At 35.4% G+C, this 127,535-nt stretch overlaps 3 protein-coding genes across 3 annotated transcripts; all 3 read left to right on the forward strand.

The window, feature by feature from the left end:
* The first annotated feature begins 466 nt into the window (after positions 1-466).
* LOC132550997 (serine-rich adhesin for platelets-like) lies at positions 467-16,570 on the forward strand. Its single transcript, XM_060215101.1, has 11 exons — positions 467-524; positions 1,778-2,077; positions 2,498-2,806; positions 3,697-3,800; positions 5,707-5,765; positions 6,275-6,456; positions 7,657-7,770; positions 7,900-8,010; positions 13,357-13,476; positions 14,979-15,599; positions 15,807-16,570. Exons 1-11 carry the CDS (start codon positions 467-469, stop codon positions 16,568-16,570), a joined length of 2,742 nt encoding a protein of 913 aa, XP_060071084.1.
* LOC132550998 (mucin-2-like) lies at positions 16,567-25,564 on the forward strand. The gene is made up of 6 exons (XM_060215102.1): positions 16,567-16,744; positions 16,952-17,740; positions 18,541-18,654; positions 22,496-22,846; positions 24,897-25,043; positions 25,557-25,564. Exons 1-6 carry the CDS (start codon positions 16,567-16,569, stop codon positions 25,562-25,564), a joined length of 1,587 nt encoding a protein of 528 aa, XP_060071085.1.
* Positions 25,565-46,885: 21,321 nt separating this feature from the next.
* LOC132551000 (atrial natriuretic peptide-converting enzyme-like) lies at positions 46,886-105,092 on the forward strand. Its single transcript, XM_060215103.1, has 17 exons — positions 46,886-47,277; positions 47,375-47,507; positions 51,272-51,401; positions 52,255-52,424; positions 54,359-54,446; positions 55,945-56,116; positions 56,583-56,767; positions 57,700-57,834; positions 58,047-58,157; positions 88,008-88,125; positions 88,280-88,393; positions 88,929-88,966; positions 91,076-91,253; positions 93,960-94,222; positions 98,288-98,436; positions 102,890-103,046; positions 105,079-105,092. The coding sequence occupies exons 1-17, from the start codon at positions 46,886-46,888 to the stop codon at positions 105,090-105,092; spliced, it is 2,547 nt and encodes an 848-aa protein (XP_060071086.1).
* Positions 105,093-127,535: the final 22,443 nt, after the last annotated feature.

Below are 127,535 nucleotides of genomic sequence, written 5' to 3' on the forward strand. Positions count from 1 at the left end.
CAGGGTTTTCTGTGTACGTGCCTTCCTATCTTCTGTCAGGTCAGACAGAGCATGATACTCTTACTGCCAACGAGGACCGTCATTGTGTTAGGTCAAGATGGATTGTGGAGAGCTAACATGGTCGACTGAAACAGTGGAAACTGTTCAGAGAGCAACATAGCTCAAACTACTTCCTAATTGTCATAGAGGAACTTGTTAAAGTAGATACTGCTTCCTTGAATGATGTACGTGGACCAATTTATGTGTCCACACCAGAGAGGGACTTGAGGGACCGTCGCTTTGCTGAGCGAATGCAATCCCGTTTGGCTCTGCCCAACACCTTGGCCTCAAGGGTTGCAGATGACTCCTGCTGGAGACTTTAAAGTTTGGGTCTAACAGCAAGATGAAAATCTTTTCCGAGGCCAAATCCAGTCAAGGCACAAATCAGAAAACAATGTTTGGATTGCGTTTGACACAAATGATCAAGATGACGCTGTCAAAAATTACTACTGTGTCTTTCCAGCGGGTAAGCGAACCGTTGGAATGTGTGCACATGTTGCGTGCATCTTGCATTTCTTGGGCCATGTTAAGCATCAAGATCAAACCAACCCAGTCCATGAAACACTCAAACAAGCAATCACTTGAGCAGTTTTGCTATACTAAAACGTAATGTAATGTACATCATACTGCAACTGTTCTATCTCTTATTAGCTTCTCAAAGTGCCACAAATTATGGATTGGAACTGACAAAGGCAAAACCCGTCACTATTACTATACATAATCTATCTAATAAAGTCTCTATATTGGCCTTAATCAAAACATTTGTACAAAGCTGCTAACTAAATCTTCAAATTGTGAAACTTGCACAAAAATATCTTTATTTCAACATATTTCATTTGTGTGACCTTGTACAGAAGTCAAGTTCAGCAATGTTAACCAAACTGATAAAAATTGACATGAACAACCACATTGTCAAATAGCCTACAAGACCTACAGATTTTTGGTTATTAAGCTTTAACTATTTAACGAAAATGAAAAAAATCAGTGTTTCTTGGTTTTTTTTTAAGCAAATATGTAAAATGACAAATTTACTAGTTTTCATTTTTTCCAAGAATATTCCTTTTGAAAGATATCACCTGTGGCTAACTTTTAAACAAGTATGAAAAATAGACTGGTCTCGGAGGTATGATAATTGAAGTGTCCTAAACAGTACTTTTATCAAAAGTAATGGCTTTTTAGATTAATTTTGGCTGCATTTGTCAACATAAAAGAAACTTTTCTCCTGAAATAGTGTGATATGTGGTATCAAAATGTTGGTTGGTACAATGTGCACACATTAACGACATAATTTTATTGGAAATGCTTCATAAAATTGCACAAGAGGGAATTACATAACAACTACTTTAACATCCACTAAGGTATTAGTGAAGGAGCTCCCATTTTGTAAGAAATCAATTCCTAGACTAACTTTTCTGTATTTAAGCTTCTGATACCCATATCCATTTATGGTTGCTATATTTTGAAATTCCAATTGGGAGCCGATGCTGATGTTAAATTCCCATATGTGTTGACTCCACCTTTCATGATATTTCACATTAAATAATATGAAAGAAATAATATAAAATAAATGATGTCTTTCAGAAAGATTATGCGATTAAGTGTCCTATGCACACACACAATGCTTCTCCAGTAAGAGATTTGAGTCTGTATATTTGTATTTTGTTTCATTTTTAAAAAGTATAATAACATAAAACAATTTATATTATAAAGTTGTTATTTTCTGTTTTTTTTTTCAAAGATATTCCAACAGTGATGGTTCCTGTCCAGAATGTAACAGCAACTGCTGGTGACAATGTGACGCTAGCCTGTATCGTGACTGGAACACCTAATGTGACTGATGTGTTCTGGCTGAGAATTGTCAATGGTGTCGAGGTCGAGACACTGGTGGTTGATGGTGTCCGTTACTCGGGCGTGACCCCAGGTGACCCTTCTCTAAGAATAATCAGCGTAGCGATATCAGACAGTGCTGTATATATCTGTAAAGCCAACAACAGTGTTGGAACCGGAAGTAGCAACCTCATCACTCTTGATATAGAAGGCGAGTAACTACCACTAAAAAGCGAGATTTTAAGTGATATAATTAATAGTAAATATAACAATTTAACTTTTTATATTTATATAAAAGGGTCCTTGTTATATCATACCACGTTGTCTCTCCTGTGATAGAATGCGAATGGATACCAACAAACAGAAGACACTGGTTATTTAAGATAAAGCAGTTGAGGTTGTGGTGATGAGAATGTCTGTTTTGAAGTATAAGTAAAGCGAAGGGTTCTTAAGGAATAACTCATTTAGAGTAAGCTGTAATTATGTTTCAGAGAAGGCAGGGTTGGGGGGTAGCAGTGAGTTGCAGTATGTTTGGGGAGGGGGTTATGTCAATGTTAAGATTCTGTTGCAACCATGCTATTTCTTTATTGTTTCTAAGCTGAACGCTTAAAATTATAGCTTCTTTTTAAAGGTGTTCCCATTGCTACAATTCCTAATACATTTGTATCTGGGGATCTCGGATTCAATGTGACTTTGAATTGTAACGTCACTGGAAACCCCCCGCCTGTTGATGTATACTGGCAGATGAAAGTCAACGAGACAGAGCTTAGAACGATATTGGTTGATGAATCCGACTACAGTGGAGTGACCCTGAATGATGCTTCTCTCATCATTATCACAGCTAGTTTAGACGACAGCGCCGTTTACATATGTAATGCAAACAATAGTTTAGGGACCGGAAGTAGTTTACCGATAACTCTTAACGTCTCAGCTATTGCTGGTAAGTCATTTTGGGTTTTTGTTACATACGTAACCACAGAACTATAAATCCAGTATTTATACACATTCTCAAACCTTCTAAAAATTGGGTATCGATGATTAAATTACCCATTTTTATAATGTTTCATACAGTGTATAACTACTGGACTTAAAGTGCTTATAAACTGACATCATACATCACACAAAATCCCGAGCCCGAACCCCTGTGAGAAAATGCTTCTCCATCGCCATAACTGCTTTACGGCCATGTCAAAAATGACAAAACGTGAAAAGTTAGATTTTTTCTTTTTCAAAATCACATAACTTTCTCCATTGAGGCAAGTGACTTTTCGATTGATGATATGATATAATTTTCCCATCAATGATAAAACTTTTCTATTGATAAAATTTTCCTGTTAAATATAACTTTTCCAGTGATGATATAATTTTCCAGTGTAATAAAACTTTTCGGTGATTGTAAAACTTTTCTAATGATGATATAACTTTTCAGCGATGATTTAACTTTTCTATTGATGATAAAACATTTCCAGTGATGATATCAATTTACATTTATATCTTTTCCTGTGATAACATAACTTTCCTAGTTTTAAAGATCTGGAGCGGTTAATTTCTAATTTCTACATTGAAATTCGTTTTTATTCGAGGCTGATTTTTCAAAGAATTTACCATAACAGCTCACAAAGGTCTTGTCTTAAAATAACGAAATTCATTGACATCGCTCATTGTATATACCCACCTAGGTGTCGTCGATGAAGCAGAAAAATTACTATTGTACTTTTTCAGGAATCTTCATAAAAATCTTTCTTTTGTTCATATATTTCCCCTAGGTTTATCAAATTCAAGTTTGGATAATGATAATGTTCATTTGATGGTATTTCCTTGTTTTTATAGTGGAATACTATGCAAGCCTGTCATTAAATGAAACATTTAATCCCGAGTTACTCAACACGAGCAGTCAAATGTTTAGAGATAAGGCAGAAGAGTTTTCTAATGTGGTAAGTAGAAATATTTAAAACCAAGGTGGGGTATTACAGTGAATCTCAACCCGAGGAGGAGATTCACATCTGTCTAACCCGAGACTTGGCTTTGCCTTGGGTTAGACAGTCATGAATTTCCTCTTCAGGTAGAGTGTTTCCTGTCCTAACCAGAGGCTTGGCTTTGCCTCAGGTTAGAAAAGCGTGCAACACCTCGAGTACTGAGTTCTCTGTCTTGATCTCCGAGGCTTGGCGTCGCCTCAGCTTAGACAATCATGAAACTTCACGTGTAAAAAGTTCTCTGTCCTAACCTGAAGCATGACATCGCCTCGGATTAGACAGTCTTGATTCTCCTCCTCGGCTAGATATGTATCTGTCCCGTTCTCACCCTTTATCTCCAACATGCTAGAAATATATGAATAACGAGACAAATAAATTCTGACAAATATAGAAACAGGTAAATGGCGACCGTTGTTTTTATCTTGACCGATATCTAATCTACATATACATTGTTTAATGTCAGTCGTATATGTGATAAACGAGGAGTCGGTGCAGGTTACTTATTAACTTTTTTTATTCTGACCGCCACACACATGTACCGCCATGTGTACTCCCGGGCGGAAAGCATGGCTTACAAGGGAGATCACTCTATGCTACCGTTCAAACCTAAGGCGCATTCGATTCACACTTACTCTTATAGCAGTAATGATAAATCATTGTCATGTCATTGTTTAAAACAGATTTGAATACATAATGATGTTACGGACAAAATGCTCTCCATACTTCGTTGATATGTTTGTTTTCTCAAAAGATTGTATTTTTGACGATAGTGACTTACAAAAGTTGAATATGCTTGAAAGTAAATGAAATGAATAGCTTTGACCCACTTTCAAGGGTATTGTTGTACAAAAGCGACAAGAATAAATTGGTTGTTGGTAACCTGTAGGAATATTATTTACCTGGCGGTTGTCGTAAAAGAAGCAAAAAACGTTTATCCTTTTTTGAACTTTTTCAGGGGTCTTCATGGTAATTTGTATTCGCGTTTAATCTTAGTTTCAACAATTTTGAGTTTGAAGATTCTGTGGACATCATTTTATTGTCTTTGTTTTGTATGAAAAACAAGAAGTTAAATGTTAATATAACATTTGTAACATTAGCATACTTTCAATGTTCAGATGACTCAACCATGTGAATGCATAGGGCAGAACTGCCCAGTACGTTCAAAACTGAAGAAAATAGGAAATACTGGCATGTCAACAAAATCAAATTCTGTGAAACTAGGGCAAATGTTGTACAAAAGACACACAAGTGAATATCACCTTTTCAAAACTAAAAGTAAGATATAGCATAGCCAGATAATTAAACTGCATCATACAGCTGTTTCCTCCTTTTAGGACTCGATATTGATGCTAAGGGCAGGCATTTTGAAGCCTAGGAGGCGACTAAGGAAAATCCAAAGTGATCAAAAGCAAAAGTCGAAATTAAGACGGGAAGGTGTAGCAGCCCCATAATTTAAAAAAAAAAACCGTTATTTTCATACGTCAGATAATTTCAGAATAATGAATTAAAACGTGGCAAGCACAAAATATTTACATCGAGAATGTTGATATAATACAAGGAGAATATGGTTATGTGTTCCGGGAGGGTAAGCATCTTCTGTTTCATTTTGACGCCCGGAGAATATTTATCTTGTTTAACTTTAATGATCACAGTTCGCTCACTAAAAAATGTAAGTTACCTTCTAATCTAAGGTAATGACATTGGTCTTTTTTGATAAAAGTGAATGCAATGTCAAAGAGATTAAGGGTATGATACATGACATTGCATTTTTAGTCCTTCTGTTTCTGAAGAATTTATTTGGAAAGCGATATTTTCTGCTTATTTATAAATGTGTTATCATTTCGTTCTTGTTGCCGTTTTCTTGTAGATGGACAGCACAGTTCTAAGTTCAATAAATGGCACACAGACGCAGGTGATAGGTTTCAGGTAGGTATAAGTGTCAAGGATTTTTCCCTATATAGCGATTTTCATGGAAGTTGTCAGAAACTAACAACTAAAGAATATTGATCTTATCAGGAAATAATTTATTTCGTTAGATACTAGTTAGTTTGCCTTGTAGTACTTTGCTTCTTTACCTTCTCATTTGGGAATGGTCGGCATGCTGAAGATAGGTTGAACTTGACTTAATGTTGATATAAAGTACCCTTCCAAAAGACATGGTCTGATTTCCATCATACTTTTTAAGGTTGACCATATATTCCTGTCTGTTGATGAAATGTTACCGTCCTTTCATCAATTTTGATATTTTGCTGACACGTGAATTTGTTTTGCTTTTGACATTTTGCTGACACGTGAATTTGTTTTGCTGTTAATTTACCATGCTTTCATTGATTTTGAAAAATTGCTGACGGACTTTTTCAGATATATCACGCATTCCGTTCTTTCGTTCATATTTTAATGGTTATGAAATTGAAAAGTTATTTTTATATTTTTAGTAATGGAAGCGTGATTGTCCAGTTTCTCACCTTGTTCATCAGTAATTTGTTGACTACAACAGTGATTGATGAGAGTATAATCAGGACCGTGATTAGAGAGTCTCTGCAGACCAACAGAAATCAGTCAAAGGATTCAACAATCTTATCGATAATTCCAGAATCTGTCGAAGGAATCATACTAAGTACTATTAAGTGTTACATAAGTCAAACAATTGGTAATTGCACAGAAAAAGATAGTAAAAGAGTAAAGAGTAAAAAATGTTGTATTGCTGTCTGTATATTCCATGGAAAGCTTTTTATCAATCAAACAACCACCAAAACACTGGTAATTATGTACAAAAGAGCAGCATGTGAGGGAATGTAACAAATGGAGTTAAATAACTTTATATCAATGCGTTTAATTGTAATACCGTATTCATAGATCACTTGAAACTCACATTATTGTACGTTTTCGTTGTATTTCAGTCTTTAATATGTTTTCGAATATGAATGATATTCTCCCCTGAAAATCATTCGTCCATATATATATTTTTGATAAGCTGCCTGTCCGTCAGATGTCCGTACATAAATTGTCGATACATTTGATACATCAGTGTATATAACACAGGCTATTTGTTTAATTATCATTTTATATACATTCTACAAAATATATCAAATAATATTAACCATCCTTATTGACACGAATGGGAGCACACGTGGGGAGTTCCTTGGGGAGAAAATCGTAGTACCCAGGGAAAACGCATATGTTCCTGCCAGAGACCCTGAATCAAAATTGTGAAACGCGCGCCGGCGAGTGCCTGATCATTGATCATTGTGCCTCCCTTTATTGTTCATTTTGTGTCGGTCATTTTCTGTTATCTATTGAATGACTTCCATTAATCTATTTGGTAATACCGTGTAATTTGTTGAAAAGTTTCCCTGGTCTTCGAAAATGCAATCGATGTATTTATTTTATCACTAATCTCCGGTTTTCCCATAACATCCAATCGGTAAATCCGCAGTTAAGTATTTCATTACTACCGGTGATACGCCCATAAATGCCTATCAACGTTTGAATTATAGTCAGTCTGAAGCTTCTCAATCATATTAAGAATCATATAAATGATTTGAAAGAAAGACAGCTTTTGACTCGCGCCCTCTCCGGTTCTCGAACTCATGATCAACTGCACCAAATCTCCTCATCGATAAATTAACATAATATGAATCATATACAGTAATGTAGTTGATCTGGAAGTTCCAACTGTGAATTACCTGCCGTAATTGTCCCTGAGTTTAATACACAATGTATACATGCATGTATATAATTGCATATTATACATTTGAAAAAAAACCAGCACCAATGTTATTCAAATTGTTTTAAGAAAGTTATTTCATATCGACAGAGAAAGATAACTGTGCTAGGAGCCCCTGCTTCAACAATGGTACATGTATAGATCAGTTGGGAGACTTCGACTGTCAATGTCTACCCGGATACGGAGGCAAACAATGTACAGAAGGTAAGACAGAGTAGATATCTAAATACACAGAAAATCCTGGTTTTTCATCCTATTTCAGAAATATAAACAAAATATCCTTTTATGAACGCTTGAACAAGTATACTGTGTTTCTTTGTGTTTTGATTGAAGACCTTGACGTTTGTGCCCCGGATTCTTGTTTTAACGGAGGAACATGTCAGGAGGGTGTAGCGGATGATTTTTCCTGCCTATGCGGTGAAGGAATTACAGGAAATAACTGTGGTCAGTTTCAACCATTCGAATTTTTATCACATTTATTTAGTAATGTTAAGGGCAAATCGTATAGAGTATGTAACATACTTTAACATCCTCTGACTTTTGAAAACTTGATAGAGAAATATAACACCATACTGACACAATGCATTTCTTTTCAAATCAAACTAGAGGGAAACATCGTTGTCATTAGCAACATTAACAGCCGTGAGTCATGTGATCGCAATACTGATATATTTGACGTCATTAATTACAGCTGATCTGTTGTCTACAGGATGATAACATTATCAATACAATACCTTATAGTCTGACCTCAGGATCTTAGTGACGTCACATATATGTATAGTCTCAAATAAGTATAATTGCTTGATCTTAATAGTCCCATTACAAAATACAGTATACTGACATTTCATAATTTGACAATTTCTAATAATAGAGTAAAATTTACAGATACCACATATCATAATAGTCTTATCATATTCTTATAAAAGAATAAAGTATAGCGACATTATATATAGTAATATCTCATAATAATCGGAACAAAGTAAAAAACATAGCGATAATACATATCTTAATAGTCTGATCACAAGAAGAAATAAAGCGATAATACATATTTTAATAGCTTGATCACAAGATAAAATATAGCAACATTACATATCTTAATTGTCTGATAACAAGATACAATATAGCAACATTACATATCTTAATTGTCTGATAACAAGACAAAATATAGCAACATTACATATCTTAATTGACTCAAAATATGACAAAATATAGCAACATTACATATCTTAATTGTCTCAAAATATGATAAAATTTAGCAACATTACATATCTTAATTGTCTGAAAACAAGATACTATATAGCAACATTACATATCTTAATTGTCGGAAAATAAGATACAATATAGCAACATTACATATCTTAATTGTCTGAAAATATGATAAAATATAGCACATTACATATCTTAATTGTCGGAAAATAAGATACAATATAGCAACATTACATATCTTAATTGTCTGATAACAGGACAAAATAAAGCAACATTCATATCTTAATTGTCTGATAACAAGACAAAATATAGCAACATTACATATCTTAATTGTCTGAAAACAGGACAAAATATAGCAACATTACATATCTTAATTGTCTGATAACAAGATACAATATAGCAACATTACATATCTTAATTGTTTGATCACAAGATACAATATAGCAACATTACATATCTTAATTGTCTGAAAACAAGATACAATATAGCAACATTACATATTTTAACTGTCTGAAAACAGGACAAAATATAGCAACATTACATATCTTAATTGTCTGATAACAAGATACAATATAGCAACATTACATATCTTAATTGTCTGAAAATATGATAAAATATAACAACATTACATATCTTAATTGTCTGAAAACAGGACAAAATATAGCAACATTACATATCTAAATTATCTGATAACAAGACAAAATAAAGGAACATTACATATCTTAATTGTCTGAAAATATGATAAAATATAACAACATTACATATCTTGATAGTTTGATCACAAGATACAATATAGCAACATTACATATCTTAATTGTCTGATAACAAGATACAATATAGCAACAAGATACAATATAGCAACATTACATATTTTAATTGTCTGAAAACATAGACAAAATATAACAACATTACATATCTTAATTGTCTGATAACAAGATACAATATAGCAACATTACATATCTTAATTGTCTGAAAATATGATAAAATATAACAACATTACATATCTTAATTGTCTGAAAACAAGATACAATATAGCAACATTACATATCTTAATTGTCTGATAACAAGACAAAATAAAGCAACATTACATATCTTAATTGTCTGAAAATATGATAAAATATAACAACATTACATATCTTAATTGTCTGAAAACAAGATACAATATAGCAACATTACATATTTTAATTGTCTGAAAACTTGACAAAATATAACAACATTACATATCTTAATTGTCTGATAACAAGATACAATATAGCAACATTACATATCTTAATTGTCTGAAAATATGATAAAATATAACAACATTACATATCTTAATAGTTTGATCACAAGAAAATATAGCAACATTACATATCTTAATTGTCTGAAAATATGATAAAATATAACAACATTACATATCTTAATTGTCTGAAAACAAGACAAAATATAGCAACATTACATATCTTAATTGTCTGAAAATATGATAAAATATAACAACATTACATATCTTAATAGTTTGATCACAAGACAAAATATAGCAACATTACATATCTTAATTGTTTGATAACAAGACAAAATAAAGCAACATTACATATCTTAATTGTCTGAAAATATGATAAAATATAACAACATTACATATCTTAATAGTTTGATCACAAGATACAATATAGCAACATTACATATCTTAATTGTCAAAATGAAAATATGATAAAATATAACAACATTACATATCTTAATTGTCTGAAAACAGGACAAAATATAGCAACATTACATATCTAAATTATCTGATAACAAGACAAAATAAAGGAACATTACATATCTTAATTGTCTGAAAATATGATAAAATATAACAACATTACATATCTTGATAGTTTGATCACAAGATACAATATAGCAACATTACATATCTTAATTGTCTGATAACAAGATACAACATAGCAACATTACATATTTTAATTGTCTGAAAACAGGACAAAATATAACAACATTACATATCTTAATTGTCTGATAACAAGATACAATATAGCAACATTACATATATCTGAAAATTAATTGAAAACAAGATACAATATCTGAAAATATGATAAAATATAACAACATTACATATCTTAATTGTCTGATAACAAGATACAATATAGCAACATTACATATCTTAATTGTCTGAAAATATGATAAAATATAACAACATTACATATCTTGATAGTTTGATAACAAGATACAATATAGCAACATTACATATCTTAATTGTCTGATAACAAGACAAAATAAAGCAACATTACATATCTTAATTGTCTGAAAATATGATAAAATATAACAACATTACATATCTTAATTGTCTGAAAACAAGATACAATATAGCAACATTACATATTTTAATTGTCTGAAAACTTGACAAAATATAACAACATTACATATCTTAATTGTCTGATAACAAGATACAATATAGCAACATTACATATCTTAATTGTCTGAAAATATGATAAAATATAACAACATTACATATCTTAATAGTTTGATCACAAGATAAAATATAGCAACATTACATATCTTAATTGTCTGATAACAAGACAAAATATAGCAACATTACATATCTTAGTTGTATGAAAACAAGATACAATATAGCAACATTACATATCTTAATTGTCTGAAAACAAGATACAATATAGCAACATTACATATCTTAATTGTCTGAAAATATGATAAAATATAACAACATTACATATCTTAATTGTCTGAAAACAGGACAAAATATAGCAACATTACATATCTAAATTATCTGATAACAAGACAAAATAAAGGAACATTACATATCTTAATTGTCTGAAAATATGATAAAATATAACAACATTACATATCTTAATAGTTTGATCACAAGATACAATATAGCAACATTACATATCTTAATTGTTTGATAACAAGACAAAATAAAGCAACATTACATATCTTAATTGTCTGAAAATATGATAAAATATAACAACATTACATATCTTGATAGTTTGATCACAAGATACAATATAGCAACATTACATATCTTAATTGTCTGATAACAAGACAAAATATAGCAACATTACATATCTTAATTGTCTGAAAACAAGATACAATATAGCAACATTACATATCTGAATTGTCTGAAAACAGGACAAAATATAGCAACATTACATATCTAAATTATCTGATAACAAGACAAAATAAAGCAACATTACATATCTTAATTATCTGAAAATATGATAAAATATAACAACATTACATATCTTAATAGTTTGATCACATAGATACAATATAGCAACATTACATATCTTAATTGTCTGAAAATATGATAACAAGACAAAATAATAGCAACATTACATATCTTAATTGTCTGAAAATATGATAAAATATAAGCAACATTACATACTTAATTATCTGAAAATTGATAGTTTGATCACAAGATACAATATAGCAACATTACATATCTTAATTGTCTGATAACAAGATACAATATAGCAACATTACATATCTTAATTGTCTGAAAACAAGATACAATATAGCAACATTACATATCTTAATTGTCTGAAAACAGGACAAAATATAGCAACATTACATATCTTAATTGTCTGAAAACAAGATACAATATAGCAACATTACATATCTTAATTGTCTGAAAATAGGATAAAATATAACAACATTACATATCTTAATTGTCTGAAAACAAGATACAATATAGCAACATTACATATCTTAATTGTGATATAACAAGATACCATATAGCAAACTTTAATATCTTAATTGTCTGAAAACAGGACAAAATATAGCAACATTACATATCTTAATTGTCTGAAAACAAGATACAATATAGCAACATTACATATCTTAATTGTCTGATAACAAGATACAATATAGCAACATTACATATCTTAATTGTCTGAAAACAAGATACAATATAGCAACATTACATATCTTAATTTTCTGATAACAAGATACAATATAGCAACATTACATATCTTAATTGTCTGAAAATAAGATAAAATATAGCAACATTACATATCTTAATTGTATGATAACAAGATACAATATGGCAACATTACATATCTTAATTGTCTGAAAACAAGATACAATATAGCAACATTACATATCTTAATTGTCTGAAAATATGATAAAATATAACAACATTACATATCTTAATAGTTTGATCACAAGATGAAATATAGCCACATTACATATCTGAATAGGATAAAATTGATGGCAGTTGTTTGTCAGAGTCATATGATTTCATGTGTCATAACAAAGTTATGATAGAATATAGAATCACGAGATTCAAAGAAATACGGGACTGGTGCTCATCCTATCCTAGGGTTCAACATTTTTTGTGACCACATCAGATTTTGTTCGATCTTCTCCAAGGTTTCAACAGGTCTTTTAGTCACTGACGACTTAAAGGGGAACACAGCTGTTATTGGGAACAATTTTAAATTATCATTTAGCTCAAGGACATATAGGGAAATATTAGGCCTTGTTTGGCTCTTAGTATTAAATAGTAAATTTAGAATTGAATGATGATATTCTCTTGTGTCTTTTGTACAATCACCTTTCCAAAAAAGTTATGTGATTGTCCGTCTTTATTCACAGAGTCACGTTTTTGTACCGACGATTCGTGCTTCAATGGAGGAACATGCATGCCAGGAAATAGTACGGTCGATGGTTACTGCTTATGTGACAGCCAGCACAAGGGAATCAACTGTGAAATAGGTTAGTTTTGTTGTTAACATCAATGTGACATAGATTAGTTGAATAAATCAATGAGATTACCGTGAAATAGGAATCTGAAAGTTTTTAATATCAAGAAAAATGTTAAAATATATATTCATTTTTGGAGTAGTTATTTAGTTTTAAAATTATCCTAGCTTCAATTTGTATCCAAGAATTTCGTTCATTTGATCAGAATATACACATATACTTGGCGGGCGTTTGAAATCTTAGTAAAACAAGTTTATTTTTAAGTTTAGTGCACTTTTCTATCTGTACTTTAGCATTTGTTTCTGTCAATTTTGTTTTAACCTTCGTCGATACTTGCAGTAAAACAATTTAGGCCTTTATCCTCGCTTACGAGTCCTAGAAGGACGAAACATCCGTGTGATGTAGCATTACTTACGAGTCCTAGAAGGATGAAACATCTGTGTCCATACGATTATTTTTGCTTGAAGGTTCTTGGTCACAAGTCTGACTCTATGTGGTCGAGTATTGTCGCTATGAGTACAAACGCGAGAGCTGACAGCACCCGCAAAGACTCTTATATTTGTATAAAGGTTTTCATCCCAGTACCGTAAACCTGTGAGACTACCACTTTTAATCATGTACAAATCAATCTGACCATCAAAATTAACCCTAACCCAGCAGCCTGCACACCTCTCATGCATGGTGCATGCATTGATGATAAAACAATGGCCAAGGAGTGGCAAGCTTGATTAATTTTAATGGCAGAAATAAAATCACATTTTTGTTATGATCCTTAATAGTTTGTGTCCAATATATATTGACCAATTATTTATTAAGAATCCATTTACGGACATCAGACAAACAGGCATTCTTGGCCCCCATCGGCTGTTAAGCTTATCACTGTACTGTACTAACATAAAGTGTTAATACAAAGACAAAAGGCATACAAGTTAATAGCACCTTTTGGTACAAAAAAGATATAGTAGAGCTGAACAATAAAGCTGCATCATACAGCTATTTCATCTATCTAGGACTTGTCAGTGATGCTAAGGGCCTAAATTGTGAAAATTGATTAAGAAAAACCAAAATGATCGAAGGAAAAGTTTAAATCTAGGTGGGCAGACGCAATATCATTTCTAAACATCATCCTATGAAGTCCATTCAAGTGTATGCAAACTATTTTCAATTGGAAATATGTTTATGCAGAGTTCTCGTAGCGTTTTCACAGTATTCATTTGACTTTGTGTTCAAGATACAAGTGTAAATGTGTACAAGATTATACACTGATATAGTTTGACACGAACACAAATGTTAAGGAAATGAAGTGCTGAATGATATGGTAAATTGTGTTTGTCCAATTTTCCTTACATGAGTTTGTGGAGTCGATTTTTATCAAAATGGTGGAAAATATAATCGGGACATTACATAATGTGAATGTGTGGGAAAATACACAGGAACCCTCTGTAAACTTGGTATGGCACATGTTTTCTATTATATAGATAAATATATGTCTAATTATTTATTTTTCTTTACAGCCGTGACAGCTATTAGAACAACAACAACGACTACGTCTACCACCCCAGCAACTACAACCCAAACTACTACAACACCAACAACTACAACTACCCCTGAACCTACGACAACTACAACTCCAACAACTACAACTACTCCAATGACAACTACAACTCCAACAAGTACTACCTCAGAACCAACCACAACTACAACTTCAACAACTTCTACCCCAGAACCTACGACAACTACAACCTCAACAACTACTTCCCCAGAACTTACGATAACTACAACTCCATCAACTACTACCCCAGAACCAACGACAACTACAACTCCAACAACTACTACCCAAGAACCAACGACAACTACAACTCCAACAACTACTACCCAGGAACCAACGACAACTTCAACTCAAACAACTACTACCCCTGAACCTACAACTACAACTCCAACAACTACAACTACTCCAATGACAACTACAACTCCAACAAGTACTACCTCAGAACCAACCACAACTACAACTTCAACAACTTCTACCCCAGAACCTACGACAACTACAACCTTAACAACTACTTCCCCAGAACCTACGATAACTACAACTCCATCAACTACTACCCAGGAACCAACCACAACTACAACTCCAACAAGTACTACCTCAGAACCTACAACAACTACAACTTCAACAACAACTACCCCAGAACCAACGACAACTACAACTCCAACAACTACTGCCTCAGAACCTACAACAACTACAACTCCAACAACTACTACCCCAGAACCTACGACAACTACAACTCCAACAACTACTACCTCAGAACCTACAACAACTACAACTTCAACAACTACTTCCCCAGAACCAACGACAACTACAACTCCATCAACTACTACCCAAGAACCAACGACAACTACAACTCCATCAACTACTACCCAGGAACCAACGACAACTACAACTCCAACAACTACTTCCCCAGAACCAACGACAACTACAACTCCATCAACTACTACCCCAGAACCTACGACAACTACAACTCCAACAACTACTACCCAGGAACCAACGACAACTACAACTCAAACAACTACTACCCCTGAACCTACAACTACAATTCCAACAACTACAACTACTCCAATGACAACTACAACTCCAACAAGTACTACCTCAGAACCAACCACAACTACAACTTCAACAACAACTACCCCAGAACCTACGACAACTACACTCCACAACTACCAGAACCAAGACAACTACAACTCCAACAACTACTACCCCAGAACCGACGACAACTACAACTCCAACAACTACTACCCAGGAACCAACGACAACTTCAACTCAAACAACTACTACCCAGGAACCAACAACAACTACAACTTCAACAACTTCTACCCCAGAACCTACGACAACTACAACCTCAACAACTACTTCCCCAGAACTTACGATAACTACAACTCCATCAACTACTACAACCAACGACAACTACAACTCCAACAACTACTACCCAAGAACCAACGACAACTACAACTCCAACAACTACTACCCAGGAACCAACGACAACTTCAACTCAAACAACTACTACCCCTGAACCTACAACTACAACTCCAACAACTACAACTACTCCAATGACAACTACAACTCCAACAAGTACTACCTCAGAACCAACCACAACTACAACTTCAACAACTTCTACCCCAGAACCTACGACAACTACAACCTTAACAACTACTTCCCCAGAACCTACGATAACTACAACTCCATCAACTACTACCCAGGAACCAACCACAACTACAACTCCAACAAGTACTACCTCAGAACCTACAACAACTACAACTTCAACAACAACTACCCCAGAACCAACGACAACTACAACTCCAACAACTACTGCCTCAGAACCTACAACAACTACAACTCCAACAACTACTACCCCAGAACCTACGACAACTACAACTCCAACAACTACTACCTCAGAACCTACAACAACTACAACTCCAACAACTACTTCCCCAGAACCAACGACAACTACAACTCCATCAACTACTACCCAAGAACCAACGACAACTACAACTCCATCAACTACTACCCAGGAACCAACGACAACTACAACTCCAACAACTACTTCCCCAGAACCAACGACAACTACAACTCCATCAACTACTACCCCAGAACCTACGACAACTACAACTCCAACAACTACTACCCAGGAACCAACGACAACTACAACTCAAACAACTACTACCCCTGAACCTACAACTACAATTCCAACAACTACAACTACTCCAATGACAACTACAACTCCAACAAGTACTACCTCAGAACCAACCACAACTACAACTTCAACAACAACTACCCCAGAACCTACGACAACTACAACTCCATCAACTACTGCCCCAGAACCAACGACAACTACAACTCCAACAACTACTACCCCAGAACCGACGACAACTACAACTCCAACAACTACTACCCAGGAACCAACGACAACTTCAACTCAAACAACTACTACCCAGGAACCAACAACAACTACAATTCCAAGAACTACAACTACTCCAATGACAACTACAACTCCAACAAGTACTACCTCAGAACCAACCACAACTACAACTTCAACAACAACTACCCCAGAACCTACGACAACTACAACTCCATCAACTACTACCCCAGAACCAACGACAACTACAACTCCAACAACTACTACCCAGGAACCAACGACAACTACAACTCCAACAACTACTACCCAGGAACCAACGACAACTACAATTCCAACAACTACTAGCTCAGTTACCACGACGCCGAAAGGTAAGAATTTATACTATCTGATTGCTCTAATGAAATAAATGGTTGTTGCAAGTAAAATGATTTTCCATGTGGGATTGGGCGTATGGTTTTTTTTATTAATTAATAATAAGTAATATTACATATCTAAATAGTTTGATCACAAGATGAAATATAGCGACATCACATATCTTAATAGTTTGATCACAAGATGAAATATGGCGACATCACATATCTTGATTGTCTGAAAAACAAGATAAAATTAGCGACATTACATATCTTATAGCCTGAGCAAAAGTTGAAATATAGCGATAGATATTTCTGGTTTTTTTTTGGGGGGTTTTTTTCATATGGTTGATAGTTATTTCTGGTTTTTTTTTTGTTTTTTTTTTTTTTTTTTTTGTTTTTTGTTTTTTGTATATGATTGATAGCTTTTCTGTTTATTTAGTATATGAATTAAAGGTTTTTTGTTATATGATAAAAAGTATGATAATATATCTGTTATAAGTAATTAATTGAAATACGTAATATCTGTAATTGTAAACATTCGCTCTGCTGCTGTTATCTCCCAGGTCCTACTTTTGATATGTAGTTTTTCAAACTCCCCTGATTTCATCAAATTTAATCATATAGGCCATACTGACCTGATCTCATCATATAAAAATATTCGAAACCACTTCTCTCTTGTCAATTTTGAAAATTTGTAAATTAATTTTTTTATCTTATCATAGATTGGAAGGGCCATATTAATGGAACATTAGACTATTAGAAGTTGGTGACACTGCATATGATCTTTCAATGTGATACTTAAACTTTTCTTCTAGACCCAACCATGTCTTGTTCCTTTGATATACTGGATGATGTTTGTGGGTATATAAAAACTGGGCCTCCCAATGCCTGGCAGCAAGTTCACAGGAATGGAAGTAACCCAGCTGCAGGTCAGTATAGATTTATTTCATGGCGATTTTTTTTAGCTCACCAGGCCTGAACGGTCTCAAGTCTTGTTGCTGTGTCTGTCATCTGTCCTGCGTCACTTTTCCACAATAAACAACTACTCGATAACGGATAGACCCTGAGTGCTGATATTCGGCTTGTTATACATGAAAATTTTCAAACAAATTCTTCTCAGTAACCAAAATCCCAGGATACTGATATTTGGCCTGTAGCTTGCTGAGATGGGGGATAATAGATTTCTTCAAATGATTGACCTTGACCTCCATTCAAGGTCACAGGTTCACATCCATGAAAATTATCAATCCAATTCTTCTCAGCAACCGTAATCCCAGGATATTTGGCTTGTAGCTTACTGGGATGAAGGACTACCAAGTTAGTTCAAATGAATGACCTTGACCCCTTTCAATATCATATGGGTCAAACGCATTAACATATTTGAAGAACATCTTTTTCCATAATCGAAAGGCCTAGGGTCATGATATTAGGCCAGTAGAATCCTGAAAATAATCCTTATCATATTGGTTCATACGAAAGACATTGACCTTCATTTAAGGTCACAGGGGTCAAATGTGTTAAAATATTGAAGGAACTTCTTCTCAATAACCAAAAGGGTCAGAGTACTTATATTTGGCCTGTAGCTTGCTGGGATGAAGGGATACAAAGTGTGTTCAAATGAATGACCTTAATTGACTTAATCTGAGAAAATGCTTTTTCAAGTTTGAGACAGCTAATTTATATGAATTAACAATATTCATATTCATTTTTGACATGGAAACTTGCCGCAGAATCTTCTTTTTCAAAACTGATATCCAATGACTTTGTTCATCTTTCTTTTAACAGTTTTGAGGAAATACTGACCCCTGTCCAAAATTGAAATACTAACCTTTTGGCTTTACCGCTTATGGAAATCCATGCTTCAGTTCATTGAAAAATTGTCTTGGCTGCAAAATGTAAAAACAAAATTCTACTATTTCAATTTTGATACTATATGATTTATTTTATTTTGCAATATTATTGATACATTTTTACCATCATCATATTGTAAAATTGATTCTTGTTATTATACAGTACACACATGGTAATGTCCACAGTGGTTTTAATACTTTTTTCAGTTGAACAATGGCCCTGTCATACTCCTCTGATTACGACATTAAATGGCTTGTAGCACAAGCCCTATTGACCTTTTGACCCATTTCATGGGAAGTCACTAGGGTGCTACAAATACCACCCGCTTTTATTATGCTCCCCAAAAGGAGAGCACATAATCGCCGCTTTGTCAATATGTCCTTCCGTCTAGCCTCTGTCTGTCCATCATAATCTTGTCCGGAGCATAACAAAAAAACCATGAGATGTATCAATATAAAACTACATTGGTAGGACAGGGGCTGTGCACAATAACTATCAGACTATATTGCAAAAATGTTCATAGTTAAATATTGTACGGAGCATTACACTAAAGTTATAAGATGTATCAACATGAAGCTGTAAAGATAAGTAGATCTTTGTAGGGAGAAATGCAGTGCACAAGAACAATCACATTCTGTTGCATAATTTAGGAGTTACTGCCGTTTGTTATTTTTCATAGTTAAATTTTGTCTGGAGCATTGCTTTAAATCTATAAGAGGTGTTAACATGATAGATAGGTCTCAACAAGTAGGAGGGCAGTGCAAAAGAATCATAATTCTCTTATTACCCTTTGTTATTTTTTCCTACTTAATTATTTCCAATAAGGGAGCAAAACCCGTCCCTAACAGCCCTTGTTTAATTTGGTACATGGACACAATTCCAATGTTCTTGAAAGAGATCCTTTTTGAGAAAAAACACATATCATTTAAAACAGTTTTTAACCTTTTGCACAATTTAATACACCTTGTCTGAAGGTCCGCCCGTTAAACCATTGTTTTTACAAAATTCTATTGTCATGGATGACTAAGTTGATTTTGACGAGGTTTGGTCAAAGCATTCTTATGGTAACTGTAACTTATTTTGTATTAATAGTATGTCCCTGCTTCCCAGGGCCTAAGGGGTAGGATCCAAAAGGGGGGATTTTGCTAGTTCTTTAAAATCCTACTTCTCATGTAGGAATGATTGTATTTTATCCAAAATTGATCAAAGACACCTTTGGGTGAAGGGAAATCGATTTTGCATAAATGGTGGATCTCGGGCCCCCTAGGCGGGAGGGTAGGTGTCCAATAGGGGAAATACAGCAATTTAAAAAAGAAAATCCTACTCCTTGTGTAGGAATGATTTGATTTTACACAAGTTTGGTCAATAGCATCTTTAGGTGAAGAGAAATAAATGTTGTATTAATGGTGGATTTTGACCCCCTGAAGCAAGAGGGATGGTGCCGAATAGGGGAAATAGAGTAAATTTTAAAAAAAAATTACTCCTCCTGTAGGAATGATTGGACAGAGGCCTCTTTTGGTGAAGGGAAATAAACCCTGAAGGGTATGGGCCAACAGGAGAAAAAGGGAATTTTGTCCAAACTTTGTCTGAATCCTGTATAGATGTCAGTTTTGTGTAAACAGTGGATCTCAGCCCCTTGGGGCAGGAGAGGCAGGACTCAGATAAAAATATACCTTAAAGCAGCGTCTGAAGATAAAGAGATATCAATTGATCACTAAAGAGATGCCCAATAGGTAAAGTGGAGTAAATTCTTTGAAATCATACTCCTTATGTAGGTATGATTGAAACAAAGAATCATGTACAGATGAAAATATACACAACATAGAGTTTTGTGCAAATGATACCTACAGAAACATGTACCCACCCCATACTAAAATATACACAACAAGGGAAATAATTTCTGGGTCATAGACCATCGAATATGTACAACATTGCTGGGGAAAATGGCAAATTACAGAAGAAGAATCACAGTTCCTATCTCCTCCGATACAATCAACAAGTACTGGAGTTATACACAAGATAGACCTAACCTACAGAAACATGTCAGATAAAAATATACACAACGTAGACCTTACCTACAGAAAAATGTCAGATAAAAATATACACAACATAGACCTTACCTACAGTAACATGTCAGATAAAAATATACACAACGTAGACCTTACCTACAGAAACATGTCAGATAAAAATATACACAACGTAGACCTTACCTACAGAAACATGTCAGATAAATATATACACAATATAGACCATACCTACAGAAACATGTCAGATAAAAATATACACAACATAGACCTTACCTACAGAAACACGTAGACCATACCTAATAAAAATATACACAATAGATACACAACATAGACCTTACCTACAGAAACATGTCAGAAACATGTCAGATAAAAATATACACAACAAAGACCCTAGCCCTAATCTTTTTGAAAATGTATCTTTTGATATGAAATTCAATAAAAAGAGTTTTGATTATTTCTAATTATTTTCATAATTATGTTAGCTCTCTTCTGGTACTCCAAGATAGATTTGAAAAAAAAAATGCCTAACAGGTTGCCATCTTGAATTTTTCTATTGACAGTTTTTTTTTTTTACAAAATACCTGATCAATATTAAAATGCAGTTGGAGGTTTCACTTAGTCCTCATTCGGTTTTCTTTTTAAATTTCATTAGTGAATTTAATAAAGGATAAAAAATAAAAGGTGAAAAGGGAACAGACAAGGTATGGTTCAATTTATGAATAAAAATTTAAAAAGAAATGATGATCCAATGGTGGAAATCAGGATATTTTTAAGAGCTACATCTGAATCCATGTAACATTTTTAATTGATATGTACTCATGTACCCCCACCCCCTTTCTCTCGTCCTCCTTATTGACTTTACAAATTAAATTAATTCACTTTTTTCATACAGGATACTATTTGTATGCAGAGTCCTCCTCTAGGAATGCAATTAACTTGATTTCTCCAAAGAAGGCAGTAAGTGGAGGTTGTGTTTCGTTTTACTACAACATGGAAGAAGGAATCGCTGCAGAACTCCAGGTGTTCATATCCGAAAATGGCGCAGATAGCCTTGTGATGATTGACAATGGTGAAATGATCATGAAAGATCAATGGTTGTTCTCTCGGTTCCCATTGCCAGCTTCAAATAATGACAGAAATGTTAGCATACGATTCCAATTCACAGGGGACAAGATTAAGTTTTTTAATGGTAGCATAGCCATCGATGATGTAATGTACAGTAACGAAACATGTGACCCAGTAGGTGAGTACTTGCTCTTCGTCTTATTGTTTCAAATTACATCTCGGTATCATCTATAGTTTAGCTGTACATATTTCCAACATACTTCCTTTATGATTACCAGTAAGACAACATTTTCATTTTGCTGCTTTTTCTTATGATCGTGACTTTATCTTTATGCTCCAGGGAGCATATAGTTGCAACATTGTCCGTCTGTCCTTTTGTGTCTGGAGCATCATTGTGCCAACGTTAAGCAAGGTTCATGGAACTTGGTGTTAACATTGGTCATGCTACGGTAATGTGCAGTGTTTCAAATGTATGGCCCTTGTCTCCTTTATTACAGCGTTATTGCCCTTTCTTAAAATCTTATGTCCATTTAAACTAGGATAATGAAACTTGGTATCATACTAAAGTGATGGGCAGTGTACCAAATTATTCAGGAGTTGTAATACTTTAATTAATGAATTATTGCCCTTTGTTAACATTTTGTGTTGAAAGCATCAGTTTAAACTTGCTTGCATTTAAGCTAGGATAACGAAACATTGTTAATCATACAAAGATGATGTGCAATGTTACAGACTTTGAGGCCCTGGATCCCTTGTTTGGAGTATAACTTCGTTTGCAATGAAGCTAGGATAATGAAACTTGGTGTATACGTTTATTATAATATGATGATGTGCAGTGTAAAAATTTTGAGGCCCTGGATCCCTTAATTACAGTTTTTGCCTTTTGTTGAAAATTTTTCTTCTGGAGCATTACTAAAAATTTTAGTATAATGATATTTATAGTATGCATTGAGCATGCAGTGTACAGTGTACCAAATTCAGTGTCAGAACCTCTTATTTCCAACATTGTTGTCCTTCCTTATTTTTATCCCCAATAAATTCTTTTTAGGAAAACATTCATTAGTTTCACTGATACTCTTGTCAATCTACTTCCTCTCTTTGTAATTATGAGAATATTTCACAACTCACCTTGAGGATCATGACTATATTTTGAGTTTACTTTAAACCCTTGTGATGTTGACAATATTTTCACTACTCGCCTTTAATATCATGACTTTATTTTGAGTTTACTTTTAACCCTTGTGATTTTGAAAATATTTTCACTAATCACCTTTGATATCATGACTTCTTTTTGAGTTTACTTTAAACTCTTGGGATTTTGACAATATTTCCACTACTCGCCTTTAATATCATGACTTTATTTTGAGTTTACTTTTAACCCTTGTGATTATGACAATATTTTCACTACACACCTTGAGGTTCATGGGTCTGTCTCCAATCTCGGTCAATTTTATACAATATTATAGAGCCTCTTATTAGATTTGATACATATTCACCTAATTTTGTCATAGCATCAAGTTCTACACCTGAAATGTTGCCCAATACGGCAAATTAAAAAATAAATTCTTTAAAATTTGCTCCTCCTAACTAGTTCTGTCCACATTTAGCCAGAAACATATTCATGTGATGGAGAATCAATTTTGTATAAAGGATGGGCGTCAGTCTCCTGGGGAAGAAGGGGTGGGGCCCAATATGGGAAATTGTGCAATAAATTTTGTATAAAGAGTGGGTTCGGTCCCTTTTTTTGTTGAAGGGGTTGAACCCAATAAAGGAAAGAGATTAAATTCTTTAAAATCCTACTCCTCTTGCAGCATTGATTGGGTTTTGCACAGATTTATTTTTTGGTGAAAGGAGAATAAAAAGTTTCATATATAATGGATCTCAGCCCTCTGAGACTGGAGAGATTGGGCCTAATAGGGGAAATAAAGCAAATTATTGAAAATTCGACTTCGCCTGTAGGAATGATTGGATTTTGACTAAATTTTTGTCTGAAACATTCGTGGTTGAAAAGGAAGCGATACAGGCCCAGTTGACCTCTTGTTATCCTCAAATGTTCCTGTATGTAACACCTTTATCTTGTAACCACTTTAGCAGCTTCATTCATTAAGGAATTTTTATCCAAATTGCAGAACATTTGTCGTCTTCTTTATTGCTGCCAACTTGATACTGCGAGAGGATTTGTATCCTCTGTGATGCCTTGTTTATTTCAGTTGTATTTTTATTTTCAGTTCGATGTGAAAATTCGAGTTTCCTGTGTAACTCAAGTGACTTCTGTATCCCGTACAACATGGAGAGAGATGGTGTGCGTGACTGCCCAGATGGATCAGACGAAACACCTTTTAACATTATAGACATATCTATGCCTAAAGAAAATCGTAAGTTTTCACCAGATTCTGGTAGATGTTCCAAATTAGTTTGTTTTGTAAATTAATCTGCATTTTAATGTTGAATACTGGATGCTTATATATCATGAGAAATACGTATAATAATCCATTAATCCATCAGCTTTATACGAACCAGGTAGGGAATAAGTTCTATCGACTGGAGGTGCCAATTATTTCAACGGTGACCTCCGATATTTCTAGACATCAGGTATTTGTATGTATTATGTGTAGCAGTTGAAATTACAGGTTGCCTCATTAACTTCGTTTGATGGGAATTTTCCTAAAGTCCACTGGTAGAGCGTATTGGTAGAGAATGACGGGTCGATAGGTTGAACCCCAGTGGTGGCAGTGTTTTTCATTACTCCTTTCTTAGACCATATTACCAAAGAGATGATGAATGAAACTATCACCAATAAATCTTATGTCTGTATGATAAAGGGAATATTTTACATGATAATCTATTTCATAATAGATTGATGATGCTTATTTTATTTTGACCTCCAGGGGCCTAAGGAGCAAATTAAGGCCCCATTCATTTGCTGGAATGATATAACTTAAACCAAATATGGTTTGAAGTATCCTTGTAAATGGGAAACAAGTTTTTATTATAAGTTTTATATGACACAACAAAAAAAATCAGATACAAGCTCAAACTCATCTACAATGACCAGCATGTGTATCACACATGTGGCTTTCCTTGATGATGACATCACTTAACCACAGAGATGCTCGAGTTTGCTTGCAGTAGCCCAGAAGTACACATGTACAACCAAACCTTGTTACCTTGGACGAACTTCTAGATAATTAAGGGTTCTTCGAGTTAAACCAGTTGGAAATAACGAGGTTCGACTGTATTTTTAAATCTCCTATTGAATGGGAATGACATTTAGATGACAAATAGATCAAAGTAAGATGGGAGATATGTGTATATATGTTTAACCAAGTTTTTATTATTGCATCCTTTCCTTCTGAAATGAGCAATATTTCTTGGTGAACTTCTTTTTCATAACACAAATTACATAACATCACGATAAAACAATTTTTCCTGATTTGTTTTTGCATTATTGCATATCAAGTGTAACACACTATGAACAATAGACATGGTAGGATGTTTGACATGTAAAAAGTCTATGAAGAAAAATTACAAAAAATTGCCAATGAAATATGTGCTCATAATATTTTTCTTCTGAAATTTAATAACAATAATTTTTCATTATTGAATACATGTCATGTTACCGCACCATGCAATGTAGCGTTCAATAGTTCACGTGATACAAAAAGGCCATTCCAAAATATGTTACATTCTGGAAACGATGTTAAGACAATATTTTAACTTGATATGGTCTGAAGCATCCTTTGAAGAAAAACAAATAGAGTAATACATTTTATTAAATAGTTTGGATTCATTTAACATAGATAAAGTCATTGCAGCCAAACAGTCAGGTGAGTGATTTAAGGTTTTTTCATTTAAAACCAATTTTCATCAGGTAATACTTACCATAACTTTAGTATGCAAATATGGTACCTACATCCATCTTTGTATCCTTTATGGAGCACGACTGAAGGGCAGCCAGGCAGAAAAGGAAGATGGAAGGATAGGGTGGGACTCCATAAAGTTATGATAAGTATTCTCTCATGCAAATTGGTTTTACATGAAAAGCCTCAATTTCATTTCAGTAATAATTACCAAAACTTTAGAATGTGAATTCGTCTTACCGTAGTAGTGACTAGATGCCAGGCAGCCCATCCAGCACAGCCGTAGTAGGGAGGGACAACAGAGTGTCAGAGAGTTGGAAGGGACCTCCCCGTTTAGGAGTAGGTGTACCCATGTGCTGTCCTCGTCCGAGTATCAGAATGCTCGTAAGCGTACGTAATGACCTGAAACCGAGTGTCCCTGTTTGATGGGTAGCGTAGCCTCTGGGCCATTGTAGGCAAGGAGGAAGCGACGACGAGGTGTGTACTTCACTCCTCCTATGTCCAAAGCCCAAGCCTTCGGATCTGGAAACGTGATGGTCAACTGCATCTCCTGGCAGAGAAGAAGAATGCGAATGGCGAGAGCACACAGGACGTGAGACCTGGTGCCCCCTTGTCTCTCCAGATATGCGACAACTGTAGTGTTGTCTGTAGCCACATCAATCATTTTGGATGGCAGGATCCCACAAAATGACTGCAGAGTCAAGAGAACATCCCTCATCTCGAGCACATGGATACGCTCCAAGAGGTGTTTCCCAGATCATTCCCCCGAGCCCGAAAGGCATGGTCCGGAATTGGAAGACCTCCCCGGAGGAGGACCGCCGTCCACCCGACCCAGCTCTTGATCTGCCGCGGCCAAGAAGCTGGAGTCAGGAACCATTCTTCTTGCCCTCAGAAGGGTTTTTCTTGCCCTCAGGAGGGTTTTTACCCTACCTACCCTTCCCCTTGTTGCCCTTCAAGTGAGGCTGTGCAGAAGACTGAGCAGCTGAAGACTTCGCCCTCTTTTTGCACAAGAAGTGCCGAGGCGACTGAGTCCTCCTTCATATCCTTCTGTACAGAAGGAAGCGCTCCCCCAAACAGGGTAGAGCGCGAGAAGGGGGTATTCAACAATCGGGAGAGGTAGAGTTACTCAACCACCTGGCCAACGCGACATTGTCGAGCAAAGAAACTTGCAAAGCCGCCGATGATCTCAGTTCCGTGTTCTGTTCTGCCTCAGATATCCGACCTTCAGGTCAGGTGTGCGAACAAAGTTCACACGGCGAAGCCTCACTGCAAGGGCGGCACAGGCGACAGGCATCATAGGGTCCTGCTCTCCAAAGAAAAGTGAACATCCATGTGCTGGACCCGACGTAACCCGGCGCTAGCCATACTAGAAACGATGATACAATTGTAAACAAAAACTAACAAACCAAACATGAACGAAACCAAAACCAAGTCGTATAACGATGATATAAATTGGAAGATGGGAAAATAACTTCAAAATGAGTAACAAATAATACTCCTATAATGCATTTATGTACTACGAGAAAGGAACCGAAAGCACTCAGCTAAAAACCGGACTCGGCGGCAGCCATAAAGGAAAGAGGAAGGGAGATCACTCTATACTTCTGCCGTGATGGCTCCTGGATCGTAGGGAGGGCGGGATTTTTTTAATCTTGTGCTTTTCGGATACCAAGATGGGTGTAGATACCATATTTGCATACTAAAGTTATGGTAATTATTACTGAAATGAAAATAGACCATATAGGCCTGTTGTTCACTCCAATTTTACCTGAGATTTAGATTGAGATTAAATGAAACGAAGACCTCTTTCAATGATTGTTTCATACATTTAATTAACATTCTTTAATAAGATCCTCTATATACACATATTTACGTTATCAAAAAGACCACTGATAACAGAAAGGGTTTGCTGTGGCTAAGCTAAGAAGTCAAAAGCTCTTTGGGCCAGTTTCAAAATTGTGGAAAAGGACATAACAAAAAATAGTAGTAAATGGGTCGTAGAGGTTACAAAAAATGAAAAAAGGATAATCACACTGCAAGTGACCTGTAAGAAGGTCATAGAGGTTTCAAGGAAAGAGTGCAAAAAAGGACAGCCCCACAGAAAATGTCTTATAAACGGATCATAGAGGTTTCAAGTAAAGGTTAGGTAAGGATAGCCACACTGAAACTGTTCTGTATAGGGGTTATAGACGTTTCAACAAAAGTCTAGAAAAGGATAGCAACACTGAAAATTTCCTATAAAGGGGTCATAGAGGTGTCAGGAAAGAGTGCAAAAAAGGACAGTCCCACAGAAAATTTCTTGTAAAGTGGTCATAAAGGTTTCAACCAAAAGGTTAGAAAAGAATAGTCACATTGAAAATGTCCTGAAAAACGGTAATAGAGGTTTCATCAAAAGGTAAGAAAAGGATAGCCAAACAGAAAATGTCCCGTAAAGGGGTCATGAATGTTTCAAGAAAAGGTTAGAAAAGAATAGTCACACTGAAAATGTCATGTAAATAAATCAGAGGTTTCAAGAAAGATTGAGGAAATGACAGCTACAAAGAAAATGTCCTGTGAATGGGTTATAGAGGTTTCAAGAAAAGGTAACAAAAGGATAGCCACACTGAAAATGTCATGTAAATGGGTCATAGATTTTTCAAAGGAGAAAGGCGAGTGAAGACAGGACAGCCACAAAGAAAAAGTCTTGTGAAGGGGTCATAGAGGTTTAAAGAAAAAGTTAGAAATGGAAAGCCTCATTGAAAATGTCCTGTAAATGGGTCATAGATATTTCAAGAAAATGTTAGAAAAGAATAGCCACACAGGAAATGTCTTGTAAAGGGGTTGATAGAGGTTAAAAATAGGTTAGACAATTATAGCTACACTGAGAATGTCCTGAAAAAGGGTAATAGATATTTCAACAAAAGGTAAGGAAGTGATATCTACACTGAAAATATCTTGTAAAGGGGTCAAAGAGGTTTCAAGAAAAGCATAGAAAACGATGGCCTTACTGAAAATATCCTATATTGGGGTCAAAGAGTTTTCAAGAAAGAGTGAAAAAAGGACTACTACACAAAGATGTCCTGATACAAGGTAATAGATGTTTCAACAAAAGGTTACAAAAGGACAGTCACCTAGAAATTGTCTTGCAAGAGGGTTATTGAAGTGTCAAGAAAAATCTTGGAGAAAGGATAACTAGACTGAGAATGTCCTGTAAAGGGATCATGGGGGTTTCAAGAAAATGTTAGAAAAGGAAAGCCACATTGAACTTGTCCTGAAACATAGTAATAGATGTTTCAACAAAAGGTTACAACATGATAGCCACACTGAATATGTCTTGTAAAGGGGTCATGGAGGTTTTAAGAAAAGGATAGAAAAGTTAGCATCACTGAACATATCCTTTTTTGATGGGATCATAGAGGTTTCAAGAAAAGATTGGAAAAATGATATCTACACTGAAAATGTCCTGTAAAGGGGTCATTGAGGTTTCACGAAAAGGTTAGAAAAGGAAAGCCACACTGAAAATATCCCATATTTTTCCTGCAGTAAGTCTGTCCATATATATAAATGTTAAGTTCAATCACAAACGATGCTATTTTGTTGTTCTGTAATAAGCCTACCTACTGACATGTGTAAAACTTATAATGATGCCTTACTTTGTAAGACGTAGTGTGGTGCTTTACTGTGTAGGATGTAGTGTGGTGACTTACTTTGTAAACGTAGTGTGATTTTTTACTTTGTAAGACAAAGTGTGGAGCCTTACTTTGTAAGACAAAATGTGGTGCCTTACTTTGTAAGACGTAGTGAGGTGCTTTACTTTGTAAGACGTAGTGTGTTGTCTTGCTTTACTTTTTCTTACAAAAGAGATTTTTTTGAGAAAAGTGCATTCTTTTATTTTTTTTTAATCTACTAAGAATGCAATTTCTTTTATGTTTATTTCTTTTCGTTTTCTATTTTCTTTCATTATAAAAACATGCATTTATTTTTCCATTTCCAGTTATATTCACGTGTCTCTTTGAACTGAAAGATGACCCTAATTGTTGGCTCAGAGTTCATCAACAGAGTAACATGGATTATTCGAATTGGAGAAAAAGAAGAGTATGCTAATTAATAGGGCTTGTCTATGATTCAGAGTTTGAAGGTCAAAGGCAAACACATATCAAACCAATGACTTCAAACAAGTGACTTCACTTCTTATAGAAGTGTGACCAAACAGTACTAGAATATGAAAATGACTGTTGATAGGTTTGTGTTTGATAAATCAAACGTCAAGATGATTATCATTTAAAAAAAAAAATATATAGAAATTTGTCAATCAGTCAATCGTGCATCGTAAACAATTTACCTTTTCGACTAAATAACCAAAAGGCTTAAGTTCATGGTAATGGGCCAGTGGCATGCTGTGATGAAGGATTACAAAGTTTTTGTTTTTCAAATGAATGACCTTGACTTTCATTCAAGGTCACACGGGTCAAATGCGTTAAAATATTTAAATATCTTCCTTTTCAATAATCAAATGGCCAGGGATCATGATATTAGGCCAGTAGTATGCTGAGAAGAAGGGCTGTCATATTGGTTTAAGTGAAAGACCTTGGCCTTCATTTAAGGTCATAGAGGTCAAATGTGTTAAATTTTTTTAACAATTTCTTCTGAATAACAAAATGACCCAGGATCATGATATTGGGAGAGTGGCATGATGGGATAAATAGGGTAACATGATTGTTGTAATGAATGACCTTTACCTTTATTCAAATCATTAAAACTTTTGTGAAAAGAAATTACCATGACCCATGTTGAAAGTCACAGTGATATAATTAGTTGAAAAACTTGTAAAAGACTTCTGCTGGTAAACCAAAAGTCTGAAAAGCAGAAATTTTGGTCGAAAAGTGTTTCTAGGTCAAAGCCCAACAATTTGTTATATAGAAATGTTATTTACCTATAATCCAAGTCATAACTGTCACTGTTTTAGCCTTGAGGATTAGAAGCAGCTTGTTGTAGAAGTTACTTAAAAGTAATTAGGTGTGTCCACTTTGAATGCCAATGGTGTACATATCAACATATTGGTGATTTTTACACTGATTCTACAGGCTCATTGGGCCTCTTGTCTGATAATGCAACATTGATTATTTTCTAGGGTTACACACCATCATATCTCACTGGTCCAGAATATGCTGCTCAAGGAGACTGGTACATGATCTTTGAAACAAGCGGTAATGTGCAAGAGAATGACACAGCTGTACTGCGGACAGAGTTAATCCAAATCGGTAAATAATTACGTTCTCTGAAAGTTTTAAAGTTAGAATTAAAAAAAAATGTCTGCTACATTATTGGTTACGATGTCGACGATGATGAAGTTGATGATAATGGTAATGATCACGATGATTGTCTGTCATAAACTTTTATGTATCTTTCAGACATGTTACATTATTCTAGTAGTAGACAATCAATGAAATCTAGCAATAATTTCAAACTGAATGGCCTTGTTGCTGCTAAATAGAAGCAGAGATGTCCTTTATAAACTGAATCTTTATTTTGAGCACACAGGACATGTGAGTTCATGCTATGCAATGTCCGTCATCCAGCATCAACTTTTCCCTTCAAACCACGTCTTCTCAATAACCAAAAGACCCAGATTACTGATTATTGACCTGTTGTATACTTGATTAAAAACTGTTAGTTTGTGCATATGAATGAAACACTTTCAAGATCACAGAGGTCAAATGTATCAAAAGTCTTCAAACAACATCAAAATAACCAAAAGGATAGTGATATTGGGCATGAATCATGCTTGGATGAAGGACTACCAGAAGTCTGAGATGCTGATAGCATGCATTGGTGAGGGACTACTATGTCTGTTCAAACAAATGACCTTGACCCACTGTCAAGGTCACAAGGGTGAAACCGAATAAAATCCTTCCCTACTTGAAAGGTCACGGGGTCAAATGTACTAAAAAAATTTCTTCGTTTCATCAAGCATTTACGATCTATGGTCATGTTGTTTGTGTAGAGGCATGTTTAAGGAATATTCTTCCAGTTTGTAAAAAAATGACTTAATGAATCGACATAGTCTTCTGGGTAAGCTGCATAACAGGTAGGCAGTTTCTAGGTCAGTGTTTATTATTTTTTATAGAGAATACAAGTTGTCTGTACTTCTACTACCACATGTACGGTGAAGACATGGGTACATTGGCCATATACACAGAAATGAACATGTATAGGAGTAAGCTGTGGACTGAATCTGGAAACCAGGGTATTCTATGGCATTTTGAAAAAATCACCATTCCAGCAGGCACCCAAAGAGTGAGTTATCTGCCCTGTTTGTCATATCAGTAACATGTTCAAGAGTTACTCTATCAACTATATATCTATTAGTTAAGGTTATAAATGGTTAGTGTCGACCGATAAATGTCCAATCAATAACCGGATAGCATAATCCTTAAATAGTGTTACTGAAAAATAATCCAGGTTTTTTGTAGTTTTATTATTATTATCATTACTGATATAAACTAATAATATTGCATTAGTTGTATTAGAATAGTCTTGCTGTCAGTTGCTTATACTGTGTATGTCAAACTAATGAGTACACTATAACATGACCTCTTAACACTTCTAACTTCCTAACACCATTTACAGAAGTGTAACTTTTACATGAAACCACATAAATTACTATCATGTGTGATGATGAGTTGTTTTTTGTTTTTTCAGTTTGAATTTGAACTGAAAGTAAACAAAAATATTCAATTGAATAACAAAAAAGAAACATTTTATTTGGTGTGTCATGGTCTTTTTATTGGGTGTGTCATGGGCTTTTTATTGGCCTGTGTGTCATTGGCTTTTTATTGGCCTGTGTGTCAAAACAGAATAAAAATTGAAAAACTAAAACAGTGCTTATTGTAAATATTATTAGACCTGAAAATAAAAACATTATCTCCCTGGCATATGGTAGTTAGATAAAGGCAGAGTAAGGTAGTGAAACGAAAACATATCATCGCTGACCTTATATAATGATTTACCTTTGTTTGCATACACTTTCTGACATAACCTACAAGTGGCTTTGCTTTTCAATTGTCAGTCCTTCATTATTTGTATTAAAATCTGAACACTTTCCAACCTTGAATAGCATGATTGGTAAGAAACTATAGTTAAAAGTAAAACAAAAGCCCCCCCCCCCCCCCCCCCCCAATCCGCCCACCCCACCCAAATTTTTTTTTAAACACAAATAAAACCCATACTCCTGGTCCTCATTAAAAATCGTTACAAGTCATGAACAACTGGGGCTGGAGGGGCGGGACCCAAAAGGGGACATTTTGCAAATTCTTTAAAATCCTACACTTCCTGCAGACATTAATGGAAATTTTTCTTCAAATTTGGTCTGAAGTATTCTTGGGTGGAGGAGAATCAATAGTGTGAAGACGTTAGGGGAGTTAGGGGCAGGACCCACTAGGGGAAACAAAGCAAATTATTTCAAATCCTGCTTTTCCTGTAGGAGTGATCTGGTTTTGCCCACATTTTGTATGAAGCATACTTGGGTGAAGGGGAATCAATTTTGTATAAACGTTTGGTCTCGGTCCCCTTAGGTGGGAGTGGTGTGGCACAATACTGGAAATAGGGCAAATTCTGTAAAGTCCTATCTCTCCTGTAGGAATGATTTGGTCTGAAGTTTGAAACATTTTAGTAATCACCCTAACAACAAAGGGTTACGGTTCAAAATAGATATGTATTGTATGCTTGGATATTTAGAATTCCTTTTCTTTAAGTCTTAAGAAAGCAATTTCAGCCAAGCAAAGCCAGGTGAGCAATACAGGTCCTACCAAATTGCATTTCATGGACAATTGATGAATGTAGCTCAGTAAATTTACTTATACTGATTTTAACAGTTTAAGAATTAAAAGTTCCATGGTACACACAAAATCAATTAAAATAGATAGTCATGGAAATTGAATATTTTGAAGTATCACATCAAATAATGAATGGCAATTTCATGTTACATCATAATTCAATCTCCATAACACACCAGTAACATGTAAAGAAACTGTCTTGTTGTGGCATCAATGGTCCTTATGAATGACAGAGGTTTTGCATAGACATTGTAGTCAATTATAACAATCATAGCTGCTAAAGCAAGACAGTTCCCCATCAAATTAACTGTTTTGTAAAATAATACCAAACATAGGTGTGTGGTGTCATTACTTTTGTCGCACGTTTTACATTTTTGTAATGTTTCTATTTGTGATAGATTATTATAGAGGGTACGGATGGGATTGGTGTTACCGGTGACATGGCTCTTGATTATATTGTTTTGTTGGACAAAGAGTGCCCACAAGGTAAGTAAATGATAAGTAACAGTGTTGCCAACTCACTTCATTTTGTCGTTTTGCTCTAAATTTGCCTATTTTTATACTTATTGCTTTGTCATTAGTTTGGATTCACGAATTTATTGTGCTAATTTATCAAATGGTGATAATGCAATTAATTTTAATTGTGTCAAATTAAGTGTGTTTACTTAAGTATGACCTATTTAAATCCAGTAAAAAAATTAAATAACTTGATAATTCTTTACTTTCAAGCAGTATTTATCCAATTTAAAATATCTATATCTAAATACACAAACACATGAAAACTCTACAGTATAATTGATGTTAAAGTTTTTTTTTACCTTTTGACCGTATAAAACACTGTCACCAGCCTGAAAAATAAGCCTTTGCTGAAAATAACCTTGTAGTTTCTTACATAAATAAACATTCTATTAAAGAAGTTAAACTGTGTCATATGTGACCTAGATATTTGCAATTACCTGTTGTCTGTCATTATGTGTAATAAAGAAGTATTCTGAAAAGTCCAAGGGACAGGGTCAAACACAGTCAAATATGAATAAAAAAATCGAAAAATCCTTAATTAATTAATGATTTTACTTTGACCCACTCCAGTTTAACCTTGACGCGGAGCCTGAGAAATGTGATTCATAGGAGTGAAAACGGCTAAAATTTCAACATTCAAGGAAGGGTGAATATCTTATGGGTGGAATGTTCTTAAGGTCCAAAAGTGTTTAAATTTTGTTGCAATTTCTTCAATTGGAATAACTCTATTTAATGAGGAGAGGGAACATTGTAGTCATATACTGGAATGATAATTTACTTCTACGTTTTTATTTCTTTTCATTCTAAATAACTTAAATTTAGTTAAAATTGGTAGTTAGACCCTATTTCTAAAAGAGGTCAAATAAGCTCTAACTTGACAATTTTCTTCTTTCATTCCACTTTTGCTTAAGTTAAATACTAGTCATTTGTTGATTGGAGTATATCAGATAGAGCATTTGTGTTGTTTTACTCCGCCCAACGCAAATGGGTTCCGTCCGTCCATTCATCCATCAATTCGTCTGTCCTAATTCTGCTTTCTGCATGATATCTTATAAAGGACTGGTTGGATTTTGATAAAATATGCTTGGTACACTTGTTACCTAATTCTTTGCTCAAGATTGATTAACAGCGAAATAAGCACTTATTTCATAAGACTGCTGTGACTTGATCTGCCGATTTCTTTAATCACTCTCGATTGCTGCTTTCCGTATTATATCTTTGGAAGGACTGGTAGGATTTTGATGAAACTTGGTTGGTACACTTGTTATCTTAATCCTTTGCCCAAGTTTGATTAACGGCGAAATCAGCGTATAATTAATGAGGATGCTGTGACCTGATTGACTGATATCTCGTCTAGTTTTCCATGTTGCTCATTTTAAATGTATATATTTTACAAATGAACATGGGCGGGGGATCTTGATGACTATATCCTTGTTAGCACAAGAATTTGTTTGACTTGTTTGCTAGATGACAGTCGGTCAACAGCTCAAGACTATAATATTCGCCTAATTGGTGGAGACAAGGCAAGTTTTGGACGAGTAGAAATAGCTCCATCTAATGACTTTGCATTCCAAGCATTATGCACCTCTAATTGGGCAGAGAATAACTCTGAAGTGCTTTGTCGACAACTTGGATTCGGGTAAGAAACATTCACTTTGTATAGGCCCCTGTTGACATTGTTGAAATTTAAATCCGATGGATTAATTTTATAGTTTTCTATGGTTGATATCTTTTGTTTCATTGTGCTACCATATTTGATTCATTCATCTTAATAAATCATCATCCCCTTGCAGTGACTGTAGAGGGGGGTGTAGTGTTTCAGATGTTCACTTTTTGTCAGCAATCTAGCAACTTCATTTCTCCATCGATTTTATTCTAGTTTAACATAATGATCAGGTATCATAATACCTTGAACAATTTTGTGTTTCAGCATTCCATGGTCAACGTTAATGTCATCGTTACTATTTATAGAAAATCCTACATGCAACACAAATTCACTATAAACGTGAGGGAGAGGATTTGTATCGTTTCCGTTGCCCTGTCTTAATTACTTCAATATGAAAGTAGGGTATTTATTAATGTAATGATTTTAATTTATGTTGTAGCCCCGATAACATCTACACCCGTACCTATTTAGAGGGAGAGTATGCTAGCATAAGGACGTGGAAATTCCCTTTGGCGGACATCGCATTTTACTGCAATGGTTCAGAGAAATTATTGTCAGAGTGTAGAACAGAGAAGGATAAATGTACTGCTAAAAACCAGGTTGCAGTAGCCTGTTCAGATAATGGTAAAGCTTTAAATTATTTATGTAACCCAGATAAAATACTAACTGCAATATACCACTAGAGAGAACTCGATTGGTTGAGCGTCAGACTAGTAAACCAGGGTTTAAAACTGTAACATTTCTTCGATATTAACAGTATGTCACACTTGGTCAGATTTGTCACAATAAAATAGATTTTCTTCAAAAGTAAAAATTCACCTAAATGCCCATATAAACAAAATGTATAACTCTCAATTTTTCATTGTTTTTGGGCCTCAACTGAAAAGCTCAATGACCTAATGTGTTATTAAACTTCCTTTTCTCCAGGAAAACTTCATAAGTCATCATTTTAAAGTGTGTTTCATGGTACTGAAGAGTAAGCATAATTTACAGCATGTATTCTTACTTCAATTACATACTATTCTATGTGACAGCCTGGTTCACTGGAGAGTATATACTAGTTCTATGTGATGGTCTGTTTCACTGAAAATTATATACCATTTCTATGTGACAGCCAGTTTCACTAGAGAGTATATACTATTTCTATGTGACAGCCTGTTTCACTGGAGAGTGTATACTATCTTTTACGCGACAGCCTGTTTCGCTGGAGAGTGTATACTTTTTTCTATGTGACAGCCTTTTTCGCTGGAGAGTGTATACTTTTTCTATGTGACAGCCTGTTTCAATGGAGAGTATATACTATCTCTATATGAGAGTATGTTTCACTGGTGAGTATATATTTTTCTTATGCGACAGCCTGTTTCACTGAAGAGTATATATTATTTCTATGTAACTGCCTGTTTCACTGGAGAGAATAGTATTTTAATGTAATGGCCTGTTTCACTTGAGAGAATATACTATTTCTATGTGACAGCCTGTTGCACTGGAGAGTATATACTATTTCTATGTGACAGTCTGTCTTGCTAGAGAGTAGATACTTTTTCTATGTGACAGCCTGTTTCGCTGGAGAGATGGCCTGTATTTCCCCAGGAATTGACCATGTACCTGCTAATGCCACCTGTGTCAAAGAGGAGAAATGGTGTGATGGCAAAGTAGACTGTCCCAAAGCTGAAGACGAACATTATTGTGGTAATTATATTGTAATATCCCATGATATAATGGGACAGTTATGTTGTCATTTCTTCTGATATACTGGAACAGAAAAACTCAAAATAAATAATGACAGAAAAGTATATAATCCTGTATATATTTAATGTTTTCCATGTTTCAAGCATTATTTAAAAAGTGTATTTTGAAGAATCTAAATAGTACAAACATGTAAAGAATGCTTTTCATTTTAGGTAACTGCAGCAATGATCACTACGAGTGTGGCAACCATAAATGTGTGTCCTTGTCAGAGCGTTGTGATGGTAAGAATGATTGTGGAGACTGGTCGGACGAGCACTTCTGTGGTGAGTATTTATTTTATTGAAAGACTTCCTCACACTGATATTCTAAAATATTTTCTTATGTAAATACACCACTTTAAAATCAATAATTTTCATAGAAGATTCTTTTCAATTAAATTAATACTGTTAATTCATGAATGTAAAGGTCAACAGTTTTAAGGTCATAAAGAGGACCACCGTCGTGAGCCATGCACTCTCTGTAAACTTTTCCTTTAAAACGATATTCCTGCTTAATGCCTTGGTAGATTTCAATCAAATTTTGTCTACTTTTAGACTACTTTTACTACTTTTATTTAATGCTTGAATAGATAATATTTTAAATTTGTCTGTAATATCAAAAGAGGTTGACAAATAAACCTTTAATTCAGAAAGTTGATTCAACCCCTAGGAACTTGGAGAAAAGGGAAAATTAGACAGTATTTTGCTTCAAAATGCTACTCCGACTTCATGCCTGGGTAGATTTCAACTAAGTTTGGTCTGAAACATTGTTGCAAGTTGGTTATCATTTCTAAAAATTGAAAGTTGATTTGATCCCCAGAGACTTGGGGGCTGGGCTCCAATTGGGAAAGTAAGTCATTATTTGCTTCCAAAAGCTACTCTTCCTTAATGCTTGAATGGATTTTAAAATGTGTGGTAAAAGCATCATTGTGGGTAAAGAATCATTTCTTATATTCAGAAAGTTGATTTAACCAATAGGGACTTGGGTGCCGATTCGAACTCCACTGTCTCCGCTTTGAGATCATCCACTTTCACCACTTGATGTAATAACGACTCTATCTTAATCAGTCGTTCGCCAATGTCAATGTCTTTGTTCACCGTACCTTTGTTCGTGTATTCATATATTGTCTTTTGGTTCGACTCTGTCCTCAATCTTTTGTCTCCCTGCTTTTCCTCGTTTTTTTTTTTTTTTTTTTTGAGGTTTTTTACTTTGTGTCTCCGGAGTATGCTCAAAACTACGGCGTCCTGTCTACCTCACATAGGTGTGTTAGACTCTTCAAGCGTAGCCATTTTATATGATATATATATGTATATATATGTGGATACAGTGTAAACACAAACAAAGTTCCACACTGGTCACTCCATAGCTTACAACTCGTGCAGGTGCCCGCTAGATATAGGTTTATTTATATTATACTATAACTCAAACTGTATACTGTCTAATGTTGAAATTAATCTTTTTCAACTAAATTCAAATGACTTTTTCGAACACATTTTCTTCTGTTCCCGTTGTAAGTGTACTTTACAGTTTATGTATACCTAAAATGGTGGCAAAGAAATCTCCAAAAAAACTTATTTCGTGAGAAAAATATGCGCCGAAGCAGTCCACGTCTGGTCTTACCGAGTGTTCACTCAGCCTTAACAAAATATAGCAACATAACATATCTTAATAGTCGCTATATAGCGATAGATATTTCTGTTTTTTGTTTTTTGTTGTTTTTTTTTTTTTCATATGGTTGATAAATATTTCTGGGTTTTTTTTTTTTTTTTTTTGTATCTGATTGTTAGTTTTTCTGTTTATTTGGTATATGATTTAAAGGTTTTTTGTTATATGATAAAAAAGTATGATACTATATCTGTTATAAGTAATTAATTGAAAACACGTACTATCTGTAATTGTAAACTTTCTCTATGCTGCTGTTTTCTCCCAGGTCCTACTTTTAATATGTAGTTTTTCAAACTCCCCTGATTTAATCAAATTTATCATATAGGCCATACTGACCTGCCCTCATCATATAAAAATATTAGAACCTCTTGATCTCTCTTTATTTCTGGTCAATTTTGAAAATTTATAACAAAAATAATCTAATCTTGTCTAAATTATATTCTACTACCACACAAAATATTAACATCATCAGATATGAAAACTGACTCACCATGCCATTGATTTGAATTGCTATATTAATAGAATAATATTAGATTATTAGAGGTTGGTGACACTGCATGATATCTTTAAATGTGATACTTAAACTTTTCTTCCAGCCCCAACTATTTCCTGTTCCTTTGATATACTGGATGATGTTTGTGGGTATATAACAAAAACTGGGCCCACCAGTGCCTGGCAGCAAGTTCACAGGAATGGAAGTAACCCAGCTGCAGGTCAGTATAGATTTACTTTATGGCGTTTTTTATTTTAGCTCACCAGGCCTGAACGGTCTTAAGTCTTGGCACTGCGTCTGTTATCTGTCCTGCGTCACCTTTTCACAATAAACAACTTCTTCTCAATAACAGATAGACCCTGGGTACTGGTATTCGGTTTGTTATACATGAAAATTTTGAAACAAAAACTTCTCAGTAACCGAAATCCCTGGATATTTGGCCTGTAGCTTGCTGGGATGAAGGACTACAAAGTTAGTTCAAATGACCCCCTTTCAAGATCACATGGGTCAAATGCATTAACATACTGAAAGAACATGTTTTTCCATGCTCAAAAAGGCCTAGGGTCATGATATTAGGCCAGTAGAATGCTGAGAGGAATCGTTATCATATTGATTCAAATGAAAGACCTTTACCTTCATATAAGGTCACAGGGGTCAAATGTATTGAAATATTGAAGGAACTTCTTCTCAATAACCAAAAGGGTCAGAGTACTTATATTTGGCCTGTAGCTTGCTGGGATGAAGGGATACAAAGTGTGTTCAAATGAATGACCTTAATTGACTTAATCTGAGAAAATGCTTTTTCAAGTTTGAGACAGCTAATTTATATGAATTAACAATATTCATATTCATTTTTGACATGGAATCTTGCCGCAGAATCTTCTTTTTCAAAACTGAGATCCTATGACTTTGTTCACCTTTCTTTTAACAGTTTTGAGGAAATACTGACCCCTGTCTAAAATTGAAATACTAACCTTTTGGCTTTACCGCCTCTGGAAATCCATGCTTCAGTTCATTGAAAAATTGTCTTAGCTGAAAAATGTAAAAACAAGATTCTACTATTTCAATTTTAATCTATATCACAGTTCCTATCTCCTCCGATACAATCAACAAGTACTGGAGTTATACACAAGATAGACCTAACCTACAGAAAAATGTCAGATAAAAATATACACAACGTAGACCATACCTACAGTAACATGTCAGATAAAAAAATACACAACGTAGACCTTACCTACAGAAACAGGTCAGATAAAAATATACACAACGTAGACCTTACCTACAGAAACATGTCAGATAAAAATATACACTTACCTACAGAAACATGTCAGATAAAAATATACACAACTTACCTACAGAAACATGTCAGATAAAAATATACACAACGTAGACCTTACCTACAGAAACATGTCAGATAAAAATATACACAACGTAGACCTTACCTACAGAAACACGTCAGATAAAAATATGCCCAACGTAGACCATACCTAATAAAAATATACACAACATAGACCATACCTACAGAAACATGTCAGATAAAAATATACACAACAAAGACCCTAGCCCTAATCTTTTTGAAAATGTATCTTTTGATATGAAATTCAATAAAAAGAGTTTTGATTATTTCTAATTATTTTCATAATTATGTTAGCTCTCTTCTGGTACTCCAAGATAGATTTGAAAAAAAATGCCTAACAGGTTGCCATCTTGAATTTTTCTATTGACAGTTTTTTTTTTACAAAATACCTGATCAATATTAAAATGCAGTTGGAGGTTTCACTTAGTCCTCATTCGGTTTTCTTTTTAAATTTCATCAGTGAATTTAATAAAGGAAAAAAAATAAAAAGGTGAAAAGGGAACAGACAAGGTATGGTTCAATTTATGAATAAAAATCTAAAAAGAAATGATGATCCAATGGTGGAAATCAGGACTTTTCAAAGAGCTACATCTCAATCCATGTAACATTTTTAATTGATATATACGCATGCACCCCCACCCCCTTTCTCTCGTCCTCCTTATTGACTTTACAAATTAAATTAATTCACTTTTTTTCATACAGGATACTATTTGTATGCAGAGTCCTCCTCTAGGAATGCAATTAACTTGATTTCTCCAAAGAAGGCAGTAAGTGGAGGTTGTGTTTCGTTTTACTACAACATGGAAGAAGGAATCGCTGCAGAACTCCAGGTGTTCATATCCGAAAATGGCGCAGATAGCCTTGTGATGATTGACAATGGTGAAATGATCATGAAAGATCAATGGTTGTTCTCTCGGTTCCCATTGCCAGCTTCAAATAATGACAGAAATGTTAGCATACGATTCCAATTCACAGGGGACAAGATTAAGTTTTTTAATGGTAGCATAGCCATCGATGATGTAATGTACAGTAACGAAACATGTGACCCAGTAGGTGAGTACTTGCTCTTCGTCTTATTGTTTCAAATTACATCTCGGTATCATCTATAGTTTAGCTGTACATATTTCCAACATACTTCCTTTATGATTACCAGTAAGACAACATTTTCATTTTGCTGCTTTTTCTTATGATCGTGACTTTATCTTTATGCTCCAGGGAGCATATAGTTGCAACATTGTCCGTCTGTCCTTTTGTGTCTGGAGCATCATTGTGCCAACGTTAAGCAAGGTTCATGGAACTTGGTGTTAACATTGGTCATGCTACGGTAATGTGCAGTGTATCAAATGTATGGCCCTTTTCTCCTTTATTACAGCGTTATTGCCCTTTCTTAAAATCTTATGTCCATTTAAACTAGGATAATGACACTTGGTATCATACTAAAGTGATGGGCAGTGTACCAAATTATTCAGGACCTGAAATACCTTAATTAATGAATTATTGCCCTTTGTTAACATTTTGTGTCGAAAGCATCAGTTTAAACTTGCTTGCATTTAAGCTAGGATAACGAAACATTGTTAATCATACAAAGATGATGTGCAATGTTACAGACTTTGAGGCCCTGGATCCCTTGTTTGGAGTATAACTTCGTTTGCAATGAAGCTAGGATAATGAAACTTGGTGTATACGTTTATTATAATATGATGATGTGCAGTGTAAACATTTTGAGGCCCTGGATCCCTTAATTACAGTTTTTGCCTTTTGTTGAAAATTTCTCTTCTGCAGCATTACTAAAAATTTTAGTATAATGATATTTATAGTATGCATTGAGCATGCAGTGTACAGTGTACCAAATTCAGTGTCAGAACCTCTTATTTCCAACATTGTTGTCCTTCCTTATTTTTATCCCCAATAAATTCTTTTTAGGAAAACATTCATTAGTTTCACTGATACTCTTGTCAATCTACTTCCTCTCTTTGTAATTATGAGAATATTTCACAACTCACCTTTGATATCATGACTTCTTTTTGAGTTTACTTTAAACTCTTGGGATTTTGACAATATTTCCACTACTCGCCTTTAATATCATGACTTTATTTTGAGTTTACTTTTAACCCTTGTGATTATGACAATATTTTCACTACACACCTTGAGGTTCATGGGTCTGTCTCCAATCTCGGTCAATTTTATACAATATTATAGAGCCTCTTATTAGATTTGATACATATTCACCTAATTTTGTCATAGCATCAAGTTCTACACCTGAAATGTTGCCCAATACGGCAAATTAAAAAATAAATTCTTTAAAATTTGCTCCTCCTAACTAGTTCTGTCCACATTTAGCCAGAAACATATTCATGTGATGGAGAATCAATTTTGTATAAAGGAGGGTCCTGGGGAAGAACCAATATGGGAAATTGTGCAATAAATTTTGTATAAAGAGTGGGTTCGGTCCCTTTTTTTGTTGAAGGGGTTGAACCCAATAAAGGAAAGAGATTAAATTCTTTAAAATCCTACTCCTCTTGCAGCATTGATTGGGTTTTGCACAGATTTATTTTTTGGTGAAAGGAGAATAAAAAGTTTCATATATAATGGATCTCAGCCCTCTGAGACTGGAGAGATTGGGCCTAATAGGGGAAATAAAGCAAATTATTGAAAATTCGACTTCGCCTGTAGGAATGATTGGATTTTGACTAAATTTTTGTCTGAAACATTCGTGGTTGAAAAGGAAGCGATACAGGCCCAGTTGACCTCTTGTTATCCTCAAATGTTCCTGTATGTAACACCTTTATCTTGTAACCACTTTAGCAGCTTCATTCATTAAGGAATTTTTATCCAAATTGCAGAACATTTGTCGTCTTCTTTATTGCTGCCAACTTGATACTGCGAGAGGATTTGTATCCTCTGTGATGCCTTGTTTATTTCAGTTGTATTTTTATTTTCAGTTCGATGTGAAAATTCGAGTTTCCTGTGTAACTCAAGTGACTTCTGTATCCCGTACAACATGGAGAGAGATGGTGTGCGTGACTGCCCAGATGGATCAGATGAAACACCTTTTAGCATTATAGACATGTCTATGCCTAAAGAAAATCGTAAGTTTTCACCAGATTCTGGTAGATGTTCCAAATTAGTTATTTCTAGACATCAGATATTTGTATGTATTATGTGTAGCAGTTGAAATTACAGGTTGCCTCATTAACTTCGTTTGATGGGAATTTTCCTAAAGTCCACTGGTAGAGCGTATTGGTAGAGAATGACGGGTCGATAGGTTGAACCCCAGTGGTGGCAGTGTTTTTCATTACTCCTTTCTTAGACCATATTACCAAAGAGATGATGAATGAAACTATCACCAATAAATCTTATGTCTGTATGATAAAGGGAATATTTTACATGATAATCTATTTCATAATAGATTGATGATGCTTATTTTATTTTGACCTCCAGGGGCCTAAGGAGCAAATTAAGGCCCCATTCATTTGCTGGAATGATATAACTTAAACCAAATATGGTTTGAAGTATCCTTGTAAATGGGAAACAAGTTTTTTATTATAAGTTTTTATATGACACAACAAAAAAAATCAGATACAAGCTCAAACTCATCTACAATGACCAGCATGTGTATCACACATGTGGCTTTCCTTGATGATGACATCACTTAACCACAGAGATGCTCGAGTTTGCTTGCAGTAGCCCAGAAGTACACATGTACAACCAAACCTTGTTACCTTGGACGAACTTCTAGATAATTAAGGGTTCTTCGAGTTAAACCAGTTGGAAATAACGAGGTTCGACTGTATTTTTAAATCTCCTATTGAATTGGAATGACATTTAGATGAAAAATAGATCAAAGTAAGATGGAAGATATGTGTATATATGTTTAACCAAGTTTTTATCATTGCATCCTTTTCTTCTGAAATGAGCAATATTTCTTGGTGAACTTCTTTTTCATAACACAAATTACATAACATCACGATAAAACAATTTTTCCTGATTTGTTTTTGCATTATTGCATATCAAGTGTAACACACTATGAACAATAGACATGGTAGGATGTTTGACATGTAAAAAGTCTATGAAGAAAAATTACAAAAAATTGCCAATGAAATATGTGCTCATAATATTTTTCTTCTGAAATTTAATAACAATAATTTTTCATTATTGAATACATGTCATGTTACCGCACCATGCAATGTAGCGTTCAATAGTTCACGTGATACAAAAAGGCCATTCCAAAATATGTTACATTTTAACTTAATATGGTCTGAAACATCCTTTGAAGAAAAACAAATAGAGTAATACATTTTATTAAATAGTTTGGATTCATTTAACATAGATAAAGCCATTGCAGCCAAACAGTCAGGTGAGTGATTTAAGGTTTTTTCATTTAAAACCAATTTTCATCAGGTAATACTTACCATAACTTTAGTATGCAAATATGGTACCTACATCCATCTTTGTATCCTTTATGGAGCACGACTGAAGGGCAGCCAGGCAGAAAAGGGATGGAAGGATAGGGTGGGACTCCATAAAGTTATGATAAGTATTCTCTCATGAAAATTGGTTTTACATGAAAAGCCTCAATTTCATTTCAGTAATAATTACCAAAACTTTAGAATGTGAATTCGTCTTACCGTAGTAGTGACTAGATGCCAGGCAGCCCATCCAGCACAGCCGTAGTAGGGAGGGACAACAGAGTGTCAGAGAGTTGGAAGGGACCTCCCCGTTTAGGAGTAGGTGTACCCATGTGCTGTCCTCGTCCGAGTATCAGAATGCTCGTAAGCGTACGTAATGACCTGAAACCGAGTGTCCCTGTTTGATGGGTAGCGTAGCCTCTGGGCCATTGTAGGCAAGGAGGAAGCGACGACGAGGTGTGTACTTCACTCCTCCTATGTCCAAAGCCCAAGCCTTCGGATCTGGAAACGTGATGGTCAACTGCATCTCCTGGCAGAGAAGAAGAATGCGAATGGCGAGAGCACACAGGACGTGAGACCTGGTGTCCCCTTGTCTCTCCAGATATGCGACAACTGTAGTGTTGTCTGTAGCCACATCAATCATTTTGGATGGCAGGATCCCACAAAATGACTGCAGAGTCAAGAGAACATCCCTCATCTCGAGCACATGGATACGCTCCAAGAGGTGTTTCCCAGATCATTCCCCCGAGCCCGAAAGGCATGGTCCGGAATTGGAAGACCTCCCCGGAGGAGGACCGCCGTCCACCCGACCCAGCTCTTGATCTGCCGCGGCCAAGAAGCTGAAGGAGTCAGGAACCATTCTTCTTGCCCTCAGAAGGGTTTTTCTTGCCCTCAGGAGGGTTTTTACCCTACCTACCCTTCCCCTTGTTGCCCTTCAAGTGAGGCTGTGCAGAAGACTGAGCAGCTGAAGACTTCGCCCTCTTTTTGCACAAGAAGTGCCGAGGCGACTGAGTCCTCCTTTATATCCTTCTGTACAGAAGGAAGCGCTCCCCCAAACAGGGTAGAGCGCGAGAAGGGGGTATTCAACAATCGGGAGAGGTAGAGTTACTCAACCACCTGGCCAACGCGACATTGTCGAGCAAAGAAACTTGCAAAGCCGCCGATGATCTCAGTTCCGTGTTCTGTTCTGCCTCAGATATCCGACCTTCAGGTCAGGTGTGCGAACAAAGTTCACACGGCGAAGCCTCACTGCAAGGGCGGCACAGGCGACAGGCATCATAGGGTCCTGCTCTCCAAAGAAAAGTGAACATCCATGTGCTGGACCCGACGTAACCCGGCGCTAGCCATACTAGAAACGATGATACAATTGTAAACAAAAACTAACAAAACAAACATGAACGAAACCAAAACCAAGTCGTATAACGATGATATAATTTGGAAGATGGGAAAATAACTTCAAAATGAGTAACAAATAATACTCCTATAATGCATTTATGTACTACGAGAAAGGAACCGAAAGCACTCAGCTAAAACCGGACTCGGCGGCAGCCATAAAGGAAAGAGGAAGGGAGATCACTCTATACTTCTGCCGTGATGGCTCATGGATCGTAGGGAGGGCGGGATTTTTTTAATCTTGTGCTTTTCGGATACCAAGATGGGTGTAGATACCATATTTGCATACTAAAGTTATGGTAATTATTACTGAAATGAAAATAGACCATATAGGCCTGTTGTTCACTCCAATTTTACCTGAGATTTAGATTGAGATTAAATGAAACGAAGACCTCTTTCAATGATTGTTTCATACATTTAATTAACATTCTTTAATAAGATCCTCTATATACACATATTTACGTTATCAAAAAGACCACTGATAACAGAAAGGGTTTGCTGTGGCTAAGCTAAGAAGTCAAAAGCTCTTTGGGCCAGTTTCAAAATTGTGGAAAAGGACATAACAAAAAATAGTAGTAAATGGGTCGTAGAGGTTACAAAAAAAATGAAAACAGGATAATCACACTGCAAGTGACCTGTTAGAAGGTCAAAGAGGTTTCAAGGAAAGAGTGCAAAAAAGGACAGCCCCACAGAAAATGTCTTATAAACGGATCATAGAGGTTTCAAGTAAAGGTTAGGAAAGGATAGCCACACTGAAACTGTTCTGTATAGGGGTTATAGACGTTTCAACAAAAGGCTAGAAAAGGATAGCAACACTGAAAATTTCCTATAAAGGGGTCATAGAGGTGTCAGGAAAGAGTGCAAAAAAGGACAGTCCCACAGAAAATGTCTTGTAAAGTGGTCATAAAGGTTTCAACCAAAAGGTTAGAAAAGAATAGTCACATTGAAAATGTCCTGAAAAACGGTAATAGAGGTTTCATCAAAAGGTAAGAAAAGGATAGCCAAACAGAAAATGTCCCGTAAAGGGGTCATGAATGTTTCAAGAAAAGGTTAGAAAAGAATAGTCACACTGAAAATGTCATGTAAATAAATCATAGAGGTTTCAAGAAAGATTGAGGAAATGACAGCTACAAAGAAAATGTCCTGTGAAGGGGTTATAGAGGTTTCAAGAAAAGGTAACAAAAGGATAGCCACACTGAAAATGTCTTGTAAATGGGTCATAGATTTTTCAACGGCGAGTGAAGATTGGACAACCACAAAGAAAAAGTCTTGTGAAGGGGTAATAGAGGTTTAAAGAAAAAGTTAGAAATGGAAAGCCTCATTGAAAATGTCCTGTAAATGGGTCATAGATATTTCATGAAAATGTTAGAAAAGAATAGCCACACAGGAAATGTCTTGTAAAGGGGTTGATAGAGGTTACAAAAATAGGTTAGACAATTATAGCTACACTGAGAATGTCCTGAAAAAGGGTAATAGATATTTCAACAAAAGGTAAGGAAGTGATATCTACACTGAAAATATCTTGTAAAGGGGTCAAAGAGGTTTCAAGAAAAGCATAGAAAACGATGGCCTTACTGAAAATATCCTATATTGGGGTCAAAGAGTTTTCAAGAAAGAGTGAAAAAAGGACTACTACACAAAGATGTCCTGATAAAGGGTAATAGATGTTTCAACAAAAGGTTACAAAAGGACAGTCACCTAGAAATTGTCTTGCAAGAGGGTTATTGAAGTGTCAAGAAAAATCTTGGAGAAAGGATAACTAGACTGAGAATGTCCTGTAAAGGGATCATGGGGGTTTCAAGAAAATGTTAGAAAAGGAAAGCCACATTGAACTTGTCCTGAAACATAGTAATAGATGTTTCAACAAAAGGTTACAACATGATAGCCACACTGAATATGTCTTGTAAAGGGGTCATGGAGGTTTTAAGAAAAGGATAGAAAAGTTAGCATCACTGAACATATCCTTTTTTGATGGGATCATAGAGGTTTCAAGAAAAGATTGGAAAAATGATATCTACACTGAAAATGTCCTGTAAAGGGGTCATTGAGGTTTCACGAAAAGGTTAGAAAAGGAAAGCCACACTGAAAATATCCCATATTTTTCCTGCAGTAAGTCTGTCCATATATATAAATGTTAAGTTCAATCACAAACGATGCTATTTTGTTGTTCTGTAATAAGCCTACCTACTGACATGTGTAAAACTTATAATGATGCCTTACTTTGTAAGACGTAGTGTGGTGCTTTACTGTGTAGGATGTAGTGTGGTGACTTACTTTGTAAACGTAGTGTGATTTTTTACTTTGTAAGACAAAGTGTGGAGCCTTACTTTGTAAGACAAAATGTGGTGCCTTACTTTGTAAGACGTAGTGAGGTGCTTTACTTTGTAAGACGTAGTGTGTTGTCTTGCTTTACTTTTTCTTACAAAAGAGATTTTTTTGAGAAAAGTGCATTCTTTTCATTTTTTTTTTTTAATCTACTAAGAATGCAATTTCTTTTATGTTTATTTCTTTTCGTTTTCTATTTTCTTTCATTATAAAAACATGCATTTATTTTTCCATTTCCAGTTATATTCACGTGTCTCTTTGAACTGAAAGATGACCCTAATTGTTGGCTCAGAGTTCATCAACAGAGTAACATGGATTATTCGAATTGGAGAAAAAGAAGAGTATGCTAATTAATAGGGCTTGTCTATGATTCAGAGTTTGAAGGTCAAAGGCAAACACATATCAAACCAATGACTTCAAACAAGTGACTTCACTTCTTATAGAAGTGTGACCAAACAGTACTAGAATATGAAAATGACTGTTGATAGGTTTGTGTTTGATAAATCAAACGTCAAGATGATTATCATTTTTTAAAGTGTTTATAGAAATTTGTCAATCAGTCAATCGTGCATCGTAAACAATTTACCTTTTCGACTAAATAACCAAAAGGCTTAAGTTCATGGTAATGGGCCAGTGGCATGCTGTGATGAAGGATTACAAAGTTTTTGTTTTTCAAATGAATGACCTTGACTTTCATTCAAGGTCACACGGGTCAAATGCGTTAAAATATTTAAATATCTTCCTTTTCAATAATCAAATGGCCAGGGATCATGATATTAGGCCAGTAGTATGCTGAGAAGAAGGGCTGTCATATTGGTTTAAGTGAAAGACCTTGGCCTTCATTTAAGGTCATAGAGGTCAAATGTGTTAAATTTTTTTAACAATTTCTTCTGAATAACAAAATGACCCAGGATCATGATATTGGGAGAGTGGCATGATGGGATAAATAGGGTAACATGATTGTTGTAATGAATGACCTTTACCTTTATTCAAATCATTAAAACTTTTGTGAAAAGAAATTACCATGACCCATGTTGAAAGTCACAGTGATATAATTAGTTGAAAAACTTGTAAAAGACTTCTGCTGGTAAACCAAAAGTCTGAAAAGCAGAAATTTTGGTCGAAAAGTGTTTCTAGGTCAAAGCCCAACAATTTGTTATATAGAAATGTTATTTACCTATAATCCAAGTCATAACTGTCACTGTTTTAGCCTTGAGGATTAGAAGCAGCTTGTTGTAGAAGTTACTTAAAAGTAATTAGGTGTGTCCACTTTGAATGCCAATGGTGTACATATCAACATATTGGTGATTTTTACACTGATTCTACAGGCTCATTGGGCCTCTTGTCTGATAATGCAACATTGATTATTTTCTAGGGTTACACACCATCATATCTCACTGGTCCAGAATATGCTGCTCAAGGAGACTGGTACATGATCTTTGAAACAAGCGGTAATGTGCAAGAGAATGACACAGCTGTACTGCGGACAGAGTTAATCCAAATCGGTAAATAATTACGTTCTCTGAAAGTTTTAAAGTTAGAATTAAAAAAAAATGTCTGCTACATTATTGGTTACGATGTCGACGATGATGAAGTTGATGATAATGGTAATGATCACGATGATTGTCTGTCATAAACTTTTATGTATCTTTCAGACATGTTACATTATTCTAGTAGTAGACAATCAATGAAATCTAGCAATAATTTCAAACTGAATGGCCTTGTTGCTGCTAAATAGAAGCAGAGATGTCCTTTATAAACTGAATCTTTATTTTGAGCACACAGGACATGTGAGTTCATGCTATGCAATGTCCGTCATCCAGCATCAACTTTTCCCTTCAAACCACGTCTTCTCAATAACCAAAAGACCCAGATTACTGATTATTGACCTGTTGTATACTTGATTAAAAACTGTTAGTTTGTGCATATGAATGAAACACTTTCAAGATCACAGAGGTCAAATGTATCAAAAGTCAAAATAACCAAAAGGATAGTGATATTGGGCATGAATCATGCTTGGATGAAGGACTACCAGAAGTCTGAGATGCTGATAGCATGCATTGGTGAGGGACTACTATGTCTGTTCAAACAAATGACCTTGACCCACTGTCAAGGTCACAAGGGTGAAACCGAATAAAATCCTTCCCTACTTGAAAGGTCACGGGGTCAAATGTACTAAAAAAATTTCTTCGTTTCATCAAGCATTTACGATCTATGGTCATGTTGTTTGTGTAGAGGCATGTTTAAGGAATATTCTTCCAGTTTGTAAAAAAATGACTTAATGAATCGACATAGTCTTCTGGGTAAGCTGCATAACAGGTAGGCAGTTTCTAGGTCAGTGTTTATTATTTTTTATAGAGAATACAAGTTGTCTGTACTTCTACTACCACATGTACGGTGAAGACATGGGTACATTGGCCATATACACAGAAATGAACATGTATAGGAGTAAGCTGTGGACTGAATCTGGAAACCAGGGTATTCTATGGCATTTTGAAAAAATCACCATTCCAGCAGGCACCCAAAGAGTGAGTTATCTGCCCTGTTTGTCATATCAGTAACATGTTCAAGAGTTACTCTATCAACTATATATCTATTAGTTAAGGTTATAAATGGTTAGTGTCGACCGATAAATGTCCAATCAATAACCGGATAGCATAATCCTTAAATAGTGTTACTGAAAAATAATCCAGGTTTTTTGTAGTTTTATTATTATTATCATTACTGATATAAACTAATAATATTGCATTAGTTGTATTAGAATAGTCTTGCTGTCAGTTGCTTATACTGTGTATGTCAAACTAATGAGTACACTATAACATGACCTCTTAACACTTCTAACTTCCTAACACCATTTACAGAAGTGTAACTTTTACATGAAACCACATAAATTACTATCATGTGTGATGATGAGTTGTTTTTTGTTTTTTCAGTTTGAATTTGAACTGAAAGTAAACAAAAATATTCAATTGAATAACAAAAAAGAAACATTTTATTTGGTGTGTCATGGTCTTTTTATTGGGTGTGTCATGGGCTTTTTATTGGTCTGTGTGTCATTGGCTTTTTATTGGCCTGTGTGTCAAAACAGAATAAAAATTGAAAAACTAAAACAGTGCTTATTGTAAATATTATTAGACCTGAAAATAAAAACATTATCTCCCTGGCATATGGTAGTTAGATAAAGGCAGAGTAAGGTAGTGAAACGAAAACATATCATCGCTGACCTTATATAATGATTTACCTTTGTTTGCATACACTTTCTGACATAACCTACAAGTGGCTTTGCTTTTCAATTGTCAGTCCTTCATTATTTGTATTAAAATCTGAACACTTTCCAACCTTGAATAGCATGATTGGTAAGAAACTATAGTTAAAAGTAAAACAAAAGCCCCCCCCCCCCCCCCCCCCCCAATCCGCCCACCCCACCCAAATTTTTTTTTAAACACAAATAAAACCCATACTCCTGGTCCTCATTAAAAATCGTTACAAGTCATGAACAACTGGGGCTGGAGGGGCGGGACCCAAAAGGGGACATTTTGCAAATTCTTTAAAATCCTACACTTCCTGCAGACATTAATGGAAATTTTTCAAATTTGGTCTGAAGCATTCTTGGGTGGAGGAGAATCAATAGTGTGAAGACGTTAGGGGAGTTAGGGGCAGGACCCACTAGGGGAAACAAAGCAAATTATTTCAAATCCTGCTTTTCCTGTAGGAGTGATCTGGTTTTGCCCACATTTTGTATGAAGCATACTTGGGTGAAGGGGAATCAATTTTGTATAAACGTTTGGTCTCGGTCCCCTTAGGTGGGAGTGGTGTGGCACAATACTGGAAATAGGGCAAATTCTGTAAAGTCCTATCTCTCCTGTAGGAATGATTTGGTCTGAAGTTTGAAACATTTTAGTAATCACCCTAACAACAAAGGGTTACGGTTCAAAATAGATATGTATTGTATGCTTGGATATTTAGAATTCCTTTTCTTTAAGTCTTAAGAAAGCAATTTCAGCCAAGCAAAGCCAGGTGAGCAATACAGGTCCTACCAAATTGCATTTCATGGACAATTGATGAATGTAGCTCAGTAAATTTACTTATACTGATTTTAACAGTTTAAGAATTAAAAGTTCCATGGTACACACAAAATCAATTAAAATAGATAGTCATGGAAATTGAATATTTTGAAGTATCACATCAAATAATGAATGGCAATTTCATGTTACATCATAATTCAATCTCCATAACACACCAGTAACATGTAAAGAAACTGTCTTGTTGTGGCATCAATGGTCCTTATGAATGACAGAGGTTTTGCATAGACATTGTAGTCAATTATAACAATCATAGCTGCTAAAGCAAGACAGTTCCCCATCAAATTAACTGTTTTGTAAAATAATACCAAACATAGGTGTGTGGTGTCATTACTTTTGTCGCACGTTTTACATTTTTGTAATGTTTCTATTTGTGATAGATTATTATAGAGGGTACGGATGGGATTGGTGTTACCGGTGACATGGCTCTTGATTATATTGTTTTGTTGGACAAAGAGTGCCCACAAGGTAAGTAAATGATAAGTAACAGTGTTGCCAACTCACTTCATTTTGTCGTTTTGCTCTAAATTTGCCTATTTTTATACTTATTGCTTTGTCATTAGTTTGGATTCACGAATTTATTGTGCTAATTTATCAAATGGTGATAATGCAATTAATTTTAATTGTGTCAAATTAAGTGTGTTTACTTAAGTATGACCTATTTAAATCCAGTAAAAAAATTAAATAACTTGATAATTCTTTACTTTCAAGCAGTATTTATCCAATTTAAAATATCTATATCTAAATACACAAACACATGAAAACTCTACAGTATAATTGATGTTAAAGTTTTTTTACCTTTTGACCGTATAAAACACTGTCACCAGCCTAAAAAATAAGCCTTTGCTGAAAATAACCTTGTAGTTTCTTACATAAATAAACATTCTATTAAAGAAGTTAAACTGTGTCATATGTGACCTAGATATTTGCAATTACCTGTTGTCTGTCATTATGTGTAATAAAGAAGTATTCTGAAAAGTCCAAGGGACAGGGTCAAACACAGTCAAATATGAATAAAAAAATCGAAAAATCCTTAATTAATTAATGATTTTACTTTGACCCACTCCAGTTTAACCTTGACGCGGAGCCTGAGAAATGTGATTCATAGGAGTGAAAACGGCTAAAATTTCAACATTCAAGGAAGGGTGAATATCTTATGGGTGGAATGTTCTTAAGGTCCAAAAGTGTTTAAATTTTGTTGCAATTTCTTCAATTGGAATAACTCTATTTAATGAGGAGAGGGAACATTGTAGTCATATACTGGAATGATAATTTACTTCTACGTTTTTATTTCTTTTCATTCTAAATAACTTAAATTTAGTTAAAATTGGTAGTTAGACCCTATTTCTAAAAGAGGTCAAATAAGCTCTAACTTGACAATTTTCTTCTTTCATTCCACTTTTGCTTAAGTTAAATACTAGTCATTTGTTGATTGGAGTATATCAGATAGAGCATTTGTGTTGTTTTACTCCGCCCAACGCAAATGGGTTCCGTCCGTCCATTCATCCATCAATTCGTCTGTCCTAATTCTGCTTTCTGCATGATATCTTATAAAGGACTGGTTGGATTTTGATAAAATATGCTTGGTACACTTGTTACCTAATTCTTTGCTCAAGATTGATTAACAGCGAAATAAGCACTTATTTCATAAGACTGCTGTGACTTGATCTGCCGATTTCTTTAATCACTCTCGATTGCTGCTTTCCGTATTATATCTTTGGAAGGACTGGTAGGATTTTGATGAAACTTGGTTGGTACACTTGTTATCTTAATCCTTTGCCCAAGTTTGATTAACGGCGAAATCAGCGTATAATTAATGAGGATGCTGTGACCTGATTGACTGATATCTCGTCTAGTTTTCCATGTTGCTCATTTTAAATGTATATATTTTACAAATGAACATGGGCGGGGGATCTTGATGACTATATCCTTGTTAGCACAAGAATTTGTTTGACTTGTTTGCTAGATGACAGTCGGTCAACAGCTCAAGACTATAATATTCGCCTAATTGGTGGAGACAAGGCAAGTTTTGGACGAGTAGAAATAGCTCCATCTAATGACTTTGCATTCCAAGCATTATGCACCTCTAATTGGGCAGAGAATAACTCTGAAGTGCTTTGTCGACAACTTGGATTCGGGTAAGAAACATTCACTTTGTATAGGCCCCTGTTGACATTGTTGAAATTTAAATCCGATGGATTAATTTTATAGTTTTCTATGGTTGATATCTTTTGTTTCATTGTGCTACCATATTTGATTCATTCATCTTAATAAATCATCATCCCCTTGCAGTGACTGTAGAGGGGGGTGTAGTGTTTCAGATGTTCACTTTTTGTCAGCAATCTAGCAACTTCATTTCTCCATCGATTTTATTCTAGTTTAACATAATGATCAGGTATCATAATACCTTGAACAATTTTGTGTTTCAGCATTCCATGGTCAACGTTAATGTCATCGTTACTATTTATAGAAAATCCTACATGCAACACAAATTCACTATAAACGTGAGGGAGAGGATTTGTATCGTTTCCGTTGCCCTGTCTTAATTACTTCAATATGAAAGTAGGGTATTTATTAATGTAATGATTTTAATTTATGTTGTAGCCCCGATAACATCTACACCCGTACCTATTTAGAGGGAGAGTATGCTAGCATAAGGACGTGGAAATTCCCTTTGGCGGACATCGCATTTTACTGCAATGGTTCAGAGAAATTATTGTCAGAGTGTAGAACAGAGAAGGATAAATGTACTGCTAAAAACCAGGTTGCAGTAGCCTGTTCAGATAATGGTAAAGCTTTAAATTATTTATGTAACCCAGATAAAATACTAACTGCAATATACCACTAGAGAGAACTCGATTGGTTGAGCGTCAGACTAGTAAACCAGGGTTTAAAACTGTAACATTTCTTCGATATTAACAGTATGTCACACTTGGTCAGATTTGTCACAATAAAATAGATTTTCTTCAAAAGTAAAAATTCACCTAAATGCCCATATAAACAAAATGTATAACTCTCAATTTTTCATTGTTTTTGGGCCTCAACTGAAAAGCTCAATGACCTAATGTGTTATTAAACTTCCTTTTCTCCAGGAAAACTTCATAAGTCATCATTTTAAAGTGTGTTTCATGGTACTGAAGAGTAAGCATAATTTACAGCATGTATTCTTACTTCAATTACATACTATTCTATGTGACAGCCTGGTTCACTGGAGAGTATATACTAGTTCTATGTGATGGTCTGTTTCACTGAAAATTATATACCATTTCTATGTGACAGCCAGTTTCACTAGAGAGTATATACTATTTCTATGTGACAGCCTGTTTCACTGGAGAGTGTATACTATCTTTTACGCGACAGCCTGTTTCGCTGGAGAGTGTATACTTTTTTCTATGTGACAGCCTTTTTCGCTGGAGAGTGTATACTTTTTCTATGTGACAGCCTGTTTCAATGGAGAGTATATACTATCTCTATATGAGAGTATGTTTCACTGGTGAGTATATATTTTTCTTATGCGACAGCCTGTTTCACTGAAGAGTATATATTATTTCTATGTAACTGCCTGTTTCACTGGAGAGAATATAGTATTTTAATGTAATGGCCTGTTTCACTTGAGAGAATATACTATTTCTATGTGACAGCCTGTTGCACTGGAGAGTATATACTATTTCTATGTGACAGTCTGTCTTGCTAGAGAGTAGATACTTTTTCTATGTGACAGCCTGTTTCGCTGGAGAGATTGCCTGTATTTCCCCAAGAATTGACCATGTACCTGCTAATGCCACCTGTGTCAAAGAGGAGAAATGGTGTGATGGCAAAGTAGACTGTCCCAAAGCTGAAGACGAACATTATTGTGGTAATTATATTGTAATATCCCATGATATAATGGGACAGTTATGTTGTCATTTCTTCTGATATACTGGAACAGAAAAACTCAAAATAAATAATGACAGAAAAGTATATAATCCTGTATATATTTAATGTTTTCCATGTTTCAAGCATTATTTAAAAAGTGTATTTTGAAGAATCTAAATAGTACAAACATGTAAAGAATGCTTTTCATTTTAGGTAACTGCAGCAATGATCACTACGAGTGTGACAACCATAAATGTGTGTCCTTGTCAGAGCGTTGTGATGGTAAGAATGATTGTGGAGACTGGTCGGACGAGCACTTCTGTGGTGAGTATTTATTTTATTGAAAGACTTCCTCACACTGATATTCTAAAATATTTTCTTATGTAAATACACCACTTTAAAATCAATAATTTTCATAGAAGATTCTTTTCAATTAAATTAATACTGTTAATTCATGAATGTAAAGGTCAACAGTTTTAAGGTCATAAAGAGGACCACCGTCGTGAGCCATGCACTCTCTGTAAACTTTTCCTTTAAAACGATATTCCTGCTTAATGCCTTGGTAGATTTCAATCAAATTTTGTCTACTTTTAGACTACTTTTACTACTTTTATTTAATGCTTGAATAGATAATATTTTAAATTTGTCTGTAATATCAAAAGAGGTTGACAAATAAACCTTTAATTCAGAAAGTTGATTCAACCCCTAGGAACTTGGAGAAAAGGGAAAATTAGACAGTATTTTGCTTCAAAATGCTACTCCGACTTCATGCCTGGGTAGATTTCAACTAAGTTTGGTCTGAAACATTGTTGCAAGTTGGTTATCATTTCTAAAAATTGAAAGTTGATTTGATCCCCAGAGACTTGGGGGCTGGGCTCCAATTGGGAAAGTAAGTCATTATTTGCTTCCAAAAGCTACTCTTCCTTAATGCTTGAATGGATTTTAAAATGTGTGGTAAAAGCATCATTGTGGGTAAAGAATCATTTCTTATATTCAGAAAGTTGATTTAACCAATAGGGACTTGGGTGGGGCATCAAAGGATAAGTTGGACAATATTTTGCTCCAAAACACTACTCCCTTTTTTTCTTGTTGTTACATATTGCAAACATGTATTGACACATCCTTACACACTCACACAAACAAAGATACATATTTACATCAATATATAGATACAAACATGGATGCATGCATGCAGCCTCATATACATGCATGCAAACACGCATACATATGCACGCACATACACATGTATGCATACGTACATACATGTACATACTCATATGCCTACTTACACACATAGATACCCACACTCACTTATACATACATATACTAAAACACACGTACATATGTATACAATTAAATGTAGAACACGTATCCCTATTTATTGAGAGTATATGCTGGTAAGTTCAAACTCTTCGCACTTTACTGATAGGATACTTATAAACATATACCTATTTATAAGTTATAATTGATAATAAAACATAAGTAGAATGATTGTTTTCGCATATAAATGTAATGATACCTTGTTCCACTGCCTATATTTTGGCTAGAATTTTATTCATTTTTTGTCTAATAAAAAAACGATATGTTGAGGTTTCACAGGATATTTATCCGATGGGCAGTCACTGTTTTCATCTTGACTCATAGAGGATATGCTGCAATATTATTGGCTTTATACTTTCTACGTTTTTTACGTGATAAATATACCTGACCATAGTGCCCATATCTCAGTTTCATTTTTCCCTTTGGCTATCACCTTGTCAGTTTCATACATATTAGATAAGTATTTTTTGAACTCAGTCAAACTTGGATTTCTTTTCTGTCTAGAGCTATAGTAGATACAAAAATTAGCATGAATCATAATAGTGTTCGCTGGAATAGACTTTTGAAAGACAGATGTTTTACCAAATAAAATAATATTCTTTTTTTTTTATTTCAAAAGATTGGTTGGTTTTTAAGTGTATCCATCTGCATATGTCCAGCCAGAAGTTTAGTGTTATTTGACAATCATAGAAAAGGGTGTTCAATGGTTTCTTTGGTTTCTGTACACAGATTACATAAATCGCATTGTCTATTTCCAATTATTTTTAGAAAGTGATTAAGAGGAAGTATTCTACAAATAAGTCTAAAAATAAACAATGAAATACTGCTGTCTTTTGTAATTTTGAAAGGGAGAGCAAATTTGTTTTCCTCTTCATATTTGAACAGGACTGGTTAATAGATATCCAATTGTCTATTCCAAGTAAAGTAACTCTCGTTGTTCCCCATTTCAGTTTCCATCTATGATGGTATACATCAGCACTAAACTTTTTACTCCCTATCCAAATAGCATTTCTTTTTACTGTATTTACGTTCAGCCCAGATATTTTAATATATTTGTCTAACATGTTTATAGCCTCTATGAATGAAGATTTTGAGCCATTTAAAATGAAAGAAGTGTCATCAGCAAACTGTGATAGCCTGTGTTCGTTATCATTTACTTGTATTCCTTTTTATTATTATTTTTAACCATAATAGTTAGTATTTCAACTACTAAAAGAAATAAATAGGTTGAAACATGATCCCCTTGTCTACAACCCCTTTTTATGTCAACAAATCTAAATAAAAAGCCATTCTGTATGATAGCAGAAGAAGTATTTGTATTAAAAACTTTAATCAATTTACTTATGCTAGTTCCAAACTTGAAAAAAACATAATACTTTATTAAGATAGGACACGGAATCAAATGCTTTTTCAAAATCGATAAAAATAAGTTGTCCAGGAATGTTATATTGTTCTGTATAGTTCATTACGTCATAAATTAACCTTGTATGTATCACCAATGTATCTTCCACTTACAAATCCTGTTTGTGTTGTAGAAATTATAGAATCAAGCACAGATTTTAATCTATTTACTATACATGCAGGGGATCATTTGTAATTTATGTTAAGAAGGGTGATAGGTCTCCAGATTTTTTAATATTGTCTTGGTTTATTACCTTTGGGAAGACATATTATGATGCCCTGTTTTTGTGTAACAGATAATTGATCATTTCTATATTCTTCATTAAGAGATCTTATGATAAAATGTTTTAGGTCTTGTCATTATTTTTTAAATTCAGAAGTATACCCATCTGATCCTGGTGATTCATTATTTTTCATATCTTTTAGAGCAAAAAACACTTCATTTTCTTTCAAATCTCCTTCAATGTTATTTGTTTGATAGTCACTAAGTATGTTAAGTTCATAATCTTTAAGAAATTCTTCCAGGTCTACATCCTCAATATTTTCAGAGTGTTTTGAGTATAGATCTTTATAAAATAATTCAATTTCCTTCAACATTTCGTCCTGACTAGTGATAAGTTCCCCATTTTTTTTTTCAAGGTGCACTAAACGTTATCAAATTGTGATAAAATATAAATACTTCATATGGAAATATTCAGTAGCTGCATCTCGATCAATTCACCATGATCTACTCTAATGGTTGATGATGTTATGTTGGTAGTGTGGCCCGTTGCTCTATATGTGTTACAGTGAGTATGTGTGTGGGAAAGTGGGGACAGGGGATGTGTTGTAGTACTACATAGAGAGAAAAAAACTATCCTCTCCGAGATATACTGTTAATTGCTTTCATTTTTATGCTTTAGGGTTCTATTTGATGAAGGTTTGGCTTATACCGAAAGCGAAATGGTATAGGGTATATTCTATATGTAGTAACAGATACAGACACAGTGTTTACGGTGTAATTGTTTTCCTTTTTTTTTTCTTCTTTTTTTGTTCTCTATATACATATAATCTCAAGTAACTGTTCAGTAAGACTGACCGTTATTGTGCTCACACTATAGATATTGGGCTCTATGTGAAGTCGATTATATGACAGATTGTGGGCAGGTCAACTTTGATTATCAAAAATTGTGTATATTGGGCAAAATTATAAATGTGCAGTATATCTGAAAAATGTCGTTTATGGAGAAAACAAAACATCTTCCACTGATCCGATGGAACAATCTTACATCGAAAATAAACTAGATAAACTAATGTACTGTCAAAATGGCGACAGTGAAAATTCCGGAAACGATAATCAATCAAGTAAACGAAATTAAAAAAAACAGAGTCCAAGTGATCAGCACTGTGTGCTTACGACTGTGACCATATAGCACATGACGTACTTGTAGGTCCCTAGTTTTAGCTCTGTGTGATATAACAGAAACATATCTTTATGTAAAATACAAATCATCTTCGACTGATCAGATGGAAATATCTTACACTGGAAGTTAACAAAAGGAACTAATGTACAGACTATCATGGTGACATGAAAATTCCTGAAACGATAATTATTCAAGTAAACGAAATAATAAAAAGAATCAAAATGTCAGCAGACCATATCACTAAGATTCTAGAATTTTCCCTCTGTCTTGATGAGTACCGACTTTGAAAAAATTCCCATTTTTGCTTTTAACCTGAAGTTTGCCGTTGATGGACCACGATGAAGTTATCTTCGGATGTTGGAAGGCTTTGTTCAGTACACCTCGGTTTACCATTTCTGTATGGACCAAGTCGGTGTGCTATGTCGATGTCCGTTTCCAAAACGTTGAGGCTTTCTTTACATAACATTATCACTTTTCTAGTAGTACTTAGTATTCTGTATTGTCTCTTTTTCATCGGTGTCCTGTATACCAGTGATCCTAATGGAGTTGGATCTACCATGTTGTTCTAGGTCAATAATGGCCTTGAAATTGTCCCAACAGTGGCCTTCTATTCCTAGAAGTCTCTGTTCTTGATTTAGTGATTTTTTTTATTTGTTCAATTCTTTTTCTTAGAGTGTCATTGGTAGTACGGAGATCGTGGATCTCTCCCTTCAATTTATCCACTTCTTCTTTATGTTGTTCTTTCAAATTGCTTAATTGTTTCGCAAAATCGTGTTGAAGTTTCTGTACTGCCGATTCGAACTCCACTGTCTCCGCTTTGAGATCATCCACTTTCACCACTTGATGTAATAACGACTCTTAATCAGTCGTTCGCCAATGTCAATGTCTTTGTTCACCGTATATTCATATATTGTCTTTTGGTCCGACTCTGTCCTAAATCTTTTGTCTTCCTGCTTTTCCTCGTTTTTTGTTTTTGTTTTGTTTTTGTTTTTGAATTTGTTTTACTTTGTGTCTCCAGAGTATGCTCAAAACTACAGAGTCCTGTCTACCTCACATAGGTGTGTTAGACTCTTCAAGCGAAGCCATTTTATATGATATATATATATATATATATATGGATACAGTGTAAACACAAACAAAGTTCTACACTGGTCACTCCATAGCTTACAACTCGTGCAGGTGCCCGCTAGATATAGGTTTATTTATAGTATACTATAAGTCAAACTGTACACTGTCTAATGTTGAAATTAATCTTTTTCAACTAAATTCAAATGACTTTTTCGAACACATTTTCTTCTGTTCCCGTTGTAAGTGTACTTTACAGTTTATGTATACCTAAAATGGTGGCAAAGAAATCTCCAAAAACACTTATTTCGTGAGAAAAATATGCGCCGAAGCAGTCCACGTCTGGTCTTACCGAGTGTTCACTCAGCCTTAACAAAATATAGCAACATAACATATCTTAATAGTCGCTATATAGCGATAGATATTTCTGTTTTTTGTTTTTTTGGGTTTTTTTTTTCATATGGTTGATAGTTATTTCTGTTTTTTTTGTATCTGATTGTTAGTTTTTCTGGTATTTTTTGTATCTGATTGATAGCTTTTCTGTTTATTTGGTATATGATTTAAAGGTTTTTTGTTATATGATAAAATAGTATGATACTATATCTGTTATAAGCAATTAATTGAAAACACGTAATATCTGTAATTGTAAACTTTCTCTCTGCTGCTGTTTTCTCCCAGGTCCTACTTTTAATATGTAGTTTTTCAAACTCCCCTGATTTCATCAAATTTATCATATAGGCCATACTGACCTGCCCTCATCATATAAAAATATTAGAACCTCTTGATCTCTCTTTATTTCTGGTCAATTTTGAAAATTGATAAAAAAAAATGATCTAATCTTGTCTAAATTATATTCTACTACCACACAAAATATTAACATCATCAGATATGAAAACTGACTCACCATGCCATTGATTTGAATTGCTATATTAATAGAATAATATTAGATTATTAGAGGTTGGTGACACTGCATGATATCTTTAAATGTGATACTTAAACTTTTCTTCCAGCCCCAACTATTTCCTGTTCCTTTGATATACTGGATGATGTTTGTGGGTATATAACAAAAACTGGGCCCACCAGTGCCTGGCAGCAGGTTCACAGGAATGGAAGTAACCCAGCTGCAGGTCAGTATAGATTTACTTTATGGCGTTTTTTATTTTAGCTCACCAGGCCTGAACGGTCTTAAGTCTTGGCACTGCGTCTGTTATCTGTCCTGCGTCACCTTTTCACAATAAACAACTTCTTCTCAATAACAGATAGACCCTGGGTACTGGTATTCGGTTTGTAATACATGAAAATTTTGAAACAAAAACTTCTCAGTAACCGAAATCCCTGGATATTTGGCCTGTAGCTTGCTGGGATGAAGGACTACAAAGTTAGTTCAAATGACCCCCTTTCAAGATCACATGGGTCAAATGCATTAACATACTGAAAGAACATGTTTTTCCATGCTCAAAAAGGCCTAGGGTCATGATATTAGGCCAGTAGAATGCTGAGAGGAATCGTTATCATATTGATTCAAATGAAAGACCTTTACCTTCATATAAGGTCACAGGGGTCAAATGTATTGAAATATTGAAGGAACTTCTTCTCAATAACCAAAAGGGTCAGAGTACTTACATTTGGCCTGTAGCTTGCTGGGATGAAGGGATACAAAGTGTTCAAATGAATGACCTTAACTGACTTAATCTGAGAAAATGCTTTTTCAAGTTTGAGACAGCTAATTTATATGAATTAACAATATTCATATTCATTTTTGACATGGAATCTTGCCGCAGAGTCTTCTTTTTCAAAACTGAGATCCTATGACTTTGTTCACCTTTCTTTTAACAGTTTTGAGGAAATACTGACCCCTGTCTAAAATTGAAATACTAACCCTTTAGCTTTACCGCCTCTGGAAATCCATGCTTCAGTTCATTGAAAAATTGTCTTAGCTGAAAAATGTAAAAACAAGATTCTACTATTTCAATTTTAATCTATATCACAGTTCCTATCTCCTCCGATACAATCAACAAGTACTGGAGTTATACACAAGATAGACCTAACCTACAGAAACATGTCAGATAAAAATATACACAACGTAGACCATACCTACAGTAACATGTCAGATAAAAATATACACAACGTAGACCTTACCTACAGAAACATGTCAGATAAAAATATACACAACGTAGACCTTACCTACAGAAACATGTCAGATAAAAATATACACAACGTAGACCTTACCTACAGAAACATGTCAGATAAAAATATACACAACGTAGACCTTACCTACAGAAACATATCAGATAAAATATACACAACATAGACCATAACTACAGAAACATGTCAGATAAAAATATACACAACAAAGACCCTAGCCCTAATCTTTTTGAAAATGTATCTTTTGATATGAAATTCAATAAAAAGAGTTTTGATTATTTCTAATTATTTTCATAATTATGTTAGCTCTCTTCTGGTACTCCAAGATAGATTTGAAAAAAAATGCCTAACAGGTTGCCATCTTGAATTTTTCTATTGACAGTTTTTTTTACAAAATACCTGATCAATATTAAAATGCAGTTGGAGGTTTCACTTAGTCCTCATTCGGTTTTCTTTTTAAATTTCATTAGTGAATTTAATAAAGGATAAAAAAAATAAAAGGTGAAAAGGGAACAGACAAGGTATGGTTCAATTTATGAATAAAAATTTAAAAAGAAATGATGATCCAATGGTGGAAATCAGGATATTTTTAAGAGCTACATCTGAATCCATGTAACATTTTTAATTGATATATACGCATGCACCCCCACCCCCTTTCTCTCGTCCTCCTTATTGACTTTACAAATTAAATTAATTCACTTTTTTCATACAGGATACTATTTGTATGCAGAGTCCTCCTCTAGGAATGCAATTAACTTGATTTCTCCAAAGAAGGCAGTAAGTGGAGGTTGTGTTTCGTTTTACTACAACATGGAAGAAGGAATCGCTGCAGAACTCCAGGTGTTCATATCCGAAAATGGCGCAGATAGCCTTGTGATGATTGACAATGGTGAAATGATCATGAAAGATCAATGGTTGTTCTCTCGGTTCCCATTGCCAGCTTCAAATAATGACAGAAATGTTAGCATACGATTCCAATTCACAGGGGACAAGATTAAGTTTTTTAATGGTAGCATAGCCATCGATGATGTAATGTACAGTAACGAAACATGTGACCCAGTAGGTGAGTACTTGCTCTTCGTCTTATTGTTTCAAATTACATCTCGGTATCATCTATAGTTTAGCTGTACATATTTCCAACATACTTCCTTTATGATTACCAGTAAGACAACATTTTCATTTTGCTGCTTTTTCTTATGATCGTGACTTTATCTTTATGCTCCAGGGAGCATATAGTTGCAACATTGTCCGTCTGTCCTTTTGTGTCTGGAGCATCATTGTGCCAACGTTAAGCAAGGTTCATGGAACTTGGTGTTAACATTGGTCATGCTACGGTAATGTGCAGTGTATCAAATGTATGGCCCTTGTCTCCTTTATTACAGCGTTATTGCCCTTTCTTAAAATCTTATGTCCATTTAAACTAGGATAATGACACTTGGCATCATACTAAAGTGATGGGCAGTGTACCAAATTATTCAGGACCTGTAATACCTTAATTAATGAATTATTGCCCTTTGTTAACATTTTGTGTTGAAAGCATCAGTTTAAACTTGCTTGCATTTAAGCTAGGATAACGAAACATTGTTAATCATACAAAGATGATGTGCAATGTTACAGACTTTGAGGCCCTGGATCCCTTGTTTGGAGTATAACTTCGTTTGCAATGAAGCTAGGATAATGAAACTTGGTGTATACGTTTATTATAATATGATGATGTGCAGTGTAAACATTTTGAGGCCCTGGATCCCTTAATTACAGTTTTTGCCTTTTGTTGAAAATTTCTCTTCTGCAGCATTACTAAAAATTTTAGTATAATGATATTTATAGTATGCATTGAGCATGCAGTGTACAGTGTACCAAATTCAGTGTCAGAACCTCTTATTTCCAACATTGTTGTCCTTCCTTATTTTTATCCCCAATAAATTCTTTTTAGGAAAACATTCATTAGTTTCACTGATACTCTTGTCAATCTACTTCCTCTCTTTGTAATTTCACAACTATGAGGATTCTATATTTTGAGTTTACTAAACCCTTGTGATTGATAGTTTACTTTTAACCCTTGTGATTTTGAAAATATTTTCATCACCTTTGATATCATGACTTCTTTTTGAGTTTACTTTAAACTCTTGGGATTTTGACAATATTTCCACTACTCGCCTTTAATATCATGACTTTATTTTGAGTTTACTTTTAACCCTTGTGATTATGACAATATTTTCACTACACACCTTGAGGTTCATGGGTCTGTCTCCAATCTCGGTCAATTTTATACAATATTATAGAGCCTCTTATTAGATTTGATACATATTCACCTAATTTTGTCATAGCATCAAGTTCTACACCTGAAATGTTGCCCAATACGGCAAATTAAAAAATAAATTCTTTAAAATTTGCTCCTCCTAACTAGTTCTGTCCACATTTAGCCAGAAACATATTCATGTGATGGAGAATCAATTTTTAAAGGATGGGCGTCAGTCTCCTGGGGAAGAAGGGGTGGGGCCCAATATGGGAAATTGTGCAATAAATTTTGTATAAAGAGTGGGTTCGGTCCCTTTTTTTGTTGAAGGGGTTGAACCCAATAAAGGAAAGAGATTAAATTCTTTAAAATCCTACTCCTCTTGCAGCATTGATTGGGTTTTGCACAGATTTATTTTTTGGTGAAAGGAGAATAAAAAGTTTCATATATAATGGATCTCAGCCCTCTGAGACTGGAGAGATTGGGCCTAATAGGGGAAATAAAGCAAATTATTGAAAATTCGACTTCGCCTGTAGGAATGATTGGATTTTGACTAAATTTTTGTCTGAAACATTCGTGGTTGAAAAGGAAGCGATACAGGCCCAGTTGACCTCTTGTTATCCTCAAATGTTCCTGTATGTAACACCTTTATCTTGTAACCACTTTAGCAGCTTCATTCATTAAGGAATTTTTATCCAAATTGCAGAACATTTGTCGTCTTCTTTATTGCTGCCAACTTGATACTGCGAGAGGATTTGTATCCTCTGTGATGCCTTGTTTATTTCAGTTGTATTTTTATTTTCAGTTCGATGTGAAAATTCGAGTTTCCTGTGTAACTCAAGTGACTTCTGTATCCCGTACAACATGGAGAGAGATGGTGTGCGTGACTGCCCAGATGGATCAGATGAAACACCTTTTAGCATTATAGACATATCTATGCCTAAAGAAAATCGTAAGTTTTCACCAGATTCTGGTAGATGTTCCAAATTAGTTTGTTTTGTAAATTAATCTGCATTTTAATGTTGAATACTGGATGCTTATATATCATGAGAAATACGTATAATAATCCATTAATCCATCAGCTTTATACGAACCAGGTAGGGAATAAGTTCTATCGACTGGAGGTGCCAATTATTTCAACGGTGACCTCCGATATTTCTAGACATCAGGTATTTGTATGTATTATGTGTAGCAGTTGAAATTACAGGTTGCCTCATTAACTTCGTTTGATGGGAATTTTCCTAAAGTCCACTGGTAGAGCGTATTGGTAGAGAATGACGGGTCGATAGGTTGAACCCCAGTGGTGGCAGTGTTTTTCATTACTCCTTTCTTAGACCATATTACCAAAGAGATGATGAATGAAACTATCACCAATAAATCTTATGTCTGTATGATAAAGGGAATATTTTACATGATAATCTATTTCATAATAGATTGATGATGCTTATTTTATTTTGACCTCCAGGGGCCTAAGGAGCAAATTAAGGCCCCATTCATTTGCTGGAATGATATAACTTAAACCAAATATGGTTTGAAGTATCCTTGTAAATGGGAAACAAGTTTTTATTATAAGTTTTATATGACACAACAAAAAAAATCAGATACAAGCTCAAACTCATCTACAATGACCAGCATGTGTATCACACATGTGGCTTTCCTTGATGATGACATCACTTAACCACAGAGATGCTCGAGTTTGCTTGCAGTAGCCCAGAAGTACACATGTACAACCAAACCTTGTTACCTTGGACGAACTTCTAGATAATTAAGGGTTCTTCGAGTTAAACCAGTTGGAAATAACGAGGTTCGACTGTATTTTTAAATCTCCTATTGAATGAGAATGACATTTAGATGACAAATAGATCAAAGTAAGATGGGAAATATGTGTATATATGTTTAACCAAGTTTTTATTATTGCATCCTTTCCTTCTGAAATGAGCAATATTTCTTGGTGAACTTCTTTTTCATAACACAAATTACATAGCATCACGATAAAACAATTTTTCCTGATTTGTTTTTGCATTATTGCATATCAAGTGTAACACACTATGAACAATAGACATGGTAGGATGTTTGACATGTAAAAAGTCTATGAAGAAAAATTACAAAAAATTGCCAATGAAATATGTGCTCATAATATTTTTCTTCTGAAATTTAATAACAATAATTTTTCATTATTGAATACATGTCATGTTACCGCACCATGCAATGTAGCGTTCAATAGTTCACGTGATACAAAAAGGCCATTCCAAAATATGTTACATTTTAACTTAATATGGTCTGAAACATCCTTTGAAGAAAAACAAATAGAGTAATACATTTTATTAAATAGTTTGGATTCATTTAACATAGATAAAGCCATTGCAGCCAAACAGTCAGGTGAGTGATTTAAGGTTTTTTCATTTAAAACCAATTTTCATCAGGTAATACTTACCATAACTTTAGTATGCAAATATGGTACCTACATCCATCTTTGTATCCTTTATGGAGCACGACTGAAGGGCAGCCAGGCAGAAAAGGAAGATGGAAGGATAGGGTGGGACTCCATAAAGTTATGATAAGTATTCTCTCATGAAAATTGGTTTTACATGAAAAGCCTCAATTTCATTTCAGTAATAATTACCAAAACTTTAGAATGTGAATTCGTCTTACCGTAGTAGTGACTAGATGCCAGGCAGCCCATCCAGCACAGCCGTAGTAGGGAGGGACAACAGAGTGTCAGAGAGTTGGAAGGGACCTCCCCGTTTAGGAGTAGGTGTACCCATGTGCTGTCCTCGTCCGAGTATCAGAATGCTCGTAAGCGTACGTAATGACCTGAAACCGAGTGTCCCTGTTTGATGGGTAGCGTAGCCTCTGGGCCATTGTAGGCAAGGAGGAAGCGACGACGAGGTGTGTACTTCACTCCTCCTATGTCCAAAGCCCAAGCCTTCGGATCTGGAAACGTGATGGTCAACTGCATCTCCTGGCAGAGAAGAAGAATGCGAATGGCGAGAGCACACAGGACGTGAGACCTGGTGTCCCCTTGTCTCTCCAGATATGCGACAACTGTAGTGTTGTCTGTAGCCACACAAATCATTTTGGATGGCAGGATCCCACAAAATGACTGCAGAGTCAAGAGAACATCCCTCATCTCGAGCACATTGATACGCTCCAAGAGGTGTTTCCCAGATCATTCCCCCGAGCCCGAAAGGCATGGTCCGGAATTGGAAGACCTCCCCGGAGGAGGACCGCCGTCCACCCGACCCAGCTCTTGATCTGCCGCGGCCAAGAAGCTGGAGTCAGGAACCATTCTTCTTGCCCTCAGAAGGGTTTTTCTTGCCCTCAGGAGGGTTTTTACCCTACCTACCCTGCCCCTTGTTGCCCTTGAAGCGAGGCTGTGCAGAAGACTGAGCAGCTGAAGACTTCGCCCTCTACGGCGCGCTGACCTTTGCACAGGAACCTCTTCACAAGAAGTGCCGAGGCGACTGAGTCCTCCTTTATATCCTTCTGTACAGAAGGAAGCGCTCCCCCAAACAGGGTAGAGCGCGAGAAGGGGGCATTCAACAATCGGGAGAGGTAGGGTTACTCAACCACCTGGCCAACGCGACATTGTCGAGCAAAGAAACTTGCAAAGCCGCCGATGATCTCAGTTCCGTGTTCTGTTCTGCCTCAGATATCCGACCTTCAGGTCAGGTGTGCGAACAAAGTTCACACGGCGAAGCCTCACTGCAAGGGCGGCACAGGCGACAGGCATCATAGGGTCCTGCTCTCCAAAGAAAAGTGAACATCCATGTGCTGGACCCGACGTAACCCGGCGCTAGCCATACTAGAAACGATGATACAATTGTAAACAAAAACTAACAAAACAAACATGAACGAAACCAAAACCAAGTCGTATAACGATGATATAAATTGGAAGATGGGAAAATAACTTCAAAATGAGTAACAAATAATACTCCTATAATGCATTTATGTACTACGAGAAAGGAACCGAAAGCACTCAGCTAAAAACCGGACTCGGCGGCAGCCATAAAGGAAAGAGGAAGGGAGATCACTCTATACTTCTGCCGTGATGGCTCATGGATCGTAGGGAGGGCGGGATTTTTTTAATCTTGTGCTTTTCGGATACCAAGATGGGTGTAGATACCATATTTGCATACTAAAGTTATGGTAATTATTACTGAAATGAAAATAGACCATATAGGCCTGTTGTTCACTCCAATTTTACCTGAGATTTAGATTGAGATTAAATGAAACGAAGACCTCTTTCAATGATTGTTTCATACATTTAATTAACATTCTTTAATAAGATCCTCTATATACACATATTTACGTTATCAAAAAGACCACTGATAACAGAAAGGGTTTGCTGTGGCTAAGCTAAGAAGTCAAAAGCTCTTTGGGCCAGTTTCAAAATTGTGGAAAAGGACATAACAAAAAATAGTAGTAAATGGGTCGTAGAGGTTACAAAAAATGAAAAAAGGATAATCACACTGCAAGTGACCTGTAAGAAGGTCATAGAGGTTTCAAGGAAAGAGTGCAAAAAAGGACAGCCCCACAGAAAATGTCTTATAAACGGATCATAGAGGTTTCAAGTAAAGGTTAGGTAAGGATAGCCACACTGAAACTGTTCTGTATAGGGGTTATAGACGTTTCAACAAAAGGCTAGAAAAGGATAGCAACACTGAAAATTTCCTATAAAGGGGTCATAGAGGTGTCAGGAAAGAGTGCAAAAAAGGACAGTCCCACAGAAAATGTCTTGTAAAGTGGTCATAAAGGTTTCAACCAAAAGGTTAGAAAAGAATAGTCACATTGAAAATGTCCTGAAAAACGGTAATAGAGGTTTCATCAAAAGGTAAGAAAAGGATAGCCAAACAGAAGATGTCCCGTAAAGGGGTCATGAATGTTTCAAGAAAAGGTTAGAAAAGAATAGTCACACTGAAAATGTCATGTAAATAAATCATAGAGGTTTCAAGAAAGATTGAGGAAATGACAGCTACAAAGAAAATGTCCTGTGAATGGGTTATAGAGGTTTCAAGAAAAGGTAACAAAAGGATAGCCACACTGAAAATGTCATGTAAATGGGTCATAGATTTTTCAAAGGAGAAAGGCGAGTGAAGACAGGACAGCCACAAAGAAAAAGTCTTGTGAAGGGGTCATAGAGGTTTAAAGAAAAAGTTAGAAATGGAAAGCCTCATTGAAAATGTCCTGTAAATGGGTCATAGATATTTCAAGAAAATGTTAGAAAAGAATAGCCACACAGGAAATGTCTTGTAAAGGGGTTGATAGAGGTTAAAAATAGGTTAGACAATTATAGCTACACTGAGAATGTCCTGAAAAAGGGTAATAGATATTTCAACAAAAGGTAAGGAAGTGATATCTACACTGAAAATATCTTGTAAAGGGGTCAAAGAGGTTTCAAGAAAAGCATAGAAAACGATGGCCTTACTGAAAATATCCTATATTGGGGTCAAAGAGTTTTCAAGAAAGAGTGAAAAAAGGACTACTACACAAAGATGTCCTGATAAAGGGTAATAGATGTTTCAACAAAAGGTTACAAAAGGACAGTCACCTAGAAATTGTCTTGCAAGAGGGTTATTGAAGTGTCAAGAAAAATCTTGGAGAAAGGATAACTAGACTGAGAATGTCCTGTAAAGGGATCATGGGGGTTTCAAGAAAATGTTAGAAAAGGAAAGCCACATTGAACTTGTCCTGAAACATAGTAATAGATGTTTCAACAAAAGGTTACAACATGATAGCCACACTGAATATGTCTTGTAAAGGGGTCATGGAGGTTTTAAGAAAAGGATAGAAAAGTTAGCATCACTGAACATATCCTTTTTTGATGGGATCATAGAGGTTTCAAGAAAAGATTGGAAAAAATGATATCTACACTGAAAATGTCCTGTAAAGGGGTCATTGAGGTTTCACGAAAAGGTTAGAAAAGGAAAGCCACACTGAAAATATCCCATATTTTTCCTGCAGTAAGTCTGTCCATATATATAAATGTTAAGTTCAATCACAAACGATGCTATTTTGTTGTTCTGTAATAAGCCTACCTACTGACATGTGTAAAACTTATAATGATGCCTTACTTTGTAAGACGTAGTGTGGTGCTTTACTGTGTAGGATGTAGTGTGGTGACTTACTTTGTAAACGTAGTGTGATTTTTTACTTTGTAAGACAAAGTGTGGAGCCTTACTTTGTAAGACAAAATGTGGTGCCTTACTTTGTAAGACGTAGTGAGGTGCTTTACTTTGTAAGACGTAGTGTGTTGTCTTGCTTTACTTTTTCTTACAAAAGAGATTTTTTTGAGAAAAGTGCATTCTTTTATTTTTTTTTAATCTACTAAGAATGCAATTTCTTTTATGTTTATTTCTTTTCGTTTTCTATTTTCTTTCATTATAAAAACATGCATTTATTTTTCCATTTCCAGTTATATTCACGTGTCTCTTTGAACTGAAAGATGACCCTAATTGTTGGCTCAGAGTTCATCAACAGAGTAACATGGATTATTCGAATTGGAGAAAAAGAAGAGTATGCTAATTAATAGGGCTTGTCTATGATTCAGAGTTTGAAGGTCAAAGGCAAACACATATCAAACCAATGACTTCAAACAAGTGACTTCACTTCTTATAGAAGTGTGACCAAACAGTACTAGAATATGAAAATGACTGTTGATAGGTTTGTGTTTGATAAATCAAACGTCAAGATGATTATCATTAAAAAAAATATATAGAAATTTGTCAATCAGTCAATCGTGCATCGTAAACAATTTACCTTTTCGACTAAATAACCAAAAGGCTTAAGTTCATGGTAATGGGCCAGTGGCATGCTGTGATGAAGGATTACAAAGTTTTTGTTTTTCAAATGAATGATCTTGACTTTCATTCAAGGTCACACGGGTCAAATGCGTTAAAATATTTAAATATCTTCCTTTTCAATAATCAAATGGCCAGGGATCATGATATTAGGCCAGTAGTATGCTGAGAAGAAGGGCTGTCATATTGGTTTAAGTGAAAGACCTTGGCCTTCATTTAAGGTCATAGAGGTCAAATGTGTTAAATTTTTTTAACAATTTCTTCTGAATAACAAAATGACCCAGGATCATGATATTGGGAGAGTGGCATGATGGGATAAATAGGGTAACATGATTGTTGTAATGAATGACCTTTACCTTTATTCAAATCATTAAAACTTTTGTGAAAAGAAATTACCATGACCCATGTTGAAAGTCACAGTGATATAATTAGTTGAAAAACTTGTAAAAGACTTCTGCTGGTAAACCAAAAGTCTGAAAAGCAGAAATTTTGGTCGAAAAGTGTTTCTAGGTCAAAGCCCAACAATTTGTTATATAGAAATGTTATTTACCTATAATCCAAGTCATAACTGTCACTGTTTTAGCCTTGAGGATTAGAAGCAGCTTGTTGTAGAAGTTACTTAAAAGTAATTAGGTGTGTCCACTTTGAATGCCAATGGTGTACATATCAACATATTGGTGATTTTTACACTGATTCTACAGGCTCATTGGGCCTCTTGTCTGATAATGCAACATTGATTATTTTCTAGGGTTACACACCATCATATCTCACTGGTCCAGAATATGCTGCTCAAGGAGACTGGTACATGATCTTTGAAACAAGCGGTAATGTGCAAGAGAATGACACAGCTGTACTGCGGACAGAGTTAATCCAAATCGGTAAATAATTACGTTCTCTGAAAGTTTTAAAGTTAGAATTAAAAAAAAATGTCTGCTACATTATTGGTTACGATGTCGACGATGATGAAGTTGATGATAATGGTAATGATCACGATGATTGTCTGTCATAAACTTTTATGTATCTTTCAGACATGTTACATTATTCTAGTAGTAGACAATCAATGAAATCTAGCAATAATTTCAAACTGAATGGCCTTGTTGCTGCTAAATAGAAGCAGAGATGTCCTTTATAAACTGAATCTTTATTTTGAGCACACAGGACATGTGAGTTCATGCTATGCAATGTCCGTCATCCAGCATCAACTTTTCCCTTCAAACCACGTCTTCTCAATAACCAAAAGACCCAGATTACTGATTATTGACCTGTTGTATACTTGATTAAAAACTGTTAGTTTGTGCATATGAATGAAACACTTTCAAGATCACAGAGGTCAAATGTATCAAAAGTCAAAATAACCAAAAGGATAGTGATATTGGGCATGAATCATGCTTGGATGAAGGACTACCAGAAGTCTGAGATGTGATAGCATGCATTGGTGAGGGACTACTATGTCTGTTCAAACAAATGACCTTGACCCACTGTCAAGGTCACAAGGGTGAAACCGAATAAAATCCTTCCCTACTTGAAAGGTCACGGGGTCAAATGTACTAAAAAAATTTCTTCGTTTCATCAAGCATTTACGATCTATGGTCATGTTGTTTGTGTAGAGGCATGTTTAAGGAATATTCTTCCAGTTTGTAAAAAAATGACTTAATGAATCGACATAGTCTTCTGGGTAAGCTGCATAACAGGTAGGCAGTTTCTAGGTCAGTGTTTATTATTTTTTATAGAGAATACAAGTTGTCTGTACTTCTACTACCACATGTACGGTGAAGACATGGGTACATTGGCCATATACACAGAAATGAACATGTATAGGAGTAAGCTGTGGACTGAATCTGGAAACCAGGGTATTCTATGGCATTTTGAAAAAATCACCATTCCAGCAGGCACCCAAAGAGTGAGTTATCTGCCCTGTTTGTCATATCAGTAACATGTTCAAGAGTTACTCTATCAACTATATATCTATTAGTTAAGGTTATAAATGGTTAGTGTCGACCGATAAATGTCCAATCAATAACCGGATAGCATAATCCTTAAATAGTGTTACTGAAAAATAATCCAGGTTTTTTGTAGTTTTATTATTATTATCATTACTGATATAAACTAATAATATTGCATTAGTTGTATTAGAATAGTCTTGCTGTCAGTTGCTTATACTGTGTATGTCAAACTAATGAGTACACTATAACATGACCTCTTAACACTTCTAACTTCCTAACACCATTTACAGAAGTGTAACTTTTACATGAAACCACATAAATTACTATCATGTGTGATGATGAGTTGTTTTTTGTTTTTTCAGTTTGAATTTGAACTGAAAGTAAACAAAAATATTCAATTGAATAACAAAAAAGAAACATTTTATTTGGTGTGTCATGGTCTTTTTATTGGGTGTGTCATGGGCTTTTTATTGGTCTGTGTGTCATTGGCTTTTTATTGGCCTGTGTGTCAAAACAGAATAAAAATTGAAAAACTAAAACAGTGCTTATTGTAAATATTATTAGACCTGAAAATAAAAACATTATCTCCCTGGCATATGGTAGTTAGATAAAGGCAGAGTAAGGTAGTGAAACGAAAACATATCATCGCTGACCTTATATAATGATTTACCTTTGTTTGCATACACTTTCTGACATAACCTACAAGTGGCTTTGCTTTTCAATTGTCAGTCCTTCATTATTTGTATTAAAATCTGAACACTTTCCAACCTTGAATAGCATGATTGGTAAGAAACTATAGTTAAAAGTAAAACAAAAGCCCCCCCCCCCCCCCCAATCCGCCCACCCCACCCAAATTTTTTTTAAACACAAATAAAACCCATACTCCTGGTCCTCATTAAAAATCGTTACAAGTCATGAACAACTGGGGCTGGAGGGGCGGGACCCAAAAGGGGACATTTTGCAAATTCTTTAAAATCCTACACTTCCTGCAGACATTAATGGAAATTTTTCAAATTTGGTCTGAAGCATTCTTGGGTGGAGGAGAATCAATAGTGTGAAGACGTTAGGGGAGTTAGGGGCAGGACCCACTAGGGGAAACAAAGCAAATTATTTCAAATCCTGCTTTTCCTGTAGGAGTGATCTGGTTTTGCCCACATTTTGTATGAAGCATACTTGGGTGAAGGGGAATCAATTTTGTATAAACGTTTGGTCTCGGTCCCCTTAGGTGGGAGTGGTGTGGCACAATACTGGAAATAGGGCAAATTCTGTAAAGTCCTATCTCTCCTGTAGGAATGATTTGGTCTGAAGTTTGAAACATTTTAGTAATCACCCTAACAACAAAGGGTTACGGTTCAAAATAGATATGTATTGTATGCTTGGATATTTAGAATTCCTTTTCTTTAAGTCTTAAGAAAGCAATTTCAGCCAAGCAAAGCCAGGTGAGCAATACAGGTCCTACCAAATTGCATTTCATGGACAATTGATGAATGTAGCTCAGTAAATTTACTTATACTGATTTTAACAGTTTAAGAATTAAAAGTTCCATGGTACACACAAAATCAATTAAAATAGATAGTCATGGAAATTGAATATTTTGAAGTATCACATCAAATAATGAATGGCAATTTCATGTTACATCATAATTCAATCTCCATAACACACCAGTAACATGTAAAGAAACTGTCTTGTTGTGGCATCAATGGTCCTTATGAATGACAGAGGTTTTGCATAGACATTGTAGTCAATTATAACAATCATAGCTGCTAAAGCAAGACAGTTCCCCATCAAATTAACTGTTTTGTAAAATAATACCAAACATAGGTGTGTGGTGTCATTACTTTTGTCGCACGTTTTACATTTTTGTAATGTTTCTATTTGTGATAGATTATTATAGAGGGTACGGATGGGATTGGTGTTACCGGTGACATGGCTCTTGATTATATTGTTTTGTTGGACAAAGAGTGCCCACAAGGTAAGTAAATGATAAGTAACAGTGTTGCCAACTCACTTCATTTTGTCGTTTTGCTCTAAATTTGCCTATTTTTATACTTATTGCTTTGTCATTAGTTTGGATTCACGAATTTATTGTGCTAATTTATCAAATGGTGATAATGCAATTAATTTTAATTGTGTCAAATTAAGTGTGTTTACTTAAGTATGACCTATTTAAATCCAGTAAAAAAATTAAATAACTTGATAATTCTTTACTTTCAAGCAGTATTTATCCAATTTAAAATATCTATATCTAAATACACAAACACATGAAAACTCTACAGTATAATTGATGTTAAAGTCTTTTTACCTTTTGACCGTATAAAACACTGTCACCAGCCTAAAAAATAAGCCTTTGCTGAAAATAACCTTGTAGTTTCTTACATAAATAAACATTCTATTAAAGAAGTTAAACTGTGTCATATGTGACCTAGATATTTGCAATTACCTGTTGTCTGTCATTATGTGTAATAAAGAAGTATTCTGAAAAGTCCAAGGGACAGGGTCAAACACAGTCAAATATGAATAAAAAAATCGAAAAATCCTTAATTAATTAATGATTTTACTTTGACCCACTCCAGTTTAACCTTGACGCGGAGCCTGAGAAATGTGATTCATAGGAGTGAAAACGGCTAAAATTTCAACATTCAAGGAAGGGTGAATATCTTATGGGTGGAATGTTCTTAAGGTCCAAAAGTGTTTAAATTTTGTTGCAATTTCTTCAATTGGAATAACTCTATTTAATGAGGAGAGGGAACATTGTAGTCATATACTGGAATGATAATTTACTTCTACGTTTTTATTTCTTTTCATTCTAAATAACTTAAATTTAGTTAAAATTGGTAGTTAGACCCTATTTCTAAAAGAGGTCAAATAAGCTCTAACTTGACAATTTTCTTCTTTCATTCCACTTTTGCTTAAGTTAAATACTAGTCATTTGTTGATTGGAGTATATCAGATAGAGCATTTGTGTTGTTTTACTCCGCCCAACGCAAATGGGTTCCGTCCGTCCATTCATCCATCAATTCGTCTGTCCTAATTCTGCTTTCTGCATGATATCTTATAAAGGACTGGTTGGATTTTGATAAAATATGCTTGGTACACTTGTTACCTAATTCTTTGCTCAAGATTGATTAACAGCGAAATAAGCACTTATTTCATAAGACTGCTGTGACTTGATCTGCCGATTTCTTTAATCACTCTCGATTGCTGCTTTCCGTATTATATCTTTGGAAGGACTGGTAGGATTTTGATGAAACTTGGTTGGTACACTTGTTATCTTAATCCTTTGCCCAAGTTTGATTAACGGCGAAATCAGCGTATAATTAATGAGGATGCTGTGACCTGATTGACTGATATCTCGTCTAGTTTTCCATGTTGCTCATTTTAAATGTATATATTTTACAAATGAACATGGGCGGGGGATCTTGATGACTATATCCTTGTTAGCACAAGAATTTGTTTGACTTGTTTGCTAGATGACAGTCGGTCAACAGCTCAAGACTATAATATTCGCCTAATTGGTGGAGACAAGGCAAGTTTTGGACGAGTAGAAATAGCTCCATCTAATGACTTTGCATTCCAAGCATTATGCACCTCTAATTGGGCAGAGAATAACTCTGAAGTGCTTTGTCGACAACTTGGATTCGGGTAAGAAACATTCACTTTGTATAGGCCCCTGTTGACATTGTTGAAATTTAAATCCGATGGATTAATTTTATAGTTTTCTATGGTTGATATCTTTTGTTTCATTGTGCTACCATATTTGATTCATTCATCTTAATAAATCATCATCCCCTTGCAGTGACTGTAGAGGGGGGTGTAGTGTTTCAGATGTTCACTTTTTGTCAGCAATCTAGCAACTTCATTTCTCCATCGATTTTATTCTAGTTTAACATAATGATCAGGTATCATAATACCTTGAACAATTTTGTGTTTCAGCATTCCATGGTCAACGTTAATGTCATCGTTACTATTTATAGAAAATCCTACATGCAACACAAATTCACTATAAACGTGAGGGAGAGGATTTGTATCGTTTCCGTTGCCCTGTCTTAATTACTTCAATATGAAAGTAGGGTATTTATTAATGTAATGATTTTAATTTATGTTGTAGCCCCGATAACATCTACACCCGTACCTATTTAGAGGGAGAGTATGCTAGCATAAGGACGTGGAAATTCCCTTTGGCGGACATCGCATTTTACTGCAATGGTTCAGAGAAATTATTGTCAGAGTGTAGAACAGAGAAGGATAAATGTACTGATATAAACCAGGTTGCAGTAGCCTGTTCAGATAATGGTAAAGCTTTAAATTATTTATGTAACCCAGATAAAATACTAACTGCAATATACCACTGAGAGAGCGATTGGTTGAGCGTCAGACTAGTAAACCAGGGTTTAAAACTGTAACATTTCTTCGATATTAACAGTATGTCACACTTGGTCAGATTTGTCACAATAAAATAGATTTTCTTCAAAGTAAAAATTCACCTAAATGCCCATATAAACAAAATGTATAACTCTCAATTTTTCATTGTTTTTGGGCCTCAACTGAAAAGCTCAATGACCTAATGTGTTATTAAACTTCCTTTTCTCCAGGAAAACTTCATAAGTCATATATTTTAAAGTGTGTTTCATGGTAGAAGAGTAAGCATAATTTACAGCATGTATTCTTACTTCAATTACATACTATTCTATGTGACAGCCTGGTTCACTGGAGAGTATATACTAGTTCTATGTGATGGTCTGTTTCACTGAAAATTATATACCATTTCTATGTGACAGCCAGTTTCACTAGAGAGTATATACTATTTCTATGTGACAGCCTGTTTCACTGGAGAGTGTATACTATCTTTTATATAATGGACAGCCTGTTCTCTCTGGAGAGTGTATACTTTTTTCTATGTGACAGCCTTTTTCGCTGGAGAGTTTATACTTTTTCTATGTGACAGCCTGTTTCAATGGAGAATTTTGTATATACTATCTCTATATGAGAGTATGTTTCACTGGTGAGTATATATTTTTCTTATGTTGACAGCCTGTTGATATAAGAGTATATATTATTTCTATGTAACTGCCTGATATACTGGAGAGAATATAGTATTTTATGTAATCCCTGATTTAATGGAGCAGTTAAGTTGTTATGACCCATGATATAATGGGACAGTTATGTTGTTACCTCCCTTGATATAATGGGACAGTTATGTTGTTATCTCCCTTGATATAATGAACAGTTATGTTGATGGGACAGTTATGTTGTTATCTCCCTTGATATAATGGGACAGTTATGTTGTTATCTCCCTTGATATAATGGAACAGTTATGTTGTTATCTCCCATGATATGGGACAGTTATGTTGTTATCTCCCTTGATATAATGGGACAGTTATGTTGTTATCTCCCTTGATATAATGGAACAGTTATGTTGTTATCTCCCATGATATGGGACAGTTATGTTGTTATTTCTCCTTATAAACTGGGACAGGAAAAGAAAACATAATAAATAATGGAGAGAAAACTATATAATCCTGTATATATTTAATGTCTTCCATGGGGAAAAATGTTCATTTTGTTCCAAGCATTATTTAAAAAGTGTATTTTGAAGAATCTAAATAGTACAAACATGTTAAGAATGTTTTTCATTCTAGGTTACTGCAGCAATGATCACTACGAGTGTGACAACCATAAATGTGTGTCCTTGTCAGAGCGTTGTGATGGTAAGAATGATTGTGGAGACTGGTCAGACGAGCACTTCTGTGGTGAGTATTTATTTTATTGAAAGACTTCCTCACACTGATATTCTAAAATATTTTTTTGGAAATACACCACTTTAAAATCATTAATTTCCATAGAAGATTCATTTTAATTTAATTGATATTGTTAATTCATAGGTCAACAAACTGTGAACAGTTTTAAGGTCATAAAGAGGACCATCGTCATGAGCCATGCACTCTCTGTAAACTTTTCCTTTAAAACGATATTCCTGCTTAATGCCTTGGGAGATTTCCATAAAATTTGGTCTGAAACATCATTGGGGATGGGGAATTATTTCTGATATTCATACAGTTGATTTGACCCCTGGGGACCTGGGGATGGGGCCCCAAAATTGTAGCTAGGCCATACTTTGCTTCAAAACTCTACTTTTACCTAATTCTTGAATAAATTTCATTTAAAATTTGTCTAACTTCAAAAGGGGTTGACAAATAATCCTTCAATTCAGAAAGTTGATTCAACCCCTAGGGACTCAGAGGTAGGGTCTCAAAAGAGAAATTAGACTGTATTTTGCTTCAAAATGCTACTGCAACTTCATGCCTGGGTAGATTTCAACCACGTTTGGTCCAAAACATTGTTGCAAGTTGGTTATAATTTCTTAAAATTTTAAGTTGATTTGATCCCCAGAGACTTGGGGGCTGGGCTCCAAATGGGAAAGTTAGTCAATAAGTTTGCTACAAAAAGCTACTCCCCTTTAATGCTTGAATGGATTTTTAAAATGTGCAGCAAAAACGTCATTGTGGGTGAAGAATCATTTTTTGTATTCAGAAAGTTGATTTGACCAATAGGGACTTGGGGTGGGGCATCAAAGGATAAGTTAGACAACAATTTGCTCCCAAATACTACCCCTTCTTAATGCCTGGGTAGATTTAACTAAATTCGACCTGACACATTATCAGGAGTGGATAGGATATCAAACAAACATAAAGTGATCCTGAGACTGTCATAACCAAATCTTGTTTTCACTTTGGTCCAAAACCCAAAATAAATCATCCAGAACAAATATTCTGAACTTTTCATTCACTCCAATCAGTAAAATATTGGGAGTTTGATTGGTTAAGGAAAAGAAAGAGATGATATGTTGCTACTTTTTCAGTCTGATCAAAACATCAACATGGTAATCACAGTAGCCATTTTGTAACATGATAGTGCAACTTTTTTCATGAACAGAATCTACCACATATGAGTTTCTTATACTTTCTAGAAATATTTGAAATTTGAATTCATCAGATTTGTCAGACAACCATCAGTAATTTCTGTGGTTTGTCCATCCATTTGTCGATTGTTAGTTAACCGTTAAGGGCCATGGCCATCTTGTTCTGTGTGATGGCCAGTGTTGCAGGAGATTACCAGGTATATACTATTTCTCTACGTGACAGCCAGTGTTACTGGTGAGTACCTGGTGTGTACTATTTCTCTACGTGACAGCCACTGTTGCTGCTGGAGTGTACCTGGTATATACCGTTTCTCTGTGTGACAGCCAGTGTCGCTGGAGAGTACCTGGTATATACTATTTCTCTATGTGACAGCCAGTGTTGCTGGAGAGTACCTGGTATATACTATTTCTCTAAGTGACAGCCAGTGTTGCTGGAGAGTACCTGGTATATACTATTTCTCTATTTGACTGTCAGTGTCGCTGGAGAGTACCTGGTATATACTGTTTCTCTGTGTGACAGCCAGTGTTGCTGGAGAGTACCTGGTATATACTATTTCTCTATTTGACAGTCAGTGTTGCTGGAGAGTACCTGGTATATACTATTTCTCCTCTATGACAGTCAGTGTCGCTGGAGAGTACCTGGTATATACTATTTCTCTACATGACAGCCACTGTTGCTGGAGAGTACCTGGTATATACTATTTCTCTATATGACAGCCAATGTCGCTGGAGAGTACCTGGTATATACTATTTCTCTACATGACAGCCACTGTTGCTGGAGAGTTCCTGGTATATACTATTTCTCCTCTATGACAGTCAGTGTCACTGGAGAGTACCTGGTATATGCTATTTCTCTATGTGACTGTCAGTGTTGCTGGAGAGTACCTGGTATATACTATTTCTCTATTTGACAGCCAGTGTCGCTGGAGAGTACCTGGTATATGCTATTTCTCTATTTGACAGCCAGTGTCGCTGGAGAGAACCTGGTATATACTATTTCTCTATGTGACCACCTGTGTCGCTGGAGAGTAACAAGTCTATACTATTTCTCTATTTGACTGTCAGTGTCGCTGGAGAGTACCTGGTATATACTATTTCTCTATGTGACAGCCAGTGTTGCTGGAGAGTAACAAGTCTATACTATTTCTCTATTTGACTGTCAGTGTCGCTGGAGAGTACCTGGTGTGTACTATTTCTCTACGTGACAGCCACTGTTGCTGCTGGAGTGTACCTGGTATATACTATTTCTCTATTTGACTGTCAGTGTTACTGGTGAGTACCTGGTGTGTACTATTTCTCTACGTGACAGCCACTGTTGCTGCTGGAGTGTACCTGGTATATACCATTTCTCTTTGTGACAGCCAGTGTTGCTGGAGAGTAACAAGTCTATACTATTTCTCTATTTGACTGTCAGTGTCGCTGGAGAGTACCTGGTATATACTATTTCTCTATTTGACTGTCAGTGTTACTGGTGAGTACCTGGTGTGTACTATTTCTCTACGTGACAGCCACTGTTGCTGCTGGAGTGTACCTGGTATATACCATTTCTCTGTGTGACAGCCAGTGTTGCTGGAGAGTACCTTGTATATACTATTTCTCTATGTGACAGCCAGTGTTGCTGGAGAGTACCTGGTATATACTATTTCTCTGTGTGACAGTCAGTGTCACTGGAGAGTACCTTGTATATACTATTTCTCGATGTGACAGCCAGTGTTGCTGGAGAGTACCTGGTATATACTATTTCTCTATGTGACAGCCAGTGTTGCTGGAGAGTACCTTGTATATACTATTTCTCTATTTGACAGCCAGTGTTGCTGGAGAGTACCTGGTATATACTATTTCTCTATTTGACTGTCAGTGTCGCTGGAGAGTACCTGGTATATACTATTTCTCTATATGACAGCCAATGTCGCTGGAGAGTACCTTGTATATACTATTTCTCTATATGACAGCCAATGTCACTGGAGAGTTCCTGGTATATACTATTTCTCTATTTGACAGTCAGTGTTGCTGGAGAGTACCTGGTATATACTATTTCTCTATGTGACAGCCAGTGTTGCTGCTGGAGTGTACCTGGTATATGCTATTTCTCTATTTGACAGCCAGTGTCGCTGGAGAGAACCTGGTATATACTATTTCTCTATGTGACCACCTGTGTCGCTGGAGAGTAACAAGTCTATACTATTTCTCTATTTGACTGTCAGTGTCGCTGGAGAGTACCTGGTATATACTATTTCTCTATGTGACAGCCAGTGTTGCTGGAGAGTAACAAGTCTATACTATTTCTCTATTTGACTGTCAGTGTCGCTGGAGAGTACCTGGTGTGTACTATTTCTCTACGTGACAGCCACTGTTGCTGCTGGAGTGTACCTGGTATATACTATTTCTCTATTTGACTGTCAGTGTTACTGGTGAGTACCTGGTGTGTACTATTTCTCTACGTGACAGCCACTGTTGCTGCTGGAGTGTACCTGGTATATACCATTTCTCTTTGTGACAGCCAGTGTTGCTGGAGAGTAACAAGTCTATACTATTTCTCTATTTGACTGTCAGTGTCGCTGGAGAGTACCTGGTATATACTATTTCTCTATTTGACTGTCAGTGTTACTGGTGAGTACCTGGTGTGTACTATTTCTCTACGTGACAGCCACTGTTGCTGCTGGAGTGTACCTGGTATATACCATTTCTCTGTGTGACAGCCAGTGTTGCTGGAGAGTACCTTGTATATACTATTTCTCTATGTGACAGCCAGTGTTGCTGGAGAGTACCTGGTATATACTATTTCTCTGTGTGACAGTCAGTGTCACTGGAGAGTACCTTGTATATACTATTTCTCGATGTGACAGCCAGTGTTGCTGGAGAGTACCTGGTATATACTATTTCTCTATGTGACAGCCAGTGTTGCTGGAGAGTACCTTGTATATACTATTTCTCTATTTGACAGCCAGTGTTGCTGGAGAGTACCTGGTATATACTATTTCTCTATTTGACTGTCAGTGTCGCTGGAGAGTACCTGGTATATACTATTTCTCTATATGACAGCCAATGTCGCTGGAGAGTACCTTGTATATACTATTTCTCTATATGACAGCCAATGTCACTGGAGAGTTCCTGGTATATACTATTTCTCTATTTGACAGTCAGTGTTGCTGGAGAGTACCTGGTATATACTATTTCTCTATGTGACAGCCAGTGTTGCTGCTGGAGTGTACCTGGTATATACTATTTCTCTATGTGACAGCCAGTGTCGCTGGAGAGTACCTGGTATATACTATTTCTCTATGTGACAGCCAGTGTCACTGGAGAGTACCTGGTATATACTATTTCTCTATGTGACTGTCAGTGTCGCTGGAGAGTACCTGGTATATACTATTTCTCTATTTGACTGTCAGTGTCGCTGTAGAGTACCTGGTATATACTATTTCTCTATGTGACAGCCAGTGTCGCTGGAGAGTACCTGGTATATACTATTTCTCTATTTGACTGTCAGTGTCGCTGGAGAGTACCTTGTATATACTATTTCTCTATTTGACTGTCAGTGTCGCTGGAGAGTACCTGGTATATACTATTTCTCTATTTGACTGTCAGTGTTGCTGGAGAGTACCTGGTATATACTATTTCTCTATGTGACATCCTGTGTTGCTGCTGGAGAGTACCTGGTATATACTATTTCTCTATGTGACAGCCAGTGTTGCTAGGGAGTACCTGGTATATACTATTTCTCTACGTGACCACCAGTGTTGCTGGAGAGTACCTGGTATATACTATTTCTCTATTTGACAGCCAGTGTCGCTGGAGAGTACCTGGTATATGCTATTTCTCTATTTGACAGCCAGTGTCGCTGGAGAGAACCTGGTATATACTATTTCTCTATGTGACCATCTGTGTCGCTGGAGAGTACCTGGTATATACTATTTCTCTATGCGACCACCTGTGTCGCTGGAGAGTACCTGGTATAAACTATTTCTCTATGTGATAGCCAGTGTCGCTGTATACCCATTCATGGATTGTAAGATGACTCTCTTGTATAGATTTATTGAGCTTTATTCATCCACAGTATTTTTGTCGTTTTAAAAAACCACAAAAATTGAGCCCTATAGAGATTTATAATTGTAGTCAAGATTGAATAGAGATTGTCTTTCACTACATAATATGCATGCTTGAAACAGAATTTCAAGATAAAATAAAAAGATTATTTATTCCAGGTATGCAGTTTGTACCAGACTTAGGGTGGCCAGGTGGTACCATAGTAACACACTCCCTTTGTTTATAGATATTCCATTAAATCATCTATTCCACCTCAAGGTCCCAAGTTTTGTTTAGGGCTATTCCAGTAAAACATCTATCCCACACAAAGACTCAAGGTTTTGTTTAGGACTATTCCAGTAAAACATCTATCCCACCCCAGAACTCCAGGTTTTGTTTAGGACTATTCCAGTAAAACATCTATCCCACACAAAGACTCCAGGTTTTGTTTAGGGCTATTCCAGTAAAACATCTATCCCACCTGAGGACTCCAGGTTTTGTTTAGGACTATTCCAGTAAAACATCTATCCCACCTCAGGACTCCAGGTTTTGTTTAGGACTATTCCAGTAAAACATCTATCCCACCTCAGGACTCCAGGTTTTGTTTAGGACTATTCCACTACTGGTTTTGTTTAGGGCTATTCCAGTAAAACATCTATCCCACTCCAGGACTACCGGTTTTGTTTAGGACTATTCCAGTAAAACATCTATCCCACCTCAGGACTCCAGGTTTTGTTTAGGACTATTCCAGTAAAACATCTATCCCACCCCAGAACTCCAGGTTTTGTTTTTAGTAGTTACTTTGGAATTTGAAAGGCATTTTGACCTTTTGGAGTCTTGGTGTCAAGATTTACTTTAATAGCCCTCATTTACAATATCATTAATACAAACTTAATTGACTCATTCTTTGTTACAGTGAAAATCAATGACGATTTCACAGTACAAGTAAACTATCATGGAGAATGGTTCAGCATTTGTTTACCAGACCCGGATAGAAACTTAGCTGGGTACCTGTGTGCCCTGGCCACATCAGGGTGAGTTCTATATGATACATTACATATCACATACAGATATTGATCCTAAATTATAGTTGTCTTCTGGGCAAAGACTTGTGAAGGAGGGAACAGTGTAAAGGGTGAGAGTACAGGTCGTGTTACAGATCACAACAATTTGATTTTCTGTTGCCAGGTCATTTCTTTCATTTCCTGTGTCTACCATTACAAGTAATGACACAATGACCATCAGCTACGTAACAAATTCTGAGGGTGTCATCCGCAGTCACAGTTTACAACCCACAAACAGGTAAGCTGTCCATACAGTATACAACTTACAATCAGGTAAGCTGTTTACAACCACACTATACAACCTACAACCAGGTAAGCTGTTTACAACCACACTATACAACCTACAACCAGGTAAGCTGTTTACAACCACACTATACAACCTACAATCAGGTAAGCTGTTCACAACCACACTATACAACCTACAACCAGGTAAGCTGTTTACAACCACACTATACAACCTACAACCAGGTAAGCTGTTTACAACCACACTATACAACCTACAACCAGGTAAGCTGTTTACAACCACACTATACAACTTACAACTAGGTAAGCTGTGCACAACCAAATTCGTTCCACATTTTTAGACCCCACTATATCTCATGGTATGGGGACTTATCAGAATTTTGTGAAATGGTGTTCTGGACTCGCATGAAAATAATCTCTTACAAAAATAACAAACAATTGCTGAATCTTGATGATATAGAGAAGCTGGGATACTATGCAACATAAATGTTATCCGTTTTGCCTATTCCAATGTCTGATTATTGTTACAGAGCCTGCGCTGCATTAAAGCTTGAGTGTAGACCACAAGGTATGGAATATTATTGTATTGTACCAGTTAATAAGTTCACCCATATCCATAGAATTACAAATAGGTTGTCCTATAATAAGCCCATCCCCGACTCAGAGGTAATTATTGTAATTATTGGCTCCATAGGATTATTGCAGAGTAGATAATGTTCATCAAGCAGCTGTTGCTTCCATTTGTCAATTTCAATCTATATTAGATGTAGTCAATATGCATGTTCTTTTTATTTATTTCGGATTTCATTAATGGAAACTTTCATGTTTACACAATACTCTTAGCTTTATAATCAGTGACAAGAATGTCTCCTGTTGATGATGATGTATAGCACTTACAAAGTACACTAGTATACAGTTCATGTACTGAAGTAGAGAGTGCAGATCTGTTTATTTTAAGGGATATTCTATGCGAGCTGTACATTTATAACTGTTTTGTACCTTTTTAGAACCTTTTCTAACGACTTTTCAAAGTTTCAAAATATTCTCAACATCAAAATACCTTGCCTGTTTTCCCTTTAAATGACTTCTCAATAACTGAAACACACAAAAGATACTGATATTGAGCCTGTTGCTGTCAGGGATGAAGGACAAATGAATGACTATCACTCACATTCAAGGTCACTTGGGTCGATTGTGCTACAAACTTAAACCTTCTCCTTTTGGGTAACCCTAAGTTATGATATTTGTAAACATCATACATGGGGACTGCTCGGGTTTTCTTTTGACTTTGACTTTTGACTTTTTTCTTTGTAAACTGCAGAACAAGTAAGCGCATCAAACCCATTAGAATTTTTGTTTATAAAACAGTATCAGACTTAATCTTAAGTTGTCTAGAATATTGTTTGAATCTTCGACATTGAACTACCATCAGTGTAGACATAACTATATCATCTTTCAAACAAGAAAGTTCTCATCTTTTATTATATGGATGTGAATAAAGAATATTATATGAGTTTTCATTTCACATGAGGTTTTATGGAACAAGTCTTAAATTAAAAGTTTGATTTTTGTGAGCTTTGAGGAGCAAAAAATTAAAACTTGAGTGGAATGAGTTTACTAAATTCTCTTATGATAAATTCTCTTTATGTTTCACCATTTTCACACGACGAAAAGTCATTGGCAATATCATGACATTACAATTGATTTCTGACTGGCTCAGCCAGTGAAAAACAGTCAAGAAATTATAACACTAGGTGAAATACACAAAAAATTAACTTCGGCCAATTCACTGCATAACAGACTGATTTTGTGATAATTTTCTGTTTTTTACCCCACAGCCCGAAAGGGTGTTGGGTATTGCGATCACGCACGGCGTCCGTCCGTCTGTCTGCCCGTCCATCCACAATTGCATACCGCTTATTATCTCAAAAACTACATCACAGGTCATCACCATTTTCACTGGGGACGTTGGGCCTATGGACCTACACAACCCTATTGTTTTTCGTCACCACGCGATATCCAATATGGCGGTTACGGGCGCCATCTTGAATTTGCATTCCGCTCATTATCTCAAGAATGACAACACCGGTGGTCACCATTTTCACTGACGATGTTCGGCCTATGGATCTACATAACCCTATTGTTTTTTGTCACCGCCCGATATCCAATATGGCGGTTACGGCCGCCACCTTGAATTATCATTCCGCTCATTATCTCAAGAACAACATCACTAGCGATCACCATTTTTGCTGGGCATGTTGGGCCTATGGACCTACACAGTCTATTGAGGTTCTTCACAATCTCAGCCCTGCACCCAACTTTATACTAAGGCTGTGGGGTATTGCCCACGTTTGTAGAGCTATTTTTCACATATGTAACTATTATGAATCCAAGCAGTGATATGCTGAAATTTCCAATTATTCCATGATGTCATACCTTCATGGCTTTGTCGGCACAATGACATCACCAAAGACTTCGAATATTGTTGATTTAGATTTTGTATCAGATGAAATCCTGCTTTCACGATTATTTGCATAATCCATTTCTTATGTGATTGATGAAACTCATCAAATAATTTTCATCTAACCTCACCAGGTCAGGGTTGTATGAATGAAAAGAAGTGTTAGATCCTTAATGTATGAACTAATTTCCTGTTTTGATGTTATTTATTCTCTAGAGTGTGGTAGATCTGTTCTATCCCCTGTGGACAGAGTTATCGGCGGTTATGACACTCCTCTTCGATTGTTCCCGTCAATGATCGCCCTGATGAAAAATTCTACTACCTTTCAAGGACAATACTGTGGAGCCTCACTCATCAGTCCTAATTATGTGATAACAGCCGCTCACTGTGTGGAGTAAGTATTATCATCAGTCCCTAATTACATGATCACAGCCACTCACTGGGTGGAGTAGGTATTATCATCAGTTCCTAATTACATGATCACAGCCACTCACAGGGTGATGTAGGTATTATCATTAGTCCCTAATTACATGATCACAGCCACTCACTGGGTGATGTAGGTATTATCATCAGTCCCTAATTACATGATCACAGCCACTCACTGGGTGGAGTAGGTATTATCATCAGCCCCTAATTACATGATCACAGCCACTCACTGGGTGATGTAGATATTATCATCAGCCCCTAATTACATGATCACAGCCACTCACTGGGTGGAGTAGGTATTATCATCAGCCCCTAATTACATGATCACAGCCACTCACTGGGTGGAGTAGGTATTATCATCAGCCCCTAATTACATGATCACAGCCACTCACTGGGTGATGTAGGTATTATCATCAGTCCCTTATTAAATGATCACAGCCACTCACTGGGTGGAGTAGGTATTATCATGATCACAGCCACTCACTGGATGATGTAGGTATTATCATCAGCCCCTAATTACATGATCACAGCCACTCACTGGGTGATGTAGGTATTATCATCAGCCCCTAATTACATGATCACAGCCACTCACTGGGTGGAGTAGGTATTATCATCAGCCCCTAATTACATGATCACAGCCACTCACTGGGTGGAGTAGGTATTATCATCAGCCCCTAATTACATGATCACAGCCACTCACTGGGTGGAGTAGGTATTCTTATTGGTCTTAATTATATGAATACTGCCACCCACTGAGTGGAGCAAGTATAAAACCTTTGGTATGCTGGGCTGCTGTTTTTGATCAAATGAATTATACTGACATACTTACAAGGTCGCAGACATGACTTGTATTAAGATTCTGAGGTAACGTATCATGTAGCATCACTGAAGAGTCCTAGAAGTACGAACCAGCTGTATGATGTAGCATCACTGAAGAGTCCTAGAAGGACCAAACAGCTGTATGATGTAGCATCACTGACGAGTCCTAGAAGGACCAAACAGCTGTATGATGTAGCATCACTGACGAGTCCTAGAAGGACCAAGCAGCTGTATGATGTGGCATCACTGACAAGTCCTAGAAGGACGAAACAGCTGTATGATGTAGCATCACTGACGAGTCCTAGAAGGACCAAACAGCTGTATGATGTAGCATCACTGACAAGTCCTAGAAGGACCAAAAGCTGTATGATGTAGCATCACTGAAGAGTCCTAGAAGGACCAAACAGCTGTATGATGTAGCATCACTGACAAGTCCTAGAAGGACCAAACAGCTGTATGATGTAGCATCACTGAAGAGTCCTAGAAGTACGAACCAGCTGTATGATGTAGCATCACTGAAGAGTCCTAGAAGGACCAAACAGCTGTATGATGTAGCATCACTGACGAGTCCCCCCTAGAAGGACCAAACAGCTGTATGATGTAGCATCACTGACGAGTCCTAGAAGGACCAAGCAGCTGTATGATGTGGCATCACTGACAAGTCCTAGAAGGACGAAACAGCTGTATGATGTAGCATCACTGACGAGTCCTAGAAGGACCAAACAGCTGTATGATGTAGCATCACTGACAAGTCCTAGAAGGACCAAAAGCTGTATGATGTAGCATCACTGAAGAGTCCTAGAAGGACCAAACAGCTGTATGATGTAGCATCACTGACAAGTCCTAGAAGGACCAAACAGCTGTATGATGTAGCATCACTGAAGAGTCCTAGAAGGACCAAACCGCTGTATGATGTAGCATCACTGACAAGTCCTAGAAGGACCAAACCGCTGTATCATGTAGCATCACTGAAGAGTCCTAGAAGGACCAAACAGCTGTATGATGTAGCATCACTGAAGAGTCCTAGAAGGACCAAACAGCTGTATGATGTAGCATCACTGACAAGTCCTAGAAGGACCAAACAGCTGTATGATGTAGCATCACTGAAGAGTCCTAGAAGGACCAAACAGCTGTATGATGTATCATCACTGACAAGTCCGAGAAAGACCAAACAGCTGTATGATGTAGCATCAATGACAAGCCCGAGAAAGACCAAACAGCTGTATGATGTAGCATCAATGACAAGCCCGAGAAAGACCAAACAGCTGTATGATGTAGCATCAATGACAAGCCCGAGAAAGACCAAACAGCTGTATGATGTAGCATCACTGAAGAGTCCTAGAAGGATGAAACAGCTGTATGATGTAGCATCACTCAAGAGTCCTAGAAGGACCAAACAGCTGTATCATGTAGCATCACTCAAGAGTCCTAGAAGGATGAAACAGCTGTATGATGTAGCATCACTGACGAGTCCTAGAAGGACGAAACAGCTGTATGATGTAGCATCACTGACAAGTCCTAGAAGGACGAAACAGCTGTATGATGTAGCATCACTGACAAGTCCTAGAAGGACCAAACAGCTGTATGATGTAGCATCACTGAAGAGTCCTAGAAGGACCAAACAGCTGTATGATTTAGCATCATTGACAAGTCCTAGAAGGACCAAACAGCTGTATGATGTAGCATCACTGACAAGTCCTAGAAGGACCAAACAGCTGTATGATGTAGCATCATTGACAAGTCCTAGAAGGACCAAACAGCTGTATGATGTAGATAATTCATTGTTTGACTCTACTGTATCTAATTTGTATTAAATAGTGATATTCATTTGTTTGTTTTCTGTACAATTTTTCAGTGACTATGAAGATGGAATATACTACCTCCTTGGATCTTTCACAGACTTCAACAATTTAGATGAGCAAGGTTTACGTATGGATATTGCTGAAGTAATTAATCATCCTAATTCAGACATAAGAGATGTATCTCTTCTTAAACTGACAAAGCCAGTTGCAGAATCTGACACACTCAGTACAGTGTGTTTACCACCACCATCAAGGGATATATTCTCTTATGACACCTGTCATGTTCTAGGATGGGGTATAACAGAATATGGTGTTGGTAAGTCACAAAAGTCTATAACAGAGGTGATAAATCTTTACAGTAGTGACAAGTCTATACAGTAGTGACAAGTCTATACAGTAGTGACAAGTCTGTACAGTAGTGACAAGTCTATACAGTAGTGACAAGTCTATACAGTAGTGACAAGTCTGTACAGTAGTGACAAGTCTATACAGTAGTGACAAGTCTATACAGTAGTGACAAGTCTATACAGTAGTGACAAGTCTATACAGTAGTGACAAGTCTGTACAGTAGTGACAAGTCTATACAATAGTGATAAGTCTGTACAGTAGTGACAAGTCTGTACAGTAGTGACAAGTCTATAAGTCTATACAGTAGTGACAAGTAGTGACAAGTCTGTACAGTAGTGACAAGTCTATAAGTCTACAGTACAGTAGTGACAAAACTGACAAGTCTATACAGTAGTGACAAGTACAGTAGTGACAAATCTATGACAAGTCTGTATACAGTGACAAGTACAGTAGACAAGTACAGTAGTGACAAGTCTACAGAGGAATGACAAGTCTATACAGTAGTGACAAGTCTATACAGTAGTGACAAGTCTGTACAGTAGTGACAAGTCTATACAGTAGTGACAAGTCTGTACAGTAGTGACAAGTCTATACAGTAGTGACAAGTCTATACAGTAGTGACAAGTCTATACAGTAGTGACAAGTCTATACAGTAGTGGTAAATCTATACAGTAGTGACAAGTCTGTACAGTAGTGACAAGTCTATACAGTAGTGACAAGTCTGTACAGTTGTTACAAGTCTATACAGTAGTGACAAGTCTATACAGTAGTGATAAGTCTGTACAGTAGTGATAAGTCTATACAGTAGTGACAAGTCTATACAGTAGTGACAAGTCTGTACAGTAGTGACAAGTCTATACAGTAGTGACAAGTCTGTAGAGTAGTGATAAGTCTATATAGTAGTGACAAGTCTGTAGAGTAGTGATAAGTCTATACAGCAGTGATAAGTCTGTACAGTAGTGACAAGTCTGTACAGTAGTGATAAGTCTATACAGTCTAGTGACAAGTCTATACAGTAGTGACAACAGTAAGTCTATAAGTCTATACAGTAGTACTATACAGTAGTGACAAGTCTATACAGTAGTGACAAGTACTATACAGTAGTGACAAGTCTAGTACAGTAGTGACAAGTCTATACAGTAGTGACAAGTCTGTACAGTAGTGACAAGTCTATACAGTAGTGACAAGTCTTTACAGTAGTGACAAGTCTACACAGGAGTGACAAGTCTGTACAGTAGTGACAAGTCTATACAGTAGTGACAAGTCTATACAGTAGTGACAGGTCTATACAGTTGTTACAAGTCTATACAGTAGTGACAAGTCTATACAGTAGTGACAAGTCTATACAGTAGTGACAAGTCTATACAGTAGTGACAAGTCTATACAGTAGTGACAAGTCTATACAGTAGTGACAAGTCTAACAGTAGTGACAAGTCTATACAGTAGTGACAAGTCTATACAGTATGACAAGTCTATACAGTAGTGACAAGTCTATACAGTAGTGACAAGTCTAGTACAGTACAGTGACAAAGTCTAGTACAAGTCAGTACAGTAGTGTAGTAGTGACAAGTCTATACAGTAGTGACAAGTCTATACAGTAGTGACAAGTCTATAAGTAGTGACAAGTCTGACAATACAGTAGTGACAAGTCTATACAGTAGTGACAAGTCTATACAGTAGTACAGTAGTGACAAGTCTAGTACAGTAGTGACAAGTCTATACAGTAGTGACAAGTCTATACAGTAGTGACAGGTCTATACAGTTGTGACAAGTCTATACAGTAGTGACAAGTCTATACAGTAGTGACAAGTCTATACAGTAGTGACAAGTCTGACAAGTACAGTAGTGACAAGTCTACAGTACAAGTCTATACAGTAGTCTATACAGTGACAAGTCTATACAGTAGTGACAAGTCTATACAGTAGTGACAAGTGACAAGTCTGTACAGTAGTGACAAGTCTATACAGTAGTGACAAGTCTATACAGTAGTGACAAGTCTATACAGTTGTGACAAGTCTATACAGTAGTTACAAGTCTATACAGTAGTGACAAGTCTGTACAGTTGTTACAAGTCTATACAGTAGTGACAAGTCTATACAGTAGTGATAAGTCTGTACAGTAGTGATAAGTCTATACAGTAGTGACAAATCTATACAGTAGTAACAAGTCTATAAGTCTATACAGTAGTGACAAGTCTATACAGTAGTGACAAGTCTGTACAGTAGTGACAAGTCTATACAGTAGTGACAAGTCTTTACAGTAGTGACAAGTCTATACAGTAGTGACAAGTCTGTACAGTAGTGACAAGTCTATAAGTCTATACAGTAGTGACAAGTCTATACAGTAGTGACAAGTCTGTACAGTAGTGACAAGTCTATACAGTAGTGGTAAATCTATACAGTAGTGACAAGTCTGTACAGTAGTGACAAGTCTATACAGTAGTGACAAGTCTATACAGTAGTGACAAGTCTATACAGTTGTGACAAGTCTATACAGTAGTTACAAGTCTATACAGTAGTGACAAGTCTGTACAGTAGTGACAAGTCTATACAGTAGTGACAAGTCTATACAGTAGTTACAAGTCTATACAGTAGTGACAAGTCTGTACAGTTGTTACAAGTCTATACAGTAGTGACAGGTCCATACAGTAGTGATAAGTCTGTACAGTAGTGATAAGTCTATACAGTAGTGACAAGTCTATACAGTAGTGACAAGTCTGTACAGTAGTACAGTAGTGACAAGTCTATACAGTAGTGACAAGTCTATACAATAGTGACAAGTCTGTACAGTAGTGACAAGTCTATACAGTAGTGACAAGTCTATACAATAGTGATAAGTCTGTACAGTAGTGACAAGTCTGTACAGTAGTGACAAGTCTATAAGTCTATACAGTAGTGACAGGTCTATACAGTAGTGATAAGTCTGTACAGTAGTGATAAGTCTATACAGTAGTGACAAGTCTATACAGTAGTGACAAGTCTGTACAGTAGTGACAAGTCTATACAGTAGTGACAAGTCTTTACAGTAGTGACAAGTCTATACAGGAGTTAGTGATAAGTCTATACAGTAGTGACAAGTCTATACAGTAGTGACAAGTCTGTACAGTAGTGACAAGTCTATACAGTAGTGACAAGTCTTTACAGTAGTGACAAGTCTACACAGGAGTGACAAGTCTTTACAGTAGTGACAAGTCTATACAGTAGTGACAAGTCTGTACAGTAGTGACAAGTCTATACAGTAGTGACAAGTCTATATAGTTGTGACAAGTCTATACAGTAGTTACAAGTCTATACAGTAGTGACAAGTCTGTACAGTAGTGACAAGTCTATACAGTAGTGACAAGTCTTTACAGTAGTGACAAGTCTACACAGGAGTGACAAGTCTATACAGTAGTGATAAGTCTGTAAAGTAGTGACAAGTCTATAAGTCTATACAGTAGTGACAAGTCTATACAGTAGTGACAAGTCTGTACAGTAGTGACAAGTCTATACAGTAGTGACAAGTCTATACAGTAGTGACAAGTCTTTACAGTAGTTACAAGTCTATACAGTAGAGACAAGTCTTTACAGTAGTTACAAGTCTATACAGTAGAGACAAGTCTTTACAGTAGTGACAAGTCTATACAGTAGTGACAAGTCTGTACAGTAGTGATAAGTCTATACAGTAGTGACAAGTCTGTACAGTAGTGATAAGTCTATACAGTAGTGATAAGTCTGTACAGTAGTGACAAGTCTGTACAGTAGTGATAAGTCTATACAGTAGTGACAAATCTATACAGTAGTAACAAGTAGTGACAAGTCTGTACAGTAGTGATAAGTCTATACAGTAGTGACAAGTTTTAACAGTAGTGACAAATCTATACAGTAGTAACAAGTCTATAAGTCTATACAGTAGTGACAAGTCTATACAGTAGTGACAAGTCTGTACAGCAGTGATAAGTCTTTAAGTCTATACAATAGTGATGAGTCGATAAGGAATTGATATATATATCCTATAAATACCAAATTTGACCCGATAATTTTAATTTATTTAGGGGCTGAACGACTAGAAATGTTACAAGTTGATCTTCTATTAGAAGAGGATGCTGAGCGCTGTGGGGACTATATGAGACTTTACTTTGATTTGATATTACCTCATGTAGTTTGTATTGACAACAGAGAGAAGCACTCACCCATCTGTAATGTAAGTAAGAAAATTTGTCATGAAAGCTTGGTATTTGTAGTGCTTTAAGTTTCATGAAGAAATACATCCCTGTCATCTCTCTGTATGTTAGGGTTCATGTGTGTTGATGTCCAATTGTATACATACATCTTTTCTGCAACATTCTGGAACTACTGCTCCAAACACAAGAAATCAGTCAAGCAGAAATTTTTGGTTGCCAAAATTTGTAACAAGGTCGATATACAAAGGTATAAGTGTAAATAATTGTGGCCCATAACTCATCAGTACTTAGATGAAATTTAATGAAAATTGGTAAAATGTAATGATTTATAAAATTGTAAGTTTCCAAAGCCTTTACTATGGAAAGACAATGAAGGATCCTGATTGGTCAAAATTAAAACATTGTCCAATCACATTGAAGATTTTTTTTTTAGAATGGCAGTTACTATTTTCCAAAAGACCTAGTGGCATTTGGTTGTCATGATAACCATAAAAGACCTATGAAATTTGGAAAACAATTTCAATGAAACTATACAGAAATATTATGGGCCATATGTAGATGTGTATTGAGCTCTATTTATTAATATTTTTTATGCTCCCTGAAAGTTTTCTTTGGAAAACATAGTCCATCTTTCCATTTGTCCTTTCTTGTCTTGATCTAGGAAAACAAAACTAATGTATATATTGATCATACTAAGACAATGAGCAGTACTAAATTCAATATCCGCATGTGTTTAATTATTTATTAGTTATTACCATTTGTTAACATTTTGTGTCTAGAGCACATCTTTTGCATTAAAACTGTGCTGTGTACCAAATGATGGTTCCTCTCTACCTCTCAATTACAGAATATTGTCCTTTGTTTTAATTTTGTGTCAGGAGCATAATTTTGCTTCCATTTAACCTAGGAAAACAAAACTTGACTATACAATGATCATACTAAGGCAATGTGTTGTGCGCCAAATTCAGGGTGCTCTACCCCTCAATTACAGAGTTATTGCCCTTTGTTAAAGAATATCTGATCCAGAGCATAAACTTGTTATATTTAAGTTAGGATAATGAAACTTGTTGTGTACATTGATTTTACAAAGACTAAGGGCAATGTTAGGGCATACGACTCCTTGATAAAGAGTAGGTATTGCCCTTTGTTAAAATTTTGTGTCTGGAGCATTTCTTAGTATGGTATGAAGTCCTAGGGGGTATGTTCTTTGAAATCTTTCTTTTTCAGCAAGAATATTTGGATGATGTCCCAGTTTGGTCTAAAACATGCTTTGATGAAGGGTGAAGGGAAATCATTTTTGTATAAATTTTGGATCTCAGCCCCCCCTCGGTTAGAAGGGGGCAACCCAATAGAAGTAGGGTAGATACTTTATAATCCCTCTTTGAATTAATCAATTTCATCAAAACTAAACAGGTGAGCAATACCGCCTTGTTGCCTACTGCAATCAACGTTTGTCCGTCATCAACCATTTACATTTTTGACTTCTTCTCCACGACCGGTAGGCCCACAGCTATATTGGGACTGTAGCATACTCGTATTAAGGGTTATCATGATTGCTCAAATTAATGACCTTGACTGACTTTCAAGGTCACGGGGTCAAATGTGTCAAAATCTTCAAATGACTTCTCCCAATAACCACAATGCCCAGAGGTCTGATATTGGGCCCGTTTCATGGTGGGATGAAGGGATACCAAATTTGTTCAAGTAAATTACCTGACCCACTTTAAATGTCATAGGAGTCCAATATTTGAGTATTTGGATTCATTTTCATTCGGAATTACAAAACAGATTGGAATTTTGTTGTCAAGGAGAATCAGTGTTTTGAAAACTTCAGTGCAGGGCCTTAAGAGTTGGATTTGTTCTAACTTCTGTTATGTCCTTTAAACTTGTACTGGCTTCAAACGCACTCTGCAGTATTGAAACTGCAAGATGGCTTTTGGTAAGGCAATTTTGTTAAGTTTGTATATTGACAAAAACTCAGTTGCCTATGGGCCTTTTTTTTCATGTTGAGGGAGGGGTGATGGAATTTGGTGGTCATGGTAACTGAGTCACTTTACATATTTTTAGAATGACCCATAGCATTTATGATATATGTTAAGTAGATAAGGCATGACAATTGGAAATTCAAGGTCATACTTAAAACTTTGGGGTCAGTGGTACTGAACCTAAAACAATTAATGAATAAACTGCTTGCATCTGCATGAAGCGAGGTCCTCTGGATTTTAGCATTATGTTCAAGGTCTTAATTGAGGAAAATGCCATACATAGTGTAGCAATGTACATGTAAGTCAGGATCTGATGAAATGATATACTGTACTATGTGTATATTGTTTTATCTGCAAGAATCAAGAAAACTTACAAATTGATTTTAATTTAATATATTACATTTGGATCTAATTCATGATTAAATGTCAAAGTTCAAGACCACAACATTTAATTGTTATTACTGTCTTGTCTGCATCAAAATGAAACCATTTCTTGTCACATGTAAATATGGCTTCATCTCATTCTTACTTCAGACCTTTGTTTGAATGGAGGGTCGAAGGTGATGGTTATGTAACAGACTGTTGATACAGTTCCACCTTTTCAGCCCACTATCATCAGATGTTGGGCTGTTCAACATTTCCCTGTGTCTATATCCACCTCTTCCGTCTATCTCCTTAAACAAATCTTTTTGTCACTATTTCTTGAGAAGTACTGGAAGGATCTTTTTTCAAATTTCATTTGTGTTTTCCGCTTGCTTGCTTGTTGTGCCCTTTTGATTTTTGGACAGATAAAAAAAGAAAAACAAACGGCAGTCATCTTGAATTTTGACGATGAAAGTTTGTTATCATTATGTTTCTAGATGGAGTAATTGATTGAATTTTCTATGCTAACTGTATGTAGATTATCTTTGGTCCCTTTTTGTGCTTTTTTGATGTTGGGATTGATTGAAAAAAACTAAAATGTGTTGAAAGCTCTACCTCCTTCACTGCTTTTCATGATTCAACGCATTAGTCTCTATTGCCCATACTACTCATCACTTGAACTTCAAACGTTTGGTATGAATTCATCCTTAAACATAGTTTTTTACAGAAATTACATACCAATAGAATATATAACTTATTGAAAATGTTTTCAAAAATCACACAATATGTTCGTTGAGACGTACATCCTTTTTGTGAAATGACAATGTTGAGCCTTTTCTTAAAATTGTTGATTGCGTCCTTGCAGATTTCAACCATAATTCTGTGCACTCTGGACTTTTCTCTATAGGGTTATTTGAAGAACAATGTGTTCAGATCAAGGGAGTGGGGAGGCCATACATAATTTGCCAAGTAGGAAAGAAACTTTTCTCCAAATGTTTCCTGAAGCCAAGTTAACATTACTACTGATGTGTGTGGTGTTGAAACCAAACACCATCAACATTAATACCTCACTTCTGAGTACAGGAAAGAATTTACTTTTGAACATGTTGAAATACCGTCCATTGTTTACTGATCCTGTTTCCCCTTCTGATTCAAAGAAAAATAGTCTAATTACACCAACCGGACTGAGCCTAAACCAGCCTGTCACTTTGTCATCATGCAGCTTCTCTTTCCAATAGTCTGGTTTTTCCTTTCCCCTTACATGGTAGTTCTGCTTGTTAAGTTGTGAATTTGAATAAAAGTGGGATTCATCTGAAAACCATACGCCATCGGTGATACCAATGTTGTTAGTCATCCGATGAGCAAATTGTAGTCTCATTGTAACATCTGTATCCCTCAAATTTTGCATCACTGGGACTTTGTATGGAAACAACTTTAAGTCAAACCGTAACATCTAAAACTTTTCCAAAGCCAGAACTTGAATTAGCAGATCCCATATTTTCAATGTCATCTAGCACTTTTCTAACTGACCTCTCTGAAAATTCTTATATGATTTTCTGAACAGCCACAATGTTCTCGGCGCACCTGCTAGTCTCTGGACGTGCTTGGTTCTTGTGTCTTTCATTTTGCATCGGATGATTTTGTGACGCCATTTTGTAAAATCTGCAATCAGATGATGTCATAACAACATGACGATGTTCATATTTCCCGTATTTTTCATCTTACACAAAACTATAGATATAGCAGGTTAATATAATACCTTTGCTAAATAATATATATTAAGGAATAAAAAAAAACATGTAGCCATTAAATGGTCACAATGTATGGATTTCCTGGTAGTTCAAATTATTTCCCTTTATTTTATATCATGATTTTTATGATGTATAACAGCTATTCAAACATTAACAACTCGTGGTATACGTTAAAGCTCTTTATTGGCTATGTTGTTTTCATCAACCTTTTATTAATCTTTTGAGTTTATCAGTTACTGAAATGTATTCTTTTAGATACAATTAATACATAAATAAACAAAAAAATATGAATGGTGTTAGGAAATCTAGGATCGGCAAACAATCGTGAAGACCACTGGTATTTGTATAAATTACCATTGCTTTTTGTACTTCAGGGTGATTCTGGTGGCCCTCTATTGTGCAAGAACCAACAGGGTAGATTGGAATTGGTGGGAATCACAAGTTTTGGTGCTCGTTCCTGTCTGAACTCAGAATTTACAGACGTCTATGAAAATATAATGTATTATTTGGACTTTATCTATGATAACACTGGTAAGTAATTTGTCTCCATTTTGTTAAGGGAGATAACGGGTACAATTTGTGTATAAATATGCTTGCATGCATTTGTAACCGGGTTGCACATGGGTTTAAGAAAATGATGACTAGGACATTTATTGAGATTGACCAACGGCAATCCATATAATACAAGTAGTAGCGGTATAAGTCATATAAAGATTGAACCTGCAATACACAATTAAAAATACATGTCTTAACATAATGATAACAATACAAACCTACATCACTATCAATAGCACTATCTTATACATAGATTTACTTGTCAGTGGTAAATAACATACATGTGTATAATAAAACAAAGACAAATATTACCCCTATATAGCTGATACCACAAGGGGAGATATTCCACTTGCTCAACTATAAAAAAACACACATACAGATATATAGCAATTATCAAGATAGTGATATATAGCAATTATCAAGATAGTGGATATGATCCATATCTACCTTACATTGATCAAATATACAATTTACAACACGAATACTATGGAACAATACAATTCACTGGCCGGCTATTCATAGTACATAATCACATTTCACATGTAAATTAAAGTACAATTGCCAAAATGTAAATTAAACTAAATAAGCTATTGTGCTTACCTGGACTACGGGTTGAGGATCATACGCCTTAACCCAATCTACGAGGATCAGTACAAAAAGGGTTTAGTTGCTGTATACATCACATTATTACTGAAAAATCAAATAAAACATCTATCAGCAACTAACGCCAGAAATAATATAAAAACACATTATTTGGGTTTACTATTAGATAAATATACATATTCCTATCCAATATTTAAATTAGAGTTACAATATTCTCATCTCTAAACCAAATTACATCAACATTTAAAAGTCATAAATTTAACTACAAATTGAATTCAAGTACAGATCATAAGTTCATACATTCATTAATAAATTGAATCAAATAACTCCATACTTTAGAACATGTTACATTGATAAAACAACAGACAGAGACTCACCATTTATGAAGCTGGCTCTTACAAAATTCTGGATAAATCCTATGTACCGAGAGGTGAGAAACACACCTATCTCTAGCCAAAGCTCTTTTCCTTCTGCCCAAAACAATTTGGACAAAGAACTTTCCCTCCAAAAGTATAGCCAATAAAATAAAAGGTCAATTTAAAAGTTCATGTCAAAGGTCGGGTTAGTTATGAACATTACTCACAAATATCATGCAGAAAAGACATGGACAGTACATGTAACACTGGACAATACATATAGACAGGAAGGTCACATGACCATACCTATATATCAAACATATATACACAGGTACTCTCTACAGGTAAGTGGGTAGTATTTTCCACCTGTATACTAACACCAGTACATGTACAAATATACCACCTGACCTACATGTGCATTTCTATAAAAGACGTCAAATAATTAAAAATAACATAATTATTTCATGTTATACAAATACAGTAAATTAACTGAAAATAAAATGCAGTATTAAATTAGGTGAAATAGTTCACCTGGCCACACATACCTTCTGTACAAAATGTCTCGTGAACCTTTGGACAGATAAAGCTCATATTTGAGAATGATGCAAATTAGTGAAAATTATGAGAAACACCTTGTCTTATTCTTGCACTTTCTCAGGAGTCTCTATGTAAATCTTCTTTTGTTCATATTTTGTCATACTTTCGTTGAATTTATATTTGAATTAAGACTTTGTGAAATGTCTTCTTTTTTTTTTCTTTTTTTTACATAATGAAGCATCACAATGTTCAGTCCAGTGTCATCTACTAGTCACAGGTTTACCCGAGTCGTGCATGACTGCCTCAGTGGTCTAGGTCAGGAATCTTGCTCTAGTGTAGCTTTTGAGTAGAATTATTCCCTACTGCAATAAAAATGGCTTTGATAACAGGGATAGATTGGGGGACTTATGTAACAGTCTTTGTTACAACTAGAACTTGTTTCGTAAGGAGATTCTAGAATAATTCAACATGATTGATTTTTTTAACCGTTGGTTTTTGTATTATTTTTGCAGATCTGGAACGCTAACAATGCCCCCTGTGAATGTTGTCCATGGTTTGACTTACAAGAAATATAAGAATGCTAAAACATATGAACTTATATATAGGACATAAAATGTCTAATTTTACCAAAGACATATATATGTCTCTGATATTACCAACTGTTTCCGTATTATGTATTTTAAAGCATCAGAACTCACGCCTGACTAGTTTGGAGTTTACAAGTTTTCGATTTGTAATCAGAAAGGTACATTACTTTCGGTTCATTCAGTGGAATGAGTGCATATAATATTCGTGTGTGTGATATCTCAAGATATCAGTGACTATTGACTGTATCACTCAATTCAAAAAAAAATTTACTTGAATTACCCAAAGAAAGATCATTATCACTATTTCTTCAGAAGTACTTGATAAATCTTTCCCAAATCTTTCCCAAATTTCTGATATAGGTTCCCTCTCATGCTATTTGTGCATGTTTGATTTTGAACTGATCAGAAAAACAAAATGACCGACAGGCAGCCATATTGAATTTGACAATGAAAGATTATTGCTGTTTCTTCAGAGGATTGTTCTCGAGAAAAGACTGGAAAAGATCCAACTTTTAAAGAACAAATAAAGATCAAACCATGGTGGGCACCAAGATCATTGTAGGATCTCTTGTTCATCGTTGGATATGATAAACTGTATTTATCTGGCAATATGCTAATGTCTGGTAATAAGCCCATCTTAATAAGTTACTGTTTAGTAGATTTACAATGGTATTTCTTTGTAATAAAGCCACATACTGACTTTGAGTTAATGCCCCTTGGCTTATTGTATGGATAGACTCCGATTTTACAGATTGTATTGGTACTCTCAGACATACAAAGTATGTTACAAGAGGTCAGGTTACAACAAAAACATTCATGGCATGGCGGTACACAGTTACATACATAATGATATTTTAGCTACGTAGATTCAATAGATTATCAAGCTTTTCTAGAAATTTACTGATATTTGATAAAACTTTAACATTACATACAGAAAAAAGTCCATGCATTTTTGTAATACTAGGATAAGTAGAATAGTAATGTGGAATAAATTGATCTCTTATTCTCTTCACTGATTCATGATCGCATCTAAAAAGATAGTGGTATTCATCGCCAATTTCATTTGAGCAAAGATTACAAACTCTGTTCTCCTTCAGTATTCCGATCCATCTTCCTGTTTCTATAGGTAAACGCATATTTGAAGTTCTAAATTTAACGATAATTTGTCTTTCTCTAGGTTTAAGTCTCAAATGATATTTTTCTAATTCAAAATTACTTATCATTATACAATAGGTATTTCCTCGAGAGGAATTAATTACATCACTGAACCATTTTTGTATGAACTGGTCTTGTAGTCTTTGCTTAATGACAAGTTTTAAATAATTTCTATTAAATGAACATATTTTCTGGAAGTCCCAGATAAAGTTTAAACCAGTTTCTATAAAAATATTTTGAACATTTTTCAACCACTTGAAATCCATATTGCCATTAATATGTAGATTGTACATTAAGTTATACATGATACTTGACAAGTTATTACAGGTAATTAATTTATACCAAAACATAATAACTCTACTTTTAGCTTCAATAAGTAAAGGGAATCTCCCCAATTCACCATAAATCACAAAATTTGGTGTACTTCTTCTAATACCTAAAATACGTTTGCAGAATTGTAAATGAAGTTTTTCAATGACACTTAAATTTTCAAAACCCCAAACTTCTACTGAATACAAAAGTATAGGCAACACAAGTGAGTCAAAAATCTTCAACTGAAGGTCTACTGGAAGCAGAATATTTCTTATTTTCTTATAAACAGCAAACATTGCCTTTTTAGACTGTTCCATTAATTTACATTTAGCTTTAAAGTAACTTCCGTTGTAATTAATTAAAACACCCAAATAAGGAAATTCATCAAGAATTTCAATTTCTTCATTACACAATGTAAAGTGGAAGGCTGTACGACCTTTTCTCTTTGCAAATATAACAATTTTGGTTTTGTTAGTATTAACATTAAGCTTCCAGGTATTACAATATACATTAAAAGTGTTAAGAGCAGATTGAAGTCCTTCGGCTGTTTCAGACATAATAATAGTGTCGTCTGCATACAGAAGAATAAACAATTTTAAGTACATTTCAATGTTTTCACCCAAAGTTTCTATTGTTTGAAGACAATTAACATTATTTTCTGCAAGAAAATCTTCCAGATCATTAAGATAAATTGAGATATGGTGATAAATTTTCCCCTTGTTTTACCCCGATATCACAATTGAACATTTCAGACAATTCATTTCCATTTTTGACACAAGATTTGGTATTTTCATACAAGTTAAATATTACTCTGAACATCTTCCCGGTTATATTACTCTTTTGAACTTTTCTCCATAGACCAAGTCTCCAAACTGAATCAAAAGCTTTTCTGAAATCTATGAATGAACAGAATAATTTCTTTCCCAGAGAAAAATAAATAGAAGGTAATGCATGTAGAATAAAAATGTTGTCAGTGGTGGAATGATTTTTCCTGAAGCCAGCCTGGGAGTAGGTAATTAGATTAATTTTATCAGCCAACTTGTTTAGTCTGCTATTGCATATTGATGTAAAAACTTTTCCTAGACATGAAACAAGACTTATAGCTCTGTAATTGTCTAAGTCAGATGGATCTCCTTTACGTTTATAAATGGGTTTAATAACCCCTATCTTCCAAGAGTCGGGTATACAACCGGTATTAAATATAATATTAAACAACTTACAGTACAAAGGTTTAAACAGTTCAACAGTAGATTTTAAATATTCATTCAGAATTCCGTCAAAACCTGAAGCTTTATTACACTTCAAACATAAAATGGATTCTCTAATTTCAAATTCAGTAATATTTCCATTCAACAAATGATCAAATCTACCATCCCCATCTATAACCACATCGTCAAACATCTCGTCAGAGTTATCTCCCTTATTCAACTCTTTAAAGTAGGTATATAATTCATTAATATTTTTGTCAAGCTTCTGTTCCTTACAGGGGCCATCAATTTCATTTAAAATATGCCAAAAGGTTTTCGGCTCTAGGTTCGAAACTTTTCTTAGTTCCGTTTCCATTTTCTCTTGATGAATTCTATATGATTTGTTTAAAGTTTTCCTGTACTCTGTACCTGTATTTTTAAGATTAATTTTATTTGCGGGAGTTCTATCGACGTTATACTGACGTTTAGCTTTATGAAAGTCTAATCTTTTACTATGGAACTCACGTGTAAACCAAGGTTTATTGACGTTTCTTCTTTTGTTTGCTTTATTATACGTTTTCTTTTCACCAAATACACACTTTGCCGAAGTTTTGAACATATTACTTTAGAACGTACTATATCATTTATTTCAACAACATCTACTAGGTTGCACGGCTTTTGAGATAAAACATCTGTTTTTTCAACAATTTCTTTCAGCATACCATTGTCATCTTCTTCTATATAATGTACAAAATTAGTTTTCTTGTCGGTCTTCCATTTAATAAAGTCATTTGTCAAGGAATAGTGACACTTATCTTGGATCTTATAACGAATTTCCATATTGTTCATTTGAAATTCTAATCTACAATGCACATCCGAAAATAAAGGATCAAAATCATCGATTTCAAAATTATCAATAAATTGAAACAGATCTAATGACAACAAGAGATAGTCAATAACACTAGTATCGTTACATGTTGTTTTTCCAATTAGTTTATCTTTACCAATACGTCCATTGGCGATGTAAACATTGTTTTCTTTACAAAAATCAAGCAATTTATAACCGAAATTATTAGGTCTTGATTGACATCGGCTAGTCCGTTTTAACGGTACGTTCAATTCGGTCAATTTTTGCACATCAAAAAAGTACTTATAAAGCTCATCATTCATATTTACGTCTAAAACTTCAATAAGTGTAGCATCAAGTTGAACAAAGTCATCTTTACATTGGGTTTTGGCATTAAAATCGCCTACAAGCACAAGATTACTATTATTTACAGATATTTCATTCAACTCATTCTCGATTTCTTCAAAACAATCAACCGACGAATATTTTGAATTTTCCGGAGGAATGTATATGCAACCAAATAACACATCACAATCCTGATTTGTTATATTTTTTGATAATTTCAGCCATAGGACAAAGTCAGATGGAGTGTTGTTAAATTGTAACATGGGTTTTAATTCGTCATTGTATATTATAATTACACCACCTGATTTCCTTTTCACTTCTTTTGCTCTGTTTTTGCAGAAATATGAATATCCATGTGGTAACTGTATTATATCAAGGTCGTCAAGTTTGCTTTCAACAAAAAATAATATATCATACGATTTAATCATATCTATAAATTCAGGTAAGTTAAATTTTGATTTGATACCACATACATTTAGAAATGTAAATCTTAGCGGTTCTGTACAGTTAATATGTACAGTGTCACTGGATAGGTCTTCCGCTAGACCTCTTGTGTCGTCTCCATGCAGATCAGTGTACAAGCAACACGTGTATTGCACCTAGTGTAATTTTTTGTCTGAGAAAGTCAATGATTAGTGATTAGAAGCATGTAATAATGAATATGTGCTATACATTGTATATCTTAGGTTAAATTACCTTAACATCTGGGTATTAATGTGAAGTACATTTGAAAAGAAATTTTGGGTCAAATTTTAAATATATATTTTTTCATACTGAATATCATTAATTTTGTGTATAATTAAATATAGCTTTGTTATCTTCCTCTTGTACCTTATAATGTGCCATAAAATGGAGAAGTTTGACCATATATATGTCTTTACATCTTAATCTCAGATGTATCCAGTAAGACGGAGGAATTTGTAAATAAACATATTTAAACAGCAATTAAAGTAGTTTTCAATTTGTAATCAGAAATGTACATTGCTTTCCGTTCATGCATGTTAGGTTAAAATATGTTAACATCTGGGTATTAATGTGAAGTGCTTTTGAAAAGAAATTTTGTGTCAAATTTTATATATACTTGATATCATTAATTTTGTGTATAATTAAATATAGCTTTGTTATGTTCCTCTTGTACCTTATAATGTGCCATAAAATGGAGAAGTTTGACCATATATATGTCTTTACATCTTAATCTCAGATTTATCCAGTAAGATGGAGGAATTTGTAAATAAACATATTTAAACAGCAATTAAAGTAGTTTTTCTTTGTCAAGAAACTTTATTCATCCCCAAATAAAAAGTTTGTGTTCAAGTGGAACTACAGTTAAACCTGTACAAACGACTGCCTTCATATAACGACCCCCTGCTCATAACGACCATATTTGAACCGGCCCTTGAGATTTACTATATATTTGCACCTTATATAGCGACCCCCTGCTTAACGCGACCGACGACCGGTAATTTCTGGTCACCAGTCGCTGTTTGACTTCGTATAACGACTGCTTTGTTTAGTAAGGAAGATAACTCGAACAAGTGTTTCTTTTGTCTCGCCGTATATCGCGAGATCTAAAGCTGCCAATCATATATGTGATGCCCGAAAATCTTATATGTCTAATGGATCGGAATGTTACCCACTCAAATCCTATATTTATCAACTACACTATCCTATTTTAATGACGATGCCCGAAAATCTCATACGTCTAATGGATCGGAATGTTACCCACTCAAATCCTATGTTTATCGACTACTTTATCCTATTTCTCATGTTATATCAATTTGATACTCAAGGAGTCACAGCAAGGTTCTTCAGCAGTGTGAGGAGATTTTACATAGCAGCTGTGGACAAGATGGTGAAGAAATTCCCATTTCATGACCCAGTCATCAACAAACTTCCGTTTCTTGTGCCTTCCTCACGGGATCATGTAAATCCAGCAGATGTTGTGGAGATAGGGAAGAGATTTCCTTCTGTCATTCAGGATGGTCAACTTGGCACCCTTGAGGAGGAATATAGAGAATTTCAGTTATGCCCGGATGCTGACTTGCCAAAGTGGGAGGATGGGAAACACCTATAGACAGTTTCTGGGGAGGGATTGCCAGCTGTAAGACTGCAGTAACCAGGTCCATGCGATTCCCCATTTTGTACAAACTGGCCACATCATTGTGTACCCTGCCGAACAGCAACGCTGACTGTGAACGAGTGTTTTCAGTGCTACGGAAGGTACAAACGGACCAGAGATCACTTTTAGACCAGTCAACTTTGTCAGCTTTACTGACCTGCAAGCTGAACAGGGATGAGGACTGCTACAACTATAAGCCATCGACAACGACTTTAGCGACCGCGAAGTCTGCATGTGTTAGCTACAATAAGGAACTGTCATGTTCCCCCTCTATCTTCAGAGATTAGACCGAGTTTCTATGCGATAAAATTAAATTATTTAAATTAGTGACATGTTTGTAATGGTTTGGATGCAAGATTATATTGTGTGGTTGTTGTGATTGGTTTTTTTTCTTTATGGAATTGTGTTCAGAGTCAGAGTGAGATCTCTATTTTGATATAATTTATTTCTACAAAAAAGCATCCAATATCAATGCAAGATTTGATTATTAAAAACTTAAAAACCAATTGCACTTGTCTGGTAATTTAAAATTTTCCATCAGAAAGAAACAACATTTGATGCAAATAAATCATATTAATTTCTCAATTCTGTTGTAGAAGAATTGATCAAATTTGTTAAATGAAACAAATAGCTAAAACATCAAATGTTGTTATTTCTGTAGGTCTACACTAGAGTGATCTCAAATGCTTTGATTGGAACGTTTACTGCATTTACCCTGCAATAAGCCCAGGAAGCCAGTGTTTAGTGATATTGAACAATATGTGGGGGTGAGCTTGTTGCAGAATGCAGGGATAGTTTATGTAGGGCAGTGAATTTTGAAATCTCTGAAAAAGACATGGATGGGCTTATTATATGGCATGGGCTTATTGCAGGATAAAACAGTACTGGATTATGCAAATTCATGATGATGTGGTTATTCCTGATAACGCGAAACTGAGCGACCGAGTTGAAAATGTCGTTCACGTACTTTTCTCCCCCATGAGAATTTCAAAAAGTTGGCAAGTATGATCAGATGACCTATAACTAGATATGGATGCTTTGTTATCTATTTTTTCTAATAGAAAAAGTTCAGATATGAATACCAATCAGTGTAGATTTCAAGAAAAGATCAAATAACAAATATAAAGTTCAGTACGACTGAGGAATCAGCTTGAGTCGTGCGGTCGTCTGCTAACTGATCAATTATCAGTGACCGCTGTATGAGGAGATCAGGTAGGGTAGTATGGTGAGATCAGAATTTACATCACGGCGTATACAAAACACCTAGAGAATGAGATGCAAATTTATCATACAATTGGTTCGTTATTTCTTAATTGATTACATTCAGGTAAATATTTCCCCACAGTCTGACACCGTCCTCACAATGTTTTTTTCCAATAGTATTTTATATATTCTTTTTTCCTTAGATCTTATACGTATTAATTCAAGAATTTAAAAGAAAAGAATCGTAGTGCATATATTACAGAATCGTCTAGCCCTTGGAGTACTATTGTATCGACTAAATTCAACTAAAAAACAATCACGGCACAGGTTCACGTATTTTAGCTGTAAGAATTCTACATTTTAATGACTGATGCACTTAGTTAATTAACATGGTAAAGTAATATTATCAATAAGGTGTTTATAGGTGTTATAGATGTTGTCAGCCTTAGTCAAAAATAAATAGTAATATCTTGGTAAAATTATTGTCATACATTGGTTCTCTTTCCAATACATATCCGAAACCAAATGAAACAAGAAACATTTTTTTTACAAACTTAACACATTTGAAACATATCTCGTATTTCCATATCTAAAAAAAGTCATATGCACGATTCAAAATACAATGTCCTGACGTAAGTAATTAAACCCGATATCTAATTATTCCCTAAATTCCTGTAACATTCAAGTGGAAAACGATCTAGTTTACAATATATCATAAGATTTGAGATAGGTTAAAAAGAATATTAGTTATATTAAAAAATGTGTACGAACCTTTTCAATATCATTTGCCTTTGATCCCAATTTCTATCGTCCATCATTACAAATGATGCCAACACCCCTATCAAACGGTGGAGTATATTCTCAATATTGAAGATCACATTATTACATTTTGTAAACAGTGCAAACATGCATTGTTTTTCTACCTTGGTTAGAAAGCGGGTTTTGAACATTATTAGATTTGTTATCAAATCTCAAGTTTATCCCTAAATATGTAAATTTATTAACACAAACTTTCGTATTTTCAATATTCTCAACGAGCTCCCATTTTTTTAGATTATCTTTCTAAATTATTGAACAGATCTGGTAATCCCTGAACAGTCTCTGAAATAATACGATATAGTCAGCATAAAACAAAAGGACTAGACTGAAGTCTTGAAACCCATAATGCGAGTCTCAATGTGTTAAAGAAAATGTTTCAGAATCGTTGAAATACGAAGAAAGTATCGATGACAGAATTTACACCTGAAAGAGACCGAACCTCGTTATAGAGTGGTCTCCTTTAAGATTTACACATGATTTCACTTTTCATACGAAGACTTGGTCGAATTTAAAAGTTTTCCTAGTATTTCTAACTTTCTTAGTATAAACCACTGATTAACCTGATCAACACGGTCAAATATTTTCTTGTAAATCAACGAAACAGTTGCATATAAAAGTTTGTTGTTACCGAAAAAAATTGTAGTAATAAAACTTAAAGCATAAACAACATCAATTGTACTCAGTCCAGAATTCAGTTTAGATGTAAATGTATGATTTGCAAAGACAGCTCATTAAACTTATACCTCGGAAATTATTTGAACTGGACTTGTCACCCTTCTTGTACTCTTCAGCAATAACCGCTCGGAACCTATAAACAGGGGAAAAAATCCCGAATTTAAATTATTTGTTAATTTTTTCTCAACTTTCTCTTAAAACAAGCATGTAAGCAATCATTTCAACGGTAGACATGTGTGAGCGCTCTCGGCCAATGAAAAGCACGTATACCTGTCCACTTGTACACGGGGGCGTGGTCTGATGACATCTTGAAATTTCCATTGATCAACTCAGTGCCGATGTAAATAAAGACGGACTCAAAGTACTGAAAGTACTGAGAGGCTAAACGTTTTGAAAAATGTTCACAAATAACCGCTAAGCTATATTACTTTCCCTATACTCCTACACTTTGGAATGCAAAAATTACTAAAATAAGAGAACCAGAGGCTATTTTTTTTAATTTTAAGCGATTTTATATCTTCTTTAACTCTTATTTCAAATTTGACGACAATAATGTGAACAAATCAAAATAGGTAAAAAAAAATAACAAAATACACACAACCATATATTTATCGCCAACAAGCCAAATGATAAATAGCTCTATGATGAAGTTGACTAAATAGAACCTTTGAAATACCCAAGATGTTGCAATTACTATCCTATCAATATGAGGATTTAGACAAATCGGAAGGACTTTATACCTACTTCTTTATTTTGAATGTATTGCAAAGTAATAGCCCTTACTTATTATAATTATATTTGTAGTTGAGGAAAGTAAATAACGTGTACACAGCATTTCAGATAGATTAAAGTGTAAGTAATTGCATTAAATGTATTTACATGCCTATCTTCCTTGAAGTATCATGGTTAGACTTTTCTTCCAGTAATTATATCTATAAAGACATAATTCTATGTGATTAAACCAGACTTCCATATATATACAAAATTTACAATATTTTCACTATAGCTACTACTATTTCTGATTTCCAATGCATTAGATAATGTCACCATGACACGCTAAATGAATAAATATGTAATGGAAATATTTCGTTCTACTTAATTGATAATTATGAACATGAATATTTTGCGGTTTTTTTATACGTTTGTATTGTTTGACGGAATATTTTCATTTCAAGGAACTTTGATACATATTAACAAACCTTGAGAAATCAGCCTTCATCAAATAAAACTAAAAGACAAAAAATATAAGTTATAACAAAGTCAACATCATGATCAGTACAGTATTAAAAATATATTATTCATCAATCATGAGCACCAAATGTAACTTGCCTACGAAGCGCAATCTTTTTATCTTCAAAAACGTGAAAAAGTGTCATGGCGGTGGGTATGAAAAACCTGAAAAAGTGTCATATCGACGGGTGTGCGCGTGGGACGAATAGTCCAATTTTATCACGGCTAATGAGGTAAAGTGATGTTATATATTAAGACGATCTTGCCACAACGACAAGGATTAAAACAAAATTGATGTTCTGTTTGTAAGTTTTGTTTGTTTATAAGTGATGTTAGTTGATAATCCAAACAAAACCCCCAGACTAGCTTCTTATCATGGCGCCAACTCGCACGTACAGTGTTCTGTACGCTTACGTCATGTCGAGAATTCCGTAAAATATATTGTTCAAAATTTATCGTCGGGAGGCTGTCAAAATCTGGCCACTGGGATGTTTTCCGGGGTGAACATTACTGGCGGCACATTCAACATATCTTTTCAGATGTCATCACAATCGAATTCCTCTCATGTTACCTCGCCACAGAGGAAATACCGACGAATCCTGCCAATAACTGACTCTGACGATGAAGATTTTGTGTGAAATGTTACCAGATCCATGCCTACTGTTGACACTTTTTTTATAAATGAACAGAGGCTTGCGCGTGACGAATACCTGCACGTGCTATGATCATGACGTCAATGTCGCGACTACACTACAGTGTATCTGTGGAGAAATCGTACATTTGGGGAAAAAATATTATAGAATTTAATTACTAAATGGTGTGTTTGCTTATTTATTGACTATAATTATATTGAAACAGTCTATATGAACATTTGCTGTCGCTAAACGGCAGTAGTTTTAGTTGCAGTATGCGTTAAAAATCAAATAATTGATTTGGGTGTAAGGAGAATTTTGCCCTGTCCGTCGAACTCAACTGGTTGAAAAAAAACCCAAAACTATGCCGTGGCTAATAAAGCTGTAATTTTATTTCAAATAAATAGAAATTTTAGAATGATAAAAGTATGTGATAAATAAGCAAAACCATCCTTATGTGTTGATCTGACGAGTCGGATCGCCCTCGTTTGTTGCGTGGAGGAAAATATCACTCGTGTGCTCGTCCATTGTACAGCATATTTTGTATGTGATAAATAAGCAAAACCACCCTTATGTGTTGATCTGACGAGTCGGATCGCCCTCGTTTGTTGCGTGGAGGAAAATATCACTCGTGTGCTCGTCCATTGTACAGCATATTTGGTATGTGATAAATAAGCAAAACCACCCTTATGTGTTGATCTGACGAGTCGGATCGCCCTCGTTTGTTGCGTGGAGGAAAATGTCACTCGTGTGCGATGGATATAAATCTACTTTACAACAGTTAATGTTATTTTGCAGGATGAGTTCTCACCAAGCCTTGGGACGACAACGGAAAGCATTGATGTGCCTGATAACGAATTGCCGGTAGGTTCACTTTTAAAAAATACATTTTAATTCTTGTACTAGGTCTTTTCATTCGAGTTAAATTGATTGTGTAATTTGGCTAAGGAAATTCATCCTGTTTAAAAAAGAGCATAATTTTATTCGCCGAAAAAAAATGAAGTAAATGAGAAAGAACGATAAAATGGTAAACAAACACTTGTTGTTAATATACTGAAAGAATAAAGAAACGCAGGGTAATATTTTTTCCGATATTTTGAAAACGCGTTCTCCAAATAAAGTGAAACTTTGTGGATTGAGTAATTAGGTCATATGACACCTTGTCCTGTATCGAAAATTTAGTCACGATACAGTGCGCAGCTCTGGTAAATGGAGGAAGGAAAAAACAAGAATCTCGTGCACCGTGTTGTTCTGGTCTCATGCAGCGTTGGTCAAGTCACTCTTCGTTAGTCTTTATACAGACCAACTACTTCCCTAAAATTAATTGAGAATTTGATTCGTTTTAAGAATGGCACGACTCACAGAAGTTCAGAGGGGTCAGGCCATTCAGATGCTGATGCAAGGACAGCTGCAAAGTCAGGTTGCTAGGCACTTTGGTGTATATGTTTCTACCATAGAACGTCTTGTAAGACGTCTTCGGGAAACTGGGCGATTGACCTGGGTCAGGATGTCCGCGCGTAACGTCACGACGTCAGGATCGCTATATCGTCGTCTCTCATGTGCGTAATCGGCGCCTTACTGCCGTTAAGAGTGCACTTAATGTTCGTGGAAATCATGGGCGTCCTATAAGTTCAAAAACTGTAAGGAATCGATTACGAGAAGTTGGTGTAAGAGCACGTCGCCCCTACGTAGGTCCACACCTTACCCCTGCTCGACGTCAGCGTCGTATGGCCTGGGTCGCTGCACATGCTCCACGACGGTTTCCACTGAGGTAGTGGAGACAAGTTTTCTTCACGGACGAGTCTCGATTCTGTCTTTATCGATCTGACGGCCGTCAATGTGTCTATCGACGTCGTGGCGAACGTTTTACGGACGCTTGCGTTGTAGAGAGGGATTGGTTTGGGGCGGTTCAGTAATGGTGTGGAGAGGAATCTCACACGGGTTTAAATCACAATTGGTTGTTATTGATGGCAATTTAATAGCAGTTAAGTATAGAGATGAGTTCCTCCGACCCCATGTTATCCCTTTCTTACAGCAGCATAATCTAACCCTCCACCAGGATAATGCTCGGCCCCACGTAGCAAGGATTTGCCAAGTCTTTCTGACCAACAACAACATTCAACCACTAGATTGGCCGCCATATAGCCCTGATTTGCCCCCGATCGAGCATCTTTGGGACCAGTTGGATAGACAGATTCGAAAGCGCCAGCCACCCCCTGCTACTCGAGAGCAGTTGACCAGAGCTCTGATTGAAGAGTGGGACAACATCCCCAGAAGACGGATTAACGCTCTCATGAACTCTATGACCAGAAGAATAAGGGCCGTGACCACAGCAAACGGCGGACAAACAAGATATTGACGACTCAGTTCGATTTCAATTTCAAAATCCTTTGGGTCCATTTAATTTAATCGTTAGTACCTCTAAACCAATTGTCAGATGCAAAATACAGACTTTGGAAATTTTTAAGCTTTAATTTATCTGTAAGTATACAAAATTTCGTTTTAAATGAAGCCCGATATTATACTTAATTTCTGGTTTAAAGTTCACCCTGCGTTTCTTTATCCTTTTAGTATACTATAGCTATTATGTAATTTTTTCAGGATGTGTTTTCACCAAGTCCTGAGAGGAAAATGGACGGGATTGAAGGACAAGATGATGAATTACCTGTAGTTCCAATTTCTTTCAAAAATACATCTCCATCGTTGTGCTTGATCTTCTCTTTAGAGTAATAATACATCATTCTTAGAATATATGTACACATGATTGTGTTATTGGTGTTATTTATGAGAAATAATGATAAAATGGTAAACAAATACTTGTAAATACTACAGGTATCATGTCATTTTTCAGGCTATTTTCTCACCAAGCCTTGAGAGCAAAACGTAAAGGATTGATGTGCCAGATGACGAATTACCGGAAAGTTCACTTTCTTAAAATATATTTCCATCTTTGTACTTGTGTCTTCAGCATTAACGGTGCATTAAAACCATAAATAATTAGACTTGGTGTAAACATTGGCCATACTTAGAGGATATGCTCTGTATCGAATTCATAACCTTAAACTCCTTAATTACAGAATGATTACTCTTTATTAAAATTTTGTGTCCAGTCTTTTTTTCGGAGTATTTATCAGTTTCAGTGATACTTTTGTTTTTTAGGATGTGTTCTCAACAAGCAATCAGAACAAAACGGAAAGGATTGATGTCCCAACATGATTGTGTTATTTGTGTTATTTATGAGAAATAATGATAAAATGGTAAACAAATACTTGTAAATACTACAGGTATCATGTCATTTTTCAGGCTATTTTCTCACCAAGCCCTGAGAGCAAAACGTAAAGGATTGATGTGCCAGATGACGAATTACCGGTAGGTTCACTTTCAAAAATACGTCTTCATCCTTCTACTTGTTCTTTTAAAGCAAAAGATTATTCTTAAAATGGAAGTACATATAAATTTGTGTAAATTGACTCTGGAAATAAATGTTGAATGAAAAAAAATCGAAGAAAATCTTTTTATTCGATGATAAGTCATGGTATGAAAACGGAAGGTATTGTTGTGTCAAAAAAGGAATTATCGAAAAATAAGCCTTCACAAAATGCATCCCCGTCCTTGCACTCTGTCTTGACTTAGGAGTTATACATGATTCTTAAAATGAATGTACATATAACTGTTAAACATTTGGCCATAGAAATAAAAGTTGGATAAAAAAAATCAAAGAGTATACAATGATAAATAGTAGATAAATACTTGTAAATACTATAGATATCAATTCATTCTTCAGGATGTGTTCTCACCAAGCCCAGAGAGGAAAACGGAAAGAATTAATGTGCCAGAAGACGAATTACCGGTAAGTTTCCAAAAGTACATTTCAATCCTCTTGCTTTGTCTTGTCTAATTATTACAACTGCTTTGGTTGGTCATTACTGGCAACATGCTGTTTTAAACATCAAAGTTTACACGCAAGTGGATAATCTACGTCAGTTACATAGCAGTTCGATTTGTGTGTATCTTCCTATCTTCCTATCCGCCTAATGGACATCCCTTATTTATCATTAGTTATTGTTTCTATACGTCTAATGGACATCCTCTATATATAGTTTGTTATTGTGTCTATCTGTCTAATGGACATCCCCTATATATACTTAGTTATTGTTCCTATCCGTCTAATGGACATCTCCTGTATATACTTAGTTATTGTTCCCATCCGTCTAATGGACATCTCCTGTATATACTTAGTTATTGTTTCTATACGTCTAATGAACATCCCCTATATATTCTTAGTAATTGTTCCTATCCGCCTAATGGACATCCCCTATATATACTTAGTTATTGTTCCTATCCGTCTAATGGACATCACCTATATATACTTAGTTATTGTTCCTATCCGTCTAATGGACATCCCCTATATATCCTTAGTTATTGTTTCTATACGTCTAATGGACATCCCCTATATATACTTAGTTATTGTTAATATCCGTCTAATGGACATCCCCTATATATCATTAGTTAATGTTCCTATCCGTCTAATGGACATTCCCTATATATACTTAGTTATTATTCCTATCCGCCTAATGGACATCCCCTATATATACTTAGATATTGTTTCTATACGTCTAATGGACATCCCCTATATATACTTAGTTATTGTTTCTATACGTCTAATGGACATCCCCCATATATCCCTAGTTATTGTTCCTATCCGCCTAATGGACATCTCCTATATATCCTTAAATATTTTGTTCTATCCGGCTAATGGACATCCCCTATATACCGTTAGTTATTGTTCCTATCCGCCTAATGGACATCCCCTATATATACTTAGTTATTGTTTCTAATCGTCTAATGGACGTATCTTATATATCCTTTTTTTCTATCCGTTCTGTGGACATCTCCTACACCGATATTAGTTATTGTTTTCTCTGCTGTATAAAATGACTTGCGTAAGTCTACCATAAGTGTAATACATTGTATAAGGCCTATATATGCGATAAAGTATTGTCGGTACCTACGCGCTTTTATCTAGTAGTTTGTCCATTAGACGTATTAGATTTTTGGCCATCCATAACTCACGGCAGTCATACAAGCCAAAACTAGGCCACAGTAAATATGCCGTCACGGCAGTCATACAAGCCAAAACTAGGCCACGGTAAATATGCCGTCATGGCAGTCATACAAGCCAAAACTAGGCCACAGTAAATATGCCGTCATGGCAGTCATACAAGCCAAAACTAGGCCACAGTAAATATGCCGTCATGGCAGTCATACAAGCCAAAACTAGGCCACAGTAAATATGCCGTCATGGCACATACAAGCCATCACGGCAGTCACAAGCCAAAACTAGGCCACAGTAAATATGCCGTCACGGCAGTCATACAAGCCAAAACTAGGCCACAGTAATTCTCCATGTAGTCAGGATCCAATGGCTGGTAAAACTGAATAAAGATTACGTCAGTTAGAAGAAATGAAACCAAGCGGCAGGACATGACGAAATCAGCGAGGTCTTGAATCTATATTACACACCCGTAGTCTTGATTGGCTAGGTTTTTTTATACTTCAAAGTAATTGGCATTTGTTACTCTAGTAGGCATGTATTATCAGCTGTTGCACTTTCAGTTTGCATAAATTTTTCATATTTTTACAGGTAGCAATGATAGTTGAAATCGTATTTTTCACGTTTTTGAGTTCTTCCTTAGGTTTTATATCGTACATTTTGATAATTTCAATGAGTTAAGTTGGGGGTATAGCCCGGTTACCGAGTTACATATTGTATGTTTCTATTTTTCTTTATGAATATGTGTTCAGATACGTGTGATTTGTGTGGATTTTATTATGATTACATTTCACGGGATGTAAGTCGTATGGAAGGTTACGTCAGATTTCTCTGTATCAAGGTAATCGATTTCTAGGATATTCTTTACTGTACTATCAGTCATTATGTTCAGTCAACTTATTGAACATTCTATCTTGATGATATTCTTTTTCTAATATGGCATATATCTATTTATACATGTAGACACAGTACCTCTGCCCGTGTTATACATATATATATAATCCAGAATTACTGTCCTGATTCTGCTTCGTAATGTTATAATTACCATGTAGCTTCCGGTTACAACTTCCTGTTTCCTGTTACTTCGTGTGCAGAGTCGATTTACTAGAAGTTACGTTGTAGCTGGCCTATCATGTTACTATTTCTTGCCACGGTTCAGTATTATAGGCACGTAGGTTTGACAGTTGTCAACGACTAAGACCGTATAGGTTATATTTTATGTTTTCTCTATATGTTTACATGTTCTATGTTCTGCTTTCTCCTCTCTTTCGGACAGGCCTTTCATCAGTTAACACTTCGCCACTGGTAGGGAAGTCGGCGACAGTCATTTACAGGCTTATTACATTCTGTTGGAGCAAAAAAAAAATCCATTTTTTCGGGTTTTTCAAATTAAAATATCAAATAAGCGTATTTGGGGGATAAAAATATATCAAAAATAAAGTTCAAGACTTATAATTTCTTATTTAGGTAATTATTTTGTAACAATATATCAATTCTTACCATTGCATGGCGTCCGAAGTGAAGTCGTTTCCAAAACTTCGGCTGCCATGTTGATTTATTTGTCAACAAGTTTGCCAAGTTCAGAAATAAATCCGCTGGCTATTACTGGACCAATTTTTACCATTGATGTCTTACAATTTAGGAAAAATAGTCTAGTTTTTGAAACTGAGTGATCCCTCTGGAAAAGTTATGGGGATCTTACTGTAAAAAAAATAAAATTGCAAAATCATTGGATATTTGAATTACTTTGTCACAATTTTTTTGTTCGTATGAGTTATCGAACTTTGCTGCTGCTGCAGGCCGGGTGCAAATCCTCCCAACCCGGTTAACAAGATTGACCAATGGGGCATGTTCATGACGTCAGTATATCCATTCGGAACATTTTGGGGTTTATGTATTGAATATCAAAGGAAACATTCGATTATACTGAATATGATCGGAAAACTCGAAGTATAAATTTTGTGCCGGTCAATTACATTGCTGATGCGCTACGCCGTTTTGCAATTTTACCGACAATAGTCTTTACAAGTGAATATTAATGAACAATACTGTAATTAACAATATTCATGTTTTAGAAAAGTGTTTATTGTTATTTAATTGAATGATAAAAGGTAACCGTTAGATCTTATAATTGATAGATATCGGCGATAAAAAGTGAAGTTCTACTCACATTGCGTAATTTCCGTGTCTGTCAGCCATAACAAACACCGACCTGTGTATACACTCAGTGAAGCGGAACTAAGCTATAGAAAACAATCACAACACTGGCCCGGTACTAGGCTTAATGTTTTTACAGGAGTACGCATGAAACGGTCACCTGTGCTCAATTAAACCGACAAATGAGTGAAACAATTATTTAATTAGCGTCGAAGTACTTAGGGCAGAATTAGTGAGGAGATGTCATGAGTGTCACATAGGGATAAAAGCAGGGGTGTTTCTCACCGAAATCATACCCGTTTCGAAATGTCGAAGTCAATTGAGCAATCCAACGACCCGGTTTATCCGGGGGGATACTTGGATCGATTGATAGGGCGAAGACCGGCGTGAAGAGGAGAGACGAAGACAGTCGAGACAAAGTACAGAGCGATATTGATAGGGCGAAGCATCCCAACAAATACTTTATCGACATGGTTGAAAGCATGACAATGGTGTTTTAATTATGGCCTTAAATTCGAAGACTAGTGCTTATAATGAATGTTCATTTACTTACAGTGCTTTGTAAGTCGACAGGTGTTATCGTAACTAACATGTTGTGTACATGCATACTCTTTAATATAATCTTCCTAGTGTACGCGCCAAATCAGTGATGTTGAGTAACATTTGTTGCACATGCGCAACGGAAGTTTATGTATGTTATCGAAGCAGGAGAGTTCTCATAGTCGGTCATATGTAGTGCTGTTTAGAATGATATCGTAAGTTTTTCACATTGTATGTGTTTCTTAAAATGTTAGACTTGGTTCTATTTTGTTTGCATTATGTGTTTAATTAATGTCAAATTATTAAATTGTGAATGTTGATTTCCGTATCATCGTTATTTATGTAGCCTAGACTCGTGTTGACATGTAGGCTAATCTAGTTCTCGTTAATTAAAAAGGACTGACAGAACGAAATTGATGGTTTCTAAATAATAAGCAAACTGCACCTAATTTAATTATCAATTCTGGTTTTTCAACGATCAAGAACAAAATATGTTTGCTTATTACCGGAATCTACATCAAGCTCGTATATAGCCAAAAAGTGACAAAAAGTACAAGGAACGTCAGGAACATTAAAAATCTTTGCACCAAAACTCATGAACTCGGCTATCTCGAAGACTCGGATAACTCGAAGTATTTTCGTGGTCCCATCGACTTCGAGTTAACGAGGTTTGACTGTATGTTTGGGGGTATAGAAAAACATTTTCTGAACACAGAACCATGTTTTATGTTTTGAATCGTGTTAAGACACATATACAAATTATTTTCCTTGAAATAAATGGATGAACATTTGATGAGAAAACAATTTCCTCTGTAAAATATGATTATACTCCCTATCAACTAGCCTGTTCTTCTGAACTCAGAAAGTTGATTTTGGTCTATATCTTGGTTGTTAAATTCCTTCTGAATGTAGGAAATGCCCTTCTCCATCAATGCAAGGGGGTTTGGTTGAAGTGACAGAAAGTTGTTGTATTTATTTTGTTGAAATTCTTTATATCTTTAATTGTTTTGCTAATTTATGACACTTTTTTTTAAATCTTTTTTATTTAAGTTTATTTGACCTTATTTTAATTTCTTTTTAATTTGTCATATTTTTCAGAGGAAGAAGAATAATTGTGACTTATTTCATTCCATTTTTAGTTTTAAAAAATCTTTTTCTAAATTTATTATTTTGATTTATTTTCCTTTTCGTTTTTTTACATTCTCTGATACACTGATTTTATTGTATTTTTGGTAAGTATGATAAGTTTTATTTACATTCCAATACACTTTTTTTATTTGCAGTTTGGTAAGTGACGTGTACCGAGTTTAAGTCTGCTTCAGACTCAGTGACGACAGACACCGTGTATACAGTTACACTCCCGCTTTATTACTGAAGCACCTGGTCTCATGGTACATATGTGTATATATATCCTTACGCATCAGACTACTCACACACAAGACTCATCATTGCACATGCGCTCTATAAAGTAGTGCCTATATAACAATACATGTACATAGCGATGTAGGATACCACATCTCTCCTTTCCTTAGACTGTCACTATCGTACACAAACAAACTGTACAAATTAACAAATTAAAATAGTAATTAAATGTCACTTGTAAGTCGTAGCCGTTACACAACTTATAATTACACACATAATAATGTATGTACTCTGATGCTACATTATCGCTTACACAAAGTCTTCGAAAGCAGAGGGTTATTTCACCACTCTCCCCGATCTCGTTGTAACAACACCAGAACTAGGAATTGTCCGTTTATTTCTAGCACTTCCCGTAGATTCACTCTTACTCTGGGAGCTATCAATCATGACTTGCGATGTTGAACTAGGCTTTACACTGTTCTTGACTGGTGTTGCCACAGGTGATTTGACTATAATGTCTTCCTCTGGAATGACGTCACTTGGTGTAGACTCAGGGTCTAACTGAATCGGAACTTTCTTGAAAAACGATGAATTGCGCGTTGTGCGTTGTTGTAAGTTCGATGCTGGTGACACATAAACCATATTCCCTTTTGTTGCTACAACTTCATGTGGCATCGGGTCATAAATCGGAGTTAACTTGTTCTGTCTCTGTTCATTCCGAAGTAGAACAACATCACCTGGTTCGAATGCACGCGGTGAACTCTCGGGACTTCTATCTAGTGTTAGAGTCAGAATCACTCGTAGCGCATGTACTCTTACCACGTCCACGTTGATACGGTCTCCTCGATGTATTCACTGTGTTCACACTGTTAGTATTGCTACTACTGACTGTAGAACATTCACTCTGGGCCTCCATTACACTAGCCTGTGATTCAGCGGTCTCCATCGCACGCCCAAGGTCAAGCAAATTTTGCAAGGTCATCCCCGGCTCACGTAGTGCTCTCCTTCTCAAACGATTTGACTTACAGTTCTGTATAATTTGACTCAGTATTTCTTTATCAACATTAGCAAACTCGCAGTCTTTTGACAACGTACGTAATTCAGTCACGTACTCATCTAGAGACTGATTTGTGGACCGTTTACACGTTTGTAAACGACCATGTGTACATTTTTAGGAGGCGAAAAATAATTGGACAGTACCTGTTTTGTAGCATCGAATGTGTCCTCCGTTTCACCTTTCTCCGCAGTGTAGATATCAAACACCCTTTCACCTCCATAGTGTAGCAGTAGTGCGCGCTTTCGAGCGTTGCCGTCGACGGCCATGCGGGCAAACAATAGCTCAAGCCTCTGTAGATATTTTTCCCATTTCCGACCAGCGTCAAAAGCAGGGAAATATGGTAGATGCTCCATCGTTGTTTTGTTTTTAACGAATAGCTTCCATTATCGGGATTATCCTCGTCGCCAAATGACGTGTACCGAGTTTAAGTCTGCTTCAGACTCAGTGACGACAGACACCGTGTATACAGTTACACTCACGCTTTATTACTGAAGCACCTGGTCTCATGGTACATATGTGTATATATATCCTTACGCACAGGACCACTCACACACAAGACTCATCATTGCACATGCGCTCTATAAAGTAGTGCCTATATAACAATACATGTACAGTAAGTATGTGAAAATTGATTTTACTTTCTTTCAATACTGTCATTGAATTAATTAGATTACATTTTTTATGACTGTAAAATCTTAACATTGATGTTAAGAGTAACTTATGCTGGATAATGACAGATTTACCTATTTCTGTGCTTTTATCTTAAGGATTAACTTATAAAGACAAGAATAACCCATGTTTCAGCTCTTAAGGCTTATAAAAGGTGAAAGAATATCAACAGGAACATTACTTCTCTAATGATATTATTTGTAAAAGTAAAAAGGGGGAATATTTTCACCTTCCGAGAATGTTTGATTTTGGGGTAGGGCTAGGTTTTTATAGAAATACTTGGTGCTGTTAAAAATAGAGGTACAAATTTGTGCATATTTCTAGCTTTGCAATGATACCTAATACACCATACAATAGTTTATATTCTTCTCGCATTTCACGATTAAACACAAATTTCAGGATTTATCCAAAATTTTCAAAAACATAGAAAAACAACCTTAAATGTTGCTAAAAATTGTTGTTTGAGTTAAAAGTTGATCATTTGTACGTAGAAATAAGCATTCTTATATTAGTTTTTCATTTTATTACCACCTGGGAGTATTTGAAGATCTTTTTGGGGCCAAAAAATATCTCTTTGGCAGCTATATTTTTTGAGCTGTTGCTTTCAAAATTTTGTTTAGGGAAAATATGACTTATTTTCTGATAAAACATACAAAGATCAACAAGAAACATCATACAAAAAAATACAGATTTTTTAAAAGTTTTCTGCATCAAAAAAGTCACTTTTTTTTAAATTTTCGATTTCGTCTCAAAAAGGGGCTGCGCAGGGTATTTGATATCAAAATATGAAAAAAATTATCTTTAACACTAACTGGCATTGTTTTTCAAGAAAATACATTATGATCTGTAAAAATAAGGAGCTTTGGCTAAATTGGGTGATTACTTTTTAAGATAAAGTTCTTCAAAAGTGGTAGTCTAGAAAAGGGGGGGGGGGGTGCCGACATTTTTCGCAAAAACTAAGTCCAATTGAATAATTCCTCATGTTCAGACGCCAATTTTTTTTATCTGTCCCCACCTAAA

This window comes from Ylistrum balloti, unplaced genomic scaffold, assembly GCF_031769215.1.
Source record: "Ylistrum balloti isolate Yb309-2 unplaced genomic scaffold, AGI_CSIRO_Ybal_v1 Utg370162, whole genome shotgun sequence".
Taxonomy (NCBI): domain Eukaryota; kingdom Metazoa; phylum Mollusca; class Bivalvia; order Pectinida; family Pectinidae; genus Ylistrum; species Ylistrum balloti.

Coding starts and splice junctions, on each gene's coding strand:
- LOC132550997 (XM_060215101.1), top strand. CDS start 467: ATGACGCTGTCAAAAATTACTACTGTGTCTTTCCAGCGGGTAAGCGAA. Junction 525..1,777: donor GGTAAGCGAACCGTTGGAAT/GTGTGCACATGT, acceptor TTTTTTTCAAAG/ATATTCCAACAGTGATGGTT. Junction 15,600..15,806: donor CACAACTACAACTCCAACAA/GTACTACCTCAG, acceptor CTACTTCCCCAG/AACCAACGACAACTACAACT.
- LOC132550998 (XM_060215102.1), top strand. CDS start 16,567: ATGACAACTACAACTCCAACAAGTACTACCTCAGAACCAACCACAACT. Junction 17,741..18,540: donor AGTTACCACGACGCCGAAAG/GTAAGAATTTAT, acceptor CTTTTCTTCTAG/ACCCAACCATGTCTTGTTCC. Junction 18,655..22,495: donor TGGAAGTAACCCAGCTGCAG/GTCAGTATAGAT, acceptor TTTTTCATACAG/GATACTATTTGTATGCAGAG.
- LOC132551000 (XM_060215103.1), top strand. CDS start 46,886: ATGGATACGCTCCAAGAGGTGTTTCCCAGATCATTCCCCCGAGCCCGA. Junction 51,402..52,254: donor GACAGAGTTAATCCAAATCG/GTAAATAATTAC, acceptor TATTTTTTATAG/AGAATACAAGTTGTCTGTAC. Junction 91,254..93,959: donor ACAGCCGCTCACTGTGTGGA/GTAAGTATTATC, acceptor ACAATTTTTCAG/TGACTATGAAGATGGAATAT.